General features: G+C 36.5%; 1 protein-coding gene and 1 long non-coding RNA gene across 5 annotated transcripts; one reads left to right on the top strand and one right to left on the bottom strand.

Annotated features, from left to right (window-relative positions):
- Positions 1 to 48,360: 48,360 nt before the first annotated feature.
- On the top strand, positions 48,361 to 64,389 carry N4BP1 (NEDD4 binding protein 1). Its single transcript, XM_042876908.1, has 7 exons — positions 48,361 to 48,611; positions 52,267 to 54,035; positions 55,623 to 55,753; positions 56,212 to 56,308; positions 58,023 to 58,130; positions 59,686 to 59,793; positions 61,175 to 64,389. Exons 1-7 carry the CDS (start codon positions 48,366 to 48,368, stop codon positions 61,509 to 61,511), a joined length of 2,796 nt encoding a protein of 931 aa, XP_042732842.1. The 5' UTR covers positions 48,361 to 48,365; the 3' UTR covers positions 61,512 to 64,389.
- Positions 61,143 to 112,412, bottom strand: LOC122183133. Of its 4 annotated transcripts, XR_006180110.1 has the most exons (7): positions 112,341 to 112,412; positions 111,908 to 112,013; positions 105,369 to 105,569; positions 105,144 to 105,203; positions 64,925 to 65,101; positions 62,888 to 64,557; positions 61,143 to 61,278 (listed from the first exon to the last, which is right to left on the bottom strand). It is a non-coding gene; the product is annotated as an uncharacterized LOC122183133 (long non-coding RNA). The 4 variants fall into 4 exon arrangements; XR_006180109.1 differs by lacking the exon at positions 105,369 to 105,569; XR_006180111.1 differs by lacking the exons at positions 105,144 to 105,203; positions 105,369 to 105,569 and having other exon boundaries at positions 62,888 to 63,085; positions 64,496 to 64,557.
- Positions 112,413 to 114,827: the final 2,415 nt, after the last annotated feature.

Raw genomic sequence — 114,827 nt, 5'->3', positions numbered from 1 at the left:
CTTCTCCACACTGAACAATCCCAGCTCCTTCAGCTGCTCCTCATAAGGCCTGTGCTCCAGACCCCACACCAGCTTTGTTGCCCTTCTCTGAACCCGCTCCAGGGTCTCAATGTCTTTCTTGTAGTGAGGGGCCGAAAACTGGACACAGCACTCGAGGTGTGGCCTCACCAGAGCTGAGTACATTGTTGATTTGCTATGTTCACCTGGGATCCTTTTAGAGTGACAAGAATGGCATATTATTGAGTGACAGAATTCAGGGTAAATTTGAAGGAATGCAGGGATAATCAATATTGCTCTGTACAGAAAGCAAAGAATGTATTTATTGACATACTAATTTTCTCAACCATGAGAGCAAACTAAAACATCGTCCCCTTAATCTTGGGAAAATTATGCCAATGCTTTAAAGACAGATTTCTCAAATCATCAAAATTAGGCACATCAAAAAACTTAAACCTTCAAAAATAAGAAAGAATTGCTTTTATTGGAAGAAAAAAAAAGAAGGAGAGAGTATGTATGAAAGAAGCAACTTCGTACATGTTGGAATTCAATATTTTTCACTGTGATGGGTCTGATCACTGGACTGCATTGCTGTCAGCCTTGCAGGTACACACCATACAGTTTATGACGGTTTTGCTGTCATCAGAGGGACTAGAAAGGGAAGCTGTGCTGGGTCAAAGCCTCATGTGACTATAGTATTTTTGGTTAACCAGAAGTCCATACTGAGCCACAGTCTGAATTTTCAGAGTTGCAAACATTTCTAGAGCAAGTTTTAAATCTTCTTTCCACTGGCACTCAGCAATATTGTTTACATCACAGTATCATAAACACTTAAAGCTGGCATAATATTGTTGGTATTCCTAAAACAACTGGTTTAGACAGTTTAATCCTAACCATTACCACTGGCACCAAACCCTTTATGCCATGGAAATAATTAGTAAAGGCCGGGACTCTGCTTTTTATTTAATTTTTTAAAGAAATAGTAATGGCTTATGCAGGCTTTCATGAATTGTACAACAACGAGAAAATTTGAACTCAAAAGAGTTCAAAGCACAACTCAGATGATCAGGAATGCAACTGTAAATTTATCCAAATCCAATAATCACTCCAACTTCAACCCCGGCAGAAAACTGCCCATGTTCTCACAAATAAAGGATCCCCCCATGGGATCCTTTAATGGACTCAAAATATTCAAATACCTTTTTTGGTCTCATTTGGAGAGAAAAAGATGACACTGTCATAGCAGAGAATCCTCTAACAGCCAGGTTATCAGCTCAGTGACACAGGAGGAATAGTGCCATCTACTGAATTAACTGAGCTCTTTAAAACACAGCTCAACAAGAACGTCATCTTTGATTCATTGTACATAGGTTGTTGCCCAGTTAATTTTATAGTAAATTGCTATAGTAAAGATACTTCAAGTCACATATCATCTGCTGTTTTCCTTTGCCATCAGTGAATCTCAGAAGGTTATTCACAAAAGAAATAAGGTTATTCCTTTCAAATGTTTGCAGCGTTACTGTAGATAACCTCGCATAGGCACAGAATACTTGCAACAATCCCAAGTGGAACTGTTGGTCATTAAAAATTAAAGGAAATTATAAGCTGTAACATGAAAATAACTGGACAAAAAGGAAAAAAAATACACTTTTTTTTTTTTTTTTTTTTTTTACAAATATCCAAGGAAATCTGGAAATTCAGCATTTGGCATTAAGAGAAATGTGATATGTGATGAAATAGACTTCCAAGGGTTCACATCACCAAAGAGAAAGGAGCAGGGTATCCTGCTCAGTAAATAGTTACTGTTTAGTAGCATTGAGATGACGCAAGCATAAATGGAAAGTATAAGATATTATGGACTTTGCAAACTGAGAGAATATTGACTGAACAAGCAATACTTATGCATATAAATGAAGTCTCTACAAATGCTTTATCATCAGTTGTGCCAGGAGGGAATTCAAGGAATTGGCTGCTATAAGGATTGCCAAATGACTAAGGAAATGTGCACATAAATGAATCTTTTACTTGGTTAAGCAACTAACCTGATCAGAGGCTATTCTACGGTTAGTCACTGAAAATAAAACAATGAAGCAAGTATGTTCTAAATCCATACAAAACTAAGGAATGCCAAATAATCATAAAATTAGGTTCAGAAATACCTTCAGGTATTTTAGATTTGATAGTACAGAATTCAAATAAATACACTGTTCTAAATTACGAACACTGAAAGAAACATCTCAAGAAATATTACTTTAGAAGATACAATTTCATGGATAGTTGTTATAGAAAAATGGAAGATCAAAGGAAATATGTAATTTAGAAATGCATGAATGTTTCTGTTCTGCTAATCATACTGTGCACACTTGTTATTCTGTAGTTCTCATACACTTTCCCCAATAGGACTTCTGACTATAAGAAATGAAACTCAAACTGTGAACTACTAGCTAACAATAAAATAGGTACAACCTTAACTACTAGAAACAGTGTTATGAAGTCCTTCTAAACAGTAATACTATGTATTGTAATTACTGAAACTTTTTCCAGATTAGATTTTTCCATTTATATGTAGCATAACTTCAGGAGTTTAGGCAGTAAAGCGATTTTAGAATGATAAATGTTAAAACTATATTGAATACTTAATGAATTTAAGAATCTACCATGTAAATGTTAAATTGCTTTGTGCAGACGTTTTGGCAAATCCACAGAGGTTTCAACAAACTTTTACAGGAAATGAAAACATCATGGTACTCATTCTGTTAAGAAAACATTTTCATCTTTGAAAACTCTGTAGATTTTCAAGTTACCTTGTTAAGCAACAGAAGCCCTATGGTATGTGCAATCAGCCCAGTCACACAGCATGAGTAGCCAGCTGAGAACATAGCTTCATCCCACACTTATCGGAGTCAATGGAAAAATTATCTACAGAATTTTATAACTGAAGTATATAGGAACCTTTCCAATTGTTTCAATGGGCATCAAGTCCATCCCATCACCAGAAGCAGAAGCTATAGTCCGTGAGTAATATATGAGCTATCCTTAGGCTGCAATCTATTTGCATAAACTTCTGGTTGAATTACTCAAATAAAGAAAAAAATAAATCAAAATTGAAATCTATTCACAGTTAAATGGCAAGCTGGAAAAGAGATTTAGTGAGTTAAATTATTCATCAAGCTCCAGTGAAAGCATATTTCAGAGATTCATGTTCCCAAGTGAACTCATGCTCTGCCACAGCCTAGCTAAATTTAGCATGAATAAGCTTCTCTGGACAAACAACAGCCAAATAAAACAGGTGTCCTAATACATGCACTCAACACCTGTTATTTTGCAGAGAAACACAACCACAGACACTGTTCTCATTTGATTTATTAAGACTCTCAGTATGTACAAAGCTTTTCTGTACTGAACACCCAAACAGGGCCTTGCACCAAAATGGATTTCTGATGCTGCCCTAAATACTAGATTCAAAACAATTTGCTTTTTTGTTCCTTCCCACACCTGACTGACTTATAAGCTTTAAAATATCAGTTGGTTACCTGTACTATAATTGCTGTGAAATCTTTTTCTTTCTTTTGTAGTATATTTTCTAAGATAAGGTGACCAGAATCCAAATTCATGTTAAGTCATGAATTTGCCACTATATCATGGCATTTGCAATTACTTCCATATCTTAACTTTTTTTTTTTTTTTTTTTTTTTTTAATAATTTCAGTAACATGGTTCTATAAACATGGAAATTTTATTTCACGGATTCTATGGACTTTTCCATTCTAGAGCTAGATTCCTCACTAAAGCATCCTTCACATATAATTTATATAATTTTTAATTTAATTTATATAATTTACGTGGAGCTGTTGGAGAGGGTCCAGAGAAGGGCCATGAAGACGATGAGAAGGCTGGGGCACTACCTCTATGAAGACATGCTGAGGGAGCTGGGCTTGTTCAGTCTGGAGAAGGCTGTGATGGGACCTCATTGCAGCCTCTGCACTTTTAAGAACCAAAAACAAACGACTCATCTCTTAAGAAGGGTTCCTGCACAAACACTCAGGTGAGAATACCAAAGCAGTCACATCTGCTTTCACAACCCCTTCACTATCAATTTCTGAGGGGACATATAAACATAGATGGAGAAACAATGCCATAGGAAATACAATGAAGAAGCAGAGTTCAGCTCTAAACATCTGTTTGGAGACTGTCAGAAAGCTCAGGTGTCAGGGGAGCTCTGGCAGGAGTCTGGTGCTGAGAGACGAGGTGGGCTGGAAAAGAGCCCTGGGTATAAGGAGTACGAAAGGGTGAAGAAACAGGATACTAGGAAGTGAACTAGAAAGTAATACTGTTGAAGAACAGTAAAAATCAGAAACAAGTGCTGACACTAATAAGCTGAATGACTGGCAGTTTGACCAAACATCATTAGAAGAGTGATATGCAATTCACTCACATTTGCCAGGATAAATGCTAATTTTATGTTAAAGAATTTACTATCTTTTTGTAGATGAAGTAAAAGACAAATGTCTAAAACATCAGCATGTGAATGTGCATAAAAATACAGATTCTCAAGAACGAGTTAAAGCTGCTAATAACAGTCCTAAATGAAAATTAAGTCTTTGTTGAATTCTAATGCTTATGAAAATTTGTAGATTTCCACAAGAAAAATAATATTAATAAGGACTCCAGAAACATACTCACTTCAACATGAATAGAGAATATCTAAGATAAGCCACTTTTATCCAATAGAAGGAGTCATAAAATAATGGAAAGAATTGAAAACCAGTAAGATAGCATTAATATGTAATGACTGAGAAGATGAAGAGTAGAGAGCTTAGAGAAAACGCAAGCAGAAAGAAAAAAGGGGGAGATAAGCTGAGCTGAAAGCCCCAAACTTTGTTTATTTAAATTAACTGAAGTGAAAGAAACAGAAAAGTCACTGAAGTGAAACTAACAATGGATATGGGCCATAAAACGAGTGTGAGAAGGATCAATCTGCTAATGGTACTGACCTCTCTACTCATGCTAAAGTGGTCAGGGCAAAATACAACATTTGTACTTAGACATGGTAAACAGCAAGAGAGCAGATAATTGCACAGGCACACTTTCTCAAATCAATGGCATTTTTTCCTCATAGTTTATCTATGAGGAGATAAAAGCAGAGGTAATGATCTACTTAGCTTACACATTAATTTGTATTCAAAGAGCTAAAGCGCAGTAAATAATAATTACCAACTCACAGTTTTGCTCTAAACCTTGTTGCAAAACTCTCAGCTGCCAATAAGTACTAATTCATTTTGCAGATTTTTTCTTCTCCTTTTTAAAAACATTTCTGCATTTCACCCACTTTGTTTTCAGGAGACAACTGCACTGCAGAATAGCTAAGCATTAAATATTGTCAAGACCTTCAACAGCATAAAGATAGAAGCAGTTTAACTCTCCATACATAATTTCACTGGCTTCAGTGAGATGCATAAAGCCAAACAAGCAAAATACAGGATCAAATTATCAAAATACTTTTTTCAAAACAAGACTGTCAAACTCTACTTGTAGGAAAGGCTTTTAAAATTCTTTAACTGCCATACTATATCAAACTTGCTTTGATCTCTTTAAAGAAATGCAAGTTCAAATGTCTAAAATCAGCTATTGCTCGATTCTGTTACTGCTGTGATAGAAGCAGGAATCATGCTGACACCTAGCATTTCTTTTTCTCCAGAAATATATTTCTGAGTTGCTTGTAGCTGCTTGTAATACAAACTATAATCATCTGTTCAGATAGTTTAAGAAGGTTCATATCTGCAAAAGCAACCACGTTTGTTCTAAGCAAGTTTTTTGGTCTGGCTAACAAGAGCGAATAAAATTATCTACTCTGAGCTACTCCAAATTTCTTACTAACTCACATTTCATTATGAGCTTATATTAATCCTAAATTTGCTATATGCCTAATCTGAAAGGAAATCAGAGACAGTTTCATTTAGGTTCTTTGTTTTCCATCTTTAGCTTCACCCAATATAGTGGAAAAACAATAAAACAATATTTTTTTCTGATGTTAGTTCTGTTCTGTTAATGTCATCCCTTTTATACTTTCCTACGCCACCTCTGTAACCTGTACAAAAATAGATACTAATTTGTTTTGATTATTCGCAAGTCTGGGAGCAAGGAATCACACAGACTAACACCAAAAACCTCTATTAAATGTGATGAACATCGAAGTACAGAACATAGGAAATTGACACACGGATCGAGTCCACAAGAAATATAGCCATACTGTTATTAAAGTGTTTACATGATTCTCTCTTCCGAGAAAAAAACAAAACAAAGCCAACACAATTCCCTTATCATTTAGATGCTTTCACTAATATTTTACAGTTACATATACAAATACATATACAGATATACAAATACATATACAAAAGTCTATGGTGTCCCTCACCACATCCTATGCACGGAATGCACTTTCAAAATATTCAAAGATTTATAAGGAAAAAAAAGCTATCAACTTTTACCAACCAATTCACTTAGTGGCTGAGTCCTACCTCTCAGTAGGAATTTAAGCATTTTTACTCCTCTTCAAATTAATTGGAGTTTGAAATTTAAGTGATTTACCCAGCATTTCACAGGGTTTCTGTATTAGGAAAGAGAACCAAGTTCAGCTCTCTAGAGTATGAAACTCATCACACCATTATTCCTTTCCAATGAAATATTTCACTTAAAAGCTCCTTTTCCCCTTTCATTTCTAACACAGAAAAAACATTTCTAAGAGATATTGATTGAATTAAGCCTTACCTTGACATTCTGTCTGAGCACAGCAGGAATCGTTCCACAAAGAAGGGAAAACGACTTGCTTTGGCACATTACAACTTACTGTTTAAATAAAAACTAATAAAATGACTTCGCTATTCATGATTTGTGCACCCATGTATTCCTTTAGATCATTCAATTCATTCATCTAACCCCCAGTAACTCCACATGTAGAAGACAGAGAAAACAAGCAGAACACATCTCTGCACTGTTGAAGATGAGGCCCATTATCAGAGGTGATCTGCTAGTGACTTCTGCAGGAATATCAGATGGCTTCAGGTTGTATTTTACAGGCCAAGAGCAGCAACATGAATTTAGCTTGCAAATTAATTGGAAGCTTTGGTACCTGTAGAACTCCAGCACACCATGTTTGTGATGGACTATTTAGCAGGCAGGCATACGTTGTATTAATTTCAATAGCCATATTTTCTACTCAAAAGACAAATACTATGTCATCACATGCTTTTGCTGAAATTGTCAAAGAAATTCCAGTCTTTAGGTTATGAAAGATTGTGATTTCAGTATAATTCCAACAATTTTATGCCTATAAATTAGGTATGTTTTTAGATTTTTTTAAAAATCAATTATTACAAAATGCCCATGTAGTACACACTTAAGAGGTATTTAGTTTAAAAAAGGAAAATGCTCTACTTCTATCTAAAAAGGCAACGAAGGAAAGGCTACTAAGGAATATCACACTGTCTGCACAGGGAAGATTCGTTGGATGTGTTTTAGAAAAGCAACAATATATGTAGTAAAAGGATAACTCAAAGTGGGAAAAAAAGCAAGAACAAACAAAACAAAACAAACAAAAAAACAACAAGAGCACAGGAAGCTCCTCAACAGGTTTAAAAGATAAAAGAAAGAAAAAAGAAGAAAATTGGTATGGGGAATTCTTCCAAAGGGAATTGCGTGTTTCCTACATAAGGCAAGAGAGAATTTGTACAATATGTAAACACAACAACATTAAAGTTATACAACCCCTCGAGAAATGCGCACGTTTCACTGGGATGTCCTTCAAGATCTAAATGTTTATGGCTAGCTGTTTGTGCTTTAGGATTTCTCAATCTTACAGTACAACACAGGGCAGCAATTTGCCAGCAAGCAACAATCTGAGTTGGCATATTTATATAATGCAAAGCCATGTGTAACTACTAACTTAGTCCCAATAGTCATATCGCCCATTCTCTTGAACTGACACTCTGTCCTCAGCAGGTCCTCCACTTAGCTTGAGCATTACACCACGGTAGCACAGCTGTTTGCTCCTGGTTCTGGAAACAGGGCAACTGTATTCTGTTCCAAGAGATGCTACATGAGGTCAGCATGCCTTTAAGCACTTAAATTTGAAAACGTGCACCAATATATATAAGAAATTATGTTAATATACCATACATGAAACACCATCCTTGACATCGGTCCTTTGAATATTTTTTCCTTATTAATATGATGAAAAATGTAGAAGAATAAGACAAAAGAGGAGAAACCCTAAAAAAAGAAAAAAAATCCCCTTTTTCCATCATCTCAAACTGCAGTGTCATAAAAATAGGTTGACTTTTCTTTTTCAAATCCTGCAAGGCAAAGAAAATACAGTAGTTACCGGTGCCAACCTGGCACCCACTGGGTCTTCTGCCTTGCCAAAATCTTTCATTGAGCTGCTAGTTGAAAGTATGAGGAGCATGCTGATGCTGCAGCTGCCGCTGTGTTTATGTCCTGTACTGGTGGAGCTTCTCCAAGGATTTCCTTTAGAACAGCTCATCTTCAGTTCAATAAAACTCCACATCAAACAAATTCTTTAAAAAATAATTTTAAAAAATCCCTTTCAATAATAGTGATTCTGACAGCACTAAAATGCAAATCTAAGACCTAAGCAGAGCATTAAACAACCTAAACTCCATGCACATTTCAAACAACCTCTCAACACAAGACGTTAACAGTTAGGCCATTGCTAAATGCAAGCTAAAACACGTTTGTTTTTCAATATTTGCCAGCTGCAGGTCCTCCCTCTCTCATTAGCTAACATACACTAAGTGCATGGATGTTTCATGATTTTATACGTCTGCATTGCATCAACATAGGAGTACAGAACAGTTCAGATTAACAGTAAAGTTCCAAGGCCACTTTTTACATTATGACTAAAACAAATAGCGCAACATTACCAAACCTGAACACAGGACTAACAGAATAAATAATTTTGTCTGCAGGGATTACTACAGAAATTCTACTATGACAGACTACAAAGGAAGAAGCCTTATGCCTCAAGTGTGTGGTGAGCAGTGTGGGAAAAAGCACTGCCAGGTACCCGGCTGTGGCGTTGGTAGAAAAATCCAGTAAAGAGCAGCATCAATTCACCACCCCCAAAGTAAACTGGGAGCCAAGATGCAACTCACCAGGTCAGCAGCTCCATAGCTACTGCAGATTATTTCCCCTAGCATGACAACGTATATCCCCTTCAGTAAAATTGTTCTGAGAGATGGACAAGAAACAGAAACAGAATATACGGTTGTATAATCATGTCTGAAAATGCTTTGACAGTTGTTTTTAATTTTGATTAACAAAGGAAAGGGAACTTACGCAACCATTTCACAGTTCGGAGTACAATTTCCAAGGAAGTTTTTATATGACATGAAAGATGATAACATGTAAACTAAATGGAATGTCCAATAAATATCACATCCACACGGATACAGCTTTCTTTGCTGCCTAAGCTGCAAGCCCAGTCTGTTCTAACTGCTGACACAATTTTGGTCTCAGGGCATATCCAGGGCTACAAAGCCACAGACTGCAAGTGACTCCAAGCTTGGTGGCTGTGAGGCTGAGCTGCAAGTGCACACCAGATCATGATGCGTGCTCCATATTTGTCATTGATCTGACAGCAACCAGGATCAGGGAGAACCCGGGAGCAAGGAGAGCATGTGCCTAAGTACAGCCTAATAAAGTGAGCCAGAGTGAGAGCTTCAACTTTTAGAGGAAGCACAAATGCCTACTAAAAGTGGGAGGAGCAACAGGAAAAGCCCTGATTCTTATGAAGACTGCTCTGAAAGTACCACCTTTCATACTGTAGGTCAGAGTACAGCATGATCATTCCCCAGAGATACATATTTTAAAGTTGATCTCAGAGAATTCTTAATGTACTTGTAACATTTCAATTACTATGATTAGATTTATTTTAATGTAATACACGTTACACACAGAGAAGTTAAGAAACTTTACTTCCTACTGTCTTCCCTTGGAGTTATAAATGCTCAGCAGCCATGGTGAATGGGCCCGATATCTTTTGCTACAGCAGGGCATGCTGAAGATTTGCATTATTTAAATCACAGCAATTTACCTAATGGTTTGTAGTCACTCTGTGTAGGGTTCTCACAAAATTTTAACATTGCTGAACAAAAACAAAGTTTAAAAATTGAATATTGGTCAAATTCCAGAAAAAAACATTGAGATCTTTTTTCACGATAGAAATCGTTTTCAAGTTACAAGGAAAAAAGAGCTTGTATGAAACTAACAACTATGGAAAATTGCTATGCTTCTCCCATACAGTGACATCTATGGGAAATCCTAAGTAGTAGTGGCATTCTGTATCTCCACAAGTAGACCAAAGTTAACTGGTTCTAAAATGGTGTGTATGGAATTCATATGATACGTAAAATTATTACCTTTTTTAATAACTTAAGTCCTTTTTTCTAAAAGAAACTCACCAAAAGAAGGTAGTATACTCTTGTCTAATAGTACAATGATGCAGGTAAAAAACATCTAATCTAAATTTTAGAGTAGTTCCATGATTGGACAGTCATTTTTCTTAACCACAGATAGCTGGCTGGAGAATATTTTTCTGGCTTCAGGCTATTTTATGCATATTATATATGTATTCATTATTGATTGTAAATGATTTGCACCTATTTTACCATATGAAACTCCTAGCTATGCTCCAGATCAGAGATCAGCAGCACAAATGAATTCAGACAGAGATGCCCATTTGGCTGATTTGAATTCAAAAGAAAACGCTTTTTGATCTGTGTTTAGTGTAGTGAGAAAACTGCTGCTTCCATAAAATTTAAAGCAAGTAAACACAGATAGGAATCTTTGTTTATGAGGAATAATTAAATATATGTATATATGTATTTCATTTTAGGCCACAGTGTAACAGCACTTTCAGATAGCACTACTTACATTTTAAGCAGATATTCTACAAATAATACTCTTCCTATTTTCCTACAAACATGAAAAAAGGCTTCAGCTCCTGACCTACCAGAATGTCCTGAACAGTAAAATTCATGTTGTTTCTACTATTTGGTGAACAAGACAGGAAGCAAAGAAAGACTACTCCTTAGTACTAGTATGAATCCCTAATGACCATCAGTATATTGTCCCAGTAGCTAGGGCCCAGGATCTATTGAAGATGCTTGGGCTAAATTTGCAGTGGTGAGTACAGCGAAGAGAAAGCTTCTGCTCCAGCCTTTCAACACATGCTGAAGCTGTTGGTGCAAAGTGTCCTACTGTGCAGACCTTCAGGAGATACTGGAATTGTTTCATCTGTGCCCTAAAGTTAGAGCAGACACAGGCATAGACATCAGACAGCTTGCTCCCACTTTGCACCTGCTTTAACAGTAACCCTTCTGCCACATGCTTGTCCAAGGTGGCAGACACGAAGACTGCAATAATCGTGCATCTGTGTGATGCTGCATTCCTGCAGGTGAGGTTCTTTTGTTAAAGATTGCATCAGATTTTTAAATTATAAGGCAGAGGCTGAACAATCTAGCCATAAATTCTAGACAAGAATAGAGGAGATGAGAGTAGCAGCGTGTTGAGGCAGTTAGGTTAAAGACCATGTCAAGAAGCTGAAAAAAATCACAGAAAGACTAAAAAGCCTGTCAGACATATTTTCCAGCAGCAACAAAAGTGCAGAGACCGGCTTGAAGATCCTCGCATTTGAAGGAATATGAGGGATAGCAAGCAAAGTGACTTAGCATTAAAGGCCAAGCCTCTGTGGTAGTCTGCATGGTACAGTGCTACAGAAATAGCACTACTGATTCTCTATGGGAAAAGCTCAGATGTCCAAGTATGGGACACTTACTTTCCCTCTCTTTCCTGCACTACTCCATAGATAAAATTAATTTCTGCTACATTTTTCTTTTTACAGATGCTCAAACAACATATTTCTTAGATACCAGCTCTGAGATGGACTGTGCAAACTCTTCAGTACATGTCAGCAATAGCATCAAAACCTTTGCTTTTCCTTAGGCAACTGCTGCTTTAAATTCTGTTTTCATCTTATACAATGTGCACTGAAGGGCTGGGGACACTCTTCCTGACACACTTCATGAAGTATATTAATAAATAATTACTACCCTGCACAGTAGAAGCAGCCTGCAGCATTTCTAAAAGACAGACAGACAGACAGTTAATACACTGTTGTAATCTTGTCTCAGCAATCAAAGCTCTCAACCGTTTCTTTCAGCAGAGAACAAGATGATGTATCAATGATACTGCAGATAAAAATAAAAATCTAATCAGACCAAAGCAAAGATAGACAAGATGAAAAGTCAGTGGAAAAAAACCTCACAATCCAACATCTGAAAGAGTAAATAGCATCAACCCTAGTAAATCAGTAATTTCTAGAGTTACGAAGGAGCTTTCCTCCACTGTAGATCATAGATCCCTTACCTGTCTACAAAATGCGTAATTTGGGTACGCGCAGCCTATGTGAGAAACCTTGGCTGCCGGAGAAGTCTACAACACATGCAGTAGGGCAGGTGCATTTATAGAAGCTTTTTTTTTTTTTTCCCCCCATCATTTTAGAATTTGGGGAGGGGAAAGACTCTCATCTTACAATTACAAATATCCGGGAATACTTCTAAACTAATATTCACAGAAACAAGATACATCATAGAGAGATATGGAAAGTATTAGAACATTGTTATTTATCTTGAAGTCCTGCTCTCTTCTAATCAGAATGCTTCCTTTAATGGTCTTCTAATCCTACCTTCTTCCAAAACAAGAGTGTAGTCTAAAAGATGTCAGCACAAACTTTTTAATTGCTTTCTATAAATTCAGAATTAAAAGTTCATAGGAGATATCTCAAGCTCATTTGTACCTTGACCATGTTGCTTTTTTCATTACTGTGCAGCTAGCAGCTCAGGAAAGACTAAAACCATTAATAATCATTTGATCCTGTGCATGCACAGCATATTAAGCCCAATAACATCAAACCAACTCAGAAATGAAATTTTATTTACAATATAGTCCTTTAACAGACCAGTGTGTTAAATGATTCTCAACTAGTAAGTGCTGCAAACAAGAGCTGTTTGAATACAGGTACAAATACGCTTTAACTGTCATATGCTGTGTTAAAATTATTCTCCACCTGGATATTGTAGCCAATCAAATCTTCAGTCACCACTTTCCCACTTCCCTATCCCCCAGCCATTATGCTATTCATCACTTTCTAAGGCTTTAACAGTCCTGATTCTACACAAACTGTACACAAACTATATTCCATTTTAATGAACTTATAGGTTACAGAAGCTTCGCATTCAAAGTAATAGATCAAGAGCTCAAAGTGATGATGCTCATAACCTTACTATCTGTTTATGCAATATTATGTAAACATCATAAGACTCTATGAAGGATGAATTTTCTATTTTTCAGAGGCTTAGGTCAAAGATATTCTGAACATTTGTATTTTTTTTTTTAATATTCAAGAAATTATCCCCAGACAACAGTGAGGAACATCGTTGTTTGTGCTTTGTACTTGTGCATACTAGGCCAAGCTGTGGATTATCAGTAGACTGCCCAGGAAAATACATAACAAGTGGAGTAGCTAACTGTACTATACAGAAATCTGATATAATGGTACAACATTCTGTTTGTGAAAGTTTGCTTCAGAAATTGGCTACCCTATACAGTAGTAAATACATTGTTAGTTACCCTTTCCTTTTCTCTTACACATAACATACCTTAAATCAAATTATTTCACAAGACACATGAGATTAAGTAATAATGGATCATTATGTAAATAATGGGATCTTTTTCAAAGCTAGTGAAGAATGACACTTTTTAAAAATTTGCTTTATTAGTTGCTATTTCATTTTTTTATTTTTAATGTCACCCACAGAAACTAGAAATTGAATGCGACTGCATTACAACTAGGAGAGAAAACTCAGTGATTTACTAGGTAGAAAACTGTTCTAAAGCCCATGGGAAATGTAACATCTTGTATTTAAGAAGAATACCATATTCATGGTAGAAATTCAGTATATTGAGATAAGAGCAGTGAATAATCAGAAAAAGAAATGCAATCCTGAGGTAAAACCGTCTACTAGAGTGATAGTCTCTAAGCTGTTTATAGTTTTCTAAAGTTTAAAAATATATTTATATATTAAAGTTTTCTGGATTAGAATCAATGATAATTTGATATACATGACTAACTTTTGCAGAAATAGTGATATCTCTGAAAATTAAGGCCAAGAATAAATAAAGTAATGTAATTAAAATACTGCTGTTGTGAAGCTGGAATCTATACAAACTTATTTACTGAGACTTTTAAATCTAATATATTTACTATCACAATAATTCCCCAAGTTACCATCACTCATTATAAAAGCAAACATAATCAGAGATGTTCGTCATTGAGATGGTTTATTTGTTTGGCCTCATTTCCCAGCATTAAACATTGAAGGTATAATGGGATGAAGAGCACAAGTGAAGTAGAGTTTCTCCTTTGGCCAGAACACCAAAAAGTTGCAAGCAGAAACTCTCATTTGAAACAAAAGATATGAAGATACAAAGAATAAAAATGCTGGAGGAAGAATAATGAGTCAGGAACAGATACAGACAAAGATGGAAATGGTTAAAGGAGCTTCATTGCTTGTGGGACAGGACTAACTCTACCAGTGAAGCTATAGAGTTGCTGGATAAGTACTCCATACTCTCATATTGATAATGCAGCCCTCGCTAGCTGTCGTTTCGGCATATTATTCAAGGGACTATGAGGCTCCATTAATGTCCTTCAAACTACTTATTATCAAAAAATAGAATGTTTCTTTTCCTGATCAGCAGAAAGTAGTACCAATCTATATCATAATAGAAGGCAAAAATTTAAGCTAACGTGACCATTCACTTTCAGCTTTTCTATTGACCATTCACAAAAATAAGATATGACAGTCATCTCCCTGAAGTACAAACAACTAATTACACAAACAGAAGCTCACGTAGAGCAAGACTGTATATAAACAGAAGTTACAGTCAGGTGCTATGATACCCAGTAGATGATCCTTGATATTAACTGAAGAGGCAATATTTCACCTAATTCTGCCCTGAGGCTTCACTCAGGTCACTGAGCAGATCTCAAAAGCAGATTACAAACTGATTCAGCCATATTTGAGTACAAGCTCTTAGTGCTGCCCAACACACTGCTGGCCTTGTTTCTTACCGTATCAGCAGGCCATGGTTACAATGAAGATTTCTTTATGATGGTTAGAATCAGTTGTGTATTGGCAAGTTGAAAATACCCTCAGACATGTAACATATTTTCCAATAAGCTTAAATTAATCAACAGATACACTGTGCATATGTAAACAAGTCAGTTTAAGTTAAACAGCATTGTAACAATATTATTAGCACTATAATTTCTACAGTATTAACAATAACATAGAAATATTTCTTATTTCAAACCCATAGTGGCCTGTGGCAAAATTATTCTGATTTTTAAACCAAAATCTATTAATATTGATGTACATTTATGGAAACAATTAAACTCAATCTTCGAAAACATTAAGTAAGGCCTGTCATTCAGTTTTTTTTTTTTCCAAACCAGATTAATCAAGTCTACCAAATGCTCAAAGTCTAAACAACACAGTCATTGCAGGTACGCTGAGAAATTATCATTTGCTCATCCCATCAGTGTGCTTTTTGTTTTTGTTTTCTTTTCCATTAATGTAGAAACTAATGAAGACAAAAAAGAAAAAATATACCGTAGCAAAATGTGCATTTAAATAGCTTTTTTTAATTTTATTTTTCAGTATATTCATTAGAGTTAGCATGCACGGCCAGAATAGCAATTCCAGCAAACCTTTCTTAATTGCACATTCTATTTGCCCCTATTGCATGCATTCAACCTGCAGAGAAGAAAGACATTTAAAGATTACCAAGGCAAGTTTGTAATGAAGCGGATACCTCTTTGTCTGTCCTTGCGCCAACAGCAGCAGAAGGGATACTAATTAGAGGGTGAATTATTAGCTTCCCATGGTGCACTGCAGGGGCATTAAAAATGAGTGTAGTTTGTTGCTTTCCTCTTAGATGGTTAGTTCTGGTTTAATATATTCTTGTTTCTAGGTGAGCAGCAGGGGACAGTTTTTATGATTATAATTGTTGCATAATTACTGGCCTAAGGTTGCCTATTGTTAAATAAAAATGCTGAGATACTAATGTTTTATTGAACAGTACAAGTAGATAAAATTGTAATATATTTTCCTGAACAGTATAAGCCTGTTATCTGGCAGCTTGGTGACAACTCTTAAGTTGTCTTGTGGATAAAGACTGATTTTTTGCAAAGGCTAAAACTAAAACGCTTTTTTGAAAAAGAAAAACTGAAATACACTCGTTTTCAAAAAAAGTTCTGTTTTAAATTGTTCCAAAGAAAGAACCTAAGTCTGCACACCTGCTCAACCCTAACGCTGTCAGGTTTTGCACGTTAACAAATGTTTAATTCTGAAGTCATTTCTCAATTTTCTGCAATCACAAACACACCGATGTTTTCTAAGTTTTCTGCCCATATTTTCCCTTGCAACAATTTAAAACAGCTTAACAACGTAACTAACCAAAATAAATCAACTAAAAGAAAAAAAGAAAATTAAGAAATTTATATTCAAGAAAATGCTGAACCAGAAAACTACAGTATCTTCTTTACATCACACGTAGCAGAAGAGTTACCTGACTGTGCAGCAAAAAAGGTCAGCACTGAACAGGCTACTTGGATGCACGGTGCTTTATCCAGGTGGAGATCTATCTGCCACACAACAGAACTGCCTTTAGAAAAGCATTCCGAGGTTAAGAATCAGCTACTGACACTCACACCTCTATCATGTTTACACAGACTTTTCTGAAATGTGCAAATTCCAAATGTCAGCTGTCAAATAATTATCCTGAGTAAATAAAATATTTAACTTCATCTTGTTCATTTCACAAAGAAGGTGCGAGAAGACAGGGAAAGGCAATCATCTGTAGCAGTTATTGAAATAGAAGCCATTGTCATTAGATTTTTCCAGTAGGCAGTTGGAAGTGTGTCTAACGTTGCACTACAGATTGTGAATTTCCAGTAAATGATACTCTTATTAACTGTTCAATTAATAGTTAACTATTAAATGTTAACTTATTAATTGTTCTCTTAGTTCAGGATAGAAAAAATAATTACAAATAGTTACAACTTAAGAATAGAGTGGAGAAACAAATCAGTTGTCGTAAAGAAACTTTAGTGGTCTTTCAATGTTCTTTTCTTGTTGAGCCTGCTCTTCTTAATTGTTTTTCCTTCAGACAGCATAGACCTTATTCTCATATCTCCAAACTGAACAGGTCCAGACCTCCAAAGATATGGAGAAACCACCTTCAGAAGTCATCTTTGCTCTTGCTGCCTTCGGGCTCTTAATTAGAATCCCCATAAACCTCCAGTTTCACCAGCTCATTTGAGATATGCTATGGCTATTAGGACTTTTTTTGAACAAAGCAAATACATTTGAGCTTTTACTAAGCCACTGTTTTAATTTTTCCTGAAACAATGGCAGACATTTAATATTCCTTCAAAGTAAGTACTACAAGTAAGTGCCTGTACCTGGACTCCTCTTCCCTAACCAAACACACAAAATGTTTCAAGGAAAGAAGAAAAACATTAAACTCTCCAAGTACCACAGTGATTGCAGGCTTTTTTTCAAAATACTTGTTCTAGAAAGGGAGATAAGTCAACTCTGTCCAGATTAACGCCTACTATTTGAGCGCTATAAAGTATTGGAGATAAATAAATGAAGATAAGCATGATATTATTGGTAATCCATTATAACCATAGTTAGCATGTTAGTGGTTGGAACTTCAAATATTGTTACACAGTGAAAGAAAAAAAAATAAGTATGCTGTGCATTAACAGTCGCTGAAATATCATGCCCAATAATTACCTTTCCCTACTCAAAGCATTAGTAACCCTATTTTCTTAAGTTCTTTCACCTTGACCTAGAAAATACTTTAGTTATTTTCTATTTTTGCAATGAAATGCTGACCTATGCAAGCCTGTGCTGCCAGCTTTATACAATACATTCACTGCAACAATCTGCTGGTCGCCAGTTTCAGAAAACCCCTTGGTGTTGTTAAACAATAAGAAATCACTGACCTTTCCTTCCTCTCCAATGAATGAACGATTTAAAAGCTAAGGCCACTGTAGAGATAACACAAACCACAAAATTGATGGCAGGTGTCATCAGTGGAGTGTAATGCTATTGTGACTAGAAGTGTACGAGTCTGCTGATTTATTCTGCACAAGTATCACAAAGAAAACACAAATGGAAAAATAGCTGTACAGGTTTGTAAACTTCATTTAAGTAAAAAGCTTGGTATATCTATCTAACTACATTTCTGCTGTGGAACCTTCACTATCAGAAAACTTCACTAGCAGAAAATCTTGCAATTTGCAACAAAATCCCTGGTGTAAATTACTGTTGCTTTTTTACATAAACAAAAATATCTCTAAGTAAGAAGGAAATCTACACGGTGTCCTTAATTTCAGAAAATTTGGATCACTCAGCATACATATTCATAAATTATTTTTTTTTCTTCCTACTTGCAGCAGCCTCATTTACCCCTTCTGCCTTCATATTTCATTGGTTTGTGGGGAAAAAGTTGCACAGAAAAATGGAAAAACCTTCAGTCATTTAATTTGCCAAGCTCTGTGTAACTTCCCATAAACAAACCCAATAGGAAAATTTACTAATCACTTTAAAGAATGCATTAATTTTAACCATCTTTTCAAACCGCATTCCAATAAATTGATTTTAAGTACATGCCTAAATTGAATAAGAAAAAAAACACATTTCTCAATTGCAAGTAGTTATTTTCATTTCAAGCTATTGACTTTTCCTATGATTTCCTGCTAAAGAATTTAAGTTGAAGCAGAAAGTTAAACATTCCTGTTTACATGTTTTCATAATAATGCTTTATCAAGGCTCTTTACCAACATTGCTTTTCCTACGCATTGAGTGGGGCCTCAAATGTAATAGCCTTATCACATAACCCCTTTTATTTCCCAGAGCTACATTAACAAAACCATCTATAGTTTGTTGACGTCAGTGTAATTACAGCATGAAAAGCAAGCAGATGGCTTTTCACCTTACCCAGGTTTTAAAATTTGAGGACAAATATTTTTGTGTGTTTTTTTTTGTTCTAATTTTTTTCATTATTTAATAATTGAATGCACCTGCAACTAGAAATGTAAAATAAGATGTTAAAACACTACAAGAAATTTAAGCACAGAAATGATCATACAAAAGCTAAATTATGTCTATGATGTTATGCCACAAAGAGGAAAGGAAATAAGCATCCTCTATCAAACACCTTTGGAAAGGACTTAGCATCTTTGATTTATTGGCACAGAGTGCTGACTCTCAGCTTCTCACTCCCTACAACTGAGATATTGATAGTGATGAGTGCCTCTACTGGCCAGGGAAACACATCACAAAAAAGGACTCTGATGCAATGCAATCAAAGATTTTGAAGAGTCAGCCTCAAAAACAAAAGACAATACTAGAAGAAACGGTTGCTCTTTCTTCTAACTTTTGTTAAAGATCAGGATTGCTGTTCATCTGCTTGAACTATTTATGAAGATACCCAGCAAAACATGAAAACAATCCACAATTAGTAACATGGTTTAAGAGTTAAAGTTTTACGGCCTCAGAAAGGCAACCAATTCCTATCACCTTTCGTTACGTCAAAACTGTGGGTTATTTTTCCCCTTTGCATCAGTATTTATTTATAGCCTGCAGACTCCAGTACAGCAACAAGGTTCATAAATCCACATAGATTCCACGAAGACAGGTATATGAACAGATATCCCAAACTAAACATCAAATAACCTGGACTTTTCAATTTAAGTAAAACCCTATTAAAAAGTAGTTTGTGTTATTATCATAATTTCTTAGAAAATTAAAAGAATATTGAGAGCCATGCAGAGCTTTGTCCAGAAAGACAACAGTGATCTTCCCAATTGAAATACTTTCATTCCCTCCCTAGAACTGACAAACATTTCTGTTACTGGTAAATCAGTAAGTATCAGAATGAGACCTCTGTTGATAGTTAATAAGTAGCTGCATGCATAGGCTCTTTTTCATAAATATAATGACAAGTGCATCTGTGCTCTCAAATTCTCCAAAAATAAAGACCAATCTTTGTCACAGCAAGACCAAATAGGATTGGGTGGCACCTTAAAGGTCTCATTGCATAAGCCTCACTGGATTTGCTTTCATCGTACTATTTAAAAGAGAAGGGATTGCCCAAAGCAAGGGTAATCAAGGCCTAAAGAGTGACTGCTTAAACAAAATGACAGACGAATACAGCCACGGTAAAAATGAGAACACAGCACTACCGAAAAGTCAATTTCAAATAAGAAAGCAGAGAAAATAACTTCAAATGTTTTCTTTTATGAGAGACTTCTTGGCTGAAATTTGATCATCTGTTGCCCTGAAGCTTGAGACAGTGAGGAGGAAGATTCAAAATTTAGGATTAGGAAAAGGCATTTCATTCCCTAAGCTGGATTTATCTTTTTCTCACTCACTCCATACAGTAAGGAACATCAGCTCTATAATTAGAAGTACAGCATATTAGATAAATAGCTTGATTTTCTTTTCTAAACATATGTATGATGTAATTTTTCCAACAAAAATTAAGAAACATTGAACTCCTTCCACAGAGGCCACCCCTGCAGCCCCTTATGCTACTCAGACGTTATGGTCTACATACCAGTATTCAGTGCTGCTTATCTGTAAAAAGCTAGAGAACATTATTTTTTATTTCTTAGGAAAGAGAGAGGGAACATGGCTTGAAAATTTAAAAGAAGTGCTATGGTTATGAATAATAAATTAAAAATATAAGGATAGAATTAAACTTTTTCTCCAGTTCATGGAATCATAGAATGCCACAAGTATCCATTGAGGCAGTTTGTTTCGAGAACTTGGAATAACATTGTAATGATCACATAAAGAGTTTAAAAGTCAGGAAAAAAATAAAAAAGGAAAAATAGGAAAAAGAAAGAAAAAAGTAGGTAGTCTTGAGTTTAATTTCTTGAACATAAAGTCTAACAAACTTATTCAAATAAATTGCTTTTTTCTTTCCTGTTTATGGAAAGAATGTATTTATAATTCCATTTAAATATCATTTTAAACTATTATGAAGGAAAGAAAAAAATCTTGGGAGGATTCCCTTCACCATCCCTTTAATAAAAATTGACTTTAAAACACTCCAAATGATTTTAAGACTGCTGGCCTTCTTATGTTTCTATGAAACTCATGGATCACTAATGATGGCATTTTCACCAGTGACATGCTAAATTAGACTATATCCTCTCGGCAAATTAACAATGAGCATTGACTATGAAGCTTTAAGACAACATCATTGATACAAAGCAAGGACTTTTTGAAGGAAGATAATTAGAAGAGGAACGAAGAATTAAAAGAATTAAAATGCTGATTTTTTTTTTTTTTTAAATAAAATGGATGCAAAATTAAACATGTAAAACATGACATGAAGAAGCCAAAAGACACACACTTTAGTAAAGTATAAAACACAAACTGTTCATTCCTATTTATCACTACAACAGGGAAATGTCAGGGGGTTTTAATGCTTAATGAGCCCATCAAAGCTTAGAATGCACCAATTGTAACATTTTCGCTAATTGGCTACAATATTTTTGTCTTCAAGGTCCATCCTCCACGCCGCTTTTCTCCTCCTCTGAAACAGCCATGCAAAAAGTCTAAGAAGCTTTCCCACACTAAGTCCTTTGTTGTTGCTACAATGCATGCTGTATTTTAAGGGGTATTTTTGAAGAAAGAGGTTTAGACGAAAATTCAGAAAGGATTTTTTGGCACAGCAAACGTTCGTTTGGATGGATAACAATACAGCTAATGTGATAGAACAATAATCAATTCAGCTTCTTAAGTATATTGCTTCACTCTTTATTAAAGTTCACATTAAAAGAAAAAACCTTGCTGAGCCATTCATAGCAGATGTATAGCATTAATATCAGATCTGTAGGAAAAAAAATCATTATAGTGTCATTATAGTGGTCAATATTTTTAGAGATCTTTAACCTCAATACAAATTCTGGGACAATGAGGGAAGATGTGTTTTTGACTTATTAAAGCCAGAATTTATTTTAGTAACCTGTATCTGCACATACCCAACATGACCTTCTGCGGGCAGATATATATGGATACAGGAGAACCTTTGATCGCTGTGACTACAGAAGGAGTATTTGATATGGAATATATACTTCAGAACTGGTGAAGAACATGAATTACCACACAGACTTTCTGCTTAAGTTGTTGCAGTCAAAAATGCAGCGTAAATGAACAATCTTTCCAAGCTCTCAAGCACAGAGACCTACTTTATGTAACACTTTCAAAACATGTCCACAGATGACTGTGATGCTTCCTTGGAGGGATCCAAAAGAAACAAGTCAGTTTCAGAAGGTACAGAAGTAGCTCATGTGGAAGAACACCTAGTCTAGACTAAATTTGCCAGGTCGTGGGCAGACACTGTGATACTCGAAAAGTCAGCTAAGTCAGAAATAGGTAGGTTTCAAAACCATACAAAAAAATTTGGAGGATATTTGGTCCATAGGAGACTTGATACAGAAAAGCAAGTATCTGAGCTGAATTACTAATAAAAGAAAACACTGAAATAACCTTCTACATTGTTAAGGTTTTTATGATGAGGAAATGGGAAAGCAGCAGTTCTGTGTTGAAGTTATTTTCCTGCAAGGTTTAGATGAAAACAAATAATCACATGCCTAATTACTATTTTTCTAGTTTATTGTTTTCTCACTGTTAAGCAACTTAGTGATTCTCTTCAGAAACAAGGCATTTCCAGTGCAAAATAAAGGCAGTCCACACCTAATGTGTGTCACATCATTCCATTTGTGGACTGCTACAGGTTTGGCTGCATTCTTTCTATTTAGAACTGGAAAAACTACCATTACAAAACAAATTGCTCTCATGGTATAGCCAGATAAAAAACAGTTAAGAAGTATACTCAAACACATGCCCAAAACTCATTAAAGTCAATAGCATCATACTATACTAAACAATTCATTTTATTTATATATTTAAGCATACATGCATGTGATTTTCTGAAGTCTGTCTGAATCAAGAAATTTTGACTTCTGAGTCTCTTTAAAACAAAAATCACTTACTTACTATTCATAAAGATTTCAGAAAAATCTGATATTCTGATACTTCTGAGAAGTTAAATACACTTTTTAAAAATCAGTTATCTTACCTGAAGTGATATTGCTTAAAAATAAATAAATGAGAAAGAAAGCAAGAAACTAAAACTAAATAAAATCAACTGATATTGCATAGACCATGCATTGGAGTCTACACAGAGAGAGTTCTTGCAGCAAAAAAAAGAACCTTTTTTTTTTCCATCAAGTTTCTTTGAATTATCTTTCTGACAGTGGATGTGTCAGCTGGTATTGGTTGTTGGCTGAAGATTACCTATTCAACACAAGCTTAAATTAGGATAGCAGGGAACATTTCAGCTTCTCCCTTCCATATAAGGCTGTCCCTTTAAATCCCAGTAAATAATTTTTATTGGTAAGAGACCGGAAAGATTAAAAAAATCCCAACAAAAAAAAGCCATGCTGAGTGATTGATTCACATTACCATAGTTAAGAGGCAGCTGACACCAGCTGGCCTTATGCTCCATCCAACTTGCCCATTAAACCTGCCTCACTGATCTGAATGTTCCCATATAGTAGGGTCTCACAAAATCTTGGAATCTTGTCAAAGCACACAATCATAACTATTAAATATAGTGTGCATAATTGTATCGAACAGGGAAACAAAAAATGATTACTGAAAAACTAAAAGGTACAGAGCTTTGCTGAGTAGCATTAGCACTTGAATGTTATACAGTAAGAGTGTCTTTCAGGAGTGATCCTGGTTGAGAAGCACTCCTTTCATCCCCTCAGCAGCTAAGCCTTATCAGATTGCAAAATGACCTATTTAAACAACTCATAAAATAAATAAGCAGAAATTAGATAGAAAAAGGGGTGGTCAGAGAACAAAATGAGAAAGTAAATGTAACTGATGAAGTGGCCGAAGCCACCACTTTTGTGTTATGTATTGATTCTCACACTTTTAATTTTTTCCATTTGATTGATGACAATGGTGTTTCATGCCAGCTCAAGCAACAATAATATTTTACAACCATGTTTGTGAGAGCTGAACTAAATGAGAACAATTGGATCAGAAGGCCCTCAGTCACATTTCTTTGATTTAGAGAAGCAGGAGCCTATCTTTATTGTGCTGTTGCTAAAACCATCAGTAATTAAAGCTGAGTGCTTAAATCTTTGAAGTTCATCAAAAAACATGTCCAACATGCTTGTTTACTGCTAGAGATTTACTAAACCTTCAAGTCAACCAACCCAGCAAAAGTGGTATAGTATAACATTATAGAACCTCAGTATTCGTTTAAGATAATTTTAGAAAAACGTCCATTTTCTTTAAGTTAGGATTCAGCAAATAGTTCCTAAGTTGTACAAGAAATGCACAAATAATTAGTTTATGATTATGCTTCCCACATTAATTTTCTGCTGAAATGGATGAGGATTACATTCAAAAAGTAACACCAATTAAAATAACAGTGAGATTCTGACTAGAGAAACAAAAATATGAGTATATATGCAGGGCCAAGGCCATGCAGAAACTCATGAGGAATTTAAGTCTGAAAAGGACTTTAAGCATATTCTTAAAATTAAGTATGTTTTTCAAAAATTTTTTGAACATGGGATCAAAATACTGCATTGAAAAGATAGTCATGCAATTTTTGGACTTCCTCTTTAATATCTTCATTAACACAGAAGTGATGAGCTCTGGTATTATTTTATTGCCACCTCTAGTAATAGCATTTTCCTTTATAAGGTCACTATTTTTTTTTTTTTAATACAGTAAAAAAGTAGAAAAGTAGTAACTTGTAATCTCCCCCTGAACCAGTCTTCTAGACCTAACCTCTGCTTAACACATCTTGAAATATAAAAATTTCACCTGCTTACACAACCATGTTACACAACCACTGAGGATCTCTGTAACTCACCAGTACATGTCACTATGAGGCAAATTAATATTTGTACGTATGCAAAATAAGTCATTAATTTATTTAAACTGTGACTGGAGAAAAAATATCTTTGTCAAGCAAGGAAGTTCAAGGAAGGAAAAAATATACAGCTAGGAATTCACACTGAAATTGTCCTATTAACAGCTTACTTTTAAGGGGACAGAATCAGGCCTCATTTTTAACCCTGCTCCAATAACAGTTGAGTTTTTCATGTTTACTCTGCTATAGATGTGCTACTGTTAGTTCACTGTATTTTGGTCAGCATTAATGGCTTTCTAAGAAAATCATAGAAAGTAGTCAGTTCAGCTGTAAAGTTGTAATTTACACTATGTCACATCTGTACAGGATGGGCTCTTCCTCTGCTGGTTGTGATCTACATGAGAATGTGCTCTTGAGATCTATTACAAGAATGATTAATATCACCCTAGGAAGGATCTCAGTAGCAATTACCTTCAACTGTTTTATCATATTTTTCCAAAACTATCCTGTATCGTGTTAAATTTCAGAATTCCAGTTTTTAATCAAGTTTTAACATGACTTATCTGCCAGTTTTGCCTCATTTCTTGTAGAAGTACATTTTCAGGGTTTTTTTAGTCAGTTTCTCAATTTTTTATCATTTAAAAATGCACTTAAATGAAATATGCTTGAATAATTAGTAATGTTTTACATGTGCTTACAAGTGTTAAAACGATTTTCATTGTATGCCCACTAGAATATTAGAATATTAAGTAGTTTGTTTCCACTCTCCCCCCCAGCTATAAGTGATATAAGTGATAAAGCGATTCTTTACTATAAATTTAATGCAATGTAAAATACAGTATAAAAAAAAAACATAAGTCAACACTATAGGTTCCCTTAGAAGCAACACGTACTTCCATCTCTCCTGAGAGAACAGCAGACAAAATAAAAGGCAGAAAGGCAGTCTCAATGTGCAACTGCAGCAGCATAGCGGCGCTCTGTGCAAGGAAAGTAATCAGCATAGCAAAATTATTTTGTCACATTTTGTTATGCTAAGGGGAGCTGTGCTAAAAGAAAAATATAGTCACTGCTTAAAATATTTAATTGGGTAAACATGAAGTCAATTATCTCACCTGTTTAGGACAGTTAACTGGCTCACATCTTCAAACAATAAAAATAATCTTTAATTGACCACATTTGCTAACCACTGCTCTTTTACGTTAACCAAGTTAGTAAAAAGGCAGTTTAGTACCAGCAGTGTTCGACTTAGAATGAGGTAGTGAGGCAGTAAGTACACTGAGTGGTAGCTAACATTTTGTCATTCACATGAAGAAATAAAGGAGTCTTTTCTTTGCCAGGAGTAGATTCTTTGATGAGTAACAGAGTGTGGAATTTTAATTTTCAGGAAACCACAGATGTATCTTTCCATACAAGGACTCTCCAGCAGAGCATCCCAATCTGTTAGAAGTGCTTGGCGGGGGGCCCCCCCCATCCTGATGACCCAAAAATCTTCTCAGGATAAATGAGCTCCAATATGCTCATTCTGAGATATATCAAGGACAGTTCTGTAACGTGAAGCATCTTTCTTAGTAAAATATGAAAACATTCAAGGTTTCTCTAACACTCTCAGGCTAGTTTTAATGCTAATTCCAATCTCAATCTTTTTACGTGATAAATTTAAGTCTGTATAACAACAAAAGGTAGAATTTAACTACTTCTCAGAAACTAAATACCTAATATTTCCAAATATTTTCTGGGGATGAGCATGGCAGATTGAATGGAAAGCTGATTTTCTCATGTTAAGTGCTCCCCTGGTGGATCTGTGAGGCTGAATGTTGGTTACATGCAGTATCTGGACAATATGGCAAATATGCTATAGACTTTCAGGTATTTCCTAAAGCAAAAGACTGATCCAGGCACTGAACTAGATGATACAAAGCCAGCAAAGAAGAGCGCATGGCAGAATTATTACATCAGGAATGGAATCCCTGACCACTTCAAATAAGAGAAAGATTTACATAAATTTTTAAAGCAACAACATAAAATGTAATTTAACTAGTATGTCCAGAAAAATCCATACATTTCAATTGCTAAACTGCTGCTAAGAGATTAATACGAGAAAATATTTCATGGCATGCAATCACAAGCAATTACTCTAGAAGATATTTTCACCCTACTTGATTTTAAAAGAATAGAAGCAAAGAAGAATTCTACAGGATATTCTGACACAGTATTTTTTATTATAAAGGTAGAGTTTAAAAGTAGAAGCAACTTATTCTACAGGGAAGATTTTTAAGTTGCCATTTACTGAATTTAGATACATTCTAAGCTGGTGTCTAAAAAAGAAAATCAGAGTAAACTCCTTCAGGCTTTAGTTATATTCTAAAAACTTAAGCTTCTCAAATACTTAAGTTTCTTCAATTTAATTATGTTTATCAGTGTCCAAGCTCATAAGAAACCAAATATGCTTAGAATTAAAAAGATTAAAGTAGGAGAACTTATTAAAACCTTCACGTCAAAAAAATACAAGACATTTTTAAACAACTGTAAATTCCTTCCCAGCAAGTTGTTTTCATGAAGTTACAGAAAGTTTAATTTTCAATGCTGTGTATCACATACTCATCCATTTATTTTGTGATACACAAGAAGACACAAGATACTATCTTATTTAGACAGAACAACACGAATATCTGTCACAGGAGTCACTGTTACTTTTCCAGTTTGCATCCTGTTTATTACTTCAACATGACCATTCCTACAGCACCATCCAGCAGAATCCTATAGCACAGAGGATCCATCTCTGTACTTCCTCAAGTATTTATATCAGGAACTGTGAAGTCAAGATGTGGGAGGAAACACAAGCCTCTTGAAGAGATGTTTATACAACCATCAGAGCATGTGCTGGAGGAAATCATCTTCCTTGCAAGCAGGGAGATGGATCATACATCCCTCATTACATCATAAAGTCCCTCAAAAATATCAGATCTTCTGTTAGTCAATTTTAATTAACTACCCTGTATTACCTGCAAGTAAGCATAATTACCTTTAAAGGGAAAAGGACACAGTGCTAAGCACCAGCCCAATAATAAACATAGATGCACTTATTTTTCCAAATAAAATGAACCACTGAATAAGAGAAGAACTTCATATAGCATACAGACTGGACTAGTGGAGCAAGTCAGGAAGTGTTTCTGCTTATCTTACATCATAAAAAATGCGGTAGAAGATTGAAACTTTACCTATTTGTTTCTTTACTTGTAAATTAAATTTTACTTATCAAAATAATATCAAAACTCTGATGGAAGGAACAGACTGTTCTTTAAAAAAAAAAAATCAAACAAGACAGCTTGGATTTGAAAAGGACAGACTTTCATTACATTGGAGACCTCAGCAATCTTGCAGATATATTCATGAATTTATCACTGAAATTTTTAACAAGTCATGCATTTTTCAATGCCACTTTCTCAAAAGAGTACAGCAAATGCTTATTAAAGCACAGATCTTTAAACTCAGTGCATCGGGAATCTCTTTCACACACAGTTAACTGGACAAAATGTGTGACATTAAAGTTTCTGTAGTCTGCCAAAACCAAAGACAACTGTGAGTAGATGCTAGCAGTATGTCACCAGATATTAACAGAACTAAAACCTGTTAACGAAACTACTATACACATCATAAACAGTGGGAGTTTTGGAATGCCAAGCAGCTTTTAAATTATTAGCACTAATTAGCCAAATCAAAAAAACATCAGGAAACATATTAGAAGAGAAGGCAAGTCTACCTGCATTGCTGTGTCAAAATTACATTTCCAAACAACCAATTAGTGAAGAAGACCTTTCAGCCCAATAAGCCGTATGTAAAGTGGGACGGCTTCATTACAGTGGCTTCCTAATTAAAATGTAAAGGCTGCTGATCATTGCATAATTAAACAATGTGTCATGTGTTTTCATCTGGCAATCGCAAGCAGCTAGGCCTAAAATCATTAATGACTAAGACATCGTTTAAATGAGTCCAGAGATTGCAAAACTACGTTCTGTCAGAACAGAGAGCATCCTATGGTCATTATGGAGATAATATCCTCCAAAGGGACTGTTATGTACAAAATGGTGAGGTCCTCTCTCTCAAAATGACTGACTTTTTTTTTATATCCAGCTTTCTTACTAATTAGCCTAAAAGAAAAGGGCTAGCAGGGGCTAATTAACTTCCAACTACTGTAATCTAAATATGAAGCTACAGAACCAAAGATTTTCCCTGTGGATATTCTTAAAGTATTTCATAAGCAAAAGCTCTGGTATTGAGAAATCATTTGTTAGGTAACCTTATGCCTTGATTGAGAACCCCTTCTCAGTTTACAGAAAGCCTGACAAGTAGACCTATTTGCAGCAATAGTTCTCTGTGTTCCCTGTACCAAAGACAGGCCATTCACTGCATCAGCTCTCACTGATGATGCAGAGGAATAGTAAGAAGCAAACAACAAATCTGTAGCTCTGAGACTTTACTGGTGGCAATGTGAATGGAATTGTTCTGAAAACTAGAAATACCAGTCAAAAAGAACAGTATTATTGTGAAGATACATACACAAGGACCACAAGGCTTTGGCACAAGTGGATTACTCAGTGTGGGGTGTGCAGAAAAACACAGATCACTGCCCAATGAGTGACTAGCCAGAGGAAAAGAGTGTGTTAGCTTGGGAATGCAAGTAAACCACCTCTAGCTTCTGCATGTAGCTGGAAGAAACTTGTCTGTGAGAAACTTGCTTGCCAGGAACTGGTCTGTAGCTATAACTAATTCTCCTTGCTTTCTACAAGTAACCTTGCTTATCCTGATACATGATGCTTTACTGTCTCCTACTGATATATATATGGCCACAATACCAAGAGATGGTGCAGACATCTGGCCAGCCACCACCAGTGTCTGCTAAAGGTAATCCCAGGGCAGACACTACACTGGTTGGTCATCGCTGGAATTTGGCAGAGGTTCTACTGGCCAGCCACCTCTGGGAACATGAGAACCTCTCTATTAAACTGATGAATCTGAGCTCACCTCTGCGTATTTTTTCAAGATCAGTAAACCTTACACAGAAGCACTGCTCTGTTTGCATTACTAGGGGAAATGACTATCCAGTGGATAAAATATAAAAGGATCACCTATCTTTTTTTTCCCCTCTATAAGAGAGAATACTGTTAATGTAAGGATATATTTGTAGTTGATCATTTCCACCCAAAGTCGATGTATTTGTGAGGTTGCCTAATTGATTATATGAGATTACACAAAAATATTTCATGTGCTTTCACAGACCACATTACATCTGGACATTCTATATTCAGTTTTAAAACATAGCATTAAACAAAAAAAAAACAACAAACAATAAGTTCCTTTCTAAGGAACTTTATTTAAAGGCTTTAAGAGTTTATGCTTCAAGCATAAGAGCTAAGAATTTTAAAGACCATTGTTTTATGAAAGAGAGGCCTATTGCTAAATGTTTAACTCCAATATGGTGTTTATGCAATATTCAGAATGCCAGTTACTGTTTCTTCCAGAAAAAAAATAAATTGTATCATATCAGGAAGTCTTTAAATACACTGTAAATATGAAGTATCAAATGAAATTCTTATTAAACTTCAATAGCTGTATTAGAGGCCTTGCACAAGTAGACAATATCAGTTGCCCTTCCTTTGTCCAGTATCACAAATTCTTTATTGTTCACAGAATCAACCAAGATGGAAGGTATTATTCAACATGGAATTACATTCTGTATCTATTAATAAGTCTACTTCTAATTTTTAATATTGAAGTGTGAGCATTCTTTTTCTTCTTTACGTTTCCATCTGACTACTAATTTACACACCATTCTTCCCCTGCTAAGATCAATCTGACATTTCAAAAGACATTTTTATGTATCAATCATGCCACTGTTATTTAATGTTATCCCATAGATAGACACATAAACCGGGACTAAATGTGTCTTTCCTATATAATGTATTATTTGCAGTAAACCACTTGATTTAAGTGTATAAACATATTAAGTGTACCTGAAACAATTCCTTCATTGCCCTACAGCAGCTAGATGCATTTACAGTGCTATACATACTTGATTTCAAAAAAGAATGTGTGCTATACGTGTACATTTCCTTAAAGGAATACATGCCTTTTCTCAATCTCATTAAAACTGTAGCAGCACAATTCCATTTAACGAACTTTTATAAGAAAAAAAAAAAAGCAGCAGCAGTTCTTTCCCTAATTACAATGGAAGAAGTGAACCCCAGTGCAAATGGGGTTGTGAGACTTCACCTGCTGTATGAAAGCACTAAGCTGACTGAGAACAGATAACTTCCAAAGCATTTCACTCAAAGTAGTATTCAACTACGTTCAACCCAAAAAGCATTCAGAACAGCAGACATTTGTATCTTTTTTTTTTTTTTTTTTTGTGTCTCTCAAAACTCTGCTTTCTCACTGCTCATTCTTCTCCCACGGGACACTAGAACATTGGAAGTCTGGTACCCAATGAGGAATACAAGTTTTGGCAATAAATATGAAGCTTTAGAGAGCTCAGGAAATTAGTGGTAGAAACAGCAGTCTATTTCTTCCCTTTCTTCCCTACTGTCATCCTTCCATAAACCAACTCCACAGACCTACTAATTTCCAAGGATGGTAAAGTACCAATAAAGGATACCTAGACCTATATAGATCATAAGAAGAGGAAATGCTATACAATTTCACCTATTTCTCAGGGATGGAGAAAAGGCAAAGATTCTGCACATATACCTCTCATTTGTACCTTTTCAGTCATATTCCTAAGGAATTGGAAAAAAAAACTTGGGATTGTTAAACTTTGACAAAATCATTATCCCCTGTGCTGACGGTTGAGCCTCATGTTGAAAAAAAACCAACAAAAAAAAGAAAAACGTGATTCAGAATGCTAACTTCCCCAAAGGCAGAGAAATCTGAATGCAACCACTTCATTACTGGGAAACTGGTAGCACCATACTGGGAAATGGTGCAAAATGTCAACAAAATACAGCCTATTTTTATATAACTAAATATTCTTGAAGCATATCGAATACAACAGTAACAAGAAGAAATTTAGCACAGCTCATGAAGGTATACGGTATAATGATAAGAGGAAGCAATATATACTAAAGGGTTGATAGTAGTTTTCTTTTATCTACACTTATTCTAGAACTCCTTAGTCATTGATCCAAAATCTATTCTCTTTTATACCTTGATAGTTTCTCATTGCCATCCAAGTACAGGACATAGTAACCACTGAAGATTCCCTTTATGCTTGGTTTCTAGGCAGCATATTTAGGATAAATACTCCAGGTATTCCTTTGCATCTTTTCTTGACTCTTTCCAAAATATTTATCACAGTAAGCTGATCTTATCACATATAACATAAACAACAATACAGGAACGTCAGACAGTCATGATACTGAAATATATACTTAAAAATCAGCCTTCAGAACTAATAATGCAGTTACCAACTCTGAGATCAAAGTTGATATCACAATGCTGAGTCTGTACAGTAACAAAGGAATATGAAGAACCATTCTGGAGCAGGCCTAACAGGCAAGCTCATAAAGATAAAAATGTTTAAATAGATAGGAGAAAAAGAAACATTCTGGCCTAAAATCTCTGAAACAAAAGGAATGTGAGTGAAATTGCTTCCTTATCCTTTCACTCAATTCTTTACCACCCCAGTTGCGCCTTCATTATATCTTGAACATTACCTGGAATTATAACAGATATGCATCTAACTGCGACCCATTACAACACAAGGTATTAGATTAAAAAGTTCACACAATTTCCAGCACTTCAACACATTAAAATATCAGAATAATTCTAATGTACAAGCAAATTCTATGCCCCTATAATGCCACTGGCTTTCTGACTTTATTATGTTTTGCCTAGCAAAACTTGTTAAGAACAAATAATTCACTGACAACAGTGGGGAGAATGAACAGAAAATCCTGAAGTTTCCTAAGTGCAGTGAATACTGTTTGCCCCTGAAAAACATTATTCATCACATTTTCTGACCATCCCTACCAATACAGTCTCCTATTATGTCCTTTTGGTATTCAGATTAAATATTCAAAAGAGTGTTGTATTGACATCGTCAGATGCTTAAACAATGATTTTAGATCACTTTGGCAACAGTATTTACTAAAAATGAATTGCACCATTTCAAGGAATCAAATAAAACAGAATTTAGTCCTGCATTGTACCTCTTTATGGACAGAACGTCCCAAAGCACTTTCTCACACAACAGCTTACTGACAGCAAGTGAGTACAAGAAATGCAGTAAACAACATTTTCAGCAAAAGCTCACATAAATTCATAAGCAATAGGAATTCTTTCATTGAGAAGACTTGTTGCCCAGGAACATAGAGTTTATTTCTGTTCTTTTTCACAAAAAAGACCTGAGACATGTTTTTCTTCAACAAGATAAGGATCCTCTCAGACTCTTCACATCAAATTTGTTAACTGGTTTTACTGAGGTTGTGTGAAAGAATTCCTCTTCTAACAGAATATTGCAAATTGAAGCTTGAACAAAATAGTGCTGAAAATATTGCTACGGTGCAAGTATCCTGATGTTTAGTGTAACCAATACTGCTGGACTTCCTGGAAAAATATAAATATACATACCTCTGCTGATGACAACACAACATAAGATCCCTAGAGCAGATTTAGTTTAATTTACATCAGTCGGTGAAATAAGAAATTTATGCCTACAAACACATTATATGCATACACCCTATTATATTATATACACATATAGCAGATGTTGCATCACAGTTAACATATAGGAAACAACAGAATCTAAGTTGCAGAACTCAACAGAAATGAGACAGTCATTCTGGGACTCTTCATTCCAACTCTCAATGGTTTGCGAAGAGAAAAACAGAGCCACCAATTCTTGGAAAAAGGAATTTTTCAGACGCAGTCATATACTTATCTTCATTATATCATAATTGCAAGTATCAAGATCCCCAAATTTTAGCTTCAGAGGTAGGTATTTAAATACCTCTGAAATTACAATCACATAACTGCCCATTTTACCTAGCCCACAGAAACATTAATTTCCAAAGTCAGGTTCACCTTTCTCTGCTCATTTTCCTACTGTCTAACACTCTACTTACTCCACTGACTGATCACTCCACTTGCTGTTTGTAATTCCATCCAAAGAGACTTCATTGTCTGCTCTAGCAACAAGTTTTGGTTTGTATGCTTGGTGGAGGGGGGGTGCTATTGGAGAAACTTTGATAGCCAATTCCAATCAGGCTCTTGACTTGAAAGGCACTACTTTTGTAGCATGGAATGGACATCCTGGGGAGTAACCACGGTTTAATATTATTGTTCCTATTTAAAATACCCAACATTAACATTTAATGAAATTAAAAGCACTTGGAGCAGTATATCCACTAAGGGTCAAAAACAGCATTCTAGAACCTAATGGAAGCCTTCCTTTATGCTAGTGCTGTCCAAATCATTATTTGTCTTTGCTTCAGTGCTGCCTCAAAACTTAATTACTCGCCTTCCCTTAGGGCTGCAAACTGAGGCAGCTTCAAAATGAGGGTGGCTTATATTAAACATATTTTAATTACTGTCTTCTACAACTGTAACAGTGAAAGTGGTTCTGATAGTCAAAGGGAATGAGTTTTCATTCACTGAGATCAGTAAATAGTCTCTTTTGGACATATACAGAAATACCTGGTGCTCATGCTTTAAATAAATTATATAACTACTTTAAAAAAGAAAACAGGAACATCCATGGAAATTGCTATCTTTACAGACCTAGAATCCTAAAAAAAACAAAACAAAACAAAAAAAAAAAAAAAGAGTACAATTCTCTTCTGGCTGGCTGCATTATTATTTAAAAAAAGCTATTAAATTCAAGCTGCTGCGTAAAAGACCAGAAGTCAGTGCGGGGAAAGGGTATTGGTTTTCAAAGTAAAATTTGGAAAAACAAGAACATTTTCACATTCATTTTTTTCAACATTCTTGAAGACATTTATGACTTATTTGATATCATTTGAAGAAAAAAAATAAAAAATGTTTCATTCTAGAGCTACTCAACAATTAAAATAATGCCTAAATACCAACAAGTTTCTACAGCTTTGAAGTAAAACAAGTGGACCTTCATACAGTCATGAAAGTGCAGTTTAAAGGATTGTGAGTATATATATATATATATATATATATATATATGAACCTGTCATACTCACAATATATATATATATATATATGAACCTGTCAAACTCACAATCCTTTAAACAACACTATCTACTACAAACCATGCAATAGCAGAGTTTTGCTAGTCAAGCTTCAAATACATTGGATGAGGGAAAACCTAAGCAGATTTTCCTGTGATGAACATGGAGCAAATTGCAGTTTCACTGAACATTCAAATTCAGTCGATATGGAGTTTGGACTTTTTCTACTGTTTTTAATTAATAAAAATAAAATTTGTTTGAAAAAATATAATAGTTCAGTCTGTTGGGTTTTATTCCCCCCCATGCAACAGATACCTGCACTCATTGTGCATCCAAATACAGCTAAATAAATGAAAGAAATGAAAGAAAAAGGAAATAAAGATTTAAAACATTCACCAGAAGGGAACACAGGTAAAGGAAGAAACAGAAAAGTTCATTATTTAAAAATTAACAGGCAAGTACCCTAGGAGATGGGAAAATGGGAAGAACTGCATCTTTTCATCTTTTCTGTACATTTTAAAATGAAACAATAACTGGTATACTGTGAGAACACTCTTAACACTCTATTGGATACAAACATTACTGGGCATCTGATGGGAAGCTAAACAAACTGAATATGATCACACACAGAGTTGAAGTCACTTGGAAAATATTTTATGTATTTTAGCTAACTCTAAACTTCATTTTCTTCAACCCTTCATTACAACTAGCTGGGAGTTTCAAGGCTTGCATATTAACTGTCTGAACTATTTTGGGATTACCTCGCTTTTCCATACTGACAGTTGACTTTTTCCTTTAATAATAATATAGAAATAACTTGGCATTAAAACTTACAGTAAAAGCAGCAGGACGAAACAAAGTTCTTCTCAAACTATTCAGATCATTGTCCCCTTCTTTTTATGGAGCAAGCGTTCCATATCTTCAGGCATTCTAGAGCTACAATAGAAAAAAGAATAGGATCAAAATCTACTGCACCTTCTGACAATCATTAATACGTCACTAAGAATATGATTTGAAGTCCACCGAATTTAAAGGCAGCCATCTTAAAGACATAAAATGCCTTAATGCTCTTCAATTAATCATTCAATATATACAAATTAAAGAACAAAAGACAAATTGCAATTTTTATTTTGGCACATGCTGCCTCTATATTTGTACTTCCAAGTCACCTACCACCAATGTTGATCATATATCTAAGTGAAGGACCATATCTACAGTTCATTCCTTCGGTTTTCAGCAAACTCTCTGTTCCAAAGAGTCTTGTTGAGATGTATGGAAACCAGAAGCTCTTCAGACAGCGCTGAGACACGATTAAGCTTTGACATCTCAACTGCCACTGTTAAGAAATGCATACCAAATGCAAACCTAAGCTAGCTGGCTTACAGGTATACAGACTACACTTAAACCACAAACCCAGCTATGCAGTTACTTTAGATGTGAGAAGGTAACCTGAAGTAAGCACACAAACACTGTGCTTCTTTCTTGCAATATGGTTAGACATCTCAACACAACACTTTTATATTGAAATATAAAGAACAATAAAGAACACCTTTTTATTGAAAACAGTGGCCAAACAATGACATCTGTTGATACTGCAGCCTGCTAGACATTACTGGAAGCCCCCAGCTCATATTCATATCCTCACAGTAGCCTACAGAATCACTTCAGGACATCTGAGAAATTGTAAAAGCTTTGGGTTAATAACTCATTCTGAATAGCCTATATTTTCATGCAGTGTACATCCAGGTGGTGCTATGCTTAATATAAACTTAAGCTGTCAAATTTGAAGAAAAAAAGGAAGCATTTGTTCTTTTGTTTTAAGTGTGAACCCTGGCATAATTTATTCATAATACAACAATAAGCTGTCAGCTACCTTGACAACTGAAAATGAAGAGTACTGCACTGCTTGAATATTCCCAGAAATTTCTGTATTACAAAAAGAATAGAGAGAAAAGACAACACATTGAAATCTGCAGCCAGACTCCACATGCAGGGAAACTTCATTCAGATGCCACTGCATTAGGATCTGTAGAGCCCTTAAGTCATAACAGCCCATCAGAAAAAAAAAAAAAGAACACATGAAGCAATCTCAGCATATCTAAAAGCGTTCATCTGTCCTTTTGAAGCAGTAATTCAAGTATTTAAGCTCAGAAGAAAAAGAAATTTTGACAGAAAATACAAGGAAAAAGCATGTTAGTGGAAGAGAAACTGCCTTAATTGGGTAGTTATAAGTATTTGATAGGATTATAAAAAGGCAAAACTGTCAGAATGCAATTCTTCTCCTGACCACTGGCCAAAGCAGCATAGATTTTAGAGAAGATTAAAAAATTACCATAGTTAGTACAGCCTCTCTCACAGAAGAAAATTTAAAAACAGTGCTTTGCTTTTCATTTGTATCCGTGTGAGAAGTAATTTTCACTCATTTATAATTTCCCACTTAATTTCTTCAGCTTTCAAGTTTCTGTTTCTAAAAGGGAACATGCCCCACTGAAAAGCCACTGACAGCCAGGAGCACCAGCACACATTTCCAGTGCAGATAAGCAAATTCTTTAACTGCACCAGGAGCATTTATCCCTGTTTGAAGCATTATTACCCTGCAAAGAATAACTTTACGTATCTGTACCAGAAGCTGCATCAACTCAGGTGCACCAATAACTTAGCTGCAGTTAGAGCAAGGGTCCACTGCAGAAATGCTCCAGAATGATTAAAAGTAATGGATCAAGAGAACCTCCCTGCTGCAAGATTTTTATTCATCCTTATCCACCGAAGTGCTTCTCTTCTCCACATGAGCCATAACTTTCCTATTCTCCAAATTTTCACTTGCTATTTTTAAAGGCTAACCATCCTGCTGACCTAAAAAAGCCTGCTGTAGCTAAATAGAAACTCAACAGAAAGGGAAGGACAATGAAAATCCTAATCCATGTTCAGTGCCACTGAGATGTGACTTTTTTTTACCATCCACATAGTGGAAAGAGGGCATTCCCACTTATTCACAAAGAAGAGTCATGGAAGACCTTCATGTATGCTGCCTCTGACAAGTAAGGAAGCTTTTACTTTTTCCCTATAGCTAACAAGTTTACTTACAAGTATTTTCTAATTACAGTTTCTACAACAAAGGGCACAGAGAAATACATGAGAAAAATGAAGATGTACATTTGCACATCAGGAATCAGATGCATATTTCACTAGATCTCAGCCTTCAAAAGATTAGTATTTGACGGTCCCCATGTACATACACACTTTATCTACAGCAAATAGCACGTCACGCAGAGAAAGCTGAAAGAACAGCGAGTTATCTCAAAGAAGAAACATTTGAATTAAGAAAAAGACTTCAGAATAGTATTTTGATAGCATCTGCCATTTGTTGCAATCGACATAACATGAGGGATTAAAGTCTGTATACGGCAACGTACATACAGAACCAACACGTTCACATTAGCACTTCTCTTTCCATTCTTTCCATTCCAATCCCTCCTACTATGAATATAACCTCCCCAAGCAACTTGGGAAAAAAACATGACAGCAAAGGAAGGAGCAGTTACTTCAGCAGCATTTCTGTGAGCTTCACAGGGTCAGTTCCTTCTGAGTAGAGGAATGACACAGCATACCTGTATTACTCTTGGCCCTTGCAGTCAAGGCAGCATTTCTTCAGCATTAACATCTAGCCAGTACAAACATTCCAGAAGAAATATTATGTCTTGTCCCAGTACTCTGCCATTTTATTTATAGTCATAACTGCACATTAAATACCAATAACTACAAAAAAAAAAAAAAAGCCTTTTGACTATCCTGAGAATGGTAGGAATCATATCACTTTGCTGTATAAACCTCATGAATACCACTGCCCTTATCAGACTAACATACCCATGTAATATCTGTTATCTTTGCATTTTATTCTCTTTTCAATTATCAATACAATTTATTTCAGTTATCAGTTACCAACAGTAACACACTCAAAAACAGCAACAACAATGGGGCAGCAAAGTCCTAGGCTACAACAACTGAGGTTATGCTCAAACACAACAGCCAGAGACACAGAAACAAAGGAAGGAAACTGCTTACATTCAGAAGGCCGCAGGAACGCAAAGATCTCCAGCAAGATCCCCTCACCTCCACTGCCAACCCTTAAATGAGGTCTGAGAAGGGGCACACCCTGGCTCCACCCCTCCCAGTCACTCAGGTACACTGCATGCACCTGAGCTCCCCTGGGTTGGCCCTGCCTTCCCACCAGGTGCTCAATCACTGTTTCAGGTCATGACTTAGCATTTCCACTACACCAATACTCCGGTATTTCCAAATGCAACAGTTCTGCTAACACTACCAGGTACCCATAATAGTGGAGAAAATAGCTGCTGAACAAAAACACATCATCTATTTACTGTATGTTAATGAATCAAATGCACACGTTTGGCATCTATCTAGAAATTCTTAGCATACAGGAGAAATTCATTTCCAAATTGCAATTTTTACAGCTATTCCAACAATCAGTATGCAAAGTAACACTTCATTATCATTAGCTGAAGAATTCTTGTTTTATTCCAGTGTAAGTTAGCATACCCTGGTGCTCCAACACCATGAGAAAGATTGCCTTTCTTGGGATTTGGTATCTATTAAAAACATATTTATTTTCATATAACATATTACAGTGTGAATAATAGTTTAGCACAATACATTTTCTTAGTTCACCAAAAACCAGCACACCCTTCATTTTTCACACAGCTCTTCTGTGCTCAAATGCAGCAGGCTAGCCTATCAAAAAGCAGTTAATCTTTCTGAACAGGGGGTGTGACATTTCAAGAAAATAAATCCCTTCTTTTTTTTCCCTTCAGTATCTCTAGAATAATTTCTTCCTCCTTAACACGTACTTAAGCACATTTAACTCAGTATAGCTGTAGTGTGTGAGACCATAAATGATGGTACCTTTAACTCTTCCTGTTACATTTTCATTATCTAAAATAATTAAAAATTAAGGGAAGTTACAAAGAATATCTATGAAAAACAAGCTTCAGGGAAATTTTCAGTTATCCTTCCGTAATTTTGAGGAATCTATTACTCCAACAATTCATCATTTTCTATTGTATGCTATAAGAGTCAACTGGTACTGTTGGATTCTATGTGTTCTATATCTTCTAGATACTCTAAAAATCTCTTACATACAACTACACTAATCAACTAATCATTTTTTCATTGTTGTGAGCAAGTTTAGCCAAAAGATAAATTTTATTAAGTGAGCTAGTGAAGATTCAAATGTCAGCATATAGTATGGATATTGCCAGCCTCTTTAGCTGCTAAACCATTATTCTAAAATGAGACTGAAACTACTATCAAGTAGTTCTTGAAGACCAAATGTAATGATCATGGGTTGTATTACCATGCAAATTACATAACTGCACCCATTTTCTACATTAGCTTTCATGTGAATGGGTTAAAAGTGGTTAGAGCTCTTACAGCTCATTTTTTCCCTCCTGGAAGATTAAATGAAGATTGAAAAACATATATCTTGAGCCTTTCCAAGCATTAATACTCTTCCAGAAGAGTACATATAACTTTGATTTTTATTCAAATTATTTTACCTTTTAACTCGTATTTGTACTTCATAAATAATGGCAAGATTTAATGAGATGGTTTCTATGATAAAGACAGGCCTCATTATCAAAATATAACAGGTCTGATATGATGGAAAGAAAGTTTCAAAATTCTGGTCCTGCTAAGGGGCACAAGCCTGAATGAGTCCACCTAAAGGATTCTTCCCTGAAACCAAAATGTCTTGCAAGAAATCAGCATATGTTTGACATTCTACACCCTGTCCAAATATCTTGGAGGAATCAGCACTTTCTTACAATATAAAAAGATTATGCACTTGCAACGCACGCAATTTAAAAGTATACACTTTTTCTTCCTTGAAAATTATGCTAACTAATGAACCTACTATAAATTTATTCCTCAGTTACAAAACAAAATAACATAAATATATAATGCAAACTAAAAAAACAGTTCTTTAAAATAAAGTTAAAAGAAAACTCACTAACACAAAAACGGGGAATTTTTATAACTAACAGAGTCACATACCTGATGAGTGAGCAATAATGGCCACAAAAAACTGTCTGCACACCTGCTGCTAATTCTTAAATAGTCTTTCTCTTTAATTTTAAAAAGCTTTCCTGATCATAATAGCGCAACAAATAGATATATAGATGTGAACATTTTGCTTGCTTGCTCTGTTTCCATATTTCTTACAGTTTGGGTCTATTGAGACATTCTATTTTACTTGTTTGAATTATATGTGAAGACAAACATTTTATAAGTTACAAAAATTGACTAAAACAAATTTAATAGCAAGTAAATTGTTCTGATTAAAAGACCTATTCACAGGATAAGAACTGGGCTCAGACAATAAATAAATTACGGTTTTGCATCAAGAGATCACTGATATTAAGTGAAATCAAGTACTACTTGTCTCTATTTTAAAGAGAAGCGAGGGTAATGGCATTTACAAAAGAGTCTAGAAATGATAAATTACACCTTACTGTATGAAGTCAAAGGCTAAACTTATTATTGCTCACCACAGGCCAACCTTAACCCTAGGATTAATGCCATAAACAAAATAGAAAATTCAGTTTGCACACATTATGCACTGGGATAATGTCTCTGAAGAATTACAAAAGTGAAATGATGCCCCCTACTGCTTCCAGAAAATGTTTCTGTATAAGCAGGGCCTTTTCGTTCAAAGGGAAATTATCATGTAAAACCAGTGAACATTTATTTTCAAACTAACCAGTGCTTATTAGCATGACATATGCCAAGGACAATTTATTTCTTCTCTGGCTTTTAATTAAAATATATGAAGGGCTTTGTGTGGTAGAGGAAACTTGGAAACAAAGTGAATATAAAACGTACGTTTCTCTGAAACTACACATTTGGGTAAAGAAACCATGAAGATTTTCACTATTTGTGCTTGTATTTTTCTTGATGTAATTCTGAATACATCGAATTCCAAGAAATAACTTTAAATAGTAATGATGTTTCTAAAATAGTAAAGCTGATAGGATTGATTTTGCTGTCATCTAGCAAATTGACACAATTAATTAACAACTAACATAGATCACACAGAGCTTTGAGGTGTGGAAGACCACCGTTCAATTCCCAACTCAGTTGTACGGTTCTGGTATCACAGCAACTATTGTAATGAGCTTCTTGGTGGGCAGGGAAAGCAACAGGGTTACTGTTTGACATGCTTTTCAGGGTAGGAGTTCCAATACTAAAGAACTACTAACAGTTCTCTTTTTGCATTCTGCGTGTAAGCCACAATAGACCCAATTATGTCAATACAGTTAACTCCCAAATCACACTGCTGTAATCCCCAACCTCTTACAGATATTTGGACATAACTTCTCTACTTGGAAATTAGACATTAGCTACATGATAGCCTTCAATAATCTGATCTTTAGCATTGTTGAGAATTGAGAATTAAGACAAAATTTAAAATCACTACTACCTATATATGTACAAGGCTTGCAGAGTGAAAAGGCTACAGTTCAAAAGTAGAAAAATAAACACCATCTAAATCAGTAAGCATTAATCACTTTCCAATCCTCATCTAATATAAATTGCTACAGGTTAACTGGGCACAGAAGTAGGCATAGGTTTAAATAAATACAGAGTGTTCTAAGTCATTGGAGGTGGTTTAAAACTAGTTACTAGTAGAAACTGGCCAGGCAGGGAATTCTAATAATTATGTTTCATTTCCATGACAAAATTGCATTTGACAGTACTCAAATACAGCTCAAATACAGTCAAAGATAGTCCTGACTTCTTGTGCTCCTATACTTATGAAAAGGGTATTGTTTGAGGATATAATAGAGGTGGTAGGGGACTGGCAGGACACCAGTATGAAGAGGTCCATAATGTGATTGACAAAAGTTTCAAAAATTTCATCTGTCATATAATGTAACCTCCAAGTTCCTTCTCCTAGATTTTGATCCAGAAGTTCTTATCAGAATACAAAACTTAGAGCTGTCTTTTATAACTTCTGGTGGAACAAGCTGAAATGGAATCATGCCTTCATGAAAATGTTGTGTTTTTTTTTTAATTTTCCATCACTGTGATAGCAAGCTCGTAGAAGGAAGCTTCCCATTGCTCTAAGTATGCTTTCTAAACATTAGAGACTTAAAGCAATTTCCAATTTTTTCTGTGTCTAGAAAACACTTTTCACTGATATTTAATTAAACTATCTTTGCTCTGAGACATACAATAAAACACACTGGAAGCAAATGTAAATACATCACTGCTTTTATGTAAGGAACAACAGGTCAGTTTGATAATTATGCCACTATCGTGCAAGCTTAGCATGTCCGATCAGTCAAATTTAACTGAAATTCGTGACAATATTCTAATTTACAACAGCTAGCGATTAATCCCACTTACATTCATACAATTACATTAGACAGTATTCCCACAGAAAGTCTGCAAACCTGATTCTTGACTGCATTGTTTTCATAAGGATCTTTCAAAAGACAATTGTCAGTTACAATGTAAATGTATCAGCAAAATCTTATCTGTATCCAAGAAGTCGTCATATGGAGAAAAAGTCTGGTCCTGCCATCTATCTATACATTAAAGCTTAAAAAGCACAGTAGATTCTATGGGGAAAAATATTCTTCTTTAACTGAAGAAAATAAATCTTGTTTTTGTTTTTGTACAAGAAAATTTAAGCTAAATATCGCCATTCCCTACTACAGTCTCTACATTCAAATAAAATTAGAAATTAAGATCAGTTTCTGGAAAACACTGCTGAAGTAATCAGTGCCCATGGACATATCCGACCAGGAGAAATAACTTAATTCACTGGAATGTTATACCATACCATGGCCAGACAAGCACTTATTTTTGTGCCAGTGTAAACATCCCAGAAATCACCTGTAAGGTCCTATCTTAAAAGAGGGTTTACATTTCTGTAGTTACACCAGGAGCAAGATGTTCACTAATGAAACTTTTATTTACTTACTTATTTATTTTGTAAAAACCAAGAAAAAAGTCTCCTGGGCTGCAAAAGTAAATAGTAAAATAAAGCCATAGTGATGCTCAGGATCCTAAGTATAGCTTTTGATGAACTAAGAAAATTGCTGTAAAGAGCAAGGCTAATGCTTTCATTTTTGCCACTGCACAACCTTTGCTTGTTACCTATTTTTCACCTCAGAGTGGCAATTGAGCAAGGCACACTCGCAGTGTATCAGCTGAAGCCGAGCTGTGATTCCTCAGACAGCTGTGTGATGGTGATACTCATTCAAATTCCCCTCATTCTTTCCACAAGTAATTCAATAGTGCTCACTACCCTCTCGCAATAAAGATTATACTCTTATATTATCACTTGTTTTGTCAGTCATTTAAGTGAAACTATCATATTTCAATACAGCAAACACACAGTGTGGAATGTTAAAATTAAGTCATAATAACACAGCTAAATATTTACATTAAAAAAACAAAAAGCAACAACAAAAAAAACCTACATTGTTTTCTGGAACATTTCCCAGGCTAAATGATGGCCTTTGCCAATACACCTGCAGCTCTTTGCAACTAATTAAGAAACCCAAGCTAACACACTCAAAAAGCTTCAAAAAACAAATGCAAACTCCATTGCACAAGAAGAGAATTATTACCAACATTCAGCAATCAATGCATGTGTAATTGCAATACTTTTCTTCTTCTTCCTTTCTGAAAGATTCAAATGTATATAATTTTAAAAAGCGTTTGGAACAAAGAAAGGTAATTAATTTAAAATTAAGGGACAGATACAAAATCAGTAATAGAAACTGACAGTTGCGGAATCTATACCTTGGGTTATTCTCAAACAGTTTTCCTCTGGAAACCAAAGAAATAAAACAAAAGCTTTGATCAATGGGTTCATTAAGAACTCTACGCTGCAGTCAGCATTACAAAAAGGAAGCTTTCTGAATCACAGCTGTCCAGCAATCACACAGGTTTTCTGCTACTTAATCAGAGATAGCAATAAAGTCTAGAAATTTAACCTAGAAGAAGAAGAAACAAAAAATAATACCCATTAATTAAAGCATATAGCAAAATCTCCTAACGAGACCTTGGTTGAGATACATAGAATTGAGACGCTGCATTTTAAAAAAATTTGCTACTGCAGTATTTACATTATGATTACAAATTTCTGCTATTCAAATTAAAGCAGGATGTCTTATACATCCCAGTACTTTAGGACTCCAGCCTACGAATAATTGCCATATATTAAAACTCATGCATGAGAATAATACCAGCAAAGGCCATAATATTAGTGGCAAAGATCACAGCAGAATCTGTGGAGTGTACCATCATTGACTGCATAACTCATGGATCTGAAAGTATTTTAAGATTCAGTTTCTGTTGCCTGAAATAGCACAGCTCTATTTCAAGTACAGCACTCACGCCCAAACATTTCAGGAAGGCCCAGTTTCACAAAATCATTTACGCAACCACTTTTTAATTGCAGAATATTTCCTGAAAAGCAAGATGTTGCTCATTGTACTTTAAAACATATTTAGAGTATTTCTCTAATGTTAATACAATTAATGAAAAACTTGGCAACAATTAGCTTACTTACAGTCAGGACAATTTGTATAATATCCCACTGGTGTTACAAAGGAAAATACAAGTGCAGGCATTCAGTGAACAATTCCCTCAACTGTTACCAGTTAAGCACTACATTTGCCCTTCCCTAAAGTAAGGTTACAAGATGTGACTAAAGCATCAGGAAACCCCAGCAACTAAACAGGACCTATCACTCTGGATATTCTACTGTGAACAACAGCCCATAGTCTTTCAACCTTGACAAGTCCTCTTTATCAATCTGTTATAAAATGTAAGAGAATTTCTGGTATGCTCAGCCTAGCCAAAATCTGGTTTTAACACACCTGAATATACACCTGGAACAAGAGGCTTGCAACTTTTCCAAAGAATGGGGAGCATTACGGTAGGTCTGCAGTTTCAAATTGGAAACAAATAATCTAAATATTTTTCTAGTCCTCATTCACAACAAAGCATGGAGGCAGTTCCAACCAGTTTTAACAACTGAATCATGCTTGTAAACATAAGTAAACCTTTTCTACAGCACTGATCTTTTCCTCTTACAAATGGTTCTAGTTTATCGTGAATGTTAAAATATCACATTCTGCATAAACTTAGCACGTTGGAGCACAGTCTTAAGGAACCTTACTTACTCACTTGCAATGACCTGAGAGACCTTTCATACCACTGTAATGCTAAAAATTACCACTGAATACAGATTATAGAGAATTATACAGATTACAATAAATTCTGCAGTAAGAGCAAATTTTACAACATATATGTAGCAAAATACGCCATCTATATAAAGAGCACCAAGCATTATCCACTTTATTTAGAAACCGGTACATTTTCAGCTATCCTGGGGCATTTCAAAAAAGTAGTTTTGACACGTGTGAAAGAAACAAAAGCATCTTATCTCAGCTTTTTAATTATATTTTGTACCTTAAAGTTGCTTATCATTTCATTTTCACGCTTTTTCTTGTTTATAAATTGTAAATTTTCTTGTTTACAATTGCATTTATAGCTAACACAGACTATAATGCAGCAATGACTGCAGTGACCACTTTATAACAGCCGATGGCACCAACCACCTCCAGAAATTGTCCAGCAACCCGGTGTGCCTGTTAGAGCATAATATAACTCATGGGAAAGCAAATAAGTTTAAAATACAAATAAGGGGATTATTTTTAGAAAAATAAAGAATATCTTTGGGAAAATCGATCACTTTTCTTAAATACAACATCGAACATTAGAACCATATCCTGTTCAGAGCACAGGTGTGCGTGTAAATGCTGTGTTCACAGGTGTAAGTCACCCCGTTTAACCACAGCAACAATTACATTGCACTCAAAGATATAACGCTGTAAACTCAGAGAACAAAAAGTTTACAGCTGTGCGTATTTGGTGTGACCTTCAGATGCAGCTGATTGCAGTCTGTCATATAGTTAAGAAGTTTCTAAATAGATAAACAAGCTTCTTTATCAAAATGATACCCTGTATTTACACTCTCCCGCTGTAACGTTGTCTATTAACGGCACAAAATAGGAACATTTAGATGCAGAAGATATCCATCCTCCCTCTGGAGGATGCATTTAATGAACAGCTTTGAAAAACCAACACCACAGCAACACCAGAGAGATGGATGTAATCCAGGGGGGATCAAGTAGTGAGAACTTGGAGGATGTCAGTTGTGTTCAGGTTACGAAATGAGAAAGACTCAAAATATTTACTCTTCTATACAGCAGTTGCTTCGTATTGACAATTGCAGCTATTCAAGAACCTGGTAGAGCCTCAGAGCTACTCTAACTGGTGAGACATTTCTCCCTTTATGACCGCAAGGGATAAAACTTACTTCTGTTTTTAATGGTTGGTTTTTTGTTTTTCGGTTGTTTTTTTTTTTCTGAACGAAATCCACCACGTGACACCGGAACACTGCTGAAACCACTAAGGAGGGCTCACGCAAAGCTTCCAGGCTGCAGAAGCGCACAGAGGAACGAAATTCCCTCGCTTCAGGGAGCCCCTCCCGCGCCCTCCCTCGGGGCCGCCCGTGGCGGACGCCGCCCGCTCCATGCTGCCGGCTCTGTGGTGGCGGCGCGCGGCACTAAGGAGCCTCCTTGCAGCACACGGCAGCACCATCTCGTCCATAGCGAGAGCTGAACGGTGTATTTAAAAAAAAAAAAAAAAAAAAAAAAAAACTGCCTTGCTATACCCCGGCTGGGCTCCGAGTTCTGCAACAAACCGCCCACCACGTGGTAAAGGCGGGGCGATGCCTGATAAAACGAGAAGAGCCGCCGCCGCTGCCTTTAGTAAAGATGGCGCCCGGGCGTGCAGGGGGTGTCGCCCACTTCCTGGAGAGGCGGTGGCGCCGCCGTCGCGGGCTGATGACGCACGTAGGGAGCGAAGGGAGACCGGGGATTCCCCGTGTTGTTGTCCTGCGGCCCGGCGGGATGGGAGGCCGGAGCGCGGCCCGGCGCGGCTGGCGCTGATGGCAGCTCCCTGGGCGGCCCGCGGCTCCGGGCCGGGCCTGGACGAATTTACCGTCCCGGCCGAGAAACGCCGCTTCCTGGAGGGCAGCCGGGGCCGCATCCAGGGCCTGTTCGAGGTGCGGCTGGCCGTCCTGGAGGCGCAGGGGGACTGGCGGCCCGCCCTCCCGCCGCCGGGGCAGCCGCCACCCGCCGCTAGGATCTGGGTGCAGCTGGCGGGCGGCGGGAAGGCCGTGCGGAGCGCCAAGGTATGGGGCGGGGGGAGGGGAGCGCGACTGAAGCCCCTCCGCCCGGCCGGGCGGGGGTGACTCAGGGAGCTGCGGGTGGGGGTGAGAACGTGCCGGGACCTCCCAGCATCCGTGTCGGAAGCGACTGGGCTGCGAGAGCGAAGGGCAGCGCTGCCGGCGACGCGGCGCAAAGTCCTCGAGTGCGACCTCCGGCACCTGACGGTGCGCGGAGCGATTAGAACGCGGCTCTCTCTAATTTCTTTTTCTTCTCCGGTTCCAGAAGCCGCAGGGCTCGGTTGGGTGTTGCCAGGTTTTGCGGTTGGTTTACGCACTTCGCTGATTCCGTGGCTTGTTGGCAGGGCTCTGAGTGACGGCTCGGCCGAGCTCTTCACTTCCTGCAGGAAGAAAGTTGGCAGCTCCGAGCTTCTTCACCTGTTGGTTTGCTGGAGCTTTCTTTTTTTCTTTCAACAGGAAGAAAGCTCTCGGTGCTGCTTGTGCCATTGGTGATGGCGCTGGCTGCTGTGAGGTGCTGGTGTAGAATCGGTTACAACCCTTGTTCATCTGGCACACGGGGTGTCAGCAGGAGCTATGTGCTGCTGGTGCTCATTTTGTGTGCTGAGTGCAGCAGTGTGAGCGCCAGTAGGCTGCAGGAAGCTCTAAAGCCCGAAGTTCTGATATCTGGGCTTTTTGTGTCTTTAACACACACGTGCACAGTGGATTTTATGACTTAATTCAGCATCTAAACATTCTGCTTTGAAGATCTTGATTCCTTTCCCTGTGTTGTGCATTAGTTCTAGGGAAAACATTGTGAAAGTTAAGGTTGCTGAATTGACTCTGGATCTCAATCAGTTTGATTCTACTGTTGGGCTCAGAGATTCTAGAAGCTGTTACAGGTGACATAAAGGATATTTCTCCTCTCTGGGCAGCTGCAGTACGACTTCCTTTTTGTTTTTTTCTTCCAGAAAAAAGGCTGGAAAACAATTTTCAATTTTGTGATTGCTTTTTTCCTTACAGCATGCAAATTGCTTCTTACTCCACATACTTGAAAGGGTGTAGGAGATTCTTCCTTTACGTTTAAAGCCTTCTTTAGACCTTATCTGGATGGCTTGTTGACTAGAAAGTATTCATTATCACACACCTTTCTATTCTTTTAAAATATTCTGTTACAGCAATTTGTGTTTTAATTCATCAGTGTTTGCAATATTCATTCTTCAGTGCTGTTTCATTCTCAGATCTTGATGTAAGTTTTTTAACCCTATTGTTTTTAGCAACAGCAGTCATGTGATGACTAAAGCACAAACATTTTTCTGTTGACTTTGCTGCAGAAGCAATTTGTACTGGAAGCTCTTGAAGCGCCCTGCCTTGATGCTTACACCAGTATGACTCAGAGATGATAAAAAGTGTCCTTGCATTCTTCATTGCATTGTAATGGCTTTCAGTTTCATTTAAAAGAGAATTTCAATTTCTAAGACTAAGGGAAGACATTAAAATTTGATGTACTCCAGAATCTGGAAGTATCATGACTGCAGCTTAGAAAGTGGTTTTGCTACATTGTAGAGTTTGAAGTACAGTAGACTTAAGAAAAATAATGCTGACTGACAGAAAAACAGGTCGTGCTTTGGCAGCTTCTGAACTCTGGCATGTTTAGAACACAGTATTACAGAGAATTTATTTACATAACTTCTGGATGGTGAAAATCACAGTCCTTTTTTAATCTATTAAAAAAAAAAAATCCTGAATTTCTAGCAATTCTGTCCATGTTTAACACAGAACTGGAAATTTGGGGAATTTTCTCAGTATTTTGTCAATATTATCTACTTTTTCAGAAAGCCTTGTAATGAGCCCTCATCAAAATATCGAACCGTCGTCAAAAGCTGCCTTGCTGTTAAGAATTTGGATGTGATTTTTCTTTTTGGTAGTAGATGGATTCTTTCACTTCTAGCTGAAAAATGTGAATGTTGTTTTAGATTAATGAAATCTGTTGCAGTCCAGGCATTGTTTTTGCTTTTGTCTTGTTTTTTCCTAATTTTTCTTAGGTTAGCTATTAATGGATGCTACTAGTTATGTTGCCTCAGTAATATGTTACTGAGTTATGCCTCAGTAATAAATATAGGACAAAGAACATACAATAGATACAAGTATAAACACTTCTGCTGTTACTCTTTGGGAGTTCTTCAGAAATGGTCTTTGCAAGTCCTCTGTTATGAATTTACTCTAGTGCAAGGTGCTTCTGATGAAGTGTGTGTTCTCTGACCAAAGAATGGGTGTAACAAGATAAATCTTTGTCTTGTCTTGTTAAAAGTGAATGCTAAAACTAAAGACTGTGTGGAGAAGATCAAGATTTATTTTAAATGATTTAGCCTGGTAAAATAAAGAAGCAATAATTGCAAACTCTTTTAATTTTAGCAGTATTTTTAATTGAGTAGCTAGATACCATTCTGATACCCAAAGGAATGAGTTACTCTGTAAATACTGAAAGTAAAGGTTGAGTTTGGTCCAAATATCATAGTTTTAACTACTCAGCCTTTCTTAAATTAAAGATAATAATGGCAATGCCTTTACTTGTTTGAGGCTGAGTGCTTCCAGATATTAAGAGTTCTGAGAATCAAGAACGTTAATTTTTTTTTTCTGTGATAAAGTAAATATATGATGTATTTAAACTGTGGTTCCAAATACTCAGTTACTATCAGTTTCAAGTGAATTTAGTTATAAAGAATACGATATCATTAAAAGGTTAGCTTTCTATGAAATCTATTTAAAAATCACTTCAGATATGTGTTTTGTATTTGTTACATAGTTTACTTTCTCAAACTTATTGTGCAAACCTGGCTTTATTTTTATTTTGCTTGGACAGGCTGGAGAGTTGGGCAGAAAGGGAACCAGGCGAGGTTTAAGAAGAGCAAGTGTAGAAACTTGCGCCTAGGGGAGAATAGCCACCTGTTAACCACCAGTACAGATTGGGGGATGACCCACTGGAGAGGAGCTCTGCAGTGAAGGATGTGGGGGTCCTGATGGACAACAGATTGGCCATGAGCCAGCAGTGTGCCCTAGTGGCCAAGAAGGCCAATGGTGTTTTGGGGAGCATTAAAAGGGAGGTGATCATCCCCCCTTTGTTCTGCCTTGGTGAGGCCTCACCTGGAGTACTGTGTCCTCCAGTTCTGGGCTGCCAGGTACAAAAAAGATGGGTCTCCTGGAAGGAGCCCAGCAGAGGACAACAGAGATGATAAAGGGCCTGGACCACCTCTCATGAGGCAAGGGTGAGCAACTTGGGTCTGTTCAGCCTTGAGAAAAGAAGACTGAGGTCAGTGTCTAAATATCAAGGTGTGGGAGGCAAAGGGCTGAGGCCAGACCATTTTCAGCAGTGTGTGACAGTAAGACAAAGGGAAATGGACACAAACTGAAGCATAGGAAGTTCCATACAAATGTGTGTAAGAACTTCATGGTAAGGGTAATGGAGCACTGGAATAGGCTGCACAGAGAGCTTGTGGAGTCTACACATGAGATGTCCACAACCTGCTGTAGGGAGCCTGCTTTGGCAGGGGTTTGGACTAGATGATCTCTAGAGGTACCTTCCAGCCCCTGCAGTTCTGTAACTCTAATGTATTGGTCCATTACTGACTAATTTTAAATGTCAGCTTTTCACAAGATTCACTCCTCTGTCTTTTTCTCCTTCTAGGAGTATATTAAGGGTCTCTGTGAACCTGAACTAGAAGAAAAAGAATACTACCCAAAGGACATGCACTGTATTTTTGTTGGTGCACAGAACATGTTTCTCAACAGTCTTATTCAGGATACCTGTGCTGACATAACAGTGCTGGAAATAGGATTGCTTAGTATTAAAGGGGGTGCAGAAGCAGTTGTTATGGCTCAAAGTCAAGTTCAGCAGTTTGTGAAGCTTTTTGAGAATAATGAAAGCTTGTCAAGCGAATATGAATCAGATATTAAAAAGCAATTTAGGCAATTTGTGGAGGCACATGCAGATAAATATACAATGGATTTACTGATTTTGCCTAGCTCGCTAAAAAGAGAACTCCTAACTCTTACGCAAACTGAATGTTGTGAGTCAGGGGGTGGTATTATAGATCTTACGCGGTCTGGAAGCCCAGCAGAGCTCTTACAGGACAAAACCTCTGAAGTAATTGTTACAAGCAGAGATGGAAAAACAGGAGATGAGGAAGAGAGAAACAATGCTGGGACTCCTGTAACTGAGCTTACAAAGCAAATGGACAATGTGTTTTCTGATGCTCCCGAAACAAGTTTTGTTCCCATAAATGTTGTGCCTCCATTAGAGGCAATGGCATCTAAAGAAAGGCAATCTTGTAAAAGAAGATTTTCTGATGCTGAGGAAAGTCTCCCTAAAAAGCAGTTCTCTTTGGAAAATGACCAGGAAGTGAATTCTGTCTTACACAGTGATCCTTCCAAGAGGGATGATGTTATCGATCTGATTTCAGGTAGCTGTGGTGAATTAGATGATCCCAGTTACTGTATAAAAGAAGGTGATGATATCAGTGAGGAAATAGAATATAAGATTCTTGTAAACTTTTTTAGAACAATGGGATATTCACAAAGTATTGTGGAAAAAGTTATTGGTGTTCTAGGACAGTCTGTGGAACCCTTAACATTGCTAGAAGAAATTGAAAAAGAAAACTTGAAACTTCAAAAAGAAAAAGAATGGTCATCTAAAACGCCTAGAACTACAAATCTTTGTTCAGGAAGTAATGCAAATAGTCCACATATCCTAGAAGATGAGGACATTTCTTGCAAGAAAAATCCACTTAAAACCAGTCATACTTCAAATGAGATGAGAACAGAACGTCACAAAATCAGAGAGATCTCAAGTACTCAAATTGATGCGGAAGATAAAATGCATGTATCTGTATGCAAACCTGTCTCTCCTGGTAAAAGTTCAGCTATATGCTATAAACAAAGAGATAACTATTGTCCTGCTAAGAATCATAACTCAACATCAAGTGATACAGAAACTGATGGTTCTGTACCTCTCAGTCCTACGCAGGCTGGAGCTCCCAAAGGTGTTGATTTTGTAGCCAGAGGGAGCTCAGATGTGTGGCGTACCTCAGCTAAGAGTAAAAATGCAGTTCAGCAAAAATCTGCAGGGTCCTCACCTGTGCAGAATAGTCATCCTGTTGTAGAGGACCAGTTAGGACACTGCAGCTCTTATCAAGTGAGATCTCCCAACCAACACACTTCTCAAATGTCAAATTTTGAAAATCCTACCCAAGCCCATATATTGTCTTCAGAGATAAATTCTACAAATCCTGACAGAGAGACGGACAGAGCATACAGGCGTCATATTGATCCTTCAATTACTGGTGTCCAAAGATTTCTGGAATCTCTCAAAAAGCCATACAGACTGGAGTTGAAAAATGAACCTGGGAAACCATATTTAAAACATATCATTATTGATGGAAGCAACGTTGCAATTTCGTAAGTATTGTTCTTACTAAGTATCTCCTTGTTAAACCTTCAATAAACTTCCAAGTGAAGTTGGGACGATAAGGTTGCTGCAGTATGTACAAAATTTTTGGTAGCTAGCTTTCTGGTGATCAGTATGTATTCAGCTGTGCTTTTCAGATGCTAATAGTGGCTACACTGATAAGATAGGGTAAGGTTTAATAATGAAAGATTATGTGCAATTGACAGCCAGTTCAATTTCAAATACATAGCAGTTTTGATAGTTTTCATTCTCAATTTCATAACAGCATTCATATTTATGACAGCCTTAAGTTACTATTCACAAGATTGTAGCTGATTCTATGTATGACGTTTATACCAGTTTACAACTCTAACTATAATAATGCAGTTAAGACTTACTGTATCATAAAAACAATTAATGTAGAATTTATTTTTAAAGAAAAAAATGAGTAAATGGTTTAAAGTTGACTATGTGTAGAATAAGGAAGGTCTTTGGCTTTGATTTTAATTGCTAGGTGATTGTGTTATTCTTGGAAATATTTGCTCTAAAGCCTTTAAGATTAAACTTTCTTGCTTTGGTAGAACTTTCAGTAATTTTTAAAACAGCTCAGATTTATGAAGTCCAAATATTAATATCAGGAAAAAAAAATTAACAGGATAGTTGATGGAATCTAAAACCAAGTATACCTTAGTTGGTAGATGAGATCCTTCTTGATAACAAGACTTTACAGAATGAAAATTGAGTTAATTCTGCAGTATTTCTTACTCGGCAGCTGTCAAGCTTTGATGACTGATGTGTGCCATTTTAAAGCAGGGAATTATCGTTGTTCCATCTCCATATTTAAAGCCTCACAGTCAGAGGTAATTTCAGTGAGAGCTCTGTTGCTAAGTTAACAGAAGTTGACTTGCTTTTGCAGGCAACTAAGAGAAAAGTCTCTAGGTACATAGCTCATCCAGGAGAACTTCTGGTGGTCAAACTCTGTATCGTTCATAGTAGGCAATTGTTGATTTTAAGGAGAGTCACTTACCTGAGCTGTAAAAAAACAAGTAATGAGCATCTTAATTTCTAAAGGATTGCCACTAGACTGCAGTGTTTTGAAGGCATGTTTTTGAAGACATTTCATTATTTTGTTTGAATATGTAACTCAGGTTGTTGAAAAGGAAAAGGAGGCCCTAACATCTCGTGTTATCATTGTATTTATCAGTTAATCTTGGGCAACAAGTGAAACTGTTTTATACTGGGATTGTATTTGGATACATAGCATGCTGATTGTTTTATGTATGATCAATAGTTTTCTGAAACAATTTTTGTTAGCCTCCTTTTAAAGGTAAATGTACTTCTAATTACCCAGGTGTTGTACTAATGAAAGCTAAAGAAGACTGAGCTACATTAAATTGCAGGTGATAATTCTGTTCTTTTCCTGTGCTGAAGACATTTTTTTTTCATTCATAATATTTTTCATCTGTGATATCCATCTAGCTTTTATTTTGCTGAGGCTGCAGGTATATTTTCCTACTTCTGTTTTGTTTGCATTAATAGTAGTAAAGCTCTATTGAATTTAATCTTATCTTTTTCTTCCCATTCCTCCTCCCCCCAAGTCATGGTTTAAGGAAGTTCTTCTCCTGTCGAGGAATTGCAATAGCTGTTGACTACTTTTGGAAACGTGGCCACAGAAATATTACTGTGTTTGTTCCACAGTGGAGAACAAGACGTGATCCTTCCATTACAGGTGTGGCAAATAGTTTCCTAATGTTTTCTTAATTTAAATTGTAAATAATTATTTGGGTACTCCTATGAAAATAGAGAACAAATATTTCATAACACAAAGGAAGGAACACTTGTGCTAAGCACAGATAATTTGTTTTCAGCATACATTGTGAGATACTCCTATATTCTGTATAGACTTGCTGATAAGCTGTAGATGGAGACCTTTTTTTTTCTTTGCATTTTTGTTTCTTCGCTCTTTAGTTTCTGGTTTCAGCCTTTTCCCCCTCTGCTTATACGTTAATAACTCTTCAGCTATCAGTATGCTACTTCTGTAAATTAATAGGTACAAATCTTCTCTGCTATTTATATATCTCTCTCTTTGTGTGTGTGTGTGTATATATATATATTAATTGTAAAGTCCATACGTAGCTTGGAGGAAAGCTTTTGTTTTTACTGAACTGATGTTTCATCTTTTAACAGAGCAGGATTTTTTAACACAGCTGGAAGATGTTGGAATATTGTCTTTAACCCCTTCAAGGATGGTATTGGGAGCAAGGATTGCTTCTCATGATGACAGGTATGGAATATGCATAGTTATTAAAAACATTTTACACCTGGTTGTCCTTAGTCCTTCACTATCAGTACTATTATCTAGTTGTTCAGTGTGTCTTGACAGGGTGCGATGTGTTCAGCTTTAGACTGACTTTCACATATTATATTGTAACAGTAACGTGAATTCTCTGTTCTTGTACATACTGCTTGCTGTGTTGAATTAATTTTGGATAATTTTCATGGCAACTTTAACCAAAATTTAAGAAGTGAATCTGTTTCAAATATCATTACTTGCGTTGAGTGGGAAAACCCTCAATGTTTTACTAAGGTTTTTTTATGCTTTACTGATTGTTAATTTATCCCTAAATGATCTTGTAAGTCTGAGGAGCACTAGCATGAACTAGCTACTTATCCATTTTGTTCCTTTTATTTTTTTCCTCTTAATGTCATTGTGGTATATAGACACAGTTGTGTACTTGTGCTGATATATTTGTAACACTGCTTGGGCTGCTAAGTTTATAAGTTAATTTGAGAACCAAAATTATGCTTCAGAATGGGGGGGATCACTTTGCAGTGGACAACACAGTACTAAGCTTTTGGTGGGTGGAGTGGAGTGTGCTAGTGCTTTTGTTGGTTTTACCAAATCTTCCTAGTCTTGATACACAGTCAGAAGAACATGGTAGTAAAGGTTTTTTTTATATCCTGCTTACTGAATTATGCTTGGATGAGCCATTTCTAGCTGTCAGCTAGTGCAGTTTAGTTCTAATAATAATTTCTACTTTTTCTGACTGTGGAATTGTTAAGTTCTTTGCATCATGGGCATGTCTGTTTTGTTGCATCGTACAGTCGTGTACCTGGCTGCAAAATTTGATATGCAGAATAAAAATGAAGTGCTCTGTAGTTTCATGTCCTTGTTAAAATGTCACAACTCCAGTCTCTTTAGTAATAATGTAGAAAAAATGTGTAATATCACTTTATATTATGTAGGAGAAGTCAAGTTGGAGTAGTTTACACACAAATATTTTACATACAGGCAGTTATGTAGGTGCAGTAATTTTTAGATTACTGTGGAAGTGTTGCATTAACATATTTGCACTTCATTTGAAATGTGACATTTTCTATCTTTAAAAAAAAAAAGTACCAACCATTGTGTCTTTGCTGAAGTCATATCTGTGCAGTATTTCAGCTAGCAAAAAGCTTATTTTCAAATAGGTAAATATCATGGAATTTTCTAAATTAGTGTCATAACTTATTTAACACTGAAATGGTAGCCACAGTTTTTGTTAGCAGGTATTGAGAAAGCAAACAACTAGGTGATGTGCATAATACTGTACTGAACACAAACATTAATATTAAGCAGAAAGGTATATCTGAATAAGTTGGGTTTGAATCCATAATAAATACTGTACTTTTTAAAAAACAAGCCACTTACCTCTACAAATATTTTGGAATCTATTAATTCTGTGTTTGGAGGTTTTTACGCTTTCATGTTGGTATTTTTGTCTTCCAGTGGGGAAAAAAAGTCCCATAAAAATTATGTGCAGTAAATAAATGAATGCTGCCTGAAACTATATTTTTTAAAGTTAATAATGGGTCAAAAATCAAGGAATTTTCCAGTGTTTAAATTTCTTCCTGTAAGTAAATTATTTTTTGATGGTAAGAATATTTAGTTTTCTAGGTCTTTGAACAATTTTCAGCAAAGAAGACTACTATAACTGTCTTTGAAATGAATGTTACAGATTTTTATTACATCTTGCTGATAAAACTGGAGGTGTTATTGTGACTAACGATAACTTCAGAGAATTTGTGACAGAATCATTTGCCTGGAGAGAAATTATTCAGAAAAGGTAATTACTTAGATTTCTGTAAAACTGTGTAGGATGTCTATCCTTAAAGTTGCAGGCACTCTGATTAAAAAAGTTTTAAATTATAATTCCATGTGAAGGTAACTTATGATGCAATTCTCTTGGAGCACAAGTTACTATTAGTTCCACCCCTTTGATTTGTGACCTTCTAATTGTGTGTTGAGTACCCTGATATCCCTGTTATTCACGGATCTTCTAATGCTGTCTGTTAATTGCTCTAAGTAGAAGCCCTCTATGGCAGCCAAGCTGCGTGCTTCTGAAGTTTCAGTGTTACGTTCTGTTAAGAGTACACACTTAGCAAGCTGTTCTCACAGTCTTTTTTGTCAGTTCATTTCTTGAAGGAAATACAGTGGCTAATGCAGACACAGCGTCACTGTTAATGTTTCAGAATCACTCACTCTGCACTGCAGTACAACAAATAGACATAGCTAAGCAAAATAATGAATGTTATCCCTGCAGCCGTTTCCCTACAGCTGTTGAGCATCCTGTGGAGTTAGATGAGTTCACTTAGCTGTCAAGTATCCCTGTTTCAATTTGTGGATTCTCTATGGGTCATAGTTTCTCTTGAGCCATCAGTTTCTTTTTCTGACCCCCTCTCATTTATTTTTTTTTTTCCTTCCGGTTAAATCAGGTCATCTTAATAGGAAAGTACATTGTTCAGTTTTGACTGAAGTTCCTATTAATCCCTCAGTCTTTGCGACATCCTCTGAGTAAACGCTTGCTGCAGTGATTGGGTTCTGTATACATACACTGAAATAACTGAAAACTGACTTGGGTCCTTGTCTAGTCACATGGGTATTTTCACTCTTTAAGTGAGTTACGAAAATCAGGTTCTGTTCTCATACAGTACTTCAGTAAGAATAATTAACGTCAGTCTTAGTCTTTTGTTTTTTCTTTTAAGATCATGTGTTAACATCTGCTGTTAGTTTTACTTCTGGGGAAATTCCACTATACCAAATCTCTTCACAGACAAATTTTCGTTGATTGAGTTTCCTTGAATGCAGATTTTCCACCAGCCCAAAATAATTCCAGAAAAATAAAAGCGTTTGTGTTTCAACCATAAGCATCTAAAAATATTTGCTAATTGTGTGGCTTTCTGATAACATAAGCACTAATCCCTTTTTGTTTCAAGATCCTTACAAAGTAGGGGAGTTTGAACAACCAGAAAATCTTCTGTAATCATCTGGAAAATTCCACACTGGTCTCTGTTTTTTAAAAAAAAAAAAAAAAAAAATGCAGTCACCTGACATGCTGTTTGTAAAAGGAAAGAAAAAAATCAACCACCTCAGTGGTTTGCAGTGTAAATAAGAACAATGTACATATGCTCCCTTAAAGTTACTTTGACAGTGATTGCTGGCTGCAATTAAAATGGGTATTCACTAGCTGAGCTCTAGTAACTCCTGATGTTGTATGGAGTGTTTGTTCCAGGCTTATACTCCTCTTTTTTTTTTTTTTTTTTTTTTTTTTATATGGAGATAAAGGGTGGGAAGGGGAGAATACATTGCTAGTAAAGAATAATGGAAGAACTCTCTTGCAGGTTGCTCCAGTACACTTTTGCTGGGGACATTTTTATGGTTCCCGATGATCCCTTGGGAAGAAATGGACCTAGATTAGATGACTTTCTTCAAAGTGAAAGCTGTTCTAGGTATAATTTCTGTTTTTGCTTCTGTTTGAGACAGTTATGATTTCAGATGGGAAATGAACTGTTTGTGGCTCACTTGAACACTTCTGTAGAGCAATATAGTAAGGGTACAGTAAAATCAGACAAGAATGCTAGCACGTAGTAGCTTAAAAACATGGGTATTTTTTTCCTCTTACTGCAGACTGTTCAGAAAGTGCTGGTGACATTTGCATCAACATCTCTCACAACTGAAATAAGATAAATGCTTCAAGTAACTTCCTCTGGGGTTTCACTGTGGTGGTTTTCGTACAAAGGTGGTGCAAACTGTATGTCATTATTGCACAAACCTACTGGTAGTTGAGATATATGGTAGTCTGGTGTCCTTCCAATTACAGTGGTGGTATCTAAAATACACTTGCTCATTAACACACTTGAGCAATAGTTACCACAAAAGAAATACTGAATTTGTATCTTTTGTCATGGGAGAGGCATTTCATTTCACACGTGGTTATGGTACTGTTAATAAAACCATTTTGGAGGGGTGTTGCTATTTAAAGGCATTTGTACTTGACTTACAATGTTAAATATTAATAAGCTTATGTTGTTATGATTGTACTCTTTAAATGCGTGTGTATTTCAGAAGGATGAATTTGCTCTGCATTATGTGCCAATATTTGAAAATGGATTTGTTCTTTTAAACAAGAATTAGGCTTCCTTTTCCCTTTTCTCACCAGCCTAACAATTATAAATGGATTAATGTGTAACTTAAAATAGAGCTCTGTAATTTTAATACAGTTTCCCTTGGTAGCAGGAGAACAAACTGTAATGTGAGTTCTAGTTCATATTTGTGTTATGTGCTGTCATGTGAAGTGAAATTGGCTCTGAATTGATAGCAATTTTGAGTAGCATCGACTTCTTAAATAGTCTGAAATGAAATATCAATAATTAAGATAGAATACTCAGATCCTAAAATTGCTGAAAAACTTAATTGCCCTATTAAAGATAGAAGGCGATGGTTTTTTCATTTTACAATTTTTTTCATTTTGAATCAGTATGTATGTGTTCAACACATCTTTTTAATCCACTTAGATCAGTGACATTTGTGTGTCAGTAAATGAGCTTTGACTGTTGCTATACCCTGCCAGGTAGGTGTCATAGTGCTCACGGTGTATTGGAACAAGTCCTAGGTAATGTTGTTTAATACTGTTAGTCATGCCAGATTCAAGCTGAAAAATGTTATACCAGCAGTTTTGTTTCAGTTTGGCATCAGGTGATTCATATTTTTTCAGTCGGTAACTGAGCAATCAGTGAAGTACAGGAGTTTCAGGCTTTTTTCTTGTCTGTGACTGTACAGAGGCAGTGTTCGCTCTATCTCACTTTAATCCGTTTTCATTTTATTCCATAGAACTTTTCTGTCAGCACAAAAAGCTTTACAGAGCAGAGAGCAATATTCTTCTGAGACACCTTTGTTTGTGCACGTTCCCAATCCAACCAGCAGCAGTCAACAGCCTAAAAATCGAGCACAAGGTGATCGTTCAGCAGCATGGCTTCCATTGGATACAAATATGAAGGCTTGTCTGTCAATTCCACCACAAAGATCTGCCTCAGAAACAGTACGATTAAGAGAAGCCTTGATAAAAATATTTCCTGATTATGAGCAAAGACAGAAGATTGATAAAATATTAGCTGATCATCCATTCATGAGAGATCTTAATGCACTATCTGCCATGGTGCTTGACTGAAGATTACACAGGGTTTTTCTATCACAACTGATCAGACTAAATGTCAGTATGAGTAAGAACGCTGCTCTGTCATGTTACTTTGTGAATATTCAGAACCTAATTTTATTTGTATAAACAAACATTTTTATGTATGTCCTATTGCTAATAGATGCCAGTTTTTGGTAAATTAAAAACTGCTGCTACTACAGATCTGTGTTAATATTTTCTATGAAAAATCTTCCACTTCATTTTAATTGCTTATTAAAGCAGTAATGGTTCTGAAGAACTGATGTCACTTTAAATAACATGTTAGCACGTTCTAGAAAACAAAAGCACTTAGTGCTTCTCGTACCTTCTTCACTGAAAACCAGGTATTGGTGAAAATACAAACAGGCATTTCACTATTTTCAGATACAGTGACTGCTGTATAATGTTTACGTGCTTTCCTTAGGTCTTCATCATATATTTTGGAAGTAATTGTATACTCCTAAGGGCCTGTGAACAACTGATGACCACTGTGTGGAAGCTGTGTTGGAGTCTGGTGTACTATTGCAATACTATCACAAGATGGCATTATGCATCTGTTGGTTTCTAGTGATCAAGAGGCAAGATTTCTGACCTGTATTCAGATGTGCTAGTTCCTATATAAACAGTAAATGCAGAACAGACAACAGTAAGTGTTGTTATGGATAATACTGAATATTGTGTGAGTAACTTCTGGATACTAAACAGACTTGCAGGTGATATTACAGGTGACTAGTAAGTTCTGTGTACATGGCCAAGATGGAGGGCACAGAGCGCACCAACAAAAAAAGCCTTTTGCTTTTTCATCCAGACTGCAGGATATATTGTAAGAGCAGTTAAAAGTAAGATTCCAGCAAGAACGCATAAAATCACAACTCCCATCAACAGAAGATGCTTTTAGTGCTTTAAAAGTTCTGTGATGTCTGTGTTGCTTTTAAAATACTAATTATATTGACCATCAGTATGCCTTTGGAGTAATTTAAGTACCTGTGCTGTTTTGTTTGTCTTTGCCCTGCTTGTTTTAACCAAGAATCCTGCAAAAGGCTATTAACAAAACACGATGCTGTTTATATAGGAATTACATGCTGTGTCTTGTGCAAAGCTAGTACACTGCATTTAAGGCTGCTCTACTACTTGAAATCTGTTCTGGGTTCTGGCCCAAAAGTACGGTAGCAGGAAAATTGAATGTAGTTTCCAGAAACTGGCATGTAGGACCACGCTTGAGCAGGAGCAAAGTGAAGATTACAGTGTGTCTGTGTACACGCTTAAGTCTTTGTGCTTTCCTTTAAATGGTTTTTCTTTTGTGCTTTTTTTTGTGACTGAAAGCATGAGGTACGGAGCCCATGCTGAACTTCTGGCATGCTGAGCCTTACCTTGAAAAGTAAGAACATTGGTTTTCTCTCCAGTAGGATTTCCCTGGATTTTGAAATCGCTGCTTTAGAAGCCAGATGTACTGGATGAACTAAGGAAATAAGTGTTGAAAGTTTCTCACAGTTGTCTCAGATAGCCTCTTCATATGCATTGTGAGGTCAGAAATAGAAGGCAGAGTCCTGCTGCTCTCTCAGTAGGAACTGCAGCAAGAGCAAAACTAAAATATATTAGGAGCAGTTATTGACATACTCAAAAAAGAAACAGTGAGAAGGAAGAAATTGCTTGAATGTGGTTCTGCATCCAAATAGACTGGTTTTTTTTTTTTCCCCTTTGCACCTGAGTGGACAATTCATAGGTCTGGTCAGGTGAGTAAAGTTATTTACAAAAAATAATAAAAAAAGTAATGCTCAACTAATAAATCCTGTGTGATTAGCAAGGTCTGTCCTCACGAAATCTTAGGTCTCTGAAGCCAGTCATTGCTGATCTGAGAGGGTGTTTTAATGAGCTGTAGGGGAGTAAGTTGCAATCAGTTAAGGATTTCCACGTAAGAGGGGTAGAATCCTGAGGAGGAAAATGATGCTGAATTTGGTAATTCTGCTTAGTATTGCATCAGAGTGAGATGGAAAAACTTTTGATCAGCTTCTAAGCAGCTCTTCCAGAAGTGTTGTGGTTTAACCTGTGTGGTAGTTGCCTGTAGTAAACCTGCCTCCAGGTTTGAGTTTTAGGCACCAGCTCCAACCATTGTCACTATGGTCTCAATTTTCCTTGAAGAAAGTGGATGGAGCTTTTGCAATATTATGAACACATGATTGCATCTCATCTATGCTTTGAACAAAATCATCACTGTTTTTCTGTTTTGTTTTCACTTGTTCCTGATTCCCTACAAGCTTGCTTGCTCTATGAACAGCCACAAAATCCTCTCTCAGTGCGCAACAGAACTGGACTGCATGAAGAAGAGCTGAGAAAGCCTTGTTGGAACCACCATCATTAAAAGCTCATCAAAACAATTTATTTTTTTTTAGGATTTTTTTAATGGAAAAAAAAAAATCTGCTTTTCTATGCATGAAAGCTTGTCTGTGATGTAGTTTTGCAAGCAAGTCTTGCACCAGTAGTGAATCTGAATTTGTCATTCCTGCTGACCTTAGCTAATATTAACTGTCTTTGGTACAGTGTTTTCTGGTATCCCAAATGCTAAATAGGGGATACCAGAAAACATTGTACCAAAGACAGTATTTTTTTTTTTTTCTTCCTACTGGCCCAGATTCCTTTTGTGTTCCAAGAGCCTCTCCCATCATCTTGGAAAAGAGTTGACTGTACCTAGAAGAAAAATCCTACGAGTTTGAAAATGTGAACTAGATTATGGTATTCATTGCTAAATTCTAGCATATCTCCTAATGCTGAATTGTATGATGACAGAAAAATCTGAATTTAAAAAAAAATGTGATAGGTGGGAAAGCTGTTCTTCGATGAAAAAACATTTTAAAAACCTATGATGAAAACCTTACTATTGAGTAGGTAAAATCATTGCGAAGAGTCTTATAGAAAGGAACAGAGCAAAACCAAGTTTTCCTTCAGACATTAACACTGAGGCATTATGTATGTCCACTGACCAGTTTGTTGTGGCAGCAGGTAACTCACTGAGTGTAGGGTAGAGGACCATATATTATTTTTCCTGTGAAAGAAAAAAGTTGATTGATGGTAAGCAAAAATAATTGTAGATGATCTTTGTCTAACACAGAGAATGAGCACACTGAAGGTCATTTTGGAGAGCATATATGAAGTAATTCCCTTTTTTTTTTTTCTCTCATATCTGAGAGAAATCTCAGATTTTAATGAGTGGAAAAGAAGGAAAACAAGAAAGTTAATTCCTGAGACATAACAGAGTTGACAGAATATTTGATTTTTTTTTTTTTCTCATCAACTAAAAATTTTCATATGGATGTTCAGTTTAATCATTCTCACTTGTCAAAGAGAGATGCTGTGGCACAAGGAACACCTGACATACCTCACACCGAATGCCATACTCCTGAGGGCCTTACCACGGTAGCAGCTTGCTCTATCCATCCTCCTTATCCCACCACGGTATCTGTTGTGGAGGCAATGTGCAGTGCTGATAAGAGGGCTTTTCCTCAGCTGCTATCACTGCTGCTAGCTCCAAGGTAGCCCTGTTGCTGTGCAGCCTCAAAGGGTGTCCATCTTGTTTCACTTTAGGTGAGCTGTCGTGAGGAGGATGGGAAAAAGGAGGTGAGGAAGCAGAAAGAAAGGCTGATATTCTGCTTAGCAGAAGGCTTTGCAAGCGTGTGTGGCAGTCTGGGCTGCAGACACAGATGCGAGGTTGGTAGGAAACTGGCAGGGGATGGCGGAGCACAAGGCCCCCCCCCCCCCCCCTCAGCCATGCGCAGGGCAGCACTGCAATAGATGTGTTTTAAGTGAGCTTACATCCACCATTCTGTCTGCACTGATGGCCCCAACAGGGTGTCATCATGTCAGTGCTAAACTGAGGTGGTAAGCTGCAGGTACGCCGCTATGCTGAGCAGCCTACACACAAAGCAAGGGGTGTCAGAACTCTTCTGTTTTTACAGAATGCGTTTCCTGTTATGTCTATGATTTAATACTGTGTAAACACTGTAGAAATCTGTTGAAGGAGATGGGATTCAATATTTTTACATCCCCATGCGGGAAGACCTCTATTGGTATAAATTGCTTTGCCACAACTGAAAGCTGAGATCTGGGGGTTTGTTTTTCTTGTCCTGAGTGATTGAGCTACGCCTGAAAAATGTTAAGTATTATGTTCTTATTCCAAAATAAATATTCATGTTTGGATTTAATCAAGAATAGATGAATTACTTCAAAGTCACAGTTACTTATTCAAGTGTAGACAGAACCCCAATGTGGTCTGGGGACTTTGTTTGTGCTTGGTTTTAAAGGGAAATGGCTTCTCTAGTTGTTATGTTTGGACTGGTGTTAACTATAGGCCCCCTAAATCATCTAGAGCTGTGTTCATGTCTGAGCACAGTTTTTTCACTCATGTATCCTGGCCTCATACATTTTTATTTTTAGGTGCCAATGTGAGAATATGTGTATATTGCAATCTTCATCTCTTTCTCTAAATTCTGTTCTTAAAGCACACATTGTGCTATTCAACCTTTGCTGAAGGAAACATAACCACACAGCTGCACTTAATCAAATTACATATAAGTTCTACATTTCAGTGTCACTCTAGCTCCACTGGCTGTTCCTGGTTTACAGTCCATAGAGACACACATGACTTCCCAGCACTCCCCCAGGACAGAACCAAAATGGAAATGTTTTGATAATGATCACATTTTTCTCCCTTTCTGTGCTAATTTTAAAAAAAATATTTTAATTAGAAGCATTGTTTTGAATGGCAAATAACAGGAACTATTTCCTATGAATGAGCGGTGCAAAGTTGTCCTCTTCCATCCCTTAATATTTTATAGAATCATCTTCAGGATAAACTCTTCAGACTCTGTCTTCTGGTTATGGGTATGAGATTTGTGGTAAATTCAAGAGTTTACTGTCAAAAGAAGTTTGTTCTCTACATTTTAAGATTGACTTTATGTAATATAGGTGGTCTTATTCACATTGTAAGAAAAGCCACAAATAAGTCCTAGTATTCAGTGCTGGTGGTGCTGCTTTTCATTTTTCTATCAGTGCCATATTAGGGCAGTTAGGTTTTTGGAAGACCATTTCTGAGATGCCCTTTGCAACAGCAGAGAAAGTGCCTGAGAAAGTTCCATGAGAAACAGTGAATCATGCATTGTCTTTCTAATTCTGACTGTTTTCTTCTGTTTCACAAGCTCATGGACTGCGTTTGCTACGAATGCCTTTCTCACTGGATTATTTCTGTAGCTGCATCCAATGCCATCTTTAGATCTGGGTCTGATTTACGTTCTGAATGGTTCTGATTTTTAGGATGCTTGTAGCTCCACTGCAATTCATGCACATATCCTGTTATTCTAATAAATGATATTTAAAATAATAATTACCTTGCAAGTTCAAACACTACCTACTGTGCTGTGTGAAACTGTGGAGACTTTGGTAGCGGATTCTGTTATCAGGAGGAGTATGGTTACAAAACCAGATGCATCTCTCAATGTTCAATTTCTTCCTTTTATCAAAAAATATGAACCCAAGGCCCTGGCAGCCACATCCAAAGTATTTTTACTGTGCTCAATTCTGTGCATCTATATTGGGAAGTAATTCTACGGACACACTAAAATACTGTATTGCTCAAGCAAAAATAATAATGATGAATTAAAAAAGAAAAAGATGGATTTTAGACATGAGCATTTTTTATCTTTCTGTGTATGAACTTGTTTATGAATGGTGTTCCATTGTACTGTTGAAGTTTCAGAGCTGTGTGCAATAAGCCAAGTTTTGCTGTTTGCATTTATATCTAAATTCTGCAAGGTTGCATTATATAATTTTTAATGGCAGTTAAAAGGTAACTTGTTTTGAACATGAGACGTTTTTTGAATACGTTGTTTCCCTTTTCTCAGTCTTCATTTGAATTTTAGTAGTTTAAGGAATGTTTTTTTCCATGCACTAAAAAAAAAAAAAAGTTAAGTTTTTAATAAAAAAATAGAAACTATTCTCCAATAATACCAGATTTGTGCTGGAATAGACTAATTCATTTTTTATCTGTACTGTGGTTCAAGCCCAAAGTAAGCTAGTTTTGCTGCCTAGCTACTGAATGAACAAGCATTATTTGAAATATTTAGTCTTCACTTTATTAACTTTAAGAGGAAAGCTTTTAGGCATAGACCCCTCCCCCCACTCTTTAAAACAAATTTTGAAGATAAATTCAAACTCTGCATGTTTTGATTCTTTAATTTTACTGTGCCTCTGATGGTGATGAAACCATTTAAAAGTTTCTGGAAATACAAGTACTGAGAGCATTCTCATATCTGTAGAGGGAGCCACTTGTTAATTCCTCAGTTCAAAGATTGCACTCTTGGTCTCCAAAGAAAAGATAGAATGTTATAAATTACATACAAACTTAACAAATATTTTCACAGGTACTCGCTGTTAGTGCATAAGTTCACTGTCTGTCTCATTGCATCATTTTACACCTTTACTGGTATCCTCACTGTCATGTTTTATCTTTCCCCTTTGCTTCCTGGCTCAGGGATGGTACTTTTTTTAAAATTTGCTAACAATTCAGCTTTGAGATGAGGGTGAAATTGGTCGTAACATATTTGCCTTTTCTTATGAGGACTCTTAATTCAATTTTGCAATGATAAATTTTCTGTTTGGAAAACTCTGCTATCCAAAAATTAAGGTATCAGCGCATAAGGAAGAAAAAAAAAATAAAGTGAGAGGGATTGTGTTAAAAATCAGATGATATCCCAGAGACATGGGATGTAACAGGAGAGGAGCAGAGCCTTCATACCAGAACCAGGTATGAAGCAAAGCAGAATCCAAAAGCAGCGAGAAAGGGGCTGACCCTTCTGCTGGGACAGTGACACAGGATGAAATGACACTGAAACCATTCTTGAATCTTCACGTGAGGAGCACTACTGCTCCTCGAGTCCAAACGAGCCTCAGTCAGTTGTGTGCCTTGCAAAGGCAGAAGAAAATAATGAATATTTGTAAGGCAAGAGCATGAAGCTCTGGCAATATTTTTGTGGAGGAGGAGGAGATATGGTTTATAAATACTTCTCTGTGGGAGATCTTTGCAGCAGAGGGCCTTGAATTAAAAAGAGCACATCAGAGTCCTTTGCCAGATCTCCTACTGGCAGAACACCAGGAATATGGATAATGACATTCTTGACATTCTGAAGTGTAGGGACTTTAAAACAGTAATATTTGACAATTCTTGGAAAGAAATTAACGTTTTCTGTTTCAGATAAAGCTACTCAAGTATTCTTTACATTAGAAATGTATAATTTTCTGTATTTTACCTTTTTAGCCAACATTTTAATTCCCTTGGCACAGATGCAGGGAGGTCTAGCAGCTGTTAGTACCTTACAGAAATTTCCAGAGCTTGGTAACTTAGTTTGAAACACATAATTCAACACTCAATTTCACAATGTTTAAACTTTTTTCCCTTCTGGAGTTGTGCCAGAAACTGACATTTGAGTACACGATTAAGGACATGAAATGGTTTAAGACAATACTAGTGTGGACATGCAATAAACTTGCAGAATTTATACTGATTCAGTGTGCACACAAATGATTTTGTTTGAAAATTTTCAATACATTAATATTGACTAAAAAATCACTTAAGGCTGTAATTCATAAGTGGTACATATTGGAGTGGCTTAAAATGCTGCTGGTGTTAATTTGGGGAGATTCACTTTAGCTACCCTTGCTGCTGCAGGAGTGCTGTGTGCTGGTGCCTCCATCGTCACAGCTGGCGTATTGCCTTTCACTGCTTTAGGTCACAAGTCAGTTCTCTGCTGTCAATTATGATGTGGAGAAGATACAGAAGGAAGCTGACTATCCTTTGGTTTATAACATCCATTACAGCTAGACTTTACACATGGAAATCAAATCGAGCTTTCTAGTATTGCAGCAACTTTAAGTCTTCAAAATTATGATGGAGTAAAATGCTCCATATATAAACCCATGTGGTGGAATTAGTCTCAGGGCCTTTCATGGACATTATTCTAGTAAGAGGTGAAAGTAGCTGCTGCTTGTGGAGCTGTTTTAGAGAGGAGGTTCAGATTTGTTTTAATATATTATTTAATTAAATACAATTAATAAAGCATCTTAAATGAGATTGTGTTGTTCCTGTAAAAAAATTATAGTTCTTTAGTTCTGTTATCACTGATGAGCCCTTGATTGCCTCTTGTTTGTATCATAGTGCACTAACAGTAATACAAAGTGAGAAGGATGTAATAGGGGTCAGCCTTCAATTGGGTGCATCTGTTCATAAGCTGCTGGTGGGAAGAAGCAGTGACTTGCCAGTGGTTATTTGGTGCTGTAGTGGCTGATACTGAAACTGATTTCTTCCCCTCCTAAATCATATGTGATATCTTCTCATCATTAGAACTGCTATTTAGTTCTAGTGGTTATGGATTAAATACTAGTTTTGTGTGCAGGTTTTCTTTCCCTCCCATAAAATGACAGGTAGACATACATTGCAAGTTTTGTTACGACAGTATCTCCTAACACTGTAAATAAACAGAAACATTCCTGTAAACGTAAACATTTCTTTAAATAGTATGAAGATGAAAATGTCTTTCCACTTTCTTCCTGAGTGAAACAAACACAAAGCCTATTTTCTAGAACTCTGAGGCTATCTTGTGGTTAGAGAATGCAGACGTGGGGCAGAAGGTCTGATCAGATATCAGTGTGCAAAGGGTGAGAAATTTGATAAGCAGTACTCAGCAGAAGTCTCTGAAACACTCTGAGTGTACATATGAAGAGAGTTCTAGACCACAAGTAAAAATTTGGCCACGTATTTGAAAAGTCAGTGTTTGTATTTCAGAATAAATGTTTTTGTGAGTTTCAACAACTTAGCTAACTACCATAGACAACACTACATTCTCACTGTGTCTCTGTACAGCCTGTAATATGGAAGGAGCTGGGCATTAAATCCTACCCAACTGCAAAATACAGAGTTTGCAGGCTTAACATTTTATACTTAGTAACATTTGATCTGGGTTAATATTTCTGCTGTCTATTCTACTAATTGATTAGATACATTACATATTGTAAATAAGTGCATCTTCTCTGTTGTGCACATTTCAGAGGAGAAACTGGGATTTATGTAAACCAATACTAAAATGGAGATTATTGTATTCCAGGCCAGAGGTTAAAAAATTTCCTGTGGACAGACATGAATAGATGTAGAATGTATAGGCAGCAGCATTTTGCTTCTGCTTGGATGATGAGGTTCTGATAGGGCACACAGGATGCATGCTAGCTGCTTATAACAACCTGGAATTCCATGTTAATTTTATGGAGATTGCATTCCCCCACTTTGCCATTACAGGACATGAAATCATGTAGTCGAAGAAGTCATGATGAAGTACTTTTATACCAAATTATACAGTTTTGGGACACAATGCAGGTTACTAACAGAAAAGAGCTGTGCCATAACATATACCAAATATTAGAACTACTATGCATCACAATTTTCAGTATAAAAAATATTTTTGCCAACATATTAATGCTATTACCTGCCATGTCTCATGGATAATAATAGAAAAAATATGAGGCAAACCAAACCAAAGAAATTTAAAGCATAATTTATGTATGTGGCTTACATAATAAAACACCCTCTGGTCATACAGAATAGAAAACCAACACAAGACAACTTTAAACAGAAAGTATGCTGACTGAATTTTATCTTTCACAACATATTGTATTTTTTCTAAATGGCCCACTGACTCACTATCATCATCTGGTATGGTTTTTAGTTTATGCAGCTATTAGCTTTAAAGCTTCTGGATGTCAATATCAGAACTTATTGTCATGCAGCTCATCAGAAGTAATTTGTAGTCCCTACAATAGCAAAAAAGATAAGGCTGCTAAGACCAAAAAAAAAAGAAGGCAGGAAAGACTTTACCATCTCTTAACAGAGTCATGAGAAAGAAAACGCTTCGTGTGCTGGGTACGACAGGTGGCATTTGTACCTGCATTCACCCTTCAACCACGTTTTCCTCTGAAGCTTTCTGCCAGCATTATATTAAAAACACCTGTGATAGTCCACACCTCTGACTCCTAAAGCTATGCACTGACAATGTAGTTTAACTCACAGGTGAACAGAGTATATATGTGAATGATTAGTAACAGATCCAACCATGTTAAGGTTTTGCTCTGGTAACAAAGCTTACTTTGTAAGTTCAGAGCCCAGCGTAATGTCAGGGAAACTTTATTCTGAAACTGAGAACCTAAAGAACTAGGAAGTGTGATGTGGAGGTATGTCACGAGTTTGATGGCTGTTAATCGTGTATGTTTTGGGAGTTTTTTCCCCCTATTTATCAAGTACATTTGATTGTTTTGCTTTTTCAGTTTCTTGTTGTTTTATTGGTCTATTTATTGTTCTGATATAAGCCTGCAATGTGGTATATGTATTATGTATTATATGTATTATGATGTTTTGATGAATTGGAAAAAGGAGAAGAGAAATGATAAAATCTTGAGATGAAAAAGCACATAATTTATAAGGACAGTTTTTTGATGTGTTATTCTGCTGCATCTATGCAGGTTCATTTTCATGTTGGCTTTAACCAGATTGCTGCATCTTGTACAGCAAGACAGATAACAATATACTAGTAGAAAAAACAAACTATAGATGTTTACAGGTTATTTATATATAAGCTAGCAGGTAGTTAAAATTAAAAACAAAACAATATTTTACAAATTGTTTTCTCTTTTCTTATTCAGTAGCTATAATACTTATCCAGCTATCGTTCTTTTTTTTTTTTCTGTCTTCTCAGAATCGCTTTTTGGCTGCTGTGAAAATAAACAAATATCTCCTATCAATTCATCTAGTTTAGTGGATGATGCTTCAGGAATTTCAGCTGGTATTTTAAAGCAGATTAACTTTTGTTCTAAATAGTAGTCAGGGACTTCCTAGGGTAACCAGGAGCCTAGAGGATACTAGATAGGAGCTTTACAGAATTCTCAGGAATTTATACATACATAAACACCACTCAAAGTCCACAGTGCTTAAGGATTTTTGGAAAATGTGGCTTTAACATTAAACATTAACATATTGAAAAGCATGTATTTTGCATTCATATGTTATCACCAAAATGTTACTACCTCAGGAAAGGAAAGTCAGATGTGGATTTACAGTGGGAGGTAAATGTACTTTAGGTCACTTGCCATTAGCACCATCTGGAGCAGCATGTCATGTGTCACAAGAAGGCATAGCTGCAGCTATTTGGTTGTGCAGCACTTCTAAGTAAACAGCAGCAGTGCCTCCCCAAATGTGGCTACATGCCATTGCAGGATCCACTGTACTCAGAGAGGAGAAAATTAGGACTGATTTCCTAACAACAAAACAGGGGCTTGTTAAAGCTTTCAGCATGTTGTTCTAGTTCTGATCGTTCCTAAAGTTGCTTTCATGAAGAGGAAGGGATCTAAGAAGAGAAGCTGTGGCTGGAGACACAAACCTGCAGTAAACTGTGCTGTAGCAAGCTGCACAGAAGCAAGCAGACTGGATTTCTAAACATAGTGGGATGCTATGGTGATTTCGTTGCAATTGTTAGTGCAGGCCAAGATATTTTTAGAGGGGTCGTCATGTGTTTGGTGCTAAATTCTCTTATGTGCTCATTTCTTTAAGAGTCTTCTTAAGAGAAGATATTCAACACCAGAACTACTAATAGTTGTCCCTTGGAAGCATTAAAGGCAGTTGGTTCAGGATCTTGTTGTACAGGCTGACTTAGGTATGTTTTCATAGATGCTCCAGTATACTTCAAAGTGTTTGGTTTTGTCCAAATCTGGCTCAGGATGGTGCTTTTCCAAAGGAGAAGGCATGCCTTCTAGGGGAAATATTCTATACAAGTGTTCTGGATGCCTCTAGCCTAATAAACTTGTTGATGCTTTGATCTTAGGTTAATGTGAAATCAGAGCTCTATCGGTCTGAAAGATCCTCTTAATAAACTCCCAGTCTTCCTCATGGGCTCTGGTTTTGCTGTGGTGCTCTCCAGGCCCTTAGTTCACCCTCTACCATTGAATTCTTTGGAGTGCAGTTCAATACAGTAGTAAGTATAAATGTTTACTTGAAGCTTCTCTATGCTTTTTATTATTACCTTTCTTAGCAAAAAAAGCTGTGGCAGTTTTAAAATATGTAGCTAGCAAGCAACAGAATGCTTTCATAAAAGTGAAGTAACAATCATGGTGATTTGGTGTGACTGCAGTGCCATTAATCTGACTATCCTGGCAGTTGGGAGGTAAGCTTCTTACCAGTGTCTGTCTCCTTAGGAATTGTTGTGTGCTTAACCAGTGATAAAGAGATGATAGTCTGTTTAACCATAAGAGCTTCTCAACCAGCTGCCTGTATATTAGCATAGTTCCTATTGCACAAAAACAGTTAACAGTGTCATGGCAAATTTGACTGCAGAAGTGTTCTATGGTATTTTCTATTTCTTGTGAATTGCTTAATATAAAGCAGCCATGAAGAAAAGCTTGGATGTGTGAAGTCAGCAAAGCAGTTAATTACATTGCAAGAGTCAATGCATCTACAAAAGAAATACTGAATGTACCACTGCTTTCATTCATGAAACAAAATTGGTTGCTTATTTAAAAAAGAAAAGACATTTGGTCACATCCTTTTAAATTCTGTAGCTGTTGCAGCTGGAGTACAGTTTGAATTTCATTTGGAAGTGCCCTCATTTTTTTTATTTTTTTTTTTAAGAACTAATGTCTGCATTATGAGTTTTACTTCGGGGTTGTCTTTTGTGGTAGGGTAGTTTCACTTGTTTGTTTTTTGTTGGTTTGTTTTTTTCAGTTTTTTTTGGGGGGGGTAGGAGCAGCGTTTGGGGGAAGGTGGGTATTTTTTTTTTTATTTAAAGAGAGAGTTGCTCAAATGGCCTGCAAAGGTGCCATGTGTGGGTTTTGGGTTCATACAAACTGGGTTAATCTGGGTCTGTCACAATGGCCATATGGTGTTGGAAGGAGCATATGGTCTGAGAGAGGGTGTACATCTGAGTGCCTGCTGTAGAACCTTTCCAGCTGGTTTATCAACAGGGCAAATTTAGGAGTTTGCTGGAAGTATATATGTCCCTGGAAATCAGTATGAAGTTTCATTATTTAGCCAGGATGCTCAGCTCCCTTTGTAATTTATTCTCTGAAATTGTTGTCTCCCTCTCAATAACTAAATGAGTCTGAAAGCTCAGATGCTGAAAACCTAGGCTGCAAAAATAATCGCTGGAAACAATCCATATGACAGTGAAATTACTGTTAAGGAAGCTTATAGCCTGAGTTTCATTAACAGTATCTAGAAAATACTTTAAAAATTACTTTATCACAGTTTCATGTTCTTATCGTTTATAATCCACCTTGGAAAACAGTGTAAAGTAGGTTTATTCTTTTTTTTTTTTTTTTTTAATTTATTTTGAGACACAGTATATTCTGACTTTCTTCGTTTGTGAGATTATGAGAAGGGCAATAACAGGCAGGTCCCACAGGGAAATTCAGAATTCATCGAATCATTTACGTTGGATAAAAGCCCACAAAAGATAGACAGGAAGGGAAAGAGAAGTAACAGTGTTTTTCTTCCAAATATCAGCACTGCACCTTAGCAGAAATTGATCTATTATTTAGTGTTGAACAAAGACATGATATTCCTTTGTCTTTTGACCCATGAATGCGAGAAAGGTTCCACTTGCATTATTTGGTTTGATCATAATATGCTGTAGAACAGTAACAGGATTTCTTAAGGTGAGCAACCTAGTGCTTGTAGAGCAAGGCCTAAACTCACACAGCATAATGAAGCCTTTTTTTTTTTGAGGTAAGTACTGTATGTTACCAAAATAATAATACTGGCCCATACCTTACAGAAAATTATGAGAAAATGGGAACTATCATAAATAGCTTCTATTTGAAAGTTATGTCATAATCAGTAGCTAGTGGTTTTAGGATATTATGATATATTGGCTTTTGCTGGCTGTATAGTTCCTAGTCTTCATATAGGTAAGCTCATGCAGAATATTTCTCATACAATCAATGGTAATATGAAGATAATATTAACATTATCTGACATTTATTCTTCAAAATCCTGTGGTTACATCTTAGCTTTCCCAAATATTATACATTTATCTTGATATTTGGTATTTTGTCTGTCTCAGTTTCTTTTCTTCTGATAAAATTTTTTTCAAGAATTTCCAAAATATTTAACATTTTTAGTTATATTTTTGCTTTCATGGAGGAACACTCCCAGGAATTAAGGACTTTGGTGTGGTTAATGGATTGTTGTGTTTTTGTTTTTAAATGAATTACTGTGTTCCACTGTCTCAGTTGAAATTCACTGCATTTTGGCCAAGTCACAAGCTTCTGAAGAGTAACTGGTTGCACTTCTGGCTTCTAGGCAATGGGACAGAGCCTGGCTCCAAATTCTGTGCGTATGCAGAAGCAATGAGAACTGTGAACTCATAAGCTCTGCTAAGTTCAAGTAGAGCATCAGGATGTAAAGTTAGTTGGAGAATAACTTGCACTACATCTTATCACACTTGTTATTTGATCTAGTTTGAAAGAAAAAAACATAACAAAACTCATGCTAAATCTTTAGAGACCTTATCAGATATTTTAATTTCCACACACGCTGTTTCTTACTGAACTGAACAGTGCAGCAAGCTGAAGAATCACTTATTAGTGCTATTATGCAGATATTCTACACTTCTTAGAAGACGGTCTCACATTATTGCGGTTTTTGTTTCTGTTTACAAGTGTTATCAAAGTCCAATTTTATCACAGCTTGACTGAATCTGTCATTATTAAAACTGTCTGTGGGCTGTTCAAAGCAAAGCATCTGATTCTACATTTCCATAACTCCATTCATTTTCTTTCTGATATTAAAAATCCCTGACTTTAATGACAGGTTTTCTTTCTGTGGTCCTCCAAAAATAATAAAAATAATAAAGGAATGCTGCTTATTTAATATTCAACTGTAACATATTTTGCTTATCATTGTACAGTCTTTAGCTCTTTTGATTAAACGTTGTTTAAACCCTACTTTGAAGCTAGAACTATTAATTTCTTTCTGCAGTTTCATATCTTGCTTCTTATTGGAATCCACTGCTCTACAAACTTAATTTCTCTATGAACCGATGAGATAGGAGACAATTCTTGCCCTTTTGCTGCAGTGATGATGCAAATGCAGGGAGATTAAGTATTCCTTTATTTTGGGTATGTGGTTTTTATAGTACTGTAGTAATTCTTTTTCAAGCAGTGTGAGTTGCATTTGTAAATATTTTTGTTCTAGAAATAGATTAGTCTGCCCATTTCCCACAGCCTTAATGTTTTGTTCCTCTTAACTTTTTCCAGTTCTTTCCATCCTGCCTTTGACTCTGTGACTATTTCTTGTGATAATCTCAGTTTGTTAGATTTCAGTCCAAGTCTTCTTGCCTGACTCTTACACAAATTGCTTGTGTTATTTACTTCAAAGATTTAAAAAAAAACAAAACACAGATTGCTTAAATTCGTTAGGATTGCTCTCTATTTGTCTACTTGATGGTAAACATAGGGTCTTATATTAAACAAACAAAAAAAAAAAAAAGAAAAGAATAAAATTTCCTTTATAGGAAAAGTATCTCAAGGTATCTCTATAAAGATTGATGATTGCTCTCTGTTTGGTGAAGTTCTAAGCATAAAAAAAAAATACATATTTTTTCAGCCTACAGTAAGTTGCTAATATTTAGCTTCAGATACTTGTGTGATGTCCAGGAATATTTATGTACCTGAGTAAATAAAACAGTAAGAGGGTCCTTCTGTTTTGGCAGATTTTACAGCTGTATGTATGCAAACTAGGATTCAAGATTACCTGTAAACTGTATCTGTAAGAACTTAGTGTAATTGAAGTCAAAGACAAGGGTCCAAGCTTATGCCTCAGGCCTGCAAAGGACTTTGCAGTATTTCCCTTTGAGGTGGATGAAAGAGAGGGAATTGCTCATATATTTATACAATAATTTTGTTACATAAACTCTTATTTCCACAAATATGGCAGTGTCATCTCTATGCAGTTCATCATCTCAGTACAGCAAAGCTGGAAGCTAATTACTACTTTTTCCTCTGTTTTTTTCTAAGGAAAGATTATTCTTTTTTCATTATTTGGGATTTACAGATACTTTACATTATTTGTAATGAATGCTTCTGTGAGGTTTACACGCTTATGGTGAAAGATCATATTTGTATTTTTTTTCCGAACTTTAAATTTGGGTAAGAATTGGTGCAAAATAGAGCCCAGTTTTGCCTACCAACTCAGTATAATCAGATTAGCACAGTTTGGAAGGAACCTCAGGAGGTCATCTTGTCCAGCCTCTTATTGAAAGCAGGATCAGCTACAAGATCAGACTGCTCAGGGCCTTATCCAGAACCTCCAAGAATAGAGACTAGGCTGTTTCATGCTTAGCTGTCCTCACGCTTGAGAAGTATTTCCTTGTACCTACTGTGACTTCTCTTGATTCAGTTTATTTTCCTTCTCACTCTCCCACCATATATTACTGTGCTGAGTCTGTCTCAGTCTCCTTAACAGCCTCCTTGCAGGTACTGAGGACTACAGGATGTCCCCAAAGCCACCATTTCTCGAAGTAGCACTTGCCTGCTTTGATCTTTCTCTCATTGCAAGGTGGATGTTCCAGGCCTTGACAATCTTGGTGGTCCTCTTCTGAGCTCACTCTTTCCAGTTGATCTATGAATTGTGTTTGGGCACCTAAAGTGAACTGCAGCTGTAATTTTTGAAGCCAAGTTTTCAATGAAATTGAAAATATTAAACAGACTTCTGATTATGATTTTAGTCTATGGAACTGCCTTCCTGGATGTGATTGAGAATGCAATTGTGGAAATGGCCTCTGAAACTCTTAAAGGGAAGTTTCTCGTGAAGCAAAATCTAGAAGTGTGGCAGGTTTCTGCTCAGAAACAAAGCAAAGACAAAGAGAGCTTTATGTGCTGTTTTTATGTACTTATGTTAGGAGATCACACACTCAGAAAACCTGCCTGAGTTTAAATGTTCCAGTTGTTCAGCAACAGAAAATCCTGCCAACGTTAACTAGCTTGATAACTAAGAGCAAATCAATGTATTTATTTATGTTTTAAAAGCACAGTGACTGTAAATCCCACAGGTCACATGCTTGTTTAGTCACCAAGGTAAGTCTGTGGGGAAAAAAATATCTGTTTAATGATAACACAACTAATAAACTATATGGTATTGATCAATATTCCATGTATTAGCACTTTGCTTTAAACTTTTTGAGACATTCTTTGCCTGCTTGGTATGCTATATCTGTTAATTAACTCCATCTGTTGAAAGTCTGGTCTGGCAGTTTAATAATGAGTTGCTTTACTAAAACGTGTGCCTGCAAATGCTACTGTTGGTGGTAACAAAGGGAATTGAAAGAAAATACATCTTGAAAGTATCCACGTTTTCCTGATGATATCACTAAATATTAAATTTTGATAACTGTGGTTTTCTATGTTTGAGTTCTATAGGAAATGGTAGGCAGTACCATGCAGTTCACTGTGCAAAATACTGTATTAACAAAATAACCCTAATCATACTAGCCTTGTTCTGTAGATCATGTTACAAAGCATAAAAAAGTCTACTGAAAGCATGAAATGCCTGAATTTTGCAGATTTGGAACAGCAAAACTTGTCATTAGAGTTTTCTCTTGTAACTTCTTGGTGAATTCTGTTTGGACATGATAACAGAGACTCTGGTGTTCTATTTCTTAGGCCTTGTTAAATTTATTTATTCTTTACTACCAAACTGAGAAGATTTGCCTGGCAGGCTACTGGGTGTTCTTAAAGACTAGGGAGAAGATGGAATGTTCATTGGATCCATTACAAGTTGCTTTCAAATATGTTTTGCTATTGAATGTATGCATGTGTGCTACTAAAAAATATTTGTCACTTATCCTGAGACAAAATGCTACTTCAATATAACAAGCTTAATTAGTGTAATTAAAAGCCAAGCATTGCATATTTTTAACTTTGGTTTCTTCATTATGTGCCCTCTGTTGTAATTAAGTACCACTTTTTAAACTAGTTTGCTACATAAGGAACAACTGTTCTGCTTCTCCATAAGCTACTGCTGTGCTGCTGTATTTGTACTTAGTCTGTGAGGTTTATAGTTAATAACATAATACTTTCACAGGGTTCTAAGCCAAATAACTAGATTCTATAGTCTGATATGTAACTGATAACTACATTTCATCCAGTAATTCAGATGGTTGTCCTAAGGTCTGGATTTTGGCATTCTGGGAGATTAGATGCTGCAAGCAGAGAACTAGTTTAGAGTGCGCCACTAGAATCCATCTGTTAAGTAAACAGCCAGACAAGAGATTCTCCTGCCACCTACCTATGATAAGCAGTTTAAAAATAAATAAATAAATAAAAAATCACAGGAAAGCATGAAATCCACTTCAACTTCTGTTTCTTTACCAGAAAAACTGAAAAGCTTATTTTAATGTACAAATACCTGTGCTTAGTGACTGTCACCTATCAACATCCTCTGCAATTTTCAGTTTGTCAACTAACTAATCTGTGCTACTGTTTGGGCCTCTGTGCTTGAAACTTTCCAAAATATTTTCATTCTTTAAGTATGTTTACCAGAATTGAAGAGAATCTGTCTTTCAAAGATGCACACAGATAGTTATCAGGTAGAAATGTAATATTTCATGTTTTACAATATGAAAACATTTCATTACCAATATTTAAACTTAATAAATATTTTGGTGCTTATTAGATATCTTTAATAAAACTACTAAACCTGATGATGCCTTTTTTCATATCCCATATGAGGAAAGACTGAGTAACCTGAGTCTGTTCTGTCTGGGGAAAGGAAGACTGAATGGAGATCTGATAAACATTTATAAATATCTAAAGGGAGGTGGGAGGCAAATGGATGAGGCCAGGCTCTTCTCAGTGGTGTGTAGCAATAGGACAAGGAGTAATTGCCTAAAATTTGTACAGTAGTACAAGTTCTGTATTAACACGTAAAGAGCTTCTTTACAGTAAGGATGATTGAGCACAGAAACAGGTTGCCCAGAGAAGTTGTGGAGTCTCCTTCAATGGAGATATTCAGACCCAGCAGGCCGCCTACGTGTGTGCCCTATTGTCTGGTTGGTACCCTACAGTGGATGTGAGCACAGCGAGGTGGTGGATGGTGCATTCAGCAGTGGTGACAGTAGGCCACCTCCACTGGTGCAGACTGTTACAAATGTGGCATGCAGGTTCTTGTTCACCACTGGCAAAAATGCACAGCTAACGGTGGTGACTATGCTGAAAATAGTATTTCATAGCTGAGAATTTGCTCTCTCAAACAGTGTTATTGTACTCTTTGTATCTGCTACTGTTTCCATGGAAATAAATAAGAAGCATTACTTTCAGAGTGACCTACAGATTTTCCTTGACTGTTTCTTTGTTTCATGAGAATATAACACTTTGTATCAGAAACATGAGTAATTCACTTGCCGTGAGATAATACAATCTCTGACTTGTTTAAAATTACATAATGAAAACACTTGAATATGCTCTACTTCAGAAGATGCAACTCTAATGTTCAAGTGTAATGTTTGGCACTGGCTACCATGCTGAACTGTAAGAAATTTATCTAGGCTACTGTAGTTCACTGAAAATTTTGATTATAATGGAAATTTAGTAGCTGAATATACAGATAATACACCTGAGGGAATTATCAAAACTGCCTTGACTCCATCCCACTGATTTCAAAGCAAAATAAGTGCTTTTGGAGTTACTGTATACTTTTCTATCAAAAGTTTTCCACTAATTGAAAATAGTTCAGATACAATGAACGTATTTTTACTTTGGTTACTTACTGTCTACATGTAATTATGGCAATTTTTATCTGTCTTGACAGAGTTAAAAGGGATTGTGCAATTTAACTAATTTACTGACCAAACTTTTAGTGGATGCTTAGCTGTAAGCGTGTGTTTTTTGGCATGGGTTCAAACATGGTAACTAATTTGAAAACAGTGTGAGAGCTGTGGTAATCTCTGAATAGACCTTCGTTGGCTAAGCTATGTTCAATCGATCGTGCTTTATTTAATTGCACCAGTGTTTAAAGTGATTTTCAGGGTGCTACAGCAACGTTCTTCTAGGGGAATGTTGAAACCTAAAAGCAAAGCCACTGGATTTCCAAGCAATCAGGAAGAAATAGAAATAAAACAATCTTTTTATTAAAGGATCAAAGCAGATGAAATCACTTGTATGCCCCCTGCAACATTGTCAGACTCAAGGGAAAACTGATAGTGAAAAGGAAAAATGGCATGCACACAGATGGTTTGGATGCTTGTTAATGACATCTGATAGTTCTTGCAGCTAGCTCATGCCTTGTGTATCATGCAGAATAATACTCCTGTCTGTGTATCTCTTATTGTAATTTCTGTCTTCGTGTTTGGTTATCTGTTTGTAATCATGGCTATGCTGAGCCAGGGTAATGAAAGTAGCTAGGATGTGTTGCTCAATACCTTGTGTTGTGCAGACTGATATAAGGAAGAGAGAGAAAGGTTTGTCCTGACTCTGAATTTGATCAGCTTTAATGTTATGAATCGCATCTAAGGAATCTTAACTGAAAACTCAAAAGGTCTTTTGAGTGCTTCCTATTAATGCACAATTCTTTAACTGCTGGATTCTATAATATGAATAAATATATTGTTTTGCTTTTACAGTTGTTTGCATATAGAGTCTTCAGAAATATTAAGCTAGATATTTTTTGTGCTATTAACACTCTCAGCTGAAACGAAGGCAGTGGCATCTTTTTTTAGCCAAGTGAGACGTGCAACAGTGTAAAAATTGAGTACGTCTTCCTTTCGGGTGACTGTGCAGCTGCTTTCTTCAGTTGTAGGTATTTTTGCTGTATTTCAGTCTTTCTTAATTTCAAGAAAAAAAAAAACAAACAGTTCAAGTTTTTACAGTTCTTTCAATTCCACTGACTGCTCTAAAGGAAAAGATAACATAAATAACTTGAAACTTTTCCAGGATATACTGTTTGTAAACTGCTGCTATGGGGAAATCTATGTCAATCTGAATGTTGTTAGAATAAAAAATCTCAAATGTGGAAGTTTTAAAAAAAAAAAAAAAAGTCATCCCACCCACGTAGAAAAATCTGCCCTTAGATCAAGATTAAAACAGAGCTGCACAAGAAACCTAAGCAACCTTTACCAATCTGTCTCAATGCTCTGCATTCTTAATTTCAGCATGGTGATTGACTGAAATCTTAGTCATCCTTTCCAAGCTGAATGTGATCAGAATGATGAGAGAAGAAATAAGGATGAGTTGAGGGTGAAGCCAGGGAGTGGAGATGTGCTATAAATTACAGTACATTTTACCAGTCATGCACTGTTGGTTATAGAAAGTAAAGTGTAATCCCTTGACCAAACTTGCTTAATAGATTCTCAAGGCTCAGATGAATTTTGTAACTTCCTCTTCTCTTTTTGTCGTAAAAACAACAGTGCAGCATCCTGAGCATTAAATTAGTTCACAGAGAACAGTAAAAGCAAAAGCAACATGTGTGCAGAAGGTTTGAGTAGTGCAATAGTAACAATGGATGAAAAAAGAATGGTAAAACTGATCAAGATTCAGAGCAGGCATCCATGAAAAATGAGTTACCCTATTATTTTCAGCTATGTTTCTCTGTAACATTTCTCATGTGCTCGCCTATACAACAGTTTGGTGTGACCTGTAGCAAGACTCAGAGCTCCAGAAAGAACAATATAGGAAAAGTACGGTAACTGGATTGTCAAGATGTCTCTTGATGTCTAGTGAAGCATAATTATTTTTTAATGTTTAAATCAGTTCTATGGTTTTTGTATTGGCTTCAGTTGTTAGGATAAGATTAGTAGGTCTTGTCCTGCACTTGATGAATTTAAAACTGGCTTTCTTCCCTGTATTGCACTGCAGAGCATCCTGTTTTGGTTTTGCCTCTCCCACTTCCTTTCAGAACTGTACCAGGAGCCTACAGGCTTTTTCAGCATTTCAAAGGGGCAATATGATTCCCAGATCAGAATGGTGTCAACAGGAGACAGTCTGCCTAGTGTCACTTTTTTTCCCCAAGTTGTTTCTTTATTTTCACTGTGAAATGAGATGGGGGAAAAATCAAATAGCACATGATGGGCTCCAGTAAATACCAAGTGACAGTAAATGCCTTGTTTACTGCCTGGGGAAAGCTGGTAGTTTGCTGTGTTCCCATTGGGGCTCCTTCATAAAGAAACAGGGCCCAGTTCTCCCTTGGAGCTGGTTATGCAATTGATGGGGCAGGGTTTTGGCTTCTGGAGCAGCAAGCTTGCATAACGTGGCTTGTTATCCAGCACTCCCTTCCCAGCCTGAAAGGACCTTTTTCATAATACATTTTCTGTGACAAAAAAAAACTGCTTCCAGATTTCTACAAAACTATTTACTGAAGTAATGGTACCCTAACTTTAAAGAAATCTTGTTCAAGAGTTAGTGTTTTTTTGCTTTATCTTCCCACATTTAGGGTATTTTTTTCCTCTCAAATTATGAATCATTTATAAGCTGAAATAAGATGTGGAAGTTTTTTTCCATGCCGTGAAGGCAACTTTGTCTTCTATTAACAAAATTCTCTCGGTGCAATACTGAAGGAACTGAATTATCCCAGCTAAGTGTTTCTTGGAGGCTTTACATCAATTATCTCATTTTAGCAGACTTTATTTTTTTTGTGTGACATACAGAGGAAAGGGCAGGTAACCAAACCTACAACTAAGAGGTTTGGTCCAGGAAATTAGGAAATACCTGAATAGAAGCATGATAATAATGCCACAAAGATGCTGTCTACAGAGATGGCTGCAGTGGTTACTTGAGGACAATGGGAATTGGGATTTCTTGTTCTTTATTGAAGCCTAGGGGCATGCATTCTTTTTGCTCTAACAAGAAACTTCCATCTATTATTCTTCAGCTCCCTTTATAACACACACTACCCATCTCCAGATGCTCGATTACTCTCTGCTTGTTTGTCTTTCCAGAAATATATGCACCTCTCTGTTGATAGAAAACTACAGAGCAGCAAATGGGCAGTGAATTTTGCTCACTGCAATCCACATCCTGTGTTGTCCTGTGGCTCCTCTGCGCAAATTTATATTACTTTTATTTTATCTTCCAGATGATAGAACAAAAGATGGAACTAGAGGAGGGGGAAAAAATGTGCAGATGAAGGCTTCTAGGGAGTTGGAAACATAGACAATCCAACACTCCTTCCTCTCCTGTCCCTGAACTGGATTGCTGGATCCTCACGACCAGTGTGAAAAATGTTCTCAGCTTGTTATAAATTTGGAGTTTCTCTGAGCGTCTAACTAGGAACAGGTGACTTGAAAAGAGCTGAAGCTGTTTGTGCATCTCCCATTGTTGTCAGCTGTTGCTGCAGGTGGCTGTCCATTCTGAAAAGAACTTTGGTGGTGAGGAGGTGATGTGTGGTTTGTTGCTTTTGTTTTTGTTTTTGGTTTGGTTTTTTTTTTTTTTTTTTTTGGAAGGCAGTGATCAGAACGACTTAAGAGACATAGAAATATGTTGTCATGATGTCTGTAGCAGTCATTACTTGCTCTCTTTTCATGAAAGCAGATAAGAAAGATGAAACAAAGATGCTATTTACTTAAATATTACTTCCTTAAATCGATGAATAAAATGACAGGAGTCTAAATGTAGTTGCTGAAGCTCTCTTTGCGTTTACAAAAGGAATGGCAATGGAGAGCAGTGCTAAAAAATTCATTCTATTGCAAAAACGAGTTGTTTATGTGTTGCTTACACCCTGTCTTCAGGAATTTGAGTGTGTTCTAGCAGTGTTAACGAGGAAACGTTTGTACAGGAAACCATTCACTACAGGAAAATTCTCTCAATTCTCACTCTTTCCATTGTTTCTCTGCCACTACCAATATTACTATCATTATCACTGCTGGTTTGCTTTTTACACAAGCACTCTTTTTTGACTCCTTTCCACCCAGTTTGTGGATTGTGCCCAAATCCTAATGTGGTTATTGGAAGGACTGCTGTTTTTTAATCTACTGGGTTCCCCCACAGTTAATGAGATTATATTAATCTTAAACAGAGTATCCTAATCATGTAATTTGGTATGTTTTTCAAATTACATGATTTGAGCATAGTTCTTTTGTTGTTGTTGTCTTCTCCCCCCCCCCCTCATAAAAACAAAAAACAAACAAACCAAAAAAAAAAAAAAAGCAAAAAAAAGCAAAAACCCTTTAAGTATTTTGTATCTACTTTGGATTTGAATGACCAGAAAAATCACTGTCTTCCTGAATCAATTTTCCACTCCCTGAGGAGTTAACAAAAATAACACTAAATCTCTGACAGGAATTCTTCAGACTGAAATTTTGAAGAGTCAATCGTTTAGAACAAAATCTGAAATAGGAGAATTAAAAGCTGAAGTATGTGTAAATTTAATTTTTAAATTCAGTCCTGTTTGTTGCACTCTTTCACAATAATAATGAAACCAAAACTTAAATGTGAAATGCTTAATTGCCAAATAAGTTTTCATGTACCAACTGGACAAAGGAACTCTTCCATCACTTCCTCTCTTTAGAGGCTTCAGCTTTGCTGGTTCTTTAAACAGAAAATGAAAAAAATTCCCTCTCATCTCTCTGTAAAATTGTTCCACCGAGCTCAGAAGCTGTCTGAGGTAGGACTGTACAGTTCTGGTGTTGTCTTAAAGTTGTGAATTAAGCTAGAGACTTGTTACTGATATAAGAACACTTGCATGCTGTACTAGCATGCAATTTTTTAACAGACAGTTACATTGGCGACTCCAAAGGTTATCAGCTTTTTTTCTTCTCCTTAGATATAGGAAAAAGTCTTCATATAGACCAACTAAATTTATCTATAAAAACAATGTTGATCTAGAACAACTGCATCTGTAGAAGGAACTTATGTGTTGTAGCTGTCTATCTACCACAGTGCTATATTTGTGTTACAGATTTGTGCTAGAACAGCCCCTGAACACACACACCTCTTTTGATTTATAAGACATATTACTGTCACATAAATCAGTCAAAAGTATAAGGTATGTTTATTAAAAAAGCACTATGCTGTCACTTTGCATCCATCACTGTATGTAAGGGATGCTATGAACAAAGGTTATTAGTTATAAACAACATTTGTCTTTTCACATCATCTAGTTATGTAGCAATCTGGGATAATTCACTGCAAGAAAAAAAGCTACATAATGGTATGTATAATGGGAAAAGTTTTCTGTTTATTGGAGAAAAATCAAATTAGCAGCTTCAGAAATAGCCCTGAGTCAGACAGCTAGCTCTGTTATTATGTTACTCAGAAGCTAATGCATTATGAACAAGTGCCAAATATTTCTGTGTAATGCAGAAGAGATTAAATGGAAGCTTCTATTTTCGAGATCTGCTTTGTAGCGTATGTGTACTCGACAGAAAAACCCAGATAACTAGAATACAGATAGCCCTGCTAATTATGAAGGATTATGTAAATTCTATGATTCTACATGAATGTTCATAATCTGAGCATTGCATTTATCTGAGGGATTAAGTGTACAAATCAACAGAAAAGTTTTGAAAGTGGGATCACAAAAAACAATTAGAAATTTATTTTTGAATGGTAATGTGGGTGCATGGTTCTGCTATGTGGTTTTATTTAAAGTCACATTCCTAGCATGAGAAAGGGGCAAACTCCATGGCAGGACTCAACTGCATAAGCATATCAGATTTCAAATCTGGACAAGTAACTTGCACAGTGCTTGCTTGTCAGAAAAGACAAAAATTATGAGTTTGCATGCAGTTTTCAGCTAGTGCAGCATAGTTTTATGCTTTCTGTGTCACTTCTTTGCTGGAAAGGTCAGTGTGTAGGGTTGCAGAGCTGGGCATGGTAACAGCACTTCCTCCATTTCAGCAGCAGATCCAAAACTATTGTTCATAAAAAAAAATCTCATTTCTAAGATAAAAGCCAAAACTGATTTCAAAGATCTTTGCATTCTAGATAAGTTCATATCTAGTTAGAATTACCTACATCATTGTCAGGCTGTCTGTTTTAAAATGGTTCTTGTTCTTTTGAAATAGGATTTCCGGTGCACTTCTTAAATATTTCTGAATGTTTAGCACTTGCACAAGAAGCTAGGTTAATTTTCACAGAAATGAACTTCTAAAAAATATCTTCATCCGGTGCAAGTAGAGGGCCTTATCCTGGGGGATAAAAAGCTGCACTAAGGGTTTGCTCACCAAAACTGACCTACTCTTTTTTAATTCTGTGCTTAGGAAGCTGGGGCTCAAAGACAACATGGGATTTGGTTCTAGTGTGGATTTACAGATTCTGAATACACCTGTGTTTTGTAGTAGTAGTTGATTTTTTAGTTTTCATTATGTGAAAACGTTGCTGAAATTACAGGTGATAGTTTAAGCTCTCCAGCATGTTTTGAAGTGCACAGTGAATGCTATGAAGAATTCACTTGACTTAGTGTTAGCATTTTCATTTCTTATGGCTCTGTCTGTAGAAGGGGATTTCAGTCCACAGCCACCTCTAATGAAAGTCAGCATGGATTGTTGTGGTCGCTGAAGGAAGCAGTAATTAAGGCCCTGGGAAAAGGAAGAGCACACTTCACAGCTGCCTGGCAGAGCAGCAAGTCTGTTAGCACATTGCTGGCTTGAAGAGAATGCTAAAGGCAATTACTGCTGCCTTATTAAAGGGATTAAAATCACCTTCTCTAACACTAAGAACCATTTCTACGTTGGCTCTGCAGACTTTCTGAAAGTACTTGAACAAGAAATCAGGTGTGGGTTTGGTTTTAAGTACAGAGTTTTTGGTTTTGTTTTTTAGGAGTCCTACTTCCATACCAGTAACAAACAGTCTGCTCATTAGGTATTTGTTGCTAACTTACAAAATAAAAGTTAGAGTTAAGAAAACTTAAGAAAAGTTGTTATCCATTCGCACAGCTCTTAATGGACTAAATCTTGAAAATTGGGGAAATTCAGTTTTGGTTTTGAAGAAGGCAGCTTCAATTTAGCTTTCTAAATTTTGAAACTCAAACCAAAATGTTAAATGTTGAGATGATAGTAATTACATTATTGTTCTGTCCTTTCTAAGTATTTTTATATTGAAATGTTTGTTCTGAATTTTTTTCTCCTGTTTCTCATCCAGCGTGCATTTACACTGTCCTGTTAAAGCAGTATTTGTTTGAGTAATCCAAAGTTCCTTTGAATGATGCACAAGAATTGCACAATTTAGGCCCCATGAAATTTTGTATAGGCCAGTATCAAGTTGAATTTGCATCTGAAATTCTTACCAGGTGGGTGGATAAAGGCAATATTTATTACCAGTCTGTTATGAGTAGGAAATATTCGCGCAATTGCTGTGTGTGAGATTCTGGTGTGCTTCTAGAATATTTGAGAGTTTATCAATGAGAATCCTTCTGGGAGCTAAACAGTGCGTGGTCTGAACAGAATATGCCTTTGAATACCTCATGAACTAACTCTAATGCAATGAAAATGGTAGCAAACAAAAGAGGAGTACCCAAGAGATTCTGAAGTAATAGAAATTAAAAATAAGGCTAGAGAACTCTTTTATTCCCATTTCAAGCATTTCACTTAGGCCAATGGACAAAGTTCAGGAGGATTTTTGTTTCCTCTCTGAATATAGTTGTCACTGAGTTCATTTCACAAGCACTTCTTATAGTAAATGAGCTTTTCTTTCTGGTTATGAGGTTTCCTTTTATAAAAGGACATAAGAAATGTGCATATTCTGAAATTAAGCTATTTCCTATAATCATCTCTATATTACATGTTTGGGATTCTGGAAGAAATTCTATTTCTTCCATCTTCCAGAAAGCCCCCATGCTTGTCTCAGCACATCCGTAAGAGGGTGTGCTGGTCGTCTTTAGACACTGATAATATGTGACATTTTACTGGCTCATTGGAATTCTCCAGGGAACTTCCAAATGTTTGTATATTCCCTTAGCTGCCTAGTTATCTTAACACAATGACTGAGTTTTATTACTCCTGTCATTGAGGCAGCTACTGTGGTGTCTAGCCAAGAAGGACCATCTGGGATAACTTTACAGATAAGTTCCAGTGATTTGCTTAGACGCTTGTACTGACTTTAAAGCAACACTGTTTTAGACTGTGAAGTGTTTTGTAGAGGTATTTGCTATTGAATCTGTTGTTTTCTGTTTAACATGCTTTATTATTTCAATTTCAAACTGCTTATGACATTGATTCTCCCCTTGTGACAGCTCTGCTATTACAAACAGGAAGTTTGTCTCTTGTGTGGTTCCTATTCACCAGCATCGTTTCTTAAGAGGACTGTACACGCAAAACATATTTGCTAGATGCTTCTGCTGTCATCAGTCTTGTGCTTGAATTGTTCATTATCTTGTCTCTAACTCTTGTCTTATGTAACTGATGTGGCTGTTCAGATTGTTATTAAACAAAGTTCAGAACATCATACACAGCGGCAGTCACACTTAGTGAAATATGGATTTCTCCAGGGTAATGTTTAGCTACATAATGCCTCTGCTACATGAATTACATTTGCATAACTTTGTCTTCCAAGTTTTTTTCATTAACTTGGTGACACGGTAGTTAATAGATCAAACCACAGCTATGCTGAAGATGATATTTCAGTCTCTGAAATACTAAGGCAACAGCTGCAATCCCCTGGGATGATGTAGATCAGAAAGCTCTGGATAAAGTCTTTTTTTATCTAAGTGGTTCTAGCTCTAAAGTGTACTTCCAGGGCAGATTAAAGCCAGGCACTGAATGACTTTAGGAACTTCTACAAAACCTTAATGGAGAATCCCTTCTCACTATTAGAATTAGCAGATCCTGCACGCCACACTCATCACAGTCTGTACCAGGGGAGGTGGCCTGCTGTTGCTGTCACCACTGCTGAAAGGCACCACCCACCTCAGTGTGTTTACATCACTGTTTGGTCTCCATAAACAAGTGTCAGTGAATGTCAGTGGGTTCTATTTTTTCTGTGTGGAGGAATTCAGTGATGCTCTTTTGTTTCATGTTCACTTCCACGTCATACATCAGTTTGTCAGACTGCCCCTCTGCTGCCATCTGTCACATAACAAAATGTAATGGAATGTTGGCAGGAAGGTTTAACCTCTACTGCCATCCCACCAATCTTTTCCTCTGACATTATGGGCCAGCGTAATAAAATAGGAGGCATTACTTTTGGTGTTGCCTTTGTATATGCTCAAGTCTGCCATCCCTTTTCTGATAGCTTCTCTCCTTTCCTGGTTTCTGTGTGGTAATGAGAACACTGCTATGTGTCATCTAATGATCTAACCTTCAGATATTTGTCCTCAACAACTGCAGAGAAATATACTCTTCAAAAACGCCAAGCAAAATGAAAGAGCTCTAGCTAAAAGCAAACTTTCAGCTGCAAGCATATTGGTGATTATCATCTAAGTAGGTGGCCACCAATTGATCTTTTTTAAATGGTGCCATGACATTTCCCAAACATTTCACAGAAGTAAAATTCTGTTGCAGGAGGAGGATGTTGGATATGACTGCAAATTTTCTAACATATGAGAAGAAAAAGAGAGGCTGCAGGGCAAAAGGAAGTTATCTTTTACTCTTTGCTTGTAAACTAAGTCAGCCTAGAGTGCAAATTTGTGCAGTGGCAGTCATCCATACTGTTTGAGCAAGAGCATGCCTCTGGGGCTAGGCAGGCATGCCCGAACTGCTGCAAAGGTGTACGGGAGATAGAGAGCACAGGGCATGGGTTGGAGTAGGAGTTCTCCAGGGGAAATACAGGCTGGGCTATGCACTAGTTGTCCTGAGGGCCAGAGACCAGACTCTGGCTAATCTTACTTGTGTAGGTGAAACTAACAAGCCTGAAGGAGGGAGAAAAAATTATGGATAATCTAAAACAAAGAAATAAAAGGAAGTCGGGGAAAGGCAACATATGAATGCAGAAAATTTTTCAGATTCCTTTTCTTGATTCAGAGCAGTCAGAAAACTCGGGACTATCTAGGAATGGCATCCTCAAATTTTGCTTACTGTCTGTTCCTTGTAGATTAATTTAAAATACCTTGACTTTTTTGTGCTTTTTTTTTTTAAAAAAAAAAATTCTTGCCTATACTGAAAGACTAAATCAAAAGCTCTCTTGGCCTCTAAGGACTGCAGATAGCAAGAATTAATCAGTAGGATAAGATAAATGAGCCTAAAAAGATTAAGCTCTTTTTCCTACCAAAGCACCTGCATAAATATAGACAAATCCAGAATCAACAGAAGATATAAATGCTATACTGTGACTCAGGAAAGAGATGGAATATAGACAGTCAGTAAATAATTTAGCTACTTTTTGTCTTCCATGTAAATATGAGTGCAGTTAATATAAAGACCGAAGCTGTATGCTTTATCTCTATTTTTACATTTTCAGTTCTGAATAGCTACAGAGTCTTTTTTATCTGTGAAATCACAGGTATTTTTATGCTACAATCCTGTTGCTTGTACTCAAACTTCTATTCCATAGTGCTTACAGACTGTAAATACAGTTTTGCATTGTGACATGAAACTACCACAAAAATTTAGAAGTGATAGGATGGATCCCATGACTTATTTAAAAGGTATGGTGTATGAAGCTAGATTTAGTATTTGGGAAGGGGAGATGGGGAGAAATAGCTGCAATTGTAGAGTTGTTAATGTTTCTGATGACAACTTTGCCTAAAAGAACAGGCATAAAAGAACTAGGGGACCCCACAGAAACACAGTGGGAATCTGAGTGTATTAAACTATCATGCCAGGATTTTCAAAGGGTGAGAAGGGCCTGGAAGGAGTGAGCTGTAATCCAGTTGGTATTGATTTGTGTACTAGAGCTATCCCTATAGTGCGTGAGTACATTCCTGACAGCTACTGCTCTCCTGACACCTCGTGAGCATCAAGAGTCTATCACAAAACTATAACATGTAGGCCCGAGTCTTTTTTCTCCAGATAATGTAAATCCAAAATATTTGTGGTGGCAGCACCCAGTCTGTGTAGATGAGGGAAGAATCACAGAGTTGTGATCCGCTCTGTGACATGTCTTCTGTATGTCAATATTACAGTGGATTTCTTTCCATTAACATACTTGGTGTCTTATTTCAGTAACTGATATGAAACTCAAGTAGAAGGGAAGATTCCATACATGTATCTGTGGGCAAGCAGGCTGTTATCCTAGAATGATACTGAAAGAAATTCTTGGAGTAAACCAGAAAGCAAGGCCAGAAAGACTTTCTTACACTGTTTTTGATTTTTAGTATAAGTAACTGTTGTTGAAAAGCAGATCAAGGAATTTGGATTCCATGTCTATTTCATGGAATATTAATTTGATACCTTCTCCTGCCTTTGACACCAGATAGATAGTGAAAGCCCTATTCAGACCCTGTGTTTATTTTGGCTTGGTCTTTGCATGTCTAGTGTATAAGTTCCACAACTGTTCCTCTCTGGATATGAGATGTAGCTGATGCATTTTTGTGTGCTCACTGTCTCTATGACAATACACTGAGATCTTTTAATACGTCCCAGATATTTCCATTTCTTGTTTTATACTTCTCTAAAACAGGATTGTAAACTCTCCAATGTATCTGACATTGCTGATCATTCTTTGAACATAATAGTATTTCCTCACAGCATTTGTGTTTAAAGGTGCTCCAGAAATGTCTGTACCTTCCACCTTCTGGCAATACAGCATTTTATCAGACATGTAATGTAAACGGTTCCTAAGGTTGCAAAAATATTTTCTTTTTCCACCCTTTTTGAGTCAAAATTTTCTTCGTGACACAGCCATGTTTTACTCTGATGTGGTGAATATTTTTGCTAAACCAGGAGCCCGCAGCTCCTTGCAAGCCCAGGAGCCCAAAGCTCCTTGCATTCTCCTTGCTTGGCAAATGGCTATAACACTTGAGACAGGGAAGAGTGAAAAGATTTGTCAGAGTCGCTTTAAAGGAGAGAAAAAACATCACATTCCTGGAGAGTCTTAGGTATGGAGTTTCCTTGACTAGCACTGGCATTTCAGGACAAGGCTTCTACGTGTGAGAGGAATGGGCATCTTTAATCTTCAAGGACATGAAGATGGCCTGTATTTGGACTAGGGGGGCAGGGCCAGGTGGCTAAATGCATTAATGAAAGAAAATGAAAAGTGTATTTGAAGAACGTAAGAAATTCTCAAAATATATTTTAATAGTAAAATTAATTATAAATTTACTTCCAGCATATTGCAAGTTCTTGGTATTAGTTCTTGGCAAATTAGGCCAAACTACTCAAGATGGGAGTAGAAACGTGAAGAATCTCATGCTGCTTTGATGTATGTGTAAACATACTGAAAGTGTATATTTGTTAGTTGATGTGATAGCAAGTCCTCACAGGTCAACTTTGCACTGATTAACATGAAATCTAGAACTTAAATGTGTATGTATACAAGCTGCAGTACTTTCTTTTTAGCGAGAATTGTGTAATCTTCCAATATAAATCTATATATGAAATGTCTTTCAATGAAGTTCCTATTAAGTAATAGACTCTCTATGAATTCAATCTTCAAGAACTGAGAGATTGCTGAATAGGAATGTACTATTAGTAGGACAAAATGGTGGGCTGGTGAAGTCAAGTTTTCTTGATGTAAATACAGCTTTTCTTTCATGTCTACATCTCGTTCTCAAAGATATCTGATTTGTGTTACGAAAATAAAACTACAACAAGTAACTTACGATTATAGACGGGGGGAAGAAAGAAACAAAATTAGAACCATATGCTCCGAACTAAGAAATTATTGCTTTCACAAATGGTTTGTTGTACAGCTTTTTCAGAATTATCTGAGATAAGTATTCTGTTGATGACAAGCTGGAATTAAATTAGGATAATATACCACGGATTATTAAAAATATGAAGTAAAATAAACGAAAGTATCTTTCTGGCTAAAGGCTAGTTGTCACCTCAAAGAATTTTTGGTTTAGGTTATTAAAGCATTCAATAATGATCAGCTGCCCTTGGGAGACATTTGTTAATATTTTATTCTATGTAAGCATCTGGATTCAATTCAGTCAGAGAACACTGAGAGTGAGAACTGACCTCTCTCCAGTGCAGTGCAATAGGTGTCTGGAGGTTTGAATGCTTTGTTTGCATTACTTTTTTGAGATAAAATTTACCATTAATCCAACTAACTGAGATCCAGTAAGTGCCTTTTAATTCTAAGTACCTTATGAATAAATAGAAAACGAAATTCGAGTTCAAGTGCAGGATTCTGCTACAGTATAACAATAGTATTTGTAATAAAGGCTACAAAAACATTTTAGGAATCACTCTGAAAAAACAGAACAGCAAAATAACTTATGATCCTGGCAAGTACAAGTCTTCACTCTGAATTCATTTTTGTTCTTTGCCATTGATGTCATAGCGCAAATATGACAGACTGCTTTGCTAGCCTTTGGCAGATAAGTTTATTTCCTTCAAGAGTTTGTGGATTCTGGCCTTTATGACCAAATCTGAGAAGTAGTGAGCTGCTCTCTTGACATGTTAAATGCTGCATGAAAATGCAATGCTGTCATATATCCATGAAGGAAATATCTCTCAATATATTTATTATTGTCCCTAAATGTTAGTAGTGATGACTGACATTGATATCATTGACTAATTAGAAAGCAAATGTAATTCTTTACTACCATAATGTAAGTTACAACCTCAAAGTAATTAGCCTTCTTGATTGAATTTAAGTTGCATGGTCAAGTTGTGTTCATTCTACAGTTAATAGACATAGTAGGAATCATTCTGGGGAGTAGGGAATAGCAGAGTTTTGTTTATATGTAGTTGAACATATGTAATAATATGAATGAATAATATTTTCTGCTTTTGAGCATGAATCAAACAGTGGTATAGGCATGGGGAAGTGTGACTGAAAAGCTGCCCAGCAGGGAAAGACCTGGAGGGGGGTGCTGGTTGGTATTTGACTAAATGTGAGCTGATAGTGTGCTCAGGTGGCCAAGAAGGCCAAAGGCATTCTGACCTGTGTTAGAAATAGCGTGGCCAGCAGGACTACGGGAGTGGTTGTCCACTTCTATGTGGCATTGGTGACAGAGCACCTTGAATGCTGTGTTCAGCTTTGAGCTCATCAGTACCAGAAGGATATTGATATTATGGAGACCTCTCTGATCTCTTTAACTGCTTGAAAAGCTGTGGCAGCAAGGATGTCACTCTTTTATTTAGGTGACAAGTGATAGAATGTGAGGAAACGGTCTCAAGTTGTACCAGGGAAGTTGAGCTTTCTTATTAGGAGGATCTTCTTCATGGGGAGGATGGTCAAACTTTGGAATGTGCTGTCCATGGAATCCCCGTTGCCAGAGGTATGTAAGATACAAGTGGATGTGGCACTGAGAGACATGGTTTAGAGATGGGGCTCAGTAGGTCAGGTTGATAGTTGGACTTCGTGATCTTCATGGTCTTTCCCAACCTAGACAGCTCTGTAATAAATTACTATACTCAATTTTCTCTCTTCATACACTTTTATAGTCCTTTGTGTCAAAGTAATCTAAATTACTGTGTTTCTAAGTTTTTAAAGTTTTGATATGCCAATGTGTTACAAGTTATAAGGATTAATTTTGTAACACAATGTAACATATTATTGTTGAAAATGCTACCCAAGTTTTAATTAAGTACTTAAATATTCATAAGGCATAGAGTTAGTGAGTTTTTTTTTTTTTTTTTTAGGATTTGTCACATTTTATTTACAAAAATAATCTGTCCAGATTTTAGTATAAAATTACTTTTACTTTTTGAATGTCCCTCTGAAATTTTCCTTGGCTTGGTAGAAAACATAGCCATCAAAGGCCAGTGGAAAAGTTATTTTTGGCTTCTTTCCCAGATTGTAGTAGGTAGAAGTCAATGTGACATTGGTATCCAAATAGCTGTAGGGGGATGTGGGCGCATACATGGACTATATAAACCATAATAAATTACTTGTTTCAAACACAGTTGATCCTTTTTCTTGGCATCTAAGTGATTGAGATTGTGCTGTATTTACTTTGTCTCTTCCTAAATGTTATATTGAAAAGGAACAGATTCTTCCCTGCCCATTTCCTCCTAAGACTACTTTGAATTTGCTTTAGTATTTTTGTTTCTAGGCCTCTCTCAGGTTATTCAGAGGTATAATGGATTAAGTTTCCAAAATGGTGTGGTGAGCTGGGTAAGATCAGAGGTCCACCTTAACTGTGTTGTCTTAAGAAGCTGGATACCTATGTGTATTTCTTATTTAGATTTAAAAAGAACAAAACTAAAAAAATAAAAATAAAAATAAAAAAAATACAAGGCAGAATAGTTTGAAACAGCATATCCTTCCTCTATCAGTAGCTCTTAAAACATACAGATACATAATTTTCATGCTTTCATTTTGTTTGCTTTTACTAGTTTGGTCAATATGGTTTGTCAGTTTCTACACTGGTCTTCAATGTAATAAGCATAATATTGTCACTCTTGGCAATACTTGAGAGGAAAAAATGTTTCTTTCGAAACTTTTAGTTTAAGTAGTGAAACTAGTAGTTTCTTTTAAAGTTTTATGCATAGATTTTGTTCTTGAATTGCAGATTATTTTTTTTTTCTCAAGAGTATCGAAGTGCTTCAGATAAAATCACATTAATTTTCCTGTAATTCTTTTCAATGACCTTCAACAATTACATTGATTATTATCCATCAGGAAAGTTAGTGCCCTGCCTAGTAATTTTAAACATCTTTGTTCTGAAAAATTAAGGTTAGAAAATTGACTGGAAACAGCAACTACCAACTCCAGCCTGATAAGGAGTGAAATTCAAATATGGCAGATTGGCAACAAGACATAAAAAAATAAATAAATAAATAAATAAATTAAGATGGCTGATTAACGTTCTTGAACCACTACAGAGAAGTGGAAGTGACAGTTCTTCTGAATATTTTCTGAAGTATAAAAAGGAGACTAAGTAGATGCATTCTTTGTGAGTGTGGTAATTTCCAGCTACAGTCTTGCTTCCCTGTATTTTGTAAAGGTACTGAAATTCATTTGTTCAGGGATTGCCCTTGTTATGCAAGTGTTTGTTATGGAAAGACAACACTTCTGTTTATGCTGATGTGACTTTCAACAAAGGTCAGTTGCTTCCATGCAAACTGTACCTTTTTATGCAAGAAGGTTGCAGCAGATCTGTCTAATTCCTTTGTCACTATTAACTAGTTGCCTTAGATACCTGCCAGGGGCTGGAAATTTTCACTAACTGGGGTTAGACTGAGGTTTGTATAACCATACTATATAAATACAAAGGAAGATGTTGCCTACACACAAACTGTGAGCTAGCTAGATTAATTCTCACTTCCTTCTCACCGCTCAAGCCGCTGTCATTTTCACTTCTCATGGAACTTCCTGACTCCAGCACTCCTTTTTTGACACTGAAAAAACTGCATTTAGCACATGCTGTCTGAATATCTCAGTTTCTAATTTTAAGTATATTTTTCACTACTTACTTTGTCTGTTTTTTGCAGTAGTTTAAATGAATGAGGTCAAATATTTTGTGCCTGCAATGCAGGCTAATGTTTCTGAAATTAAATATCTGATGAATCTAGTCATCCATTTTATATGGGAATTAAGGATTTTGAGTCCCTTTTTTTGCCTCCAGGTGTCCCTTGGCCTAAAAAAAAGCGTATGGAAGGTATGTTGTTGACTGAGAGTGAATTCAAGCAGGGTCCTGATTTATTTATTGTACATGACCTGATTCTCCTTTAGAGCCATGCATTTCTTTGAGTGCTTCAGAAGCCATTTGGAAAAAACATGAGGCAATCTGCCAGTACTAGACAGATACAGGTGCACTATTGTAGGTTTATAGGCAGTATTTTCTTAGAAAGAAGCAGTATTTGCTCCATCACTGTAGCCTACGTGAGTCTGTTGCCCTACCTCTGCTGTTTGCACAGTCCTCGCTGGAGCTGTGCTTTGTGAGGTACAGTGTGAGCAAGAGAACATGTTTTGTTTAGCTTTTGTCAACACTAATCAAGAGAAGGCTTATGTTTGCATAATCTTTTATTCTGAAGCACAGAATTACTGATTGTTGTTTTATGTGTTTGTGAGGTGACGTAATCCCTGTACCGTTTTTCTGTATGTGAATAGAATGTTAAAATAGAAACATTAAAAGTGAGATAAGGTATCACTTAAAAATCTTTACAAGATGCCTCTATTTACAGGCTTAAACTTAGAAACCTGTGATATCATTTAAAGGTTGCTTTTCATCTGCTTTCCCTCTGGCTCCCAGGAGTCAGTCTCAATGTAGCAGGCACTGCATTGCTATTTCCTTTTTTAAATCTAGGACGGCAAAACTTTGACACATTTCAAAGTCCTGATGTCCTCGTTAATATTTCTTTTTATTGTGAGAGATGGTAAGGCTTACGCAGCAAGCGTCCTAGTTTCCAGTTCCTAATTCCAGCAGAAAAATTTCAGAGAGCAGAAGTTTGACGGCTTCTTGCATGGTTAAATATTAAATAATGTATATTGTAGTGTGTAAAATCTTTGTGCAAAATTGAGGACATAAAATGCAGAAATAAGACATTTGTAAAAATAAATAAAAATAATAAACTCCACTGTTACTTGCAGGTAAACTTGAAAGCTTCCACAGCCTTTTAATTGAGGTATATCTGAGTGGTACATGAGTGATAGAAACCTTTTAATGACTTCAGTATGAGAGAGGCATTGATGTACTGGATTAACTCAGCAAAAGGCCAAAAAGATGGCCAGGGATGCTGAAGTACATGGTAAATGAAGGGAGATCAAGAACTGGGTTTGCTGAACCTGAAGAAAAGAAGATAAGGGGGAAGCCTTATTGTTCTCTGAACTGTTTTTAAAGGACAGATTCATACCAGCAGTACACAGTGATGGGATGAAAAACAATGACTGGAACTCAGGAAACCTTGGTAGATATGAAGAAAAATAATTTCATTGTGAGATTGATTAGACACTAGAACAGATGCCTAGTGAAGTCATAGTATCTTTGTCCTCAGTGTACTGCCAGGACAAAAGCCCTGTTCCGCTAGATCCACTTGGATCTGCTTTGAGCAGGTCCAACAGGACCTGAACTGTTCTCTTTTGCTATGTCTGAGCAAAGCTGCTGCAATTGGTGCTGCTTTTGCCATAAGAAAAAGACAGTATTTTTATCATTGAAAAGCTGTGTTGTTCTTATAATTACTCCTAAAAATGGGAGACACCAGATGCACCAACTATGGAACACACTTCCTTGTCTTTTCTTCTCTATATTCGCGAAGCATTAATAGGAATTGGACAAACACAGGAAAAATCAAATGGTTGGCTAATATCATAATGCACGGGCAAAGGGTCAGACCTGGCCAACACTGCATGTGAAAAGACTTCTGGAGAATCGGCAAATCATACAGTAATATTTCTATTGGAAACAAAGTATAAAATGTTTGAATGTTCCTGGATGATCATTCGGGGGGAAAAAAGAAGACACAGCTGTCCTGTGTTTAAAAGTGCTGGAAAAATGAATAGGGATGTTAAGTATCCATGCTACATTCAAGGAGAAGAATTCTCCACTCAAAAATACTTCTGAAAATTAGGTTTGGGTAACACCTTTAAATAGGAACTAAGTAGTTGGGAGGCTAAATGTTGCTGTTTTAAAATGTAGTTAGCATGGTGGTGGAAACAGGAAAAATATGTCAGAAAGTAACAGGTATTCAGAAGATCTATTTCTAAAGATCATAATAGCATTAAAAATGAGCAAACAAGAAACAGAATGACACTTTCCACAGTCATAGTATTTACATAGTATGCTGCAATTTCTCCATTTCTAAGGCTAATATCTGTCAGAGAAGTAGCAGGGGGGAAAAATAGAAACTGATCTACTCAGGCATTCTTAGGGGTTTTTTTGCTTTTCTGCAGTACGCTTTCAAAATAGAGATGAAAATGTTACTGAGTTCCACAAACCAAATGCAACCCCATGTAATCCAACTAAATCAGCAGTATTGCATCTTGGTGAATTCATCCCTGCAATTCAGAGTACATAACATTGGGTTCAAGGTGCTCATGTATCAGGGCAATAGATATGTCACCCTTGGAAGACACTGGCATGTCAGCTAGCTTGCTTCAGGGTCACAAGTTGACACGGGGAACTATTTGGAAGGCTTTCCTTTGGGAAACTCCCTCCTGAGTAGGGCAGTTCAAGAGGAAATATTAATAAATGCGTATGCTAGGAAAAGCATGGCATATTCTGCTGTTCTCCAAATGAGAAATACAGGCAAGTCCATCAAACTAAACAAAACACATTTGGGGGAACTTCACTTAAGTTTTTATTTCTACGTATTCTGGAACAAAAATATTAATTCTAGATACCTTGTCAAAATTATGAGTACATACGTTTAAGAAATGTATTCTATTACACCAGCTAATAACAGTATGTTATGTTACTCTATCTGGAGTTAGAATCTATTTATATTAGCATCTTTTTTAATTTTTCTTTTAAACTTTAATGATATTCCTTGGAATGTATACCAGTGAAAGAGTTTGCAACTCAAAATCATTAAGATGCTAACAGTAAAATGTATATGTACTGTGGGATCAGACTAGACAGTAAGGGGGTGGACAGAGCTTTTGGTGAGACTTGGGGGAGAGTCAAAATTAAAACAGAGTGCAGTATGGGCAATGGGGCCACAGCCCCAAGGCTTATTCTGGCGCTCTGAGCATCAGTTTTATTGCGTGATGGATGTTGCTCTTGAAAGCAAAGTGGATGACAAAAGTAGGTAAGTTCCCTTATCTTTCAACCAGTTCATTTCTTAGAACCAATCAAGCCAATCACAGCGACTTCTGTTATGTAGCAGAGAGAGGTTACACATAACCTGGAATTGCAACTTCCTGCACAAGCTTCACGCCTGTGCACCTACGTAATGTTGCTATCTGTGTCAATGGGCTTGGACACACCCATGCTCTGCATAGTGACCTTTTTCACAAGCTGACTGTAAAGAAATTAAAATAGACTGTGTGTGCAGTTCTTCTGGCCTCCTGGATGGGTCAAGAGAAGTTTACAGGTTGCCATGTATAAAGTTCAGTTTCTGCAAAGAGGAGCATAGTGCCAATAGGGAAAGAATGGTGGAAAACATTTAGCAGCCGTTAATTCTAGTTAACTCTAAACATTTAGAGTGCAGTCAATGCATGTATTTCAGAATAAATTAAAGGTGTTCTCACAGTACTTGAAGGTCCACTTAAGACTTCCTAGAATCCCTGAAAGATAAATCTAAGTAAATCCAAGGCCTTCAGTTGTCTCTGCAATGGGCTGCAGATGCACAGTGTGTGAAACATGTCAGGTATTTTCATAGATTGTATTATTTCTATTCTGTATGTATCACATCATACAGGTGTCTGCAGTTGTATGAACTGAGTATATTGAGTGTGTTTTCTGAAGCATTTTATGATTTTATGCTGATGCATTCATTTAAGTGCTGATGTGTTTATGGGGTTTTCTTTTGCAGTGGTGTGGGGTTTTTTGTATTGGAAATATACCTAATAAAACCACAAATATAGTAAGTGCAGAAGTAGAGATATATTAATTACAGAATATAAGCATGATCACTGTGTGACTAGACTGATGACAGTGAGGAGGATGAATATTGTAACAAATCAACACTGAGCTAAAAATAAGATAGTAACAAATGAGGTAACATTAAAAAAAAAAATCCTCATCTTGATAGATACTGACTCCACATTCCTTTTTGTTTCTTGATGCTTAAATGCTGACTTACATTTGAAGACTTGCATCATGTTTGTTGTGCAGGGGAGGAATTTGATAGGATGACAGACACGTGCTTTGTAACATCACTGTGCTGTTACCCAAGAAATTACTAATTTGTATTGTGAGCTGCTCTCCTTGTAGGGGATGTAAGTGCTGTGTAGCCAGATATGTTAAACTGGAGAGCACTATTCAATAGAGTGGGAAGTGATTACATTTATCATAACCTCGTATTCTTGTGTGAGCCACGTGAAAACATTCCCTCTATCCCTCATGATTAATTTACAGATGTGCAGTATATTTTACCCCTCTAGTAATGAAATTATTTCAGATCTTGCTGTGGGTGAAATTAGATTACGGTCTCTGGAAAGGAGACCATGTTCAGGTTATATGAAGTCCAAAATCTTGTTATTTCATCACTTGTGAGTTCTTCAGTTGTGTTTTTAAAAAGAATATTATTTTCCTTTTTTGAATTATGCTTTGCAAAAGGGGCTCAGAGGCTACCATTGTTCTCCATTTCTTAAGTGATGAAACTAATACATATTTGCAACAATGTGAACTGAAGCCTTATCATATAGAGGAGCATATATTGTCCTCCGTACAGCGTCTCAATTAAGCTTAGAAGATTCTTTCTCACTATGCGGACTCTTGCTCTTTTCCAAACAGGAAGTTACCAGCAAAACCTCTATAAAAAGATTAGTAAGGTAAAAATCAGGATGTGAAAACAATTTCAATTTCCTGCCGCATCTATCCAGTTGTGTCAAGTGATCCTTACTATTTCTTCACAAGTTCTTTGTTTCTCTTTTATCTAGTTAGCTTTTTCAGTAGTACAGAAGCCAAGAGAAGGAAAATATGATGGATTATGCAGTAACTAAGGAAGTTAATTCATAGCCACTTAAATGTGTGGCTTTAAGAGCTGTTATTGCACTTCTTATCCTTTATTTAGTTCCTACAGAGAATTAAAGGTATGTGCGTAGTTAATAAATTAAATTACAGGTAGCGATCTCTTTCCAGCTGAGAGATTCAATGACTTGAGCAATTAGTCTGCTCGTTAGGCTCAAATCGTTAAAGCCACAGAGATTCTAACACAGTGCTTGTTAGAAATTCTGAAACTGTGAGATTTCAAGCAAGTCTTTTGCCTCTGTTTCAGTAAAGGAATGTAATAAACTAGAGCTTTTCCTGAGAATTATCAGCAAGTACATGGGGAGCTTCTTGAAGACTTGCTACTTGACCAATTACATTTGTATTGATGGAGGTCAGATGGGATTAATATCTAAAACTACTGATGATAACAGTTGAGGGAGAGTGGGGGGAACAACAAAACAACCAACAAAAAAACTTAATGCTTTCAGCTCTTCTGACCAACTATTGAAGTCTATGGGAGATTGTCTATGAATTGTAGCTCAGAACGTTAGAGTATATGTACAGAACAACTGTGATAGCAGTTTCCACTCTCTCTGCAGAACTGGAGGTAGAATGCAGAGCTTTTTGTTCACCACTGCACAATCATGAAAGGGACAGAAAGACCTGCAGTTCTTAAAAGCAATGTATGAGTTTGCCCAGGAGATCTATTGGCTACAGCTCAGCTGTTCATGCGTGGCCCTCAAATATTTCTGTGTGTCTGCTATTGAGATAATAAAGGGCTGTGTTCCCATAGCACAAATGGGATACAAATATTTTCTGCTACACCCAATCCTAATACTGTAGGATTTCCAAGGTATTTTATAAGCAGGTATCAGTCCTGTGTAAGTTAAATGTAACTGTTCGTGCAGATGCATAAGAATACAAAAATCTACTTCTTTAGAAGATGAAATTCAGCCTAGAATTTCAGTAAGCAGAGAAGACCTAATGCTGAGATGCAACCAGAGAAATAGCCTTGACCTTTTTACAGACCAGAGAGATCTTCTGGATAAAATGGATCTCTCCTAATGAAGGTCTTATGAACACTAAGCATGAAAATTACTCTATACAGCCAGCAGAGGAATACAGTGAAAGGCAGGAGCTTCTCTACTGTGTCTTGGGACATGAAATAGCAAAAAGAAAACGGTAGAAGACTTGTCCTACTATAAAACAGTGGAGAAAAATCAACAAGGCTTCTCTGAGAAGTAATATTACATGACTGATGTGGGCATCTCATGAAAAATGGAGTGTGTATAAATGAATCTGTGTTTAAGCCAGTGGTGATGCCAGGGGATTCTTCTGTTCTAACTAGTAGCTAGTGAATGCAAAATGCTTTCCAAAACCACATTGTGAGGCTGACTGTCAAAACTATAGCTCACTTCTTCTTAACAATTATACTATGTCAGCCGGGGGAAAAAAAAAAGTATTTTTAACATCATATGTTCCTCACAGTAAACAAACCTATTTATTCTGGTACTGGTACTCTGCTGTCTGTCTTGATTAAAAAGTTATTTGTTTGTTCTCCTAGACAGTGACTTTGGAAATACCTTCCATTTCTGAGATGGTACAGTTTTACATATTGCATCAAATAAGCCATCCTTCTGCTTAAAGGAAAGGCAGTGAATGGGTTTAATGGTACCTCTGGTACTGAATGATTAAATCCCATTTTTCTGTTGTGATTTTTATGCTTCATAATAGGTTTTGCACATCTGTAAAAACTGTTTTCCTTCAAAATTCCAGTAAACATTTTTCCCCACACCTACAAAGCAGGACAAATATCAGGATGGCAGTATACTGTAAGTACTTCCTATATTGCTAGCTCTTATTGTCTTGCCAATTTCTTTCAGCTCTGTTTCCCTTTCTTTCTCCCATCTTATATAATAAGCTCTATGGGGCAGGAAATCTCCTTGCAATTTTATGTTCATTCATAAACTAACATACTGAAACCCTGACATACGAATATGAATTACAGGCATGGGTATATTCAATAAAATAATTACCTGTGCAACTTAGCCTGATGTGAAACAGGTCTTGATGCTATAAAGGCAATGTAAAGGGACCTGTGATGAAATAAGATTAGGAAAGTATGAGCAAGATCTCTGAAAATCTAATTGGCATGTTTTGCCTAATACGCTTTAGCATCTTGTAGTCTGAAGAGGTGCTCTGTTGCCATTTGTAGAAGTCAAAGATTTAAATTTGGTCTTATATCACAGAAATTGAGCCACCTGCATCTGAGCTGTGTATCTGCGCCTTGGTCATGAGATTGTTTATAGGCAACTTTGCTGCTTTTCCCTGTGTTCTCTGAGATGTGACATCAAAAGGGTAGGGAGTAGTCCAGAAGCATTGTAATGTCATGGCTGTTCAGTTGGGACACTCTTTCAATTACAGTCGTGAGGAGTGGGTCTTTCCAAGTCCCGTTGTGGGTACTGTAAGGCAGAGGAACAAATGTAGCAGTGGTCTTTTCATGCACACACAAATTGTACTTGGGAAGCGCAACAGTAATTTCACGCTCCCCCAGGATACATGGAATCTGTCCCTGAGGACAGAGACACAAAATTCTTGCTAACTTTCTGAATTCAGAATATTCTAGAATATGGAAGATAGGCACTATACGTACAAAGGGGATGTACTGGAAAGGATATTCCCAGTTTAGTTCTGCCTAAGCGAATCTTCATGGATTACTAACAAAGTACAATGCCTACATTACTCAGAATTTGTCACAGTTAACACAATCCTTTTCATGTAGGAAATAACATCTGTCCAATCTCCAAAAGAAGGACATTTAACCAGTAACTTGTCTGTATGGGTAATAGTGCATAGTTACAGTGCTTGGCCTGAGCTAATTTCTTTGGGAACACACATATGAAAAAAGAAAAAGCATATGGCAACTGATCTGGAAGACAAAGAAATAGACATTTCAGAGGGTTTCTGAGTCAAGTTAGCTGTATGGTGTTTTTTGTTGTTGTTGTTGTTGTTGTTGTTTTAATACTTAAGCCACATGACAGTGCATTTCAGAGTCACTGCAACTGCAATTCAAAACTCAAAGTAAGAATGGATTAGAAAAGTTCTTCACTCATGCCAAGAATTTTAGGCGTGAGATTCACTTTTTGCTTGTTTTTTCCTCCTCCATCAGCATGAGAGATTGCATTTTATAACATCTGTGCTTAATTTGTATTGAAGAACTCTGTAGAAACTTATCTCCATTCTAGGTTATGAGAAAATTATCATCTTCTCTGGGGTAAGGAGGTTTTGGATATAGTATCTAAAAGACTGTTACAGGTTTGACATGTGCAAGCTTAGGCTTCTTAGACAATGCATTTAGCACTACCAACAAAAGCAGGTTTCCACCTCTGCCACGCAGTTTCTCATAGTGCTGGTAGCCAGGTTGAACCGAATGAGCCACATTGAAAAAAAATTTGCATGGTGAAAGGACTGTGTTATGGCTTCACTAAACACCAGGTTGTAACAAAGATACAAAATCAGAAAGCTGCAAATATGAATGAAATTTGAAATAGTTTGGAGGATTTATTATAAACACGTACACGCTTTAGAAGGCCTCTGGCACTAAAAAGCCCCAATGCCTATCCTCTAACTAAATTAAATTCATTTCCATTAGAATTCAGCAGATGCAGCAGCCCTGTTTTCATTCCCAGGGGGTACTTTCTCCTTGGTAGCAATGCCAGATACCCTTTTGCTTTTTTAATGTCTAACTGTTAGGCAGCAATCCAGAAGGCGACAATAATATCGAAAGAAAAGGAGAGGCTCACTGTAAATAGCTGTTAAAAAAGAGGAAAAGGTTCAAGCGATCATTGGTTAAAGCAGTTTCTTAATAGTCTTCCTAGCTAAAAAGAAAAAGCAAGATCTGCCATCCTGAAAAACACAGTGCACAATTATCAAAGTTGAACCTGATGGAGCAGACATTGCAAAAGGATACAAAATAGTCAAAATTGAATTGGAAGTGAGGAGAGGTAGCAGTTGTAGTAGTTGAAATCAAGTTATTTCCTGTATCCATGAGTACAGTAAAATATTTCTTCTCAGTAAACAAAAAATTACTTTGGATGCAGCGCTATAGAAACTCTGCAGTCACTGATGAGAGTTTTGACAAGGTTAATTAGTTGGATTTTCCATATGAATAACAATTCCTTTCTAAAACTCAGTTTTCCTGCTGCTTTGATGTACAGCTGGGGAAGATGCTGCTTTGATTAGTTACCAGGACAGGTCACATCCTAGGGCTTCCCACTGTAGTTACAGGGGTTGTTTATTGGAAGCTCGCAGATGAAATGTATTTGTTGTGGAAATTGTCTACGGTTTTAGGTTTAAAGAGACAGACATGTTTGATGAAACTACTGCAGTCCATTTCTTCAGAACTGGTCCCCAGATAGAGTGCTCTGGGGTCATACAGGGGTTGAATTGTTCTATTGCTATGGCAGTAGCTTTCCCTAGCACACATTCAAAATTCCTAAATATGTAGGATGGCCAACGGCAACAACAGCTCTGCAGCAAGGAATGCCCCTGTTGTGGAGTTCATGATCTCCTGAGGGATTTTGTCCATTAGCACCCTCCTCAGACTTCCTTTTTTAAGGATGAATGGGTTGCAGTGGAGAGAGGCCTGCAACAGTCTCAGCTTGACATGATATACTTTCAACTGCGTATTATTTAAAAAGCAAGATGGTGACATGGTAGGCTTTCCTAATGCTGCACGTAAGGCTGTGCAGGCATACAGTATTTTATAATGTCTTGAAGTGCTTCCCTGGGGTGTGCCTCTTGGAATTCAGTCCTAGCTTGCAGAGTCTATGTGGCAATGGATGCACCGTGCAATGCTTCTCTTTATCCCCACAGGGCTAGCAGGATAGGATTTGTTCCAGAATTATTACAAAGGATGTGTATTTCACTGTGTTCAAATATGGCACTAATTTTCTTTCATTTCAAGAGAAATAAAGTTCTAAGCAGTATCACAACTGAATATAGGCAAAGCTAGCACAAGATTTCTGTTTAACATCTTATTGAAAGTTGTTACTGTGTCACCCAAAAATACTTTGGAAGATGATATCTTTATGCAGCTGACAAGCTATAAATTCTCTCAGGCAGCTCTGTGAATGTATGATCTTCCCATGAGCTTTTCATTTTAAGCAAATGCATAGAATAATCAAAACAAGTTAGGATGTATTTTTAGCTACCTAGGAGTTGATACATAACTGGGCTTACTTTTCTATGTGTGCTTAATCTTCATTGAATGAAGGCTAATCACTAAGAAAAATTTATTTCACTCTAAACAGGGATGTCCTCTCCACATAACAAGAAAAAAAAAAAAGGAAAATAGTAAACATAAATGAGTGCAGAAAATTAAAATGACAATATTTATGTTCAGTATGTTCAGTGTCAGCATACCTATTAGGATGGCTAACCTATTTTTGCCACTTATATTCTTTGAATTATTCTGTTGCAAAACAGACTGGGTTGTTTTGTTTTTTTTTTTTTCTTATGTGCTTGTTTGATTTTGATTCTTTTTTCCTTTTTTGTTTTTTTTGGTTTTTTTTCTTTCTTTTGAGACCATGGATAGCACCACTTTAGTAAGCTCAGTGAGTAAAATGAAGGCTGCAACTCAAAAGCCTCCCCTGTGTGGTACTGGCAGAATGGGAAGAGCTGAAGCAAGAGGTGCTATGATGGTAAATGATATCACAGTAGCAAGAAAAATCACATATAAAATCAATGTAAAATAGGCACACATATTGAAGTACATTATAATGCCTCAAGCTTTATCTGTACTCAGGTGTGAAAAACAGAATATTGTCTCTTGTAATTTTCCCTCTTCTTTGGTAAATCGAAAGTGTCAGGGATAAAGCCCATAATCAGATTTTGTTGTGGCCGACAGCTTCTTTGGTGAGCCTCCCCAGTTTTATAACCCTCATTATGCCCTGTGGTGTCTGCTCAGACCAAAGTCCCAGCAAAATGAAAAGGAATGTTGCATGACAAAGAATACCTCATACTCAATATCCTGACTTTGTGCTGCTTCCAGAACCTGATGTAAGGTGTTATATTTAGCCAGTGCATGACTTGCTGATGTATTTCTGGTGACGTGACATTCTTGAGAACGATAATGACTCTAAATACATTTTAAAAATGAACAGGAATGGGAATAAAGCAGACTGTTACCGTAATACATGTTCTTGAAGCATTTATGCCTTGATGACCATCCCAAGTATGCTGAAGAAATGTTATGGAGAAAAACCAACCCTCCCTAATCTCCCTTCATTTAAAGCTGAATGCAAACCTTGCTTCTTTGTCCAAGCCTGCCCACAGTAGTGCTCTCATTCTGACTGATTCATGCAGAAAATGAAAAACAGGAGACTTTTTGTCCCTATTTGTATGGTTAAAGGAAGATGGGGAGGGAGAGGTAGGGGGGAAGGGTGGAAGTATGACCATTTTCTTTGTAGGTGTTTTCATAACACTCTTATTCTGACAAATGTTTGTGACTGTGCTCAGTCATGGGCCTGAGTACAGTCAATAAGTAAGAGCTGAACAGGAACAATGAAACATTCATGCATACTGTGAGAGCTAGAACAGTAGGAGGTGGTAAACGTGGCAGGATCTGAGCAAGGTGTTAATCATGTGCCTCGGGAGATTTGTCCAAGTACAGAAATGGGGATTGTGTTTTCTTATCAGAAAACTTGAAGAGCAGCCATGAGTTTCTGTCAGACTTATTTTACAAAAGCAGAAGAATTTGTAAGCAAGGAAAGTGATGCCACTCTCCTCTTTTCCTCCAGTGTGTTCAAGGAAATCATTTCTTGAATAAATAAGCTTATGCCAAAGATGCACCTATGTCCTACATGAGTCACCTTCTGATAGAAATATTGCAGGACGGCTCTAAATGTTGGCTGTTCGCCTGAACGACAAATAACAATGTAATGCAAAATTTACATGGCAACTACCTGTAATGAAGCTTGGCACAGGACTGAGTACCTCCTGCAAAACTAACTTATGTGTGCTAGCTAAAAATGTTCACATACACCATTTGTTCTGCTGAGTTTGGATCAGAACATTTTATATCACATTTAAGGTCTAGCTAGTGCTTGATTATCTGTGCATGTTGTGTCAAACTGATCCAGATCTAGTAATAGTCCCTGACATATGCAGATTTGTCTTAAAATCATTTTTTAGTAGATGACTTATTTTGTGTATTGTTTCTAATAGCAAACCTACAATTGCATAGTAGGTATTATTGCATAGTAGGTATCGCCCAGTTACGTTGTTCTTCAGATCATGGTGTAAGATGGATTTGTTCCTCCCAGGCATAACCTCCCAAAAACCTTGTCAATGCCTTCATGTCTTGCTTAACCTTATTAAGGACATTCAAATTCCAAAACGTTATTATGTGTTTTATGTTATTTTAAAATCACTTCATCTTGTAATTTTCTTATTGAATCACTAAACAGATAGGAATTTGTATCTGTGCATTTTGTGTGCTGCATGCCCACAAAAATTTCATGACGTTAAGCTATTTTCATGTTAAATAATTATACATTTCATTCTTTACTCAGGAGGAGTCAAATGAAGACTGTATATTTAAATATGTAAGAACTGGGTAATTCAGGAGATTTTAATTGGTTTAAAAGGCTTTTTAAATTTAGTTAAGCAGTTGTAATATAAAGCAGGACAGTGCTGACTGGAACTGTGTTTTGTCTAATGACTACTTATGGACTCTTGGAAAAGAACCTGATGGTCTTAAGTTCCTCTTTGGATTCGTACTGGTGCTTGTGTTGGCTCAACGTGCTGCTACTTTTGTCTTGAAAATCAGAGCCTGTTGTTCTAAAACAGAATCTAGATGAATTACTCCAGCCATGCTGGCAGACAGCCACTTGCTTCCCTTCTAAAATAGCAAGGTAGTAATTGTCTGGAGATATGATGATCACAAATATTTTTGTGGATCTCTGTGAGACATCAGCGCTACTGGATAGCCTACAATTAGTTGATAGATTTTAAAAATATTTTCTAAATAAATACTACATATAGAAGAAATATGTGCAAACTAATTTCACGTTTTCTACATGCTAGGATATCTACAAACTGTCAAGCTGCTGGCTATTATTGGGATGAAGCTGTGGTAAAAGCCAAGTCTTATACCAATTATACAGTGCTTCTGAAGAGTGAGCAGATCTGCTGTTCTCTGAATTCTACAGTTCTGAAAATACTTCTGCAGTATTCTTTAATGTGAATGTGTGTATATTATTTAAAGAGAAACAAGGCACTGTTTCTCCTCAAGAAAAACTTCTTTAAAAGCATTTAACATTTAACATTTTTTCCTGTTAAAGGTTGTTTTTTTTGTCTGTCTAAAACTGTGCCTATTACAAAACCAAAAATTCTTTCACCTTCTCTGTCTTTCTACAGAACTTATTTTCTGTCTCTTCTTTCAATTTCAGCCTCTTACAAATTCTGAAAGTGGTCATAAGTGGTAAATAAATCAAATTAATAATAACTAAAAAAAGTTTTTTTCTAAAAAATAACTGGCATCAGTGAAATCAGTCAATTATTATTAAGGATAGAAAGCCAGTGGTATTTTTTCAGATAGTATTTTAAATATTTGGAGAGTTAGTACATAGCTGCACAGTAATTAATAATAGACTATAATATGCATTTTCTATGAGGATATCCAATGAAGTCAGCTGGTACATCAAGACTGCCAAATCCAACCAGTCTACCATAACATTACTTCTAAAATGAAATATTTATTATAAAAAATACTAAGTTTGGGATTTTATTTATTTACCTTCTAAAACTTCAGCTTCTACTTCGGAAGGTTTTGCTTGTTCCGTTTCTCTGGTGAGATCAAACCCGAGGGGGGTCTGTCAAATGCCACAGACCTTAGAGACAGCCTTGCAGGAAAGAAGAAAAACAGGGCTTTATGTCATGTTCAGTACTCATCAATGCAGTTAGAGGAGTCAGCAATACTGTGTGTGTGTGTACAGATGTGTGTGCATATATGTATGAAACTTTGCAGGTTAGGAGTGGGAAAACACACATACTTCAGAGAATGTGTGCTTTTCACAAATTAGATTTTGTTAATAGTACATATGAAAGTCTTAAGCATATCCCCAAATTGCTTTCTTGTGGATTCCTGTCAGTTCAAAATGTTGCCACTATACAAAATGTGTGATCCAAACATACAAAACAGGTATCAGTGTTTAGAAAAACAATCTTACTTTTTTGGGTAATGGAACTGCTCTAAGTACCTCTGCTATTCTTCTGTCTGGGAACACAGATGTTTTGCAGCCTGTGAAATGAAGAATGCAAATTAAAATAGGTAAATTAATACCTAAGTATTTAAGTAACTGATTTTCCATCTTAATCAATAGTAACACCTCTAGAATTCTCATGAATGTTTGAGACAAAATGTGGAAGTTTGTAATTTTCCTTTCTGTGATACTGGGAAATTATGGACAGTAGAAATCCTTACAGTACATTCACTGTACTAATATATACGAGGATGATATTAATTGGTCAGAAAAAAAGAAGATAAAAATATTTTTTCTTCTATTTTTGTAAATAGAACATATTTTCCAGGTGAACAATGCATATTTCTCATGAAATTCTACTATGTTTATTACTTTTATAAATGGTTATCTTAGATTTCCTTTTATCATTTGTGTAATCACTAATTTGTAATTAGCACACCGTTACCTTTGGATACTTCTCCAACACAAGTGTCAAAATAGTTGTATTTTGATGGACCTGTGTATTCATTTTCCTTAACAACTAAATGTTCTCATTTCATACCAAAAGAAGTAGTCAAACTAGGATATTCAGAACTGTGTAGATTATTCTTCATTACTTTTAGAGACTCTGAGATGCTGCAAGAAGAAAATGCATTTAAGCATCTGTATTTTTGCTGGCTTCAATGATAGTACAAACGGACTTAGATAAGGGTTTATTTGCGGATGCTTTGCTTAGGACTTAGGCACTTAGCTGCCAGGATCAGATGTTACTATGAATGCTCAGAAGCAGTGCTTCTGCCTGAGAAACCAGATCCAGCCACAAAATCTGAGTATCCAGTTCAGCAACCATTGGCAATCATATTTCTCAGTCTCAAGAGAGTGCTACCATGTGTTGCTAGTACACAGCCATCTGCAGAACTGGCAGTTGTTGGTGGCCTGCTTTCATTCTTGAAACAAAGAATGAGGTTTACAGAAATGTAAAATATCACTAATAAACTAAATATCACTTCACATCTTCAGAAATGGAAGGGGGCAAATTGCTTGTATGTTCAACTGAAGCATTTCAAGAATGCACTAAATTTATAATGGGACACTTAAGTTATATATGTTGAGAAACAGTGGAATGCTAAAGACAGATAAACACTAGAATAGGTTTTAGAAGGCAGGTTTTAACATTTCAACTGTAGCAGTCTTTTTATGACCTGTTTAGACAAAGACTGGTCAGAAATAATGAAGGCACGGATGATTCTACCTTGGAGCAGAAAGGTGGCTTATATGACCTTTGAAATGTTTTTACCCTGACTCCCTACTGTGATGGGGCCTGTGTGGTGTTGCTATGGGGTCTGTTCCAGTAAGCTGGACACATTTCAGAGCTGAGGCTGCCAAGAGCAAAGTTAAAGGATGCTGTGGTAAAGAAAGAGGTAAGGAAAAGACCAGTTTCACTGCTCAAGGAATGAGTTTCTACTCTGGGAAAGGCAAATGCTTATAGCTACGCATTGATTTGATATATGATTGTGACTGTATCAATATTTGTTTTTTTCATAAGCAAAAAGTCAGTGCAAGTTTGCAGAATCAAAGCCTTAATCATAGACACGTTTTGTAGTAAACCACGCAGATTGCTGCAAATGATAAGCATTGTGGCTCTTATACCTAAAAATACTGGCTGCTACTGCTATGGAGGTTTTCTTCTTCTTATATACAGAAGACAACTTTTTTTGAAGTTTCTACTACTGAATAGACTTCTCTATGTCTATACAGAAATCAAAGGTAAAAAAAAAAAACAACAACACCTCTAATACTGATAACATGATGCTTCAGGAACACATCCTTCCACAACAAGAATAATACCCTGCTTAATCAGAATGTTTTTCCTTAAGTATTCAGGAAGACAGTCCCACTACAGGTTGGCAGTCATTGCCACGTGCGTAGTTCCTCATGAATGCTTAAGGAGAAAGCTCAGTAACCGCTGCGAAATTACAACTGGGCAGTGAAAAAGTGCGTGTGAGGAAGTTTTGCTTCTATACCAGGTGTTCTATGGCTATAAATAATTGGTATTATTTGCAGTTGGGAAGATTCTTCAATAGCAGGTTTGATGCATATCTTACTGCATTGCTGTGGTGTTGCATGTTGAAGGCAGCTTCTCCAAAGTAATCCGAACAATCTCTGACCTAAAAGCAGAATTGGCAGATTCAACATGGGAATGTTAGATAAAGAAGTGCTTTCTGGTCACCAGCAGGAATGAGGATAGCGAGAACCACCTAACAAATAGTTTGATTACAAATCAAACTAGCCCAGAATTTGCTTTGGTGGCTAATATATATATATATGTGTGTGTATAATATATATATATATGTGTGTGTGTGTGTGTGTGTGTGTGCATGTATATGTGTATATATACGTGTGTGTATATGTGTATGTATATATATATATATATATATAGGTATGTATGTTTGCCATCCTAAATATTTAACTGAA

This window comes from Lagopus leucura, unplaced genomic scaffold, assembly GCF_019238085.1.
Source record: "Lagopus leucura isolate 7727_CA_CO unplaced genomic scaffold, USGS_WTPT01 Super-Scaffold_100017, whole genome shotgun sequence".
NCBI lineage: Eukaryota > Metazoa > Chordata > Aves > Galliformes > Phasianidae > Lagopus > Lagopus leucura.
This window is presented reverse-complemented; position numbering and strand designations above follow the sequence as displayed.

What these genes read in the sequence shown, in the direction of transcription:
- N4BP1 (XM_042876908.1), top strand. Translation starts at nt 48,366, where the DNA reads ATGGCAGCTCCCTGGGCGGCCCGCGGCTCCGGGCCGGGCCTGGACGAA. An exon ending in AGGCCGTGCGGAGCGCCAAG is followed by an intron (nt 48,612 to 52,266) that starts GTATGGGGCGGG and finishes TTCTCCTTCTAG; the next exon opens with GAGTATATTAAGGGTCTCTG. An exon ending in GGAAGCAACGTTGCAATTTC is followed by an intron (nt 54,036 to 55,622) that starts GTAAGTATTGTT and finishes CCTCCCCCCAAG; the next exon opens with TCATGGTTTAAGGAAGTTCT.